Genomic DNA, 137,166 nt, shown 5'->3' on the forward strand with positions numbered 1-137,166 from the left:
ACAGAGCACTTCCCTGGCATGTGCAAGGCCTGAGGTTCAATCCCCAGTTCTGCAAAAAAGAGGAAAAAAAATTTCCTTCTTCTGTTGGTGATATTAAGAAGTTTTGCCAGGTGCTTTTCAGTGGATGGCTTTGTGAAGGTTGGGGGGCAGGGCAGGAAGGAAGGCCTAAACTAAAACAGAAAAAGAATTACTCTTCCATTTTTTAAAATACAGATTTTAGGCTGGGTGTGATGGTGCATAGCTGTAATCTCAGCACTCAAGAAGCTGAGACAGGAGGATCACCGAAAGTTTGAGGCCAGCTTGGACTACATAGGGAGTTCAAATTCAGCCTGAATTACACAGTGAGACCTCGTCTCAAAAATAAAGAAAGAACAATTTTAAATCTTTTTTGTTTGTTCTTTGGTACAGAGTATTGCTGTGTAGTTCAGATTGGTCTTGAATTCACTGTGTAGCCCAGGCTGGCCTCAGACTCGTGGTGATCCTCCTGCCTCAGCCTCCTGACAGTCAGGATTACTAGTGCACCACCATTTGTTGTTTAAAAATTTAAAAAATTTCTCCCCTGAATAATCACATTCACTATTATGTCCCTACATGCATCATTGGGGGTCATCTGTGTGCAATAGTCACACATTTTGGGAGGACAGTTGAAAGCTAAGATGGTCAGGGAATAAGAGAGGACCTGGGACCCTGAAAGACAGACAGGACCTAGGAGCAGAAAGCAGAGTAGGGGCTGGGGCAGGGAGGCGCCTGACCAGGACTGTAGGGCTCCCCTGGCCAGATGTGTGGAAGGCCCCACTGTGAAGAGCATCTGGGAGGAGGGCAGGGCACTGGAAGTCTGAGCAAGGCCTTTACCCATAGTGGGCTCCAAGGGCTGGCCTGTGGCTGGCACCAGGAGTACTGGGGTCCAAAACACTGTCCTGATTGCATGTGTTTGTGCAGAGAAGGCAAAGGGGGCAAAGATTTGACGAGAGCTTTACATGTTTTGGGAGCAAATGAGTTTGCTGGCAGAGAAGAAAGGTATCATGGGAAAACCGGTTTTTGTACATAAACTTTTGTCATTACTCACTCTTTTTTTTTTAACTTTTAAAAAAATTTTTATTTAAGGAGAAAAATGGAAAAAAAAACAGAAAAAGGGTATAAGTTATACAGAATTTCAGAAAAAATAAACAGTAGGAAGTCACTAGTTAATAGATTATATATTGTCATCTTAGAAATAGTTGTTCAAGTTACAAAATTAAAGCATGTAAAGTGAACATTTAAACAGTGAGATGCAGTCCTGTTCAATGATCCAAAAAAAACTCAGTAATATGGTTATCTGTCTTATACACTTAACTATACATGCAATTATATCCTTTAGAGCACTTTCTTTTCCTCTCTTTTGTACAATGACAATTATAGATTTTGGGTTTTATTTCTCCCATAGTTCTTATTACTTTTTTTAAGAGAATAAAACCAAATGTGACATAACAAAACAGAGTCAATCAAATCAAAAGGAAACACATAGTACATAATGTAAAAACAAAATACAAGGTGATCAACAATGGTTACCATAATGCCTCTTGCTGTCTTAAAAAGAATTGCCTATATTATCAGTTATAATAAAATTGAACAAAACAGTAAAGAACAAAACCAATAAAACCAAAACATTGGAGACATTACAAGACTTCAAAAGAAGACAAGAGTCAACCAGAATGGGCGTCATAATGAATCTTATTGTCTTCACAGTTTTGCCTATACTTTCGAACTTGGTATTATCAAGCAAAATAGAGTAGAGGAAAATCAGTCAAAACAATATTCCTTCCATACAAGCGTATATTGGAGGCCCAGTTTCTTTCTTTGTTGGTTACAGAGCAATACAGGGTTTCAAATCAAGTTAATAGGAAATCAAAGTGGGTTACTATAATATATCCTGCTATTTTTTATTTTTCCCTTAATTACAAAGATAAAAATAAAAAAGTAAATAATAAAAAAAGGAGATTGAGATAAAAGAGAGTATAACAACAAAACAGTGCAGGTCAATATAACGATTTAAGCAAAATAGTGTTTCACCACAAGATATCCCGACATAAAAGTAGTTACCATAGTGTCTCTTTCCTTGAAATCTTTGAGTATAACTTCGTATACTGTAGCATCAAACATATCAAGAAAATGTAAAACCATTCAAGAGAATGACAGTATTACAGGGTATTTAGAATCAACTAACAGAAAATAAACAATGGTATCTGTATAATCTCCTTTTCTATAAAAGTTTTTGTTTATATTATCACATATAATAAAATCCAATAAGATACAACATGTTAAGACCGATGGAGACAGAAGAACAAAAGCTTGATGGGACTTCAAAACAAGATGATATTAAATCAGCACTAGCTATTATCATGTCTTGTTTTCTCCAAAATAGCTGTTCCTACCATCCAACCTTCTCTGCCTCATTTCTTTTGAGCTCTTCTTCTGCCATTAGTTGTCAGTATGTCTTCTTCATTTCGCTTTCTGCTCCATTCATTGTGACCTCTCTGTCACTGTTTCTGGAATCTTGGTATTTTTCTTTTTCTTTTTTTGTCTTTTTCCTTTTTATTGGTACCAGGGATCGAACTCACGACTGCCTGCTTGCAAGGCAGGTGCTCATGCCGCTGAGCTAAATCCCCAGCCCCAGTGAGCTAAATCCGCAGCCCCAGTGATCTGTTTCTTGTCTCTGACGGCTTTTAATATTCTGTTCTTATATTTGACTTCTGGAATTTTGATTATTATATGCCTGGGTGTTCTTCTGTTTGGGTTGTAGGTGGCTGGGGTCCTGTATGCCTCATACATCTAAGTATCTTTACCTTTTGCTAAATTAGGGAAATTCTCCTGGATTATTTCTGTGAACAGCTTTTGTAGTTCATTTGTTTGTGTCCCTACTTCTTCTTTTATGTTCTTAATTCTTAAGTTATAGATCATCTTATCATCTCCTAGCCTTTGTATTATTGCTGTTTGTTTCCTTGTTATTTTTAAGAAGTTTTTCATTTCATGCTCCCACTTTACAAATCTGTCCTCCAGTTCAGATAATCTATCCTTAGTTTCTTTCAAGCTGTTGTGCCAGCTTTCAATAGAGTTTTTAGTTTCCTGGTAATCTCTTTGAACCTGTTTCACGTATTCTATGTTTTCTCTATTTTCTCCATCAAGCAATTCTCCCCTTTTTTTCTGTTCTTCCATTCCAGCATCTTTTTTTTCTTGGGCGGTGCTTAGCATTTCTTTAACTATTCTACTTATATCTTGCTTTACTTCATTAAATACTTCACTTTTGAACTCGCCTATGAGGCTCCGGAGATATTGCTTTATGTCTGTTGGTGCCGTGTCTGATATTGCATGTTTTCTGTCTTCATTCTCCTTTGCATTTACCTTTCCTGGATCAGTATTCTCAGGATTGGGGGCCAAGGACCCTTTCTTGTTGCTCCTTCTTCCCATAGTTTTGGTTCCTTCCATACAAGCGTATATTGGAGGCCCAGTTTCTTTCTTTGTCGGTTACAGTTTGTTTGAATCCACCGGCTAGGTGTTCCCGCCCCCTGCAGTATACTAGGGAGACACAGACCTGGGCAGCTCTGCTGACCCTCCAGGTCAACCTACTGAAGGCTTCACTGCTAGAGTGCACCACCAGGCACTGGGACCTGGTTTGGGCTAGCCTACTGGGTCTTAGTCCGTTGCATCACCCAGGTCAAGCGCTCCCCACCAATCCCGCTTGAGAGGGGAATATGTGACTAAAGTCACTGCAGCGTCCTGTTCTGGCTAGTCTGTCTGGTCCCAGAATGTCCTCTGTTGGAGCCTCCTAGTCTATGGAAGGGTCCCCACTCCTCTCACTCATGCAGGGCTCCCTACCAGTCCCGCTCTCAACTCCATTCACTGCCGATTCCCACTCCCAGAGCTTTCGTGCATCTCTCCCTGCTGTGCCAATTCAGACACAGCAGCGGTGGCAGGAAATTGAAATCGCGGCCTCCAGAGGCACAGGTTTCAGCTTCAGCGCTGAGATTTTATCTGTTCCAGTTATAGCACTGGGATTGCATTTCCTGTTGGTTTCTCTCAGCTTAGTTCATTCCTGGGTCGGCAGGGTATATTGCCCCTTGTTTAGGACTCCTCACACCGCACCATTCCTGCATTCTAAGCTGGCTGTCTCAGAGAGCCTCCATAGCTGCTGTTATCTATCTGCCATGTTCTCCTGGAAGATTTTCTTGTCATTTACTCTTGCTTCGGTTTGTCTTTCTTATTTATTTTATTTACTTATTTCATTTGTTTGTGGTAGTAGGGAATGAAGCCAGGGCCTTTGCACTGAGCTACATCCCAAGTTCATTTTTATTTATTTTGAGACAGGGTCTCACTCAATTGGTAAATTGCCCAGGTGGGACTCAAACTTGCAATTATCCTGCCTCAGCCTCCCAGAATGCTGGGATTGTGGATCTTCATAATCAAATCCAGCTTGGTTTCTCTTTTTTTTTAAATTTTTTTTTTATTGGGACTGGGGATCGAACTCATGACTGCCTGCTTGCAAGGCAGGTGCTTATACCACTAAGCTAAATCCCCAGCCCCCTGGTTTGTCTTTTTAAAAGACTAATCCAAGGGCTGGTGGTAGAGTGCTTGTCTAACATGCATGAAGTTCAAAGCTACCAGGGGTGGTGGGGAAGAGAGAGAGTGAAGAGAGAGAGAGAGAGTGAATGTAGGTGTAGAAGGGAAGGAACTCTTTTAAAACAGGGAAACTCTTTTAGACAATTCTTCAGTCCCTTATACTACACGCAAGAAGTGAAACTGACCCAAACACAGTGGTGGAATGGGCAGGAGAAACGTTATGAAAGACTATCTGTAAGGTTTATGATGTAGTGAGACAGCTGTAAGAGAATGCACTGGTGACTCAGAGACCTGGCTCGGAAAATCTACGCCTGGTGAGGTGGAGCTAGGTTTGTGCATGATCCCCATATTTCTATAACTCACGGACTTTGACAACAAATTTCCTTCCAAACCATTCCCCTTAGAGTTTCCAGGGGGTCTTCTTCTGGAAGGATCCATGTGTCTGTGGAGAGGGGTATACAAGTGGTCTCCACACGCTGAGCTCCTGCCCAAACAGGAGCTGCGCCAGGACACCCTGTGGGCAATAGTGACCTGACTGTCAGGGTTTCCAGGGAAAAGACAGGATGAGCCTTTGGGACCCATTAGGTTTCACTTTTAATGAGGCCAAAAAAAAAAAAAAAAAAGATAGATTTCACTGTTTTAGCTTTCTTTTAAATTATGCTTGTAAGAACAACAGGCAGAGAGTGGAGAAGTAGGAGAAAGAATTTCCACTTCCACTTCAGGCTTAGCAAATAGATTCCTGAACATTTTACCCATTAAGGTAACAAAACACTCAAAAAAGTTCAGTGGTTAGCTGGGCATGGGGGCACCTGCCTGTGATCCCGGCTATTCCAGAGGAGGTAACAGGAGGATTGCTTAAATCCAGGAATTGAATGTATGGGAACATCGTGGGCTCTGGCCTCTAAAAAGGGAACACCAAGTTCAGCATTTATCAAAAGCCTGCAGTAATTGAGACTTTTTGAGTTTTAAAACACTGAGTTCACTGTGTTAGCTTTTTGTTGAGGACAAATCCCCTAGGTTGGTCAGTTTAAAGGGGGAAGGATGTATTTTGGCTCACGGTTTCTGCAGCTCCAGTCCCTGGCCACTTGGCTCCATGTTTGGGACTGTGGTAAAGCAGAGGACCATGGTGGACAGGGCACAGCAGGCTTCACTCTGAAGTCCCCTTCTCCCAAAAGGACCTCTCCAAATAGCTTTGTGTCGCTCCGCTCCAGGCTAAGTCTCAGCCCTGGGGGTTATTTTTATCCTGTGCTCCTGTGAGTTATTTTTCAGCATTGGTTAACGTCTGATTAGATTCTGAAAAGCTACCCAGCAGCTGAAGCCCCCTGCAAAAGATGCATTTGTGAAACTTTATTCTCCTAATCTCATCCACTTTGGCTTTGTTTAATCATCAGGCAAACAAAATGAAAAGGCCAAGTTCCTAGGCAAGGAAATTCAGACCTAAGAACCCTGATTTCTATCTCTTGGACCACATTTGCCTTTTAGTTTAGGTTTTTTTTTTTTTTTTTTTTTTTTTGTACCAGGGATCAAACTCAGGACCTTGTGCTTCCCAGGCAGGCACCTGTGCCGCTGAGCTAAATCTTCAGTTTAGTTTACCTTTTAGATTTCTTCTCTTTCATATTTTATTTACTACAGTGGACACAAGTTTTCCCTCTCCTTCTCATCTTTTTTCTATTCTTCCTCCTCCCATCCTCCTCCCCTTCTGCTTTTTTTTTTTTTTTGAGACAAGATCTCACTTTGTAGTTCAGGTTGGCCTCAAATTGGCAGCGATCCTCCTGCCTCAGGCTCCCAAGTGCTGGGATTGCAAGTGTGCCCCATCGCACCCAGGAACAGAAGAAATTGTGAGGCACAGAGGATTTAAGGAATAATCCCTAAATCACACAGCTCAGAATTCAAACCTCAGCACTTTGGGGCTCTTAACCACCGCGGTCCGCTGCCTTGTGAGACAGTGACACTGGGGCTGAGGCCGGGAGATGAAGGCTTCCGGTGTGAGCAGAGCAGGGGGATGCGGGTGGGGGCAGCATCTGGGCCTGAGGCAGGAGCCCGTGTGCATCAGCTCAGAGTTAGGCCGACAGCAAACATAAACGTTTAGCCACAAAGGGTACAAGATTCTTGCAGTTGAGAATGACCTTTACTTCTTTTGTTTTCTTCCCGCTTTGTCTGAGAAGAGGCAGCGCAGAGACAAGGCCAGGTCCGGGGGAGGTGCTCTGAGCCCCGTGGTCACTTTCCCTGGGCACAGCTCCCACGCTGGTGTCAGGGACCTGAGGGTGCCAGAGGCCCATGGCAACAACTGCCCTGGCTCCTGGGAAAGTCCGCAGGCATCCGGGGCCCACAGCCTTGGCGGCCCCTTGTCCCTTCTTGACCTCGTTCCCCTAATGCACCCTACGTCAATCAAGGCCAAGAATCTCGAGTATGACCCAGCAAAACAGCTGGGAGACTATTTTTAAAATCCAATTTAGTGTCGTGTATGTGTAAGCCCCAGTGGATTTCTCTGGGGATTCTGTCCTTCAAGTAGAAAATGTTTTGCGTCAAATAAGGTAATCTCTGTTTGGATTCCCATCACGCCAGTGCAGGGGGGCCCTGGGGCGGATCCACTTGAAGCATAATCAAGGCCGGAGGAGTCGGGGTGGCTCCAGGGCCCCTGAGAAAGGGCAGCACTGCTGATGTTTATCGCACTAACACTGTTAGTGTGTGTCTGGCTCCGGCTGGCAGCGGATGAGAAAGCAGAGCCGTGAATCAGGCCTGCCAGGGTGGAGGGCTGCGAAGCGTCTGCAATCTACCATGTCAACGGGCATCTGGAGCTCTGGAGTCCCTTGAGCTCTTTCCATAAAATAAAATAAAATTAGAGGACTCAGAAGACACAATGGTAGATAGCAGTTTTCCGGGGCAGGAATGGGCAAAGAGGGTGAGGGGAGGGCAGGCTGGGTAGGGCAGGAGGCTCGGCTCCCTCTCCACTGCCTGCTGGTCTGGCCTGACCACCACCTCTTCCTGTCCTTCTGCCGCCAGCCTGAGGCCTCAGGCGCCGATGAAAAGATAAAGCATCTCCTCTGGGCCAGCAGCACGCTGTACCCTGTAAGGACGCCAGCACTGTGCTTCTAACAAACATTTTTTTTTTTTTTTTTTTTTTTTTTTGCATGCAGCAACCTAGATTTGGCTGAGTTTTTATTCTTGCTGAGGCCTAAAGTTACAACTTGGACAGAGGTATCTAGGGAAGAATTTCTTCTTTACCACCACCACCACTCTGCCCCATGGAAGACTTTGCAAATATTGCTCTAGTCTCATATTTTTGTCTAAAAAAAAAAAACCTCAACAAACAAATTTCAGGATAATCCAAATGGACCCCTGGCTAGGCGAAAGGTCAGTTGTACTGTGGCCAGCACCCTATTCCCCACCTCTACCTCTGTACCCACCCCCAGCCAGGGTCATTTTTCAGCCAAGTAAGGGTTTTGAGTTGTTCAAAAGAGGTGGCATAGGCAGCAGGGCTGGCGGGCTCCTGCAGTGGTGAGGGGAGGGGAGGTCCTGGCGGCAGGGGAGGAGAGCTCTGGCACAAAAGCTTTGCCATTTTCCTGTCCTGGGCCCCACAGAACGCACACAAGGTGGCTTTCTGGGAAGAAGTCTGTTCCCTTAGGAGGGCAGCAGGTCAGGGTGCTGGGTCCGGGAGGGCTTTTGTCTGCAGCCCTGAAGTGCTCACGATCTCAATCGCGTTATTGAAAGAGCCATTCCTGTCTTGATGTAAGGGTGTGGGTCCTGAGCTCCCAGCGCCTGCTGTCTGGAAAGCTCGGGAAACAGCAGCCCTATCTCTAGCGAAGAGAAAGCTGCTTCACTCAGATTTTTAGCTGGGCGTTCAACATTGTCTTCAAAAGCCACCCACTCCATATCCGGTTCTCTTTGTTCTCCTTTGTATCACGTAAACGCCTTCCCTCCAGAGCCTTCCCTCTCACCTGCAATTGAATGACTGCTACACACACCACCAGGGCTGCCTTCTGCAGACCTTTCAGGTGAAACGTACACATTTTAAACTTGTCACCCAGAATGACACAGTATTCCTTTTCTATTCTTGTTTTTTTCCTTAGTTTTATTTATTTATTTATTTTCTTTTTTGAGACAGGTCTTGCTATGTAGTTTTGGCTGGCCTTGAACTCACTATGTAGTCCAGGCTGGCCTCAAATTCATGGCAACCCTCCTGCCTCAGCCTCCTGAGTGCAAGGATTACAGGATGTGCCACCGAATCTGGCTGAACATAGTTTAAGTACTATCTTATCGGTCAAGAATATGGTAGAAAAATACCCTTTGACTTCGGTGCATACATAAGCCATCATGCTAGGAATGGTGAAATGCCAGAGACACTCACAGGGATAGAACATAGTGCCTGCCAAAGCAATCGGCCCCATGTATGAACCCCCTTTGTTCGCCCCTGTTATATACCTCTGCACCCTACCAGTCTTTGACAATAGCTCCAAACAGGAAACTGCCCAAAACCGTCATCATCATTTTTGAGTAGATAAATAGTGGTCTATTCACACAATAGAACATGATTTGGGAACAGAAAGTAACCATCTAGGACCACGCAATGTGGTCCTAGCAATGTGGATGAATCTGGCAAACATGGCATTGTGTAAAAGCCTGGAAACGAAGGTTTACCCCCGCAACTCTAGTACTTGGGAACTGAACCCAGGGCCTTGCATGAGTTAGCAAGAATTCTACTACTGAGCCACAACCCGTGGTGCATTTTTAAACACGTATTTCGTTGTTGTTTTTGTTTTTAATGTGCAACAACAGTGAAATCTAATCTGTGCTGTTTTAATACTACATGGCAATTCCTCCGGAGAGGCGAACCGAGCGTGTCAAGAGTACAAGGAGTTCTGGGGCACGATCAAGCTTGACTTCTTTGGCTGCTGTTGTTTTGTTTTGTTTTGACATTGGCTTTTTTTGTTTTTATTATATTTATTTTTGGATGCTACCAGGAATTGAACTCAGGACCTCAGGCTTGCCAGGGAGGTGCTGTGTTAGTGAGCTAGATCCACGGCCCCTTGTTTTTTATTTTTATATTTTTTGGTACCAGGGTTCGAGCTCACAATTGCACAATTGCAAATTTGTTTTTATTTTAAAACCAAAAAAAGAATGAAAATGTTGATACAGAATTTCAAAAAAAAAAAGACAGGAGATTGACACATATATTGTATATTGTTATCTTCAAAGTAGTTGTTCAGGCCCGGCACAGTGATGCCCACCTATAATCCCAGCACTTAGGAGGCTGAGGCAGAAGGATCACTGGGAGTTTGAGGCCAGCCTGGGCTATAAAACGAGTTCAAGGCCAGCCTGAACTTCATAGTGAGCTCTTGTCTCAAAAAGCCAAAAACAAACAAACTAAAGTAGTTGCTCATATTTACAAGATATAGGCATGAAAAACATGATCAAACAATCAAATGGAAGCACAAACTGTTCTTTTCAATGAACTAACAGAGATTAGAAGTATAGTTATCTGTTTTGTGTTTATATATAAGAAAAAAAAGAAAGGAAAAGGTTTTTTTTGTTTTTTTTTTTTTTTGAGACAGGGTCAAGGCTGTGGGGTCAGGTTGGCTTTGAACTCGCTTATATAGTGCAGGCTGGCCTGGAACTCAAAGTGACCCTCCTGTCTCAGCCTCCTAATACTAGGATTCTAGGCATGTACCACCATGCCCAGCCACCCTGCTTTTTAAGTAGTTAAGGATGCTCCACTTTAAATCTCAATTTAAATTCACAAGAGTACCAACCAAGCTGGGCCTGATGGCTCATGCTGTTTTGTTTAATTTTGTTTTATTTCGAGGCAGAGTCTGTATGTAATTCAGGGTGGCGTTGTACTCACTTTTTAGCTCAGGCTGGTCTCAAATTCACAATGATCGTCCTGCTTCAGCCTCCTGAGTTTTGAGGTCACCAACATGTGTGGCACCAGGCCTGGTTTGGGCGCTGATTTTTTGAGGTGTGTTTGGTTTTTGAAAATTGTGTATCTACATGCTTCCACTATGTGCATTTTTCCTGTATGGAAGTTATATATCAGTGAGAAATTAAAGAAAAAAATCAACATGCTTAGTATCAGACTTATTGTAAGGGTTGGGGTTTTAGCTCAGGGGCACAAGAGCCTGCATGGCAAGTGTGAGGTCATGAGTTCAATGTCTGGCACAAAATAAATAATACAATAAAGGCTTATTGGAGGAGGGTGAGATAATCTTAGTTCAAGTTAGTAAGTGCCATCCTAGGGAAATACAGAATGCACACATACAGAGTCAGGAAGAAACAAATATCCCAGGCTTATGGGCAAACCATGTAGGGCCCAGGAAAAGAGATGCCAGCTCACCCTTCCCGTGAGCCTTCCTTCTCCTGTAGGCAACTGGCTGTTTCAGCGGACAGGCTGAGTTAATAGCAACTGAGGTATAAGAGCAACTAAATGCTTGCACTGTTTGATGGACTTTGTGGCCTAAGGCTGGTAGTCTGAGCATCAATTAGGAGGATAACAATATGTAATATAGCAAACTGTGGGGGATTTCCTTCTGTCCTGTTTTTGAAATCCAATATTGTTCTGTTCTGATTTATTGTTTTATTTTATTCAATGATCTGCTTTAATTGATTTTTTTGTTTGTTTTGTTTTGTTTTGGTACTGGGGATCGAACTCATAATCAGGCACTTGCCGGGCAGGCACTTACTCTGCTGAGCTAAATCCCTTGATTGATTTTATTCTGTTTTGTTTTATTTGATTTTACTATGTCTGATGGTATGGACAACTATCGTAAAGATAACAAAATGTATTATGATATCCATTGTTGATTTCTTATTATCCTGCTTTGAAATTCTGTATCACACTTTCACTGTTTGGTTTTGATTGGCTTTACTCTGTTTTATCTTGTTGGATTTTATTCTCCTTAAAATTTAAAAAAAAAAAAGCCCAGCCTTAGGGTAGAACAAGGTTGGGGAGGGCTGCTAGAGGGCTGCTAGAGTTAAAGGTGCCTTATGTTAGTCCATACCTGGCGGGGTGTAAGGCATTCACAAACCCTAAGGACCTCATTAGGGAGACAACTGCTATGGGTTAGAGCACTTGTGTGTGTCTGGACAGGAATTGGATCATGAAGACATGATATCATCGATGGATTAGCTCACTGGTGGGTTCACAGTGGACTTGCCTTTAAGAGGAGGGGCCTGATTGGAGGCAGGCCACTGGCAGTGTGGCCTGGAAAGGTCTACATGCTTTTCCCTGGCTTCTTCCTGTATTCTCCACTTCCTGGACACTATGACCTGAGCAGCTTTCCCACCGGATCCTCCCATCATGCCTTTCCACCTTGGAGCCAGATGTCTCTGCACTGGATCCTCTGAACCCATAAGCCTTAATAAGCCTCCTAGTTTCACTTATGAGTGTGGGGTATTGCAACTCAGGAATGAGAAAGTGAGAAGACAGCAACATTGACCACAGACACCACTGTGGAAGCCAGCACTAAGTGAAGCTTGGTGATCACTTAGGATAACTGGGGAAAAATTGACAATGGCATGGTGGTGTCAACAATGCTTGAGGGCAAGGGTCATTCTCAACGGGCAGGTGACCTTTTCCAGGAGCAGAAACAAAATCCAAGGCAGAGATCTTACTGAGCAAACGTGGGAAGGGCAGGAGAATTGGCACTGGAGAGGGAGTGACTTGAGCAATCGGCCAGCACTGCCAGGAACAGCAATGGCCATCTGTGACTCACTCCCCCGTGGCTTCCTTCCCACTGCTGTGCTCAGTCCTCAGGCTGGGCCACTTTCTCTTCCTCCACCCAGCTCTGAGAGGTAGACGCCCTCCAGAGTCCTGCCTTGAACAAGGTCTCTTTTAACTTATACAACTTCCTTCTCCTTAGTTTCAGCCAGCAGCTTGTTCACCTTTGTGTCTACCAAAGCAGACTGGCAGCAATGTAAGTCACCCCTGCCCTATTGCACCTCCCATCCAGGGTCCTGTGGTTCCAGACTCTGTGTCTCATTCTCCACGTGTTCAAACTCAGCTCTAACTGAACTCGTTTTCTTTCCCACACTCTTCTGGTCACTAACCTTCTCCTCCTTTTTAAGTGTTTCTTTGGGCGGCAGCAACACCCACTTACCTGCCAAAGCTGATATCTGGGTCACCTCCTTAATTCCTCTTTCGTTTCCTGTTCATCCAATCAGGCACCAAGGCCATCAGCTTTCCTTTTTTAAAGGGCCCAGCTCTGTTGTTAAAACCTTCTGATTAGCCCCCCTGATTCTAGTCTCACATCTCCCCTCCACCCTCCAGGCTACTGTCCTGGTGGAGTTAGAATATCCAAATGTCCCACTCCCAATGCTTTCATTAGTGTAATTAAAACAAGGTTAACTTCCTAATGAAACAGATCCCCCTGCTTCCTCTCCTAAATCTCTCAACATTCCTTGTTGACCTTCAAAAGATTTCAAAAGCCAGGCTTGGTGGCATACACCTGTGATCCCAGCACTTGGGAGGCAGAGGCAGGAGGATTGCTGTAAGTTCAAGGCCAGCCTGGGCTACATAGTGAGTTCAAGCTGGCCTGAGCTGCATAATGACACCCTGTCTCAAAAAACAAAACACAAAACAAAACAATCTCCAGTGCCATTCTCCAAAAGTTACCACCACTTGTTTTGTTATTATTTGTGTCTAGATGTCCCCCCAAAGCCTCATACTAGTTTTAGATGGGACTTTCCAGAGGCAGGTGAATCTCAAGTGTATGACTGATTCGGGGTGCAATGCCAGGAGTAAATGTGCTGGATTAGGGCTGGGCGATTGCTGGATCAATCCCTTGATTGGATTGGTACCACCCTTATCCTCAGTAGACTGGATGCAGGATAAAGAACAGAAGGAGGCTTGTCTCCCCCTTTCCTCCCTTGCTTAAACTGTTTCTCCTCTGCAATGCCTGTCTGCCACACCACCCTGCCATGGAGCCAGCCAATTATGGACTGAAAACTTTACAAACTGTGAGCCAAACAAACCTTTCCCTTTTTAACTTTGGGTGTTGGGCATTTTGTCTCAACAATGAGAGAAAAGTAACTAAGGCATTTTGTAACCTTCCTGAAATAGAATCAGAGTATATCTTTATCTGTAGTTTTTAATTTTACACCAATGAAATCATAGGCCATCCATTATTTTTTATCATCATAAAATATTTAGACATTCTTCCCAAGTCATACAAGCATGTTTTTGTGATTGCATCCTTTCCATTACATGACTGTATGTAGTGATCCCTTCTAGAGAAGCCTGGACCCTTTCCACTTCTTTGTTATTACACTGTCACACCCTTGCACAGGATTTGGGCATATCTTTTTTTTTAAATCAGTACTGGGGATCGAACTCACGACCACCTGCTTGTAAGGCAGGTGCTTATGCCACTGAGCTAAATCCCCAGCCCCTCTCTTTATTTACTATTATGAGGTGCATTATGGTTGTGAACACAAAGACTGGATGATGACATGAAGAACACTAATGATAAAATGATTTAAAATTAGGCTGGCATGGTGGTGCATGCTTATGATCCCAGGACGAGGAAGGCTGAGGCAAGATCACTGTGAGTTTGAGGCAAGCCTGGGCTACAAAGTGAATTCAAGACCAGTCTGAACTTCACAGTGAAACCTTGTCTAAAAAAGACAAAAAGAAAGAAAAAGAAAGAAAGAAAAAAAGAGAGAAAAAATTTAAAATAGGGCTAGAAATGTAGTTCATTGGTAGAAGCCTCATGCAGAATACAGGAGCCCTAGGTTTGATTTTCAGCACAAGAAGGAGAAATGTTGAAACTAGTATTTTAAAAAAAGAATCTAGATGGTAGTTTTGCTGAAGTGCTGGCAATATGAGTGCTCTTTCTTTTATTTTTCCAAACTTCCCCCGCACCACAAAAAATCAGATTTTACTGGTACACTTTAGATATACATAATGGTGACCTTCATCATAGGGAATGTCCACCTGTATGTGATATAACTTGATTCTTGTTTTCCCCGTTCCCCTCCTTTCCCCCAACCCCTCCTCCTCTTCCCATTTACAAAAGTTTTGCTTCCATTTCTCACATTTTTTACTTTTTCCTCCCCCCTTTGTTCTCCTTTGCATTTGAATATTTGCAATATCTAGTATATATTTTGGTCCTTAATTACCCTTTTGGTTTCTCACTAGAGAAACAATGTGTTATTCACATGTGTCCAATTGATTTCATTTAAGTGTATGGACTCAAGGTGCATTCAGCTACATTGAAATGTCCTAGACTTTATCCTTATTTTGGCAGAATAGTACTCCACTGTACACAAACAAACACACACACAAACAAAAAATATCCCATCTTCCTAACCCATTCACCAGTCAATGGGCTTTTGGGCTATTTCCAAGATTTGGCTACTACAAACTGTGCCACTATAAACATAGGTGTACATAGACTGCTGTGGTATGATGCTTTGAATTCTTTCAGGAAAATACAAAGGAAGGAAAATAGCTGGGTCAAGGGGGCTGGGGATTTAGCTCAGCGGCGTAAGTGCCTGCCTTGCAAGTGTGTGGTCGTGAGTTTGATCCCTGGTACCGATAAAAAATGAAAAAGACAAAACAAAAAAATTTTTAAAAAATAGCTGTGTCAAATGGAGTTTCTTGTCTTCATTTCTGAGGAATCTCCACACTGATTTCCACAGTGGTTGCACCAGTCCCACCCGCAGTGGAGAAGGGTTCCTTCTTCCCCCCACAGCCCTACCAGCATTTGTTGGTTGATTTCTAGATAATAGCCATAGGAAATCTCAAAGTGTTTTAATTTGCTCCTCTCAAATGACTGGTGATGGTGAACATTTTTCATATATTTATTTGATGTTCATATGTCTTCATCTGAGAAGTGTGTGTCCATCTCGGATGCCCATTTTTCAATTGGGTCTTTAAATTGGGGGGACACTTCTTGAGTTCTTTATATATTCTCAGCAGTAATCCTTTGTCTGAGGAACAGCTGGTAAACATTTTTTTCCCACACTGTGGGTTGTCTCTTCACTCTGTTGGTTTCTCTTGTTATGCAAAAGCTTTTTAATAAGATGAGATCCCAGTTGTTGATTCTTTGTGATAGTTCTTGTGCAATTGGGGTTTGGCTCATAAAGCTTTTGCTTACATTGATTTCTTAAAGTGTTCTACCTATTCTATCTTCCAGCAGATTTAATGTTTTTAATATTTAGATTCTTGATTATTTTATTTTAGTTTAGCGCATGGTGAAACATGTGGGTCTAATTTTAATCTTTGGCATATGTAGAGTCAGTTTTTCCAGCACCATGTATTAAAGAGGCCATCTTTCTTTCAGTGAGTGTGTTTGGCACCTTTGTCAAAGATAAGGTGGTTAAGTAGGCCTGGAGTTGTTTTTTCATCTTTTAATCTATTCCACTGATTGTTGGGTCTATCCTAGGTCTCTTCTGGTTCCAAATGAATTGTGTTATCATTTTCTCTAATCCTGTGAGATATTCTATTGAAATTTTAATCAAGATGGCATTAAATCTGTATAACAATTTTGGAAATATGTCCATTTTCACTGTATTAATTCTTCCCACCCAAGAGCAAGAGATATCTTTCCATTTTCTGATATCCTCTTCAGTCTCCTTTTTCAGTGTACTGTAGTTTTCAATGTAGAAATCTTTGATTTCCTTCATTAGACTGATCTCTAGATATTTCTCTCTTGTTTTTTGGATGCTATTTGAAAGATGTTCCTCTCTGATTCCTCTCTCTCAGGTGTTACCTTATTCCTCGCTCTCAGTGAGTTTGTTATTTGTGTATAGGAAGGCTATTGATTTTTGAGTGTTGGCTTTGTATCCAGTTATGATACTGACTTTGGTTATTAAATCTATAGTCTTTTGGTGGAATTTTTGGGGTCTCCTATGTAGAATATCATGTCATGCATGAATAATAATTTAACTTCTTCCTTCATTATCATTATTCTTTTTATTCCTTTCCCTTATCTAATTGCTCTAGCTAAAGTTTCCAGAATAATGAATGTTGACCATGGACATCCTTGTCTTATTCCTGATTTTAGAGTGAAAGCTTTTCATTTTTGTCCTTTTAGCATGATATATACTGTTTTGGGAGTTGGTTTGTCATAGATGGCTTTTATCAGACTGAGATAAAGATCATCTATTTCTGTAGGATTTTTATCATGAATGAGTGTTGGCATATACTGCCTCATAGAACATCTTAAGTAAATGCAAAGAAACTGAAATTATCCCATGCATACTATCAGACCCAGTGAAATGAAACTGAAAACCCATGGCAAAAGAATCCACAAGAATGTCATAAACACATGGAAATTAAATAGCACTTTAGTGAACAACCAATGGGTCACTGATGAAATTAAGGAAGAAATTAGACAGTTTTTACAGTTAAATGATAATCATAGTACAACATACCAGAACTTACAGGACACAATGAAAGCAGTCTTAAGAGAGAAATTTATAGCAGTAAATACCCATATCAGGAAAACAGAGCTATATAAACAGCTTAATGGCAAACCTCAGACTTCTAGATAAAGAAGAGCAGGTTCTTATAAAGATCAGAACAGAAATTAATGTGGTGGAGACTAAACAAACAATACAATGAATCAAAGAGTTGGTTCTTTGAAAGATTAAAAAATTGATAAATCCTTAGCCAACCTTATCATAAAAAGGAAAGACTCAAATCTATGCAATTAGGAATGAAAAGGGTAAAATCACAACAGACCCTACAGAAATCCAGAAGACAATCTGTACCTTTTTTTTGAACACTTGTATTCTAGTAAGATTTAAAATATAGAAGAAATGAACAGATTCCTAGATACATATGAAAGCTGAATCAAGCTGAATCAAGAAGATATCAAAATTCTAAATAAACCAAAATCAATCAATGAAATTGAAGATGTAATTAAAATTTATCAACAAAGAAAAGCCCAGGCCCTGATGAATTCATTGATGAATTCTACAAGAAATTTAGAGATGATCTAATAGCACTACTTCTCAAAAACTTTAATGAAATAGAAAGGGATGTAAAACTCCTAAATTCATTCCTGGAAGCAAGCGTTACTCTGATAGCAAAACCAGACAAGGACCCAACTAAGAAAGAGAATTACAGGCCAATTTTTCTAATGAACACAGATGTAAAAGTCCCTAAGGAGATACTGGCAAATAGAATGCAGCAAATCATCACAAAGATTATATACCATGACCAAGTGGGATTCATCCTACAGATGCATAAAGGTTCAACATATGTAAATCCATAAATGTAATACATCATATTAATAAAGCCAAGGACAAAAATCTTATGATGATCTCAACAGATGCAGAAAAAGCTTTTGACAAAATTTAGCACCCATTCATGATAAAAGCCCTACAGAAAATTAAACTAGAAGGTCTTTATCTTAATCTGATAAAAGCCATTTCAAACCAACAGCTAGCATTATACTAAATGGACAAAAACTAAAGACTATCTCTCTAAAATCAGGAATGAGATAAGGATGCCCACTGCCTCCACTCTTATTCAACATAGTCCTGGAAACTTTAGCTGGAGCAATTATTTATTTATTTATTTATTTATTTATTTATTTAGTGGTACTAGAGATTGAACTCATGACCTCCCACTTGCCAGGCAGACACTTATGCTGCTGAGCTAAGTCCCTAGCCCTTTGTTTTATTTATTTATTTATTTATTTATTTTAGATGGAGCCATTAGACAAGAGAAATAAACAAAAGGAATCAAGATAGAAAAGGAAGAAGTTAAATTATCATTATTTGCAAATGACATGATACTCTATTTAGAAGACCCCAAAAATTCCACCAAAGGACTACTAGATTTAATAAGCAAATTCAGTAACAGCTGCCTGGGCAACATAGGGAGATCACAATTTCCAGCAAACAAAAAAGAATAACTTAAATTACTTTTTCAAAATACTTATGACCTGTTCCAAACCCAGAGACACTGGCTGAATGTCTAGAGTGGGGTCCAGACATGGTTCAGTGTTGTTTTTCTAAAGTACTTGCTTGAGAAGGGCTCCCCATTGCTCTGAATTCCGGGATAGGTGTCCAAGGACTGCAAACATGGATCCTAGGTGCTCCTATCTGCACATAACCTAGTCCTGAGATGTAGGGTTGATATCTCCAACCCAGCTAGAAGCCCAGAAGCTTCCTACCAATCTAGAAACTGTCCAGGAAAAAGATTTTTTCACTGGTTCTTACTGGCTGATCATTCTGCTGGGTCACCTTCCTTGTGACAAGAGCCTCAATCCTTTAAGACCTCTTTACAATGGGTGACATCACCTAAGCTAAATTCGGGGATAAAGACCAGAACTCCACTGAGGTGGACCCTGACCGTGTCCTGGTTGTACTTTCTTTCTCTGCGCCTCTAATCATGAAGTACAGTTAAACCAAAATTTCTTTTTTTCTTTCTGGATTTTTATTTTGTTTTGTTTTTGAGACAGGGTCTCATTATGCTGTCCAGATTGTCCTTGAATTCACTATGTAGTCCAGGCTGGCCTTGAACTTACGGCAATCCTCCTGCCTCAGCTTCCTGAGTAGTAGGATTACAGCCCTGCACCACCCCCACCCAGTGGAACCAACATTTCTTTACATATTCCCTTCATGGACTGGCTTTTGCAGTTAAGTGAGATCATAAGAACACAAACAACTTAAACCTCCTGGATAACTGTGTAGCCTGAGGACTCAAAGTTTATCAAATCACCCATCAAGGATAGAGCTATAGGTGCCAAACTGCCTCATCAAATTGGCATTTCTCTGTCCTGGGGGCAGCTGTGTTCTCACAGAGAGCAGAGCTCGCCAAGAGAAAGGACACATGGAGGAGTGCCTCCTTACTCCTACCTATGTTCTCCAGTACCCCAGGCGCACAGGTGGGGTCTTCTTTGCTAGCCTGGGAGGTAGAAGCTGCTTATAATGCAAAGGTCCTGAGGCCAAATCAAAGGTAGAGGGAGGTGGGCCCCAATGTCTGCGTGGACTCAGACAAGAGGAGACTAGACTCTGAGGTGAAAAGGCAGGTTGGGAGGTCCACATGTCTGTGGTAGCAATGAGCAAGGCTGGAGGTGGGGACCACAGGCAGACAGGAAACTGGACCATGTTGGCGGTCATCCAGAGGGCGCCCTGTAAACAAAACCCGGTTGTAAGAGGTAGGTTTGTGTCCTCCTGAAAGGCTAGGATGGGTCTAAGAAGGTAAGGACCCAAAGAGATTGATTGTTCCACAGAGGACAGCCTTCAGATGAGATTTAAGGATGCAGCCAGTCTACAAGGTAGCAAGAAGTGATCTCACCCTGTCCCCCACAAAGACTGAAAGAGTTTTGGCCCAGACAGGACACTGTAGGGGGTGAAGCCTTAGAGGCAGAACCAAGGAGCTCCTATCTCCCCCACCCCTAGGAATTTACCTATAGCGCCAAAAGAATACCTGTGCATCCCTAATGCCCCTTGGGTTCCACCCCAAACTGAGGCTACTTATATGCCCCCACTCCACGTGTTCCACGGAGAGATCGCCGACCCCGGTGGGGGTGGGGGGTGGGGATGCTGCGCCCCAGAGGATTGGGGGTGTCTCTCCCCACATTCTCTTTTTCCTTTTCCTTTTTATCGGTACCAGGGATTGAACTCACGACTGTCTGCTTGCAAGGCAGGCGCTTATGCCGCTGAGCTAAATTCCCCCCCCCCCCCCGCATTCTCAAAATAAAGGTCTTTTGTATTTTATACTTCTTTTCAGCTGCCGCAGGGCCCCCACAGTTTTATCAGACAGCAATGACTCCAGTTAACAGTCAGGGCTCTAGACAATGGACAAGAGGGACAAGGAACTAGAATAAGCAGTTTAACAGAAATGGAGCCACTAATGGTCATGGAGTGAGGAGACTTTGGGCCACAGTACAACTAGGTAAATCCACTTAGGAGGGAGATTTGAATTCCAGTGCCTGGGCCCTGTGTGCCACCATGGAGGGCATCAGTAGAAATTCTAGAAAGCATTGGCAGCATCATGAAAGCCCCCCCAGAGGCCAAACTCATGGAGAAGACAGATACACAGCCTCTTCCTATTTAGATCACCTACCCTGGCCCTTGCCACCTCCATAGCTCTAGTTTCCCCAAACTCATTATATAAATGAATTAATTTCTTTCTCAATATGGTTGAGCATGTTTTCATATTTCATTTTATCTTTGGAGAACTATTTACATGTTTTTCTTCTTTCATTGAGCTTCACTTTTTCAATTGATATTAATCCTTTGTCACATGTTACATATTTTCCTGTTGTTTGTCTTTGGATTTTATTTACTGTCTTACTTTTCTTTCATTGCTGCAACAAAATACCCAACACCCACAAGTTAGGGAAGGAAAGGTTTAGTTAACCCACAGTTTTTAGAGTTCTCAGTCCATAATTCACTGGTCCAAGGCAGGGTGGCAGATGCCAAAGGGGCAACCATTAATGGTGGCAGAAGACAGCAACAAAGAGCAACAAGGAAGGGGCCTTCTCATGGCAGCCAGAAGGTTGCAAAGCAACAAAAGGGTGACAAGACTCTTTCTGTCCCTTATATTGTACGCAGGCTAGGGCAGATGTAGCGCTCACGCCCTTGACCATGAATTCATCATAGAAATACCTAGAAAAACATCATAGAAAAATTCATCTAGAAAAACCTCCCCCATGACCATATGAGGCCTGGAGGAGACATCTAAACACAAACTGTAACACACAGAAATACAGTGATCGTTTGTGTCTAGATGTCCCCCAAAGCCTTAGTGGTCACCAGTGGGTCTTTTGCAGAGGTGGCTGAATTGAGCATGTGTGACACAGGAGTTCATGGTGCAGTGCTAGGCTAAGGGCAATGGGATTGAGAGTGTGACTGCCACCTGCCCTCGGAACCTGGAGATGAAGTTAAGGGCAGAGAGAGCTGTGTCAACACTTGTTGCTTTGCTTCTTTCTGCCCACCATACCAGCCTGCTCTGGATCCTGCCCATAATGGACTGAAACCTCTACAAACTGTAAGCCACATAAACCTTTCCTTTAGTTTTGGGTGTTGGAAATTTTGTCTTAGCAAGAAGAAAAGTAACTAAGACAATCTGTAAGACAGGAAGAGAAGTAAATAGTAACTGCCTCATTAGAGTTGCTATAAGGAATAGGTATTACAACAGTGCCTGTCACAACATACTAGCTCTTGCCTTCATAGTATGATTTCATTTCTTCTACACCGTACAGCATTAAGCTGGTTCTAAGATGTCCCTGAGGCTGAAATAAAGAACCTATCCTGCCCTTCTGAAATAAGTTGCATGTTCACCAACCCCCATCTTGTAAAAAGGATTTTCATCATGTATTAATGAAAGAGACATGAGAAGGATTTGAGATTTGTAGGATGAACTTGAGTGGAGTGCAGGTACTCAGAGAAATGAGACACATTGTGAGCTGCTGTTCGGTACATTGAAGGGGACATCTTCAAGGTGGGTGATCTAAAATGTACATATTCACAGTTTATCAGGTTATAGTGCAAGCCTTCTACCTACATTTGAAGTTGAGACCTGCTGCTTGCCAATATTGCTGCTTCAAGCACAATTATTATTACTATTTTTTTTAAGATACGGTTTTGCTCTGTAATTCAAGCTGGCCTTAAACTCACTATGTAGCCCACGTTGGCCTCAAACTCATGGCGATCCTCCTGACTCAGTTTCCTGAGTGTTGGGATTATAGTCTGTGCCACTATGGCCAGGCACACAGTGCAATTGACAGGTGAAAAGTCCAGACTTACAGATTTGTAAAAGGACCGTTAGGGTTGGGTTTTGTTTGTTTTTGTGAGTTTCCTAGGAGGGAAAAAAAGGCTTGAGTAATTTTTTTATCTTGAAGCTTTAGGTTTTCTTAACAGTAAAATTTTAAAGTCTTGATTTGTTTCTTTTCTACCTAGTTTTTATTTTTTCTATCCTATCTCAGTATCCTATGCATTTTTCCATGCTATACTTCCTTATCAGGACTGTAAAAAGATTTGATTAAGTATCAAGAGGGAAAAAAAAGAGAAATAAAAACAAAATATAAAAATCCTACAAATGTGAGAATTCACATAGTACTTTTTTGTTGTTTTTGTTTTGAGACAGAGTCTTGCTCTGTGGGGCAGGTTGGTCTTGAATTCACTATATTTCCCAGGCTGGCCTTGCACTCAGCAATCTTCCTGCCTCAGCCTCCTGAGTGCTGGAATTCAGGCATGCATCACCTCACCCGGTTAACATAGTACTCCTCTGTGATCTCACTTGGGCTAGCTTGCATCTATGATCATCTGAGACGCTTTGGCCATAACCACTTGGCACAACATAGAGACATCTGTCCTACGTCCATTTCTCCTGGTCCAGCATTTAGACCGAAGGTATTAAGTCTCGTAACCTAGGAGCTTCCTTCTTAGTATCTCCACACCTCACCAGTGCACTTTGCTATACTTAGTATCATCTTCTTTTCTGCCAAATCAGGTTTAGTGCTGCAGAAGCATTTTTTCTTTCCTTTTTTCCCTGCCACTACTGGGGATTGAACCCTAGGCTTGCTCACTGAGCAATATTCCCAGTCTTTTTTTTTTTTTTTTTTTTGAGAGAGAGAGAGAGAGAGAGAGAGAGAGAGAGAGAGAGAGAATCTGACTAAGTGCTAAATTGCCCAGCACCAGCTGGAACTTGTGGTCTTCTTGCTTTAGGCTCCCAGGGCTTTCTTTGACTTACTGGGACTTCCTTCCTTATCTGTTTGAGAGACTGATAAGACCCAGAGACAGTTATCTTTGTTACCCAATTTTGCCACTTTCATGAGGCTATTGTTAAGTTGATGCTTTTTGTATTGAGAAATTGGGAGCCTTTTGGCAGTGATTAGAGTTTTTCCTTTATAGCACTTCACATTCAATAAAACTCAATAAAGTTAAATGTGAAATAAACCAATAACTTGTCCTGCTGTATTCTACCCTCAAGGCACTAACCTATGAAATGAGAAATCTCATTCCTCTTAGAACAGGAGAGCCATGTGTTACTCTGTTGGTAAAGAGTTCTCAATTTTATTATGTTTGTGACTAAAACAAAGCAGGGCTTCATTTATTTTACATGAGCATGAAAGTCTCTTGTTTCCCTACTTCTTCTACAATCTCTTATATTCATTCTCTTTTGTTTTCTTTCCCTGTCTTCCCTTTTCCTGCCCCCTTGCTTCCTCTCTGTGTCTGTCTGTCTCTGTCACACACACACACACACACACACACACACACACACACACACTCCTAAGCACCTTGTATGTGCCAGGCATTCAATGTAAAACCTCAAAATACCAAACCATCTTATCATGGTTTATTTATAAACCTAACTAGGAATCTGAGGCATTCACACACACACACCCAAAAAATCACTAAACCTGTAATTGCAAGCTGCACTTCAGTGTCATGAAGGAAAACAGAGAACGTTGTGGAAACTCTCTGTAGGCAAAAGCTTCACCCAGGAAATAGCAGCTGACCTGGGGCAGAAAGGGTAAGTTACCCAGGCATCTTCATTTAGAGCCTGAAATAGGCAGCAACTTGGACTATCATAGATCAGTACCTGGGTCTGCCTCCCAGATGTAAATATTTATGGTAGAAGGGAAAGGACAATATTAATAGTATGAAACCAGGGAAAATGGGTTGTTTTATTTTTTGCTTTTGTTTTTCATTGGTTTGGTTTTGTTTTTTGAAACAGGATCTCACTGGTCTGAATTGCAGTTAGAGCTGGGTTTTTGTTTTTGTTTGAGACAGGGTCTTGCTTTGTAGTGCAGGCTGGCCTCAAACTCAAGCTGTATCATGGGCTGTCCTTGAACTTATGGAAATTCTCCTGCCTAATTCTCAAGCGCTAGGATTTCAGATGTGCACAACATCCTGCTCTTTGTGGTTTGTTTTTTTTTTTTTTTTTTTTGAGACAGGGTCTTGCTACAGGCTTACCTCCAATTCTGACCCACCTGGGATTACTTCCTTGCCACCACTCCTGCTTTATTTTGATGGCAACAAATTAACACATTGAACTGTTACTAAAAGAAAGCAATGTTGGCAGGCATGGTGGCATACACCCATAATACCAGCACTCAGGAGGCTGAGGCAGGAGGATCACTGCAAATTCTAGGCCAGCCTAGGCTACATAGTGAACTCAAGGTCAGTCTGAACTACACAGTGAGATCCTGTCTCAAATAAAATAATAAAGTAAAAATAAAACAAAGCCAATGTAAAACATCGGTATGCTTTACTTCCAATTCCATAGAAGGCTCTTCCTGCCAAGAGATTAGATCAGCTGTAGCTACTTCTCTTTCTTGCTCTTGGCGAGGGTTAAGAGTAGTAGGGTTTTGGAGCACTGACACTTAACACTGCTGAGCAAATAACCTCTATTTACCTGTCTTGGCAGGAAGAGCCCACTGTGGAGTTGGTAACAAAGAGGCACCAGGAATTAATGAGCCAATCATGTAATCTCCTTCTTCTGCCTCCCTATTAATAAACTAACCTTCTAATTATATTTCTGCCTCCTTATTAATAAAATAATCTTCCAATTATATTCTGGCTTCCTGTATAGATTTTTCTGCTGGGAGATAATGCATTGACCAGCCTACACATGCGGTTTCAGTTGACAATTCTGTTACTCACTCTGAGTTGATAAAATGGCATCCTAAAAAGAAAAAAAAAAAAAAAAAAAAACCAAGTGAAATTATACTAAAACAAAAAATGATGAATAGTATTCTTTTTTCCATGAAGAGTCAGTTTGAAAAGGAAAAAGCGACCAGTAAGAATAACCTATCCGTTGCCTCTTTCGCATTTAACCTTCTCTGACTGCCCGCTATGAAGATGGATGTGGTCGAGAGTCCGGAGATGAGCCTGTCTGTGCTGTCTTTGTTGATGCCCTCGGCACAGCCCAACGCTTCCTTTGTTTCCGTCTGCAAATTCCCGTCTGCTCTCCCCGCGCAGATAGTTCCACTTAGAAGCGTTTTCTTCAGCATTCACCTAACCGGTGCGGCATGGGGCGTGCCCACCTCCCCAGGGCGAAGTGCTGCGACCTCTGTCCCGAGCAGGTGTCGCCCAGGACCCTCGTGAACCCAGGGTTCCCAGTGTCCCGGCGCTGGGGCCAGCGGGACGCCGCGAGGTCGCTCCCCCACTCCTCGTCGGCTCTAGTTTGGTTTCGCCCCTTTTCCTGGCCCCTCTGTAATTCCATTAATGGGCAAAACGAGGACGAATGCAGGGGGGCATTTCAGTGAAAGCTTCCCGCCAGGACAGACTGCTTCTCCTGCCCGAGGAGAACATTCGAGGGCCTGCAAGGGGCTTTTCTCCCAGGAAAAAGACTCGGTTCAGTATGAACTGAGGCATCTTTTCAACAAAAGACTTAAGTCTCTTCACCCCAATTTTCTTTCTTTTTTATTTTTAATTATTTTTTTTCTGGTCTGCCTCAGAGGCACAGGGCAGCCTCAGCAGCAGCCGCCTTCCCGACGGTGGGCAGTGTGCGGCCTCCACGTTAGGGTCAGGATGGAGGAGAACAGTGTTGTTTAAACCAATAGCAGCGCTCTCATTCATTCTCTTTCCAACCCTTTTCAAGGAAGCCATTAACCAAGAAATTACTAGCAACTGTGTCGGCGACCCTCAGCAGTTCCGCCCGCCGGAGGCGAGCGGAGTGGGCAGAACATGGCTGTGCAATGATGTGCCCGCGGGCCAGCCAACATGGCCACCTCCACATGGCCAAGAGCCACGAGCTCCCTGTCACAGGGCTTCTGAAAGCGGGGAACCCGGAAAGACCCTCGACCAGAAATAGCCAGAGCACTAGCACCGCGATTCCGCTCTCCACCGCTGGGGGCGGTGACCTAGCGGACTGATACCCCCGCCAACGGCCGCATGGAAGGTGCCACGTCACGGCATAGGGGAGCCGCTCTCTAAAGCCCTCGGCGCTTTTCCTCCCACGTGGGACGTGGAAAGACAAAACTTCTCTGTGGACTCGTACTTCCACTGAATCCTTGTTTATAAGCACTTAAGATGCTTAAGTACTCGCAGGCGAGGCAGTTGTCTCCCCCCGTCTCGAAGATGGTTCAGCCCGGCCGGTCGCGGCACCTCCCTCTTTCTCCCCGCCACCTCCGCGCCAGTGGCGCATTGGCGCGCGGGCCGGGGGGCGGGGCCGAACAGGCTCGCGCGGGCGCTGCTCTATAAATACTGGGCCTCCGCACGGGGCCCCTCGTTAGCTCCGCGCCGCCTGTTCTCTCAGAGTAGGACGACGTCCCTAGCTTGCGCCTTTTGCAGTCGCTTCCTCGCTACTGCCTGCTTGTTTCCTTAACGCCACTTTCTTAACCCACTATCGCCAGTATGAACGGGCAGCTCAACGGTTTCCACGACGCGTTCATCGAGGAGGGCACATTCCTCTTCACCTCGGAATCTGTGGGCGAAGGCCACCCAGGTGAGATGACGGGGCTGGGGATACGGCGTGGGGCAGGAGGGGAGCGCCAACCGGGGTCGCCGATGTGGGGTCCGCGGGGACTGTCTTGTCCCGCGGACTGTGGGAAGGACAGCCGCGCGCGTCTCCGCCGCTCCCTTTCCCCTCCCCCTCACGATCATCCCCTCCCATCCGGCCGCGCGCCCAGGCTGACGGAAGATTCCAGAAAGCGAGAAGGGCGGGGGCCGCGACAGTTCGTGTTCTGCCCGGGGAGGGCACTGTTCCTTTCTGATCCTCACGACTGCAGAACCTCTAGTGGGCGCCCCGCCCCGCGTGCTCGTGTCCGGCCTCGGGCGCGCGCCCCGCATTGCAGCGACGACCACGTGCTTGCTGCCCATGGCCAGCGGGCGAGGGGAGCCATAGGCCTCGGTGCGACGGGTGGGGGCAGGTGATCCGAGACGTCCTCCCTCCCGCCGCCTCGGGTACCCTGCGAAATACAAGCATGCGCTGTGGCAAAGGTGGCCTTGACTTCAAGGTGACAGCCTCCTATCCTACTAAGCAAAAGGCAGGCTGAGGTCGCCGCTACGTGGCCCACGAGTGCAGAGGATGGCAAGTAGGAATTCAGTGCTGGCTCCTACTGGTTTTTGGGCTTCTTTTATTAAAGTCCCACCGTACAGTCGGTGGAGGTTTGGCTTACATGTCCTCCTTGAGGCTTTGTTCCCTGAAACGCCATTACCAGAATATGCACGCAAGCAAGTGGAGCCGTTCTCTGCAAATTTCAATCTGTACTTAAACACAGAATCCAGTAAATGGCAATATTGTGTTTAGACATTTAGGGTGGCCACAATAACCTGACTAGTTGGATTACTTTTGAGAATCTGCCAATGCCTGTGGCGAAAACCCCCAAGCAGCCTTGATGAATGCGGAAGGTCAGGTGTTCTGTGGGGTTATATGACATGCAATACATTTGAGTGGAAGGCGTAATTCTGTTTTGAATGATCATAGAAAATTCAGTTGAGGGCATTTTGTCCCTCCCAATAATATACAGTATAGTGGGGGAGATTCTGAGACTTCAGAATGCAGTTAAGCATTCTAGTCTGTTGAACTTTTGTTGAAGACTTCAATTCTCTGGTTGCTCTAGTTGGTGTTTAAATTTAGGGAGACTGATGGGTTTAGTTAGTAATGCCTGTGAATTGAGTTATCTGTAGGCAAAGTAGACTAGTGTGCAAGCATGCTTTTTTCCATTGGACCAAGCCTGCTCCACTGGAAATGGAACCCAGTGCCTCTGTACTGAGGTCCACCCCACTCCAGTAACTTTGAGGGGCTAAATTGCTGAGGCTGGATGTAAACTCATCCTACCTCAACCTGCCTCCCATGGTACTGAAATTATAGGAATGCATCACCACAATGAGATTCAGCTATTGAAGAAACTGATAGGAAAACTGGTTGGTTAGATTTAAGAATTGTCATCTTTGAAGGTTAGCACTGTAAAACTATTCCTTTACTTAGGCTTTTGAATTTTAAAGATACCATTATTTCTACTTTTCATTTGTTTAATCTCAGTTTAAGTGCTCATTTTTAGGAAAAATTTAAATGTTTCAAGGAAGAACTAGAAGTCCTTGTGTAAAATACACACATTGTAAATTAAGTATGCTGAGTACACATGTTGGCTTAACTGGGTTGATAAGCTTGTGCTATGAGGTGGTGTCAAGTTTTCAAGTAACATGCACTGTTGTCTCTTTTAGCAGTTGTCTCTTAAAGCAGTGCTTTAAATACCAGTTAAAATCCGCATGTTTTATGTAGTTGACTTGCTCACTATTGTTCATTTATGTATGTTTTAACCAGTGCTTAAAAAGGCAAAACTAACTTTTCCAATTAATGGGAAAGGGGCATCAATAATAAGTTTAAAAAATTGAGTCAGGAATTTTCTCTTTCAGATAAGATCTGTGACCAGATCAGTGATGCTGTCCTTGATGCCCACCTTCTGCAGGACCCAGATGCCAAAGTGGCTTGTGGTAGGTACAAAATGGATGTGCTGACTTGCCAACTGATAATAAAAAGCAATGCTGAAAGCATTTGTAAAAATAGCATTTGCTGGAACCTTTTTTTTTTTTTTTTTTTTTTTAAGAAACTGTTGCTAAAACTGGAATGATCCTTCTTGCTGGGGAAATAACATCCAGAGCTGCCGTTGACTACCAGAAAGTGGTTCGTGAAGCCATTAAGCACATTGGATATGATGATTCTTCTAAAGGTGTGTTTTAATGATTTCATTCTACTCTTTCATTTGCAGGACAGCTAATGCTAACTAAAACTGAATAGGTACTTCTAAATTCCAGTTGTGTAGTTGTGTTATACTTTTATTTCATTTGTATTCCAGTTTCTAAAAAGTGTGATACAGTGATGTAGAGTAGGTGTCCCATTACCCTGATACAGTAGATACCACCAAACTGTACTTTTCGCTTAAGACATTGGTATGTTCACAGTGTATGTAACAACACAGCTCTCTACAAGAAATTTGAATTTCTTGTAGAAATTTTCATGGAATTTTGTCATCCTCTTCAAAATAGTGAGTTAAATTTATTTTCTGGAGTTTTCCATTTGGTATTGAGATTAAATATTGGAAAACACTAAAAGCACAAAGTTAAAACCATGGTAAGGCACTCCCACATCTGGTTTCTTTGTAGTAGTTAGAATTCTAAATTGTGTTGTCAATAGAAAAGGTATTGTGACTTTGTTTTCCTAGAAAACCATTTTTGTTACAGGGTTTGACTACAAGACTTGCAATGTGCTGGTGGCCTTAGAACAACAATCACCAGATATTGCTCAAGGTGTTCATCTTGACCGGAATGAAGAAGACATTGGTGCTGGAGACCAGGTACTGTCTGTCATAGAGGCTGTTTGTGTCTGTTACAATAAATTCTGAAAACTTAAAATGATCACATTGATGACTTAATCCTTTTTCAGGGCTTAATGTTTGGTTATGCCACTGATGAAACTGAGGAGTGTATGCCTTTAACCATTGTGTTAGCCCACAAGCTAAATGCCAAACTGGCTGAACTACGCCGCAGCGGTACTCTGCCTTGGTTGCGCCCAGATTCAAAAACCCAAGTAAGTGATACTAAACCTGTATTGTCTTACCATGTATGTACATACCTGTAATCCCAGCCTTCAGGAGACTTAAGGCAGGAGGATCACTATAAATTTGAGCCAGCCTGGGCTGCATAGTGAGTTCAAGGGCAACCTGAATTCTACATAGTGCGACCCCGTCTCAAAAAACAAAATGTTGTACTGTGTCAAATCACATTGGCATAGGAAATGCATAAAGTTTAATTATAACTGACTGATCAGAGTAACATTTGTGTTTTTGTGTTAAAATTTAGGAAGTTACTGTTTGGTAAGCAGAGCTCTAATAACCTATGTTGCCTTCAAGGTGACTGTGCAGTATATGCAAGATCGTGGTGCTGTGATTCCCATCAGAGTCCACACAATTGTTATATCTGTCCAGCATGATGAGGAAGTTTGTCTTGATGAGATGAGAGATGCCCTGAAGGAGAAGGTTATCAAGGCTGTTGTGCCTACCAAATACCTTGATGAGGATACAATCTACCATCTACAGCCAAGTGGCAGATTTGTTATCGGTGGGCCTCAGGTAATGTTAATTCAGTTTTTCCATGTGGTTTTTTTCTGGTGTTTTATTTTGGATCATAGGTTACTTGGAAAATTTTTGCTCCTATCATTTTTTCCTTTTTAGGCTTTTTAAAAGTATTCCTGTGAATCTTGGTTTAGAATAGAGCCTAATGCAGAGCCTTACCCTATTAGAAAGGATTAGGTGTAAAGTGACTGAAATCCTTTAATTCCAGGGTGATGCTGGTTTGACTGGTCGGAAAATCATTGTGGACACATACGGTGGTTGGGGAGCTCATGGAGGAGGTGCCTTTTCAGGAAAGGATTATACCAAGGTGGACCGTTCAGCTGCTTATGCTGCTCGTTGGGTGGCAAAATCTCTTGTTAAAGGAGGTCTGTGCAGAAGGGTTCTTGTACAGGTACATCTATATATTCTTTATGTAATTAGAGTGGTTAAAGTTATATAAGCAGGGAGGGTATGTAATAAAAACTGCTTGTTTTATGCCAGTGTATTACTCAAGTGTGTTTAAAGTACGAACTTAAAACATTGGATTCTTACAGGTCTCTTACGCTATTGGAGTTTCTCATCCATTGTCAATCTCCATTTTCCATTATGGTACCTCTCAGAAGAGTGAGAGAGAGCTGTTAGAGATTGTGAAGAAGAATTTTGATCTTCGCCCTGGGGTCATTGTCAGGTAAAGATGGTAAAAGCATACTGATAATAAAAAATACAGGGTGTGGGTGTATACACACTGCTTAAATCCAGGAGGTGAAAGTGGACTTAAAGTTGGGGAACAGCTGATTTCTAAAACATGCTGATGCTTTACATTGCCTTGGGGGCTTAGCTGAGAAATAAAATTAGTATTCCATGGCTTAGACTAACCAATCTAGATACGGGATTTGCTCATCGTACTTAAAGGTGTTTGAATTACAAAATTTAATGCATAAATAAGTGGGATGCTCAAGGCTGTTACAAAGGAAATAACCGTAGTGAGCAGTGGGACATTGGTAAGTATTCTGTGATCTCAGATGAGCTTTTTGATAATTGGAATTCCTCAGAATAATGAGTTTTCCTGTTTGTTGAGCCAGGGCCGGAAAAGAGCTGTAGTTACTAATAACTGTGCAAGGAGTTTGGACACCAGGAAAGTAACATTTCTGCCACAAACTTTTTTCCTAGCGTACCCCAGAGAACTGAACTCATTTGCCAGAGCTCTTGAAAATGAGTCTTGCTGATTGTTTTGCTTTGTTTTAATTGAATGCTACATATTAAGTTACGGACTTATATATTCCAGGGATCTGGATCTGAAGAAGCCAATTTATCAGAGGACTGCAGCCTATGGCCACTTTGGTAGGGACAGCTTCCCATGGGAAGTGCCCAAAAAGCTTAAATATTGAAAGTGTTAGCCTTTTTTCCCCAGACTTGTTGGCGTAGGCTACAGAGAAGCCTTCAAGCTCTGAGGGAAAGGGCCCTTCTCCCTAATTTTTCCTGTCCTCTTTCAGCTCCTGATCAGTTGGCAGTCACTCTTTAGTCATTGACATGAATTTTAGCTTTTGTGGGGGACTGTAAGTTGGCTTGCTATTCTGTCCCTAGGTGTTCTGTTCACCATTATAATGAATTTAGTGAGCATAGGTGATCCATGTAACTGCCTAGAAACAGACAACACTGTAGTGAATAATGCTTTGAAATTGAACCTTTGTGCCCTATCACCCAAACCTCCAAAGTCCTAATTGCGTTCTTTCCCACCATGCTGAAAATGTCCTTGTAATGTGCACGTAAAGTACTTGTAGTTCCACTATAGCCTCTGTCTGGCAATGCCACAGCCCTGTCAGCATGAATTTGTAATGTCTTGAGCTCTATTATGAATGTGAAGCCCTCTCCCAACTCACCCTGTAACTTGACCCATTTCTAATTATGTAGCTTTGTCAGGGAGTGTTCCCTATCCAATCAGTCTTGCATGTAACGCAAGTTCCAGTTGGAGCTCTAGCCTGACATCAGAAAAAGGCAGTTACCATTAAAAACCATCTCCCTGGTGCTTATGCTCTAATTGCCACCTATAACAGCACCAAATCAAAATCTCCACTTTTCAGCTGTCTTTTGGAGGACGTACGTAATAAGGTTTTTAATTTAGTAAAACCAATCCTATGCATGGTTTCAGCACTAGCCAAACCTCACTAACTCTTAGTCTAGAAACAGGCACTTGGCACCCTTGTGATGTCATACAGAGAAGTCACAGGGCAGTACCTGAGGGTCTGTAGGTTGCACACTTTGGTACCAGATAACTTTTTTTTTTCTTTATAAGAAAGACTGAGTATTCCACACTGCACAATAATTCCTCCCAGGGTTTTAACTTTGTTTTATTTTCAAAACCAGGTCCAATGAGCTTTCTGAACAGCTGGTGTAGCTACAGAGAAACCAGCTTCCTTCAGAGAGCAGTGCTTTTGGCGGGGAGGAGGAAATCCCTTCATACTTGAACATTTTCTAATTGCTTATTTATTGTATTCTGGGGTATGGCGTAAGTACAGAGAAGCCATCGCCTCAGATGGCAGCTTTTAAAAGTTTTTTTTTTTTTTTTTTTCCTCGACACCATGATTCCTTTAACAACATGTTTCCAGCATTCCCAGGTAGGCCAAGGTGTCCTACAGAAAAACCTTGGGTTAGACCTACAGGGGGTCTGGCTGGTGTTACAGAAGGGAGGGCAGAGCTGGTGCAGCTGGCCATGGAGAAAGCTGACTTGGCTGGTGTGGTACAGAGAAGCCAGCTTGTTTACATGCTTATTCCATGACTGCTTGCCCTAAGCGGAAAGTGCCTTTCAGGATCTATTTTTGGAGGTTTATTACGTATGTCTGGTTCTCAATTCCAACAGTTAATGAAGATCTAAATAAAATGCTAGGTTCTACCCTAACTCTGTCCATTGTTTTTTTAAAATGCTACAGTTGTACCTTTAATAACCCTAGAGTATTAGAATCTATGATTCAGAAACATTAACTATGCTTGGACCTACTGTGCCTACATTTATAGGTTTATAACCTTAACCCTGGACCAAGATTTGATTGTCACCATTGCCTTCTAGGCTGCATTCTGCAAGCTCCCTCACTGTAGCTGTCCGCAGTAGGAGTTGAAATTCCACATTGGAAACAAATAGGGAGTATGCTACTTTATAAAATCTTTCCACTACATTTCAACTAATACTTGCAGAGTAGAGGATTATTCATAGACCCCTAGTGGATTCCTGCAACCAATGATAATGCTGTGATAGAAGATGGATGAGTAAAGAATAAAAAACCTTGATCCCTAATTCAGAACATTTTTTATACCTCTATATTCTGCTCAAAGTCAAACCCCTAGGGTTATGCACATAGGCACTGTTTCACAAATCAGGCATTATAAATGGAGCCTGTTGCATGCAATAACTGCTGTGAATTTCCAGGTTTAAAATTTACGGTGGTGTTCATGTAAACCAAGGGCATTGGCTTCTAATCAGGAGTGTGTGCAGAGCCAAGTAGGCATGTTCTTGCCAGTACCTGATAGTGGTGGCTCAGTGCTCTCATCCAGCTGACATGGAAGGCTTAGAAGACTCACATGTACTTCTATTATGTTACACAGCTAGAGCATGCAGCATAGATCACTCCCATGTGCAGTTCACAGGTACACGCTTGTGAAGCTTTCACTACTATGGTCCAAAGCTAAGTTAGGATGGCAATATGAGCAATGGGGAGCAGCTATAAATACAGAGGAGGCTTCTTTGCCTGCCATTCAGCCTAAAGTGGCCCTAAATGGTTTAGGCCAAGACCAGTAGCAGTTACTCTGAAGAGTAATACCTAGAGATAACCAGATTGGTGCCTGTAAGTGGTGGTGTCATAAACCTGTAATCCCAGCACTCCAGCAAGATCACTGCAAAACTGTCAGCCTGCGGTACACAGACCCTCCCTCAAGTGACAGGAAAGAACTAGTAATGCCACGGTTTGTTTACCAATTAGAGGTCTAGCTCTCAGGTTCACATACAAGGATTGTGTTCCCTTTGTGGGCAAATGGCTACAGAGGGCAGCAAAGGGGTGAAGGCATGAAGCAACAGGATGTGGCAGTGATGGTGAACAGCTGGCAAAGTACTAAATGGGTACAGGAAAAAGGAATGTTAAGAACCAAGTTTAAATTGAGAAATTTGTACTTGCATCACTCAGGGGAACTTGAGATGGAAGGATGGCAAGTTTGAGCCTAGCCTGGGCAACTTAGTTGACACCCTGTCTCAAACATGTCATGTAGCTCAGGGCCAATGCCCTGGGTTCAGATCCCAAGTACTGCCAAGAAAAATTGCCTTTGCTTTTCTGAAAGTTTCAAATAGATGATGATGAAGTACAAAAAGCAATAGTGGTAGAATGTAAGATTGGCTGAAAGGACATTGGTGGCACATTGCCTGGAAAGCAGTTGTGCAGGGCCCAACTCCTCCAGCAGTATGGTAACGATCTACCGCTGAACAGCTTTGCATGTGAGCCCAGCCTGCCTCACTCTGCGTTTTCCTTGGGAAAAACTATTAAGAGGTAGTACACAAACAGGAAGGCTGCCTTCCTTACCCCACATGAACACCAGTCAAAGAGGGAAATGGAATAACTTAGCATACCACTGCTATGAGTAAGGGCGAGGGTGGCAGTATAGCCCAGCAGTACAGCTTGACAAGCAGGTGCAAAGCCCTGGGCTCAATCCCAACCACAAAAAAAAAAAAAAAAAAAAAAAATTAAAAATTATATATATGGATTAAAAGGCAAGGCTGCTCTAATGCTTACAAAGTGATCACAGCACTCTACTGTGGTCATCAGCCCACAATGAACCAGAGGACCTTCTGAGCACCCTGCTTATTTCAGTCCAACCAAACCTGATGACCCTGTCATGGTCTACCCCTAACTGGATAGACTCCATATAAAGGCTGAAAGACTATATACACAGATGGAAGAAAACAGCTTGAAAAGGTAGAATTGATAACTTGGTCAAAGTGTAAAGTTGCTGTTAGCTTAACTTTTCAAAAATAGCAATCTAAAAGTTGTTCAGTTTTGGTGTTACTCTGATTAAATCTTTTTTTTAAATCGGTACCAGGGATCACAACCACCTGCTTGCAAGGCAGGTGCTTATGCCACTGAGCTAAATCCCCAGCCCAACTCTGATTAAATCTTGATAATTGGTGGTGAAAAACCTAATTGGTCCTATAAATAATAGGAGTGAAGGAAACAAAGATGGTGTTGGTAGAATTGTCTTGTGCATTTAGAACCAGATCTCTATCTTAAACATTACCTGTGTTGAAACTTTGAGGTTTGGGAGGGGGTGCTAGGGATTGCACTGAGCCTTGTGCCCAGCTCTTTTTCTTGAGAGGGGTTCATCCAGTCACTAAATTGCTCAGGCTAGGTTTGAACTTGTGATCGTCCTGCCTCATCTTATTAAGTTTTAAGCTGTATTATTTCAGACTTGCTGCCATCAATTCTGAAAATTATTGGCAACGTGTTGCTGGGCCTTAAGTCAAACAGACCTAAGTACAAATCTTCAATCCACCCCTTACTAGCTTGATGTGTGGGCAAATTATTGTGTCTCTCAGTCTTAGTTTCTCCAAGTGTAAACAGACTTACTGGCTGTCACTAGTTAAATATGGTAGCAAGCATGACGACATGATTGTAATCCCAACACCCAGGAGGAGGCCAAGAAAGGAGGATCACTGAGAGTTCAGGGCCAGCCTGGTCTACACAGGGTGTTCAAGACCAGCATAAACTACATAGCAACAGCATGTCTCAAAAAAAAGTGGTAAGAGGCATACTACTACTCAGCAAGCATTTGAGAACAAATGCTTCTAAGGGAGATGGGCTGCATCTCAGTGATTCTTTTTCCTGTCTTCCGGCAGAGACAGGGCCTCTACCTCCAGAGCTGCAGTTTCTCTTGGAAGGGGAAGTAGAATGCTCTTCTTTTCCCTGAAGAGCTGTTCAATTTAAACTTTTATCCCTTTGTCCTAAGAAAATATCTCACATTGCTTCTAAAGTTCCTTATGGTTCCTCAATTTTTTTTTTTTTTTTTGGTACCAGGAATTGAACTCACAATCTTGAGTTTGCCAGGCAGGTGCTCATGCCACAGAACTACATCCCTGGCCCTGGTTCCTCAATCTTGAATTGAAAAACCTTTTTTTGCTTTATTTCCTTGGCTCCTCTACACTATCATCTCAATTTAAAAAGTACTTTGAAAGAAAAAAATGTAAAAAAGAAATCTTAGCTAATTTTCTCAAATGTCCATTGCAGCCAATGACATGACACTCAGCGTGTCACATCTGCACCTATCTGGGCCCCTCACAACTCTAAGTGGGTCAGGTCGGAATCTGACTTGGGAGGGTGAGGGTTGAGAGAGTTTCTTAAGTCTTCTGCTGGCTCAAAAGGTCGTAAGTTGGCATAAGTCACCTCTTGGGCTAGCTGTTCCAGAGAAGGACGTCCTAATACCAGATTTCGAAGTGATATACGAGTCATCAGGAAGCTGAAAAACAAAAAACCTAACTCAGTCAAAATTTTTTGGTTTTTAATGGTTAGAGACAGGGTCTCTGTTAATTCAGATTGGGTTTGAAGTCATTATACAGCCCAGGTTTGCCTCAAACTCAGTGATCCTCCTGCCTCAGCCTCCCAAGGGCAGGGATTACAGGCTGTCACTAGGCCAGTTAAATCCAAGCTCGTTTTCACCTAACAATTCCAGCCAAAGCCCTGAGGGAGCACATGCTCCCAGCTCTATTCCCCTTAGCAATTTGAGAACCTTCCTGTTTCCATATTCCAGTGGCCCTTCATGTCCCTGCTGGAAGGGCACCCACTACCTATGCCCTCTGCAGAAGACCCCAGGGATGGGAGGGATAACCAATGGGGAGGCTGGAGACAGCTCAGGCACCAGACAGCAGGTCAGCAGACAGAAGCTGCTGCTTACAGGGAAGACACCTTGCCCTGGAGTATCTCTAGTGTGGATGTCCCTGTGGAAAAGTTACCATGCATGCGAACAGGATGGCAACAACCACACTGCTGTGGGTGAGACTAACCTTCGGCGAAAGACATACAGCTTTCGCAGCAAGAAGCGCCAGAACCGCTCATGGAGAGGGGCATTTCGCCGCCGTTCAAGTTCCTGGAGCCTTTGCTGGCGTTTAAGAAAGGTCTGAACCAGAGGTGTTGGCTCAGGACCCCCTTTTACTTCCCCTTCCAAGAGAAACTGCAGCTCTGGAGGTAGAGGCCCCGTCTCTGCCGGAAGACAGGAAAAAGAATCACTGAGATGCAGCCCATCTCCCTTAGAACTCTTCACTAATAGAGATTCAAGTTCATTCTTTAATGGCGGGGTCCTCACTCATAACCCTGACTTGCTTTTTGTTTTGTGGGAATTTTTGAGACAGGGTATTGCTATGTAGCCCTGGCTGGCCTCGAACTCAAGGTAATCGTCCTGCCTCAGCTTCCCAAAATGCTAGCTAGTGGTACGCCACCATGCCTGGCCAGCCCCGACTCTCTGAAGCCAGGGGCTGTCTCAGCCCAAATGTTCTATACTCACCTCTTCCACTCTCCACCTTCTCCTTTAATTCTTGCAGATGTGCCAAGTCTTGCTCCAGGGCAAGCTCTGTAGTGTTGACATAGATGTACATGTAGCAGGACGGAGTAGGTGACACAGTGTACACCTTATGGTACTCACCAGCAGGCAACTGACAAGGAGAAGAAACAGGTGTACTTCACTCTAACCTTTCCTAGCCAGCCTATGGCCTTCCTACTCTATCCCTCCTACATCACTCTTTTTTAATTTTTTCAGATAAAATCTCACTATGCAGCCTAGTCTAGCCTCAAACTAGCAGTGGTCTTCCTGCCTCAGCCTCCCAAGAGGCTGGGATTACAGGTGTGTACCCCTCCAGGTACCATTTTTCTGTGTTTTAGAGTTTGAAGTTCCTGGCTCCTGGAATCCTGACGAAGCTTTTCACAGCCTCTGTGTGTGTGCACACGTGTGTGTGCGCTGGGGATAAACCTCAGGGCCTGTGTGTACATGCTCTACCACTGAGCTGTACCCCTAGCCCAAGCCTTTTGAAGCCTACCCTGCACTAAAATTAAGAGTGAAACTTTTTTTTTTTTTAAACGAGTGAGACATTTTTACTTATAATAAAAAAACCCTATTCGGAGCAAGGTGCGGTAGCTCATGCCTGTAATCCCAGAACTCGGGAGGCGAGGCAGGAGGATCACTGCGAGTTCAAGACCAGCCTGGGCTACAAAGTGAGCTCAAGGTCAGCCTAAACTGCATAGCGAGACCCTGTCTTAAAAAGACAAACAAACTGGGGCTGGGGATTTAGCTCAGCGGCATAAGCACCTGCCTTGCAAGCAGGCAGTCATGAGTTCGATCCCTGGTACCGATAAAAAAGAAAAAGACAAAAAAAAAAAAAAAAAAAAGACAAACAAGCAACAACAACAACAACAAAAAAACCCTATTCATCTAAACTTTCTACCAGTATTAATCCCACTAAAATACCTGCATTTTTTCTCCCTCCCGGAGTGTCTGGTTCTTCTGTTCGGCCACCAACTCCACAGTTACCTCCCCCTGCAGCAACTGGATGCTAGTGTTGCCCAGGTCCTCACTCACAAAATTCTCCAAGTGAAGCCCTGGGGGGTAACAGAATTCACACTCCCAGCTAGGATGGAGACATCCAATTTCCCCATCGTCACCCTGGGAGAGCCCCTCCCCACCGCATGGCGCAATCTCACTGTCCTCCATACCAGGGAAATCTGCAATGAAGACCACCTCAGTATGGTTGTCTAGGCTGCTCTTGATTTCCTGTAACTTGGTCCTCCAAGGGGATAAGTCCATCAAGAGTGGCTGCACCCAAGGCGTTCGCTGGAAAGGGGACCAGACGGCCTGCACGATGTCCACACGAGGGTCAAAAAGCCTTAGGAAAGAAAACCATGCTCTAAGGAGACCACAGCCCCAACCCAACCATAACTTCCATTCCCAGCAAGAGGGAATGGGGTTTCCAGATGCAAGAAATGGCTGGGTGTCAGCGTGTTATTTCGAGACCAGGGCAGAGAGAAGGCAAAGAGATTTGGGATCCCTGGAAAGAATGCTAGTGAAGTGGCCACCTGAGAAGGCACTGTGTTAGGAGGGCCTAAAAAGAACAGTCAGTTCACTTTTCTTCTGGGTGATGGTGCCCCCTGCCGGACATAATCAGATATGCCCACAAACCAGGTCAACAGGGACATGCAGTAGAGTGGCAGCCTTTTAAGCAAGACAACTCCAGGGGGCGAGAGCTGTTCATCTTGGCAGAAAGAGCTGCGCTTGTTTTTTCCCATTCGCTGCTCCCTTGCCCACCTCTGCTGGAAGCGGTCATTGATGGAGACCCAAATATCAAAGTAGATCTGGGGCTCAGTGACATTGTACTTGGGAAGCAGGCGGCTCAGGCAAGTGGCATACTGCTTCAGCATGTCTGCGTGATCCTTCCATCGCCGGCTCTGTGTGAATACCTGTCCCAAACCCCCACATTAGTCCCACCTCGTCATCACTCCCCAACAGGGCATGCACTGCCAGTGGCACAAGAATATCGCTGCCTGCTGCTCATTTTAACCAAGAAAAAAAGAAATTTAGCTAGGCATGGTGGTACACGCCTGTAATCCCAGTATTCCCCAGGATGAGGCAGAAGGATCACAAATTCAAGCCCAGCTTGGACAATGCAGCAAGACCCTGTCTCTAAATAAAACATAAAAAAGGCCTACCTACAGTTTTGTGTGAAGGGCCTGCATTCAACACCTCACACTGAAAAGCAAATGAACTTGTCTTTGGGTATGAATTTTCTACTGCTGGGCTAATGGAACTCATACCTTTCCTAACTAAACTCAATTCAAAGAAAGTGTGAGACAGATAGGCATAGTGGCTCACATCTGTAACTCAGCCCTTGGGAGGCTGAGGCAGGAGGATCACAGCAAATTCAAGGCCAGCCTGGGCTACACATTGAGTATAAAGCTAGGCTGAACTACACAGTGAAACCCTGATTCAAAACAAAGTGAGAGGCGTTCTGTCTCAACTCACAAAGGGAAGGGCTCAAACTGGCTCTGCAGGAAGGGCAGAGACCCAAGTCTGTTTTACTTTATGATGGCTGTAGGACCAAACCAGACCCTGAAGCTCCTGCAGGCTCTAAAGAGCAGTCTACTGTCAGTGTGAGATGCCTCACCCCAGGGTTGAGGTAGCCCAGCTCGCCAGTCAGGCCGTCACGGTAGGTGATCTTCACGTGCTGGTGGGAGCGTGAGTGCACCATCATGTCCCAGGAGTAGCCATACAGCCCGTTGGTCCAGTTGTTATAGCCCTGGCAGAGGGGGACCGGCTCAGTGCTTCCCATACCAACGCCATGGAAAGGGCTGCAGAACCAGCCCATCTTTTCCCAGCCTATCACCCTGCGCTCTGCTGCGCGTGCGAGCTCCCACCAACCTGCGTGAGGAAGTGGGAATAGGGCAGGAAGAGCTGCTCCAGGAGGTAGAGCAAGGTGAAGGCAGCGGCCAGCCGGTGGCGCAGCCTTGGCTTCTGGCTGCCTTTGGCCCGGCTCCTTCTATACACACAGGAGGCGCTGGGCTGAGGGGCAGTCGTGAGCGGCAGCAGCTCTTGAAGCCTTGTGGGACAGTGGGAGACCAGCTTCCGAGGCCACTCGGGGGAGCAGAAGAGAGGACTGCTGGCCAGCATGACATAGGGGAACATACCTAGAACAGCAGAGGGTATTGCGAGAGGTAGAGTGGACTCTCTTCATCGTCCCCTCAGAAGTCTTTCCCGGGTCCCACTGAGCCCCTGGGGCCCACCACGGTGAGGCACACCTGTGATCCCAGCACTCTGGGAGGCTGAGCTAGGAGGATGGCAGGTTTGAACCACGCCTGGGCAACTCAGCAAAACTCTGTTTCAAAGTAAAGAATAACTGAGGGGGAGCAGAAGGGAAAGACTATAAACAGAGTTAAGACGAGCTACATACATGTGTACGAACTCCCTGTGATGAATGCAATCATTGTGTACTACAAACATACTAATAAAAATTAAAAACGATGAAAACTACAAAACTTTGAACAAGCTCAGTATGAAGGCCTTGGGTACAAACCTGAGTCATATACGCACGCCTTTGGGCTGGGGCCGTACCCCAATGGCAGAATGCTTGTCTAGCATATGTGAGGCCCTGGATCTGCAGCACTGGGGATCGAATACAGGGCCTGGTTCTTGGTAAGCAAGTACTCTACCATTGAGCTATGTTACCAGCCTTTAAAAATATTCATTTTTTATTATGATACTAGGAAATAAATCCAAGATCATTATACTGAGGTACATCCCCAGCCACCACTCCCTTTTGTTTTTTTGAAATTTTTTTTTTCTTTGAGACAAGGTCTTGCTATGTAGTGCCAGTTGGCCTTTAACTTGCTTATGTAGCCCATGCTGGCCTCAAACTCATGGCAATCCTCCTGCCTCAGCCTCCAAGTGCTGGGATTATAAGTATGTGCCACCACATCCAGTTCTTTTTCTTCTTTCAAATTTTGACAGGGTCTTGCCAAGTTGCTTGGGCTGGGAATGCACCACCCTGCCCCTGTTCAGATTCATTTTTTTATCTGTTTGAGACAGGGTTTCTCTACACAGTTCAGGCTGGCCTTGAACTCACTATGTAGCAATTCCTCACTAAACATACTGAGGGATTCTGGAATCGCCATTATCTTATCCCCACTTCACAGTGACTGCTCTGGGCTCAGTTTATCTCCTGCTCCCACACCAATATCTCCACGCCCAAACCATGCCGCTTGCTAATATCTCCCTGCAGACCTGCAGCCTGCTACAGGTACTGACCGATGCTGAAGAGCTGGGAGTTCATGCAGTGGAAATAGGACACGAAGAAGAAGCCAATGGGTCTTGAGGCATCAAAGAAGAGCAGGAAGCCAGCGGAGAGGTCAAGCAGCAGCCCACACCAGTGCACCACCAGCAGGCTAGTCAGTTCCTCGGACAACACCAGTCTGTAGACACAGGCACAAAGGAGTAATACCGAGCCTCTGGGAAACCCAAGTCACACCACATTCCCAGCACATTGTGCCTTTGCTACCCTGTCCTCTGGACGTGCTCCGCCATGTAGTTCTCCAGCCTCTTTCCAACTGCATGTGTCCAGCTGTCTTTAACATAACATTCCGTGAAGAGCAAAGGCAGATCTCCTAGGATAAGACCTGATGGGGAAGTGGGTGCACCGTGCTCCACATGGAGGTCACAAATAAGAAAGTCTAAACCGTGAACACTGGGCTAACATGCTAAGTCAAACTTCAGGAAGTGAGAAGTAACAAGGAGGAAGAAAACGAACAAATTGAGAGGCAGGAAGAGAAGAGCCAGAGGTGAACATGTGCTTTGCAGAGTTGGTAATGGCGGTGTCGAGAGCCCTGCTTTGCAGGACCCTGGCTGCCAGGCCAAGGCAAGTGCTGGGCCTGTCCACCAGTCAGCTCCTCTGGCTCTTCCTTCCCGTTTTTCTTTTCCCTTCCTGCCCCCTCACGTCTCCTAGGGGCTGCTGGGGGTTAGTCTTAACAGCACTGACCACGCCTTCTGCTGAACAGGGACTGCAGAAGACTCCCTGGATGGCTCTCCTTGAATACAGAACAATCACCTCCACTTCGGCTAAACCTGGCCCTAGCTCCATGTACTGATATGTATAGAACAGGCTAAGCTATTTTGTTCCTTTAATTGGCTCTAAGCAATGTAAACAGGGCTAGTGAGGTACTGATGTGTAATCTGTGACAGTCAACTGTTTTCTCGCCTCAGTCTCTCCCTCTAAATGGCTAAGCCCAGGGGTATGACAGAGCCAAAGCTCCAGGGGTTGAGCCTCAAGATAAGAGCATATAACTTCCCAGGCACAAAAGCTTACACATCAAAAACTAAAGCAACAACCTCCTAAACATTAAATGCCACCTGAGTTGTGTTGTGCAGCGTGGTCATATCACCTTCTCTGCCCATTACAGAGGTGCTTTCTGGCCTCCCAGCTAGCTCAGCTGGCAGTAAACACACAATTTCCACCACTGACACACTCACTCATCCTCAAGCCACTCCCTTCTTTATGAATTAATAAAATCTGGGTTAGGCTCTATGTTATGGCCTTTGTTAGTGAACCCTCATGGGACTGGACTGCCCATAACTGTAACTGAGTCTTAGTGTCTGTATTCTCTACCTAAGTCACACCGCAGGTGGTAGATTGTAATTCGCCAGGATTCCAACAATGGTTCCATGGGATTACACACATAAAATTCCGAGGATGGGAAAAAGGCCTCTCCAGGGAATGAAGGGGAGAAGGGACTCAGGAGGCCAAATTAAGTGACAGGAAGAGCAGCCACCACTGCAGCTCTAGGGGCGAGTTGCGCCCCACACTCACGCCCCCGCGAGGCCTCTCCAGACCGCCGCTCACTTGAAGGGGTTGAAGAGCCAGTGGCGGGACAGGTGCTCCATGGAGTAGCCCTCCACCCAGTCGGCATCCAGCTTTTTCACACCCGCAATGAAGTACACGATGAAGATCTGAAAAACAAACAGCAGCAAGAAAAAAGACCACTGTTGCTTCCATGTCACAAAACACTGTTTCCATTGCCAGCAATAAAGTCAGTTCTGATACCAGCACAGGGCCCAAGGGAGAGCACATCCCGGCCTCTGTCTGTTCACCCGGTATCCACTTAGCCAGTAAACACTTACTGCCCTCCCACCCATGCCGGCACCATCTGAGGTGGCGAGGAAGACAAAAGCACAGATGTGACCCTCAAGTCTCACCTGGCACAGACGGAGCACTGTTTGTTCCACGACAAGCAGAACTCTGAGATTTAGAGATTGGAAAACATGGAAAAGCTAGCCTAGCTTTCCACCAAATGGAACAGAGAGACAATCTGGGAAGGCAGAGTGCAGCCTCGTAATGGAAAACCACACTGACCCTGACGGGAGTCCAGGAGCCCCGGCTCTGGCTGAGACCTCATACCTGGCCCCGCAGCATCGTGTAGTTCCAGAGAGGCACATGTGCATTCCTCTTGCGGGGACACAGCAGGCCATCGATGGACCTAAACCAAGGAAGTTCAAGGTTCAGGGAGGTTTCGTAGCCCTTTCTATTGTGCCAGCTGTATCTACATCAGGGATACCTCCCATGTCCTCCCTGCTCTGCTGGGCTCTTCTGAGACACTTTTAAAAGATAGGAGCAAACTCAAAACAGTGATTTTTTTTCCTGCCATGCTAGGGATCAAACCCAGGGCCTTGCATATACCAGGCAAGTACTCTACCACTTACTACATCCCAGCTCAATGTAATAGGAATTATTTTGCTGCAAAAGAAATAGTACTACAACCAGGTGGTGCATGCCTGGAGTCCCAGCTACACAGAAGGTTGAGGTGGGAACACTGTCAAATTTAAGACCAGCCTTGGCACTGTGTAAGACACTGTCTTAAAATAACAAAGGGCTGGGGGATACAGCTCAGTGGTCCAGTGCTTGCCCAGCCTGGGTGAGGCCCTCAGCTCAACCTTGAATATGGGAAAAAACGATAATGAAAGCAGTATTACTACAGATGTTTCTTGGCTTGTGATGTAATGTCTGAATAAACTCATCATAAATTGAAAATACGGGCCAGGCATGATGGCACATGCCTGTAATTCCAGTGCTTAGAAGGCTGAGGCAAGAGGATCACCACAAGTTTGAGGTTAGCCTAAGTGACATAGCAAGACTCTGTCTCAAAAGTCCCAAAACAAGGAAAATATTGTAAGCCAAGAATGCATTAGGTACATGTAACCTACACAGCCTCCCCTGGCCTCCCCTAACTGTGCTCAGAACACCTGTTAGCCTACAGTTGGGCAAAATCATCTAACACATCCATTTTGTAATGAAATATTAACTATTTCATTTTATTTTTCCTTCTCTTTCTCCTTATTTTTTGGATTTGGTTTGTTGTTCAAGATAGGGTGTTGTTGGGGCTGGGGATTTAGCTCAGCGGCATAAGCGCCTGTCTTGCAAGCAGGCAGTTGTGAGTTCGATCCCTGGTACCGATAAAAACGAAAAAGACAAAAAAAAAAAAAAAAAAAAAGATAGGGTGTTGTTTATATAGTCCAGGCTGGCCTGATCTATGTAGCCTTCAAACTCACAATCCTCCGGCCTCAACCTCTCAAGAGCTGGATTTATATACTGCCGTATGCTGCCACGACCAGCTCATATAATTTACAGAATATGGACTCCAAAGTGAAAAGTAGGATGATGTATGGATATACTTTTGTACCATCGTAAGTCAAAAAGTCTAAGTCAGAGACTATAGTAAATTATAACAATAAAAAGTTCAGTGTTTGCCATTAGCTCACAATTCTAGTGGATAAAAGGCTATAATTAGAAAATGACTGAGAAAGGCAATGAACTATGAACTTGAGAGTATGTTTAAAAAGCTCTAGGTAGCTGGGCATGGTGGTGCATGCTTGTAATCCTGGCACTCAGAAGGCTGAAGCAGGAGGATCACTGTGAGTTCAAGCCCACCCTGAACTACAGAGTGAGACTTATCTCAAAAAAGGGGGGGGGGGGGAGGCCTGGGAATTTAGCTCAGCGGCATAAGCGCCTGCCTTGCAAGCAGGCAGTCGGAAGTTCGATCCCCGGTACCGATAAAAATGAAAAAGACAAAAAAAAAAAAAAAGAAAGAAAGAAAGAAATAGAAAAGAAAGAAAAACTAGGGACCAGGGATTTAACTCAGTGGCATAAGCACCTGCCTGGCAAGCTCAGGGTTGTAAATTCAATCCCTGGTACCAAAAAAAAAAAAAGAAAAGCTACAAATCAGGAACATATACATGTTCTCTCTTGTAAAAATTTTCAGAGCTGCAGATGTAGCTCAGTGGTAAAATGCTTGCCCAGCATGCACCAGTCCCTGGGGTCAGTTCCAAGCACTGAAAAAAAAAAAAAATTCAAAGCACTGCACAGAGTAATAATGTACAGCGGAAACTAGCACTTCACAGACGGGATGCCAGGATCCAGGGCACACAGGTACAAGCTAAACGCTCTCATGCTAGGACAGAAATGGAAAACCAGGCTACTAACCATGCATGCATTCTGGGGCAGCAGATGCAAATCAAGTTTTCAGGAACTTGGAGAAGAGGCAGCATACACTTGTGACTGAGAACACTGGACTCCTCGGTCGAGGATACCAACACTCACTTCTGTTTCTTACTGCTAAGTAACCTTAGACGAATCCTCTACTACTGAAAGATATAGTTACTTCATCTATGAAATGAGAACAACACTATGGGCCTCACAGTTTTTATCATTTTGCAGTGCAAGGGCCTGGATCCAAGGCGTCACACACACTGGGCAAGTAGCCTACGACTGAGCGACACCCATCAGCTCTTTGCTTGTTTTGTTTTTGGTATCAGGGATCAAACTCCTGACCTTACACTTGCCAGGCAGGTGCTATGCTGCTGAGCTAGATCCCCAGCCCATCAGCTTTTTTTTTGAGACAAGGTCTCACTAAATTGCTAAGTTTGGCCTTGAACTTGCAATCTTTTTGCCTCAGTTTCTGAGTGCTAGGATTACAGACATGAGCCACTCGGCCTGGCTTTTCAGAGGGCAGTGACGGGGAACCTTTTAGAGCCTGAGTGCCCAAACTGCAACTTAAAACACTCTTGTTTACTGCAAAGTGCAACACTGCAATTAAGCCTGAATATCTCACGCTCAGCAGCTGGGGCGATTTGCTCATGTGCCGACAGGGCTCTGTAGGCCCGCCGCACACGTGTGCCATGGGCTCCCCATCAACTGTCATAGGGTGGTAAGGCTGTAATGAGGAAAATTTTAAATGCGTCTGCCATAAGGAAGGCTCAGTAAATGATAGTTAATTTCTTTAAAAGGTGTAAGAGTCATAAAAGTCAGGCATGGGGCAACATGTCTGTGATATCAGCACTTGGAGGCTGAGACAGGATTGCCATAAGTTTGAGGCCAGCCTGGGCTACCTGGTGATTTCAAGGCCAGCCTGAACTACATAGTGAGACTCTGTTCCAAAAAAAAAAAAACAAAAACATAAAAACAGACAATCTCAGGGATAAGCCTATCAAAACTGTCCTTTAATTCTCTATGATCACAGCTGGATATTCTTAAAGTCTCACTAAAAGGAGTACAGGGATGTAGCTTAGTGGTAAAGCACAGGTTTAACGTGGATTAGGCCACACATTACTCAATCCCCGGCACTCACAGTGCCACTGCACCTGGCTCCAGAAAATAAAAAGTTTTACAAAGGGGAATTTGTATGCACCAAGGATGAAACTGCATGAGCGTTAATGAATTCAATGCTGAGATTTTGTTCCTATATCTATCTTTCATACCATCTTTTTTGTTTTTTGTACCAGGGATCAAACTTAAGATCTCATGCTCACCAGGCAGGTGCTTGTGCTGCTGAGCTAAACCCCCAGCCCTCATCTGTATCATCTATCTATCCACTGGAATTTCTCATTTGCTTTTCACTTAATAATGGAAAGAAACCTTAAGGTCACCTACCCTGCCCCCTGGCCTCCAAATCCTTTCTTTCCCACCTCTCCTGAAAGATGGTCACCCATGCCACAGATAGAGGAAGGTTACTTTCTCCCTGACGGATGCCCCTACTGACATGATCTCCTCTTCATACTCCTCAGGCAACCTCCTTTTTTTTTTAGACAGAGTCTCACTATGTAATTCATGCAGTTCAGGCTGGCCTTGAACTCATTATGTAGCCCAGACTGCTGACAACCTCTCAGTGATCCTCCTGCCTCAGCTTCCCAAGTGCATGAGATTACAGGTGTGCAACACCACACCCAGCTTCTGTTCTAAGAGTATGAAAGGAAGTATACAGATCAAGGCAGGTAGGAAAATATGGAAAAAGTAAAGGATGGAGACATTTGATTTTTTTTTGTCATTCTAACTACCCCAACTGGCTGACCAGACCCCCTCCCAAATCCATTCCAAGTCAAAGTGTAATCCTGTAATCACAATCTGCAATATTTTGATAATATGCCTACTGTGGCAATTTCTAGAACTTCACTGGGCCCCTGCCTTGAGAAAACATGCAAATCCAGCCAATCCCATGTTCTCCCAGGCTCTTACCAGTAGCGGTTTGCATCCATGAATGTCAGCTGAAAGGCCAACAAACCATAAAGATAGGAGTGGTTGTTCCACGACGTCTTGTCCAGGAGGAAGACATACCAGTACGGCAGCAGGAATAGCAAACAGCTCAGCCGGTAGCACAGGCCCAGCATCATGCCCAGTGCCCCTGGGGTTTGTGGGAGAGGATTGAGAGATCAAGGGGTCACCACGGGCCCAGCCCCTCAGAAACAGGCCATGATGGGGACTAAGAAAAGTCATCAGGCATTTTCTAATCAGGTAAAACTAAATGAAAATTAAATGTTACTATTTTAAAAAGAAGAGTTAAGGGGTCACAGTGCAGATGACACACAGATGAAGATGACACGCAGCATGAAATCAAATCACAGTACAGTGAAACAGGAGCCCAAGACCTTGGTCCTTCCTAAGAAGCATGCTTCTTCGTATTTCGGTGTTTGGCAGGCCAGTCAATACACCTGTCTCCCACAGTTCCCTCACCCAGAAACATGATGGTGTAGACAAGATACATCCAGTCAAGCGGCAGTGGGCGCAGGGCATCCAGCAAAGGGAAGCGGCAGACATCCAGTCCATCCAGGTATTTCCGGTCCAAGTTGCTGAGCCCTCGCTCCTGGGGGATGTCCAGTACCATCAAGAAAGCTGCAACAGCAATGGGGGGAGGAGGATTGTTAGACTTCACCAAGCAGCAGAATATGGTAGAAACCAGGTGAGCCAGTCCAGCTCCAAGGTCAGATTCCTAATCTTGGTTCTACCGCTAATGCAACAATAATTACAGAGCCAACACATCTCAGTGAGCCAATTCTTCACTTATGGAAAGGGGGCTCCTAATACTTTAGAGGATTACAGAGAAGATTAAATAACGAAGTATACAAAATCCTGTAAAAACCCTTGGGGCTCTAAGTTACAGAGATCCATTTTACCTGGCTATAGACAGTGCTCCCGGCAAGGGTTCTTCTCAATCTCTCTCTCTCTCTCTGTTTTATTTTGGTTTTTTCTTTTTTAGTCAGGGCTTTGCTGCATAGTCCAGTGTGGTCTTAAACTCACTACATAGCCCAGGTTGGCCTCATATTTGTGGCAATCCTCCTGCCTCTGCCTCCCAAGTGTTAGGATCATAGATGTGCACAACCATACCTGGCATCTTTTTCTTCCTAGCACACCCAGGAAAGCAGGGGCGTTTGGCCAACACTCAGGGATAGATCAGGAAGCCAGTTTCAGACAAGCATGGTTTTTCAACCCCAGGACCGCTCACATTTTGGACTGGTTAATTATTTGCTGGAATGATTACCTTGTGTGTCACGGGACATCTGGTGGCATCCATTGTGTCTGCATAGAGGTCAACAGCTTTCTATTCCTCCCCTAAGCTGTCACAACTAAAAATGTTTCCAGACCCTGCCAAATCAATCCAGGAGCAAAACTACCCCCAGCTGAAAACTAGCAAGCTAAGACAATGATAGTCTGGCATGCCTGTGGCCATGCCAAGTGTGTTATGGCCTGAGTTAGAAAGCTCTGGGTCGCAGCCAAATATTTGGCACTGTTGCCCTGCCCTATTTCTCTAAAGTTAGTTCCTGGCAACTTCATGTAAAAGCAAAACAGGTCCCCATTTCCCTGCTTTTGTGTTTCACCTAGACTCAAATGAGAGCATTTCTGGTCACCAAATCCTAAGTGCAGGAGACAAAGCTGGCTTTATTCCTAAACGTCACTGGGCTTCTTCCACTGAGTCAATTTTCTTCAGCTCTAAGGAAAGGGGAGCTAAGTCTAAGTAACCAACTAAGTAACTAAGTAACCAAGAAACAGACACCACCACCAACCCAAACGTACCCCCGCAGAAAGTGGACTCACCAAAGAGAAAACGAAAGACAGCTAGGTTTGCCGGATCCGTGGGTCGATTAAGCAGGGTCACCAGCCTCTGCCAGCTGGACAAGTCTGTCCATTCAAAACCTAGGAGTTTCCCCATTAGGCTGCCCTGCCTGGGTCCTGAGGTCTGGTTGGCCTTGTCCTTTTGCACTTTATCTACAATCAGTAAATGGAGAAAGTGAAAGAGAAGGGGTGACCGCAGGATTCTCCCAAATCACAGAAATCTCAGCCCCCCCCCCCAAAGCCCAGGTCTTCCTTTCACCTGGATTCTCCTACCGAGCTCTGACTGGCAGAAACATCTCAGCAGTGCAACCCATCCCCGGGGGGGCTCCCAAAATCCCCGGACCCCTAGACCTACAGCCGTCCAACAGCCGAATGTCACTGGCATCCCGAGACTGCTGACTGCGATGTCACCAGCCCCTCTCCCCAGGTCCCTCAGGTACCCCTGGGCGACCTCCGCCCGCCTCTGCGCCGCGCCCTTCTCCCCGCCGCAGGGCAGGTCCCACGCCTACCTGAGCCGGGCGGGGCCCGCGCAGACGGGGCACGCGCCGCCATCCCTCCGCCGAGGAAAGTGGACCTGGACGCCCGGCAGAGCAGATGGAGCCCCGAGACTGTGCACCTTAGACCCCACCTCCTCGACACATCGGCATCGGCCGGAAAGCGCCGGCGCTGTCGTAAAGCACTCCGACCCGGGGCCGGGGGCGGGCCGGCGCAGGCGCGGTGAGGCGCGGGCGGGCATGGTTTAGCAGGGGCACCGAGGTTGGTAGGGTGTCCGCTGGGACTGCTAATCTCTGCCAATGCTACCATTGTCATCTTTTGTGTATTTTTTAGAAGCCTCAACGTTCACTAACTTTGGGCCCTCTCCCAGCCCCCTCACGCTCTTCCAGCTAGTGACGTCCTTGCACCATCCGTCCCCTGGCCCAAGGGCTTTGGTGCAAAGGGCAGACTTTTTCCCCAGAAGCTGACCACTGAGTCGCTGAAGAGCTGCTCCGGCTGAATGTGCCCGCGCAGATGCTTGCGTTCGCTCAGCCTGTACCTGCCCCGAGCCCTGGCTTGGAAAGTCGCAGGAGAGGTAGAATAGCGTTGCTGAACGCGGGGACAGGAGGAGCGCAGGAAGTAGGGACAGACTTGTACTTAATTCTCCCCACCGAGGCTAGCCTTTCCGGAGCAGTGGTTCTCAAACTTTGGTCTCCACCCTCCACTATTAGAAATAATAAAGGTAGGAGGATCTTTGCTTGTTCAAGACTAGCCTGAACTACACATAGACTCTCTCTCCAAAATAAACAAATTTTAAAACCGCTTTATTTATATATGGATTATATATTTCAATATTTATGATATTGGAAATTTTGTTTCGTTTGGAATGGAAGCCATGGACTGGTACATGCCAAACAAGTATTATCAATGAGCTACATCTAAACACTGGAAAAATTTTAAATAATTTTAAATTTTTTATTGAGTCATTAGAAATACAATAATAAGGTTATGACATCTTTACATACATCTAATTTTATGAAAAAAGAGGTATATTTATCATAAAAAGTTAATCTGTTGTGAGATATTAACTGAAGGACATTTAAAGGAAATCTGACCTCATAGATTAACTTGGAAAGGGAAGATTATTATTATTTTTTAAGACAAGGTCTTGTGGGGTTGGGGATTTAGCTCAGTGGCATAAGCGCCTGCCTTGCAAGCAGGCAGTTGTGAGTTCGATCCCTGGTACCGATAAAAAGGAAAAAGACAAAAAAAAAAAAGACCAGGTCTTGCCCTGTAGTTCAGGCTGGTCGTGAATGCTTTGTGTAGCCCAGGCTGGCTTCAAACCCACAGTAATACCCCAAGTGCCCAGATTACAGATTTGCACCACCATGCCCGGCTATAGTTGTTCTTTAAATGAACCTTTTATTCCTAGGTGGTTTTGTAAAATACATATAGTCATTTAGAAAACATTGGTCCAATGAATGATACAGATCTTTCAAATGTCCACACACTTGTGGACAATTGGTCAACATCAAAAATTAAAATAACCAAGCTGTGTATGGTGGTGAATACCTATAATCCCAGAACTCCAAGAGGCTGAGGCAGGAAGGTTGTAAATTCAAGTGCAACCTGGGCAATTCAGAGACTTAGTGAGACCCCTCTGGAAATAAAAAATTAAAAATTTGGGGAAATAGCTCAGTACAAAGGCCCTGGGCTCAACCTTCATTACCCCAATTACCATACCAAAAAGTGAACAGCCACTCCGGAACAGAATTCAACAGTTTTTTAAAAGGCATATTATTAACTATATGATTCTTCAGTTGAATATTTATGTGCAAACAAAAATACACGTGTGTTTATTTATAGCACTTACTTATAATTGCCAAAATTTAGAAGTGATCAAGATATCCTTTAGTAAATGAATGGGTAAACAAACTGTGGCACATCCATACAATGGGATATTATTCAGTGTTAAAAAGAAATCACTTAGGTCAGAGATACAGTTCAGCAGTACAGCACTTGCCTGGCAAGTGTGAGGTCATGAGTTTGATCCCTGATACCAAGAAAAAATCATTTGGGTTCAGGTGGATGACCCAGACTTGTCATCACAGCTACCTGAGAAGCTGAGGAGGAGAATCTCAAGTTCCAGGCCTGCCTGGACAATTTAGTGAGGCCCTGTCTCTGCAAATTAAAAGAGATGAGGATGTTGCTCAGTGTTAAGGGTGTGTGTTCAATCTCCATTACAGAAGGAAAGATGGAAGGAAGGAAGGGAGAGAGGAGGTGGAGGAAGGAAGGGAGGAGGGCTGTGAGCTGGGAATGTAGTGCAGTGGAGGGCACATACTTGGCACACACATGGCCCTAGATTCAATCCCTAGCAGCAAAAAAGAAAATGAACTGCCAAGTTCGCTGCAAGTTCGAGGCCAGCCTGGGCTGCACAGCGATACCCTGTCTCCAAAAAAAAAAAAAAAATTTCTATGGTAGTGGATACATGTCATTATATATTTGTAAAAACTGGGGGCTGGGGATTTAGCTCAGCGGCATAAGCACCTGCCTTGCAAGCAGGCAGTCGTGAGTTTGATCCCCGGTACTGGTAAAAAACAAAACAAAACAAAAAAAACCTTACTGAAGTACAACACAAAGAGTATGTACTTTTGGCGTTCGTAATCATGCAAGCCTGGGGATTTAGCTCAGCAGCATAGCGCCTGCCTAACAAGTGCAAGGTCCTGAGTTTGATTCCCAGTACCAAGTAATAATAATAATATATCCAAATGTATTTTGTTAATAATAATACAATTCTGGTTCATTGGTTGTAACAAATGTACCACACTAAGATGTTAATAATAGGAGAAATGAGGAAGCAGGAAAGGGTGTATGGAAATAGTATTTTCTACTCACCGTTTCTGTAAACCTAAAGCTGCTCAAAAAATATTAGGGGACTGGGGATATAGCTCAGGAGAACAGCTCATACTTAACATATGCAAAGTATAAAGAAACAAGTTTTTTGTTTTTTGAGTCAGGGTTTCACTATCTAATTCGGGCTGGCCTTGAAATCACAGCAGTCGTCCTGCCTCTGCCTCTTGAGTGCTGGAATTACAGGCATGTGCCTCCAAAAGGCAAGAAACCTATTTATTTATTTATTTATTTATTTATTTATTTATTTATTTATTTTTGGTACCAGGATCGAATTCAAGATCACATGCTTGCCAGGCAGATGCTTATACTGCTGAGCTAAATCCTTGACCCAAGAAGTCAATTTATGAACTAAGTAAATAAAGTATGTTAATTTAAAAATAAAGTTTAGCTCCACTGCCAATTTAATTACTCAAATGTTTTTCCTTGGAAACCACAAAACAACCGTTGAACGGAGAAGCACTCTATGCATATGTATGGCAAATGGATTTCCTCTTTCTTCTCCTTTTTTTTTTTTTTTCTAAGAATTGAACCCAGGGCCTTTGCACCAAAATATATCCTCAGCCTATTTATTTATTTATATTTGAGACAAGGTCTCACTATTTAGTTCAGGCTGGCCTTGAACTCCAAGTGATCTTACTGCCTCAGCCTTCTCAGTATGGGAATTACAGGCATCTGCCATCATGCCAGCCTATTTTTTCTTTTGAGACCAGGTTCTGGTTACATTCCTTAATTGCCGAGGCTTAGGCTCAAACTTTTGATTCTCCTGCTTCAGCTTCCTGTAGTGCTGGGGTTATAGGCATTCACCACCATGCTTGGCAGCCCTTTTGTGCACTATTCAAGAGCACCCTGACTCAACTTCTTCAATAGCAGCTCTTTCCTAAATATATGCTATGGCCTCAGAGTGTGTGTGTGTGTGTGTGTGTGTGTGTGTGTGTGTGTTCAAAACTGGTCTTGTCCTTGAACTCACACTGATCTTCCTACCTTAGTCTGTTTGGTGAAATTATAGGCCTGAGCCACCATGCCCAGCTCAAAAGTTATTAATAGTCCTGGGGAAACTGAGACCATTCTGGATATGAGAGTAAATTAGCCCAGGCGGCAAAGTGAGCCTCAAAAAGACACACACACATGTGGAACTAGGCATAGCTAGGCATAGCGGTGCATGGATGTAATTTCAGCACTCAGGAGACTGAGGCGGGTGGGTCGCCTTGAGATTGAAGCCAGTGTGGTGCTCCCTTCGGCAGCACATACACTGAAACTGAAGTCTGCAGGTGCTGCATAAGTTTAGGGCCAGCCTGGAATACATAGCAAGCTCCTGTCTCAAAAAGAAAACGAGAAGAGAACAGAAAATTACAGCTAGTGGGCCAGGGTATAGGTCAGCAGCACAAACACCTTCCTGGCAAAGGCAAGGTCTTGAGTTTGAGTGCCGGAAAAAAACAAAACAAACAAAAAACAGGCATGGTGGTGCACATGTATAATGCTAGCATTCAGGAGGTTGAGGCAGGAGTATCATTGTAAATTCCAGACCAGCCTGGGCTACAAAGTGAGCTCAAGGCCAGCCTAAACTGCATAGCAAGACACTGTCTCAAAGACAAAAAAAAGAGAGAGAGAGACAAAATTACAGGTAGTAAATGAGCAGTCCTAGAGGTGTATGGTGTCACATGCCTGTAATTGTAGTACTCTGGGAAGTTGAGGCAGGAGGATCACATGTTCCAGGCCAACCTGGGGACTTTAGCAAGATCTTCCGTGAAAATAAAAATAAAGAGGATTGGGGGCTGGGGATTTAGCTCAGCGGCATAAGTGCCTGCCTTGCAAGCAGGCAGTCGTGAGTTCGATCCCTGGTACCAATAAAAACGAAAAAGACAAAAAAATAAAAAAATAAAGAGGATTGAGGATATAGTTCAGTGTGAAGGTCTGGTTAAATCTCAAGCATTGCCAGTAAATAAAAATTTAAGGCATTTTAAAATGAAACACAGGCCCAGGTGTGGTAACACATCCTGTGATACTAGCACTTTGAGGCCAAGGCAGGAGGATCTCATGAGTTTGAGGCCAGTCTGGGCTACACAGTGAGTTCAAGGCCAGCCTGAACTGCATGGCAAGATTGTAAAAAACAAAAACAAAATAAAAACCTCAAAAATAACACACAGTTGTACTGATACCACAACTCTTTTTTTTTTTTTTTGGTCTTTTTCCTTTTTATCGGTACCAGGGATCGAACTCATGACTGCCTGCTTGCAAGGCAGGCGCTTATGCCGCTGAGCTAACTCCCCAGCCCCCCGATACCACAACTCTTTATCTCATAACATTAATACAGATTTATTAACATATATAGTGTGTATTGCCAGTGTGTGTCTGGGACTTACCTCACACATACTGGGCAAATGCTCTGCCACTGAGCTATACCTTCAGCACTTTAACTTGCTTTTGGTTTTGGTTTTTGAGACAGGGTCTCACTATGTAACACAGGCTGGCCTTGAACTCGAGGTGACTTTCCTGCCTCAACCTCCCAAGTGCTGGAATTATAGGCTTGTGCCACTACCGCCTGCTAACTTGCATCTGAGAGCTAAGGGAGCTGCCTGTAACTGCTGGCAGGGCTTATTGTACGTGCCAAAAGGTGAGGACACGGCCCCTACGTGCTGTGAAAATGAAATCATTAAGACTAAGTTTTTTTTTAAATTTTATTTTCAAACAAGTTTCTGTGTGTTGCTGACACTGGCCTCAGAGTCTTGGGCTCCAGGGCTTCTCCTGCCTCAGCACCCAGCAACTGGGACAACATGTATCACAGTGCCCAGCTGAGTCTCTAAGCAGTCCGGCGACTGCGCTGACACCTGCTAAGGGTTAAACCACAGAGTGTACCAGAAGGCAAGGGTAAACAGCTGAAGTTGGTGTGGGCTGTTGGTGTTTCTCAGCATGGGGGGGGGGAGGGACTCCTGTGACCCAATCAGGATGAGTTTGTAATTTAGGGTTCCTGCCAAGCCAATGACCTGCCTCCAAAAACAATTACTGTGGAAATCCCCCATTTCAAAGCCCTTTTCTGCACAATTCAAGAGTACCCCAGTGGGTTGTGGTGGCACACACCTGTAATCCCATCACCCAGGAGACTGAGGCAGGAGGATTGCTGATTCAAGGCCAGCCTGGGCTGGAATGAGACTTTGTCTTGGAAAACAAAATGTACCCTAATTCCAATGCTTGAATAGCAATCCCCCCCCCCAAAATGCTATGACTTGCATGTACATGTGCATGCATGTATGTGGAGAGGTCAAATAGTGCATGCACAGGATAGATTCTATAAAAAAGGAAATGTGGCCTGGTATAGTGGCACACACCAGCCTTGGGAGGCTGAGACAGGAGAACCTCTGAGTTTGAGGCCAGCCTGGGATATATAAAACAACAACAGAACAAGAGGGAAGGAGAAGTTAATTTCTTCTTTTTGTCTTTTTTTTTTTTTTTTTTTCATTTTTATTGGTACCAGGGATTGAACTTACGACTGCCTGCTTGCAAGGCAGGTGCTTATGCCGCTGAGCTAAATCCCCAGCCCCTAATTTCAGTAAGGCAACCTGGAGGGCTTTGTGGAGGCTATGTCTTAGATTTGAAAAGCATCTCCATGGGCCCCGAGAAGTGAAGCCCCAAGCAAGCTTATAAAAGGGAATGGTGTCGGGTCCTCGGAAAGGGCATAGGATATAGTGAGACCGGTGGCCTGAGAGTCTCAGGAGATAAACTCAGACAAGCAGGTTGAAAACACCCTTGGGCTGGTGTGGTGGTACACACCTGTAATCCCAGAGTTTGGGAGGCGGAGGCAGGAGGATTGCTGTGAGTTCAAGGCCAGCCTGGACTACAAAGGGAGACTTTGTCTCAAAAAAAAAGAAAAGAAAAGAAAAGAAAAAGAAAGAAAGAAAGAAAGAAAGAAAGAAAGAAAGAAAGAAAGAAAGAAAGAAAAAGAAAGAAAGAAAAGAAAAGAAAAGGAAAGGGAAAAAACCTCAGAAGGCCGGCTCTCAAGTTTGGGCTTTAACCCAGAGGCAAGGTGAGGCTGACTCTAGCATGGTTGGGAAAGACAACAAGTAACCATTAGTAGCCTGGATACGACCAGAAAGGTCAGTGTAGAGTGACCAGATTGTACTGGACAGGGCAGAGACCACGCTGGTGCTCACTGGGGAGCAGGAGACTCAGCCCAGGGAGTGTGAAGACCTGGTGAGGGTTGCCTAGGAGCTGGAAGAACCGGAAAAGATGATTGGTTGGGGTGTTGGCGTCAACCCTGAGCTGTCCTGGGCACTGACGAGGCAGCCCAGGCAGCTGGCGAAGAACAGCTGAAGATGCAGGTGTGGCAGTTGTTCACAAAGAGTTGTCTAGCTGCACAGAACTTTCTCCAAAACAGACCTCCGGCTAGCATGAGGTGGGAAGACAGATGAGACGAGCATGTTAATAAATCAGAGATGCCAGCTTAAATAGCACCTGACTTCTCTCATGTGCAAAACTCAAAGCATAAATAAATTACAGAGCCAAATAAAAGAGAGATAACAAGAAACACAGAGGTAGACCTTCTGCAGAAGGGAGAGACCAAGAGATGGAGGGAGAGGGAAGTGAAGAAAGCCGAGATGCAGGGAGCAGTGGAAGCTGGAGATGGATCATGTGTGGGGCTAAAGCAAGACCATCCCTGAAAACACAGAGAGCCCAACACAAGCCACATAAACAAGCTGTTCGAGCTCCAAGAAGGCAAAGGGCCCAGGCCAGCCAGGCAACCCTGTTGCTAGGCAGTGGGTTGAAATTGACATCTTCCTCTTGAATGTACTAATAAACTTGCTACAGTGGCTGAGCAGTTCCTTCTCTCTGATCAGGACAGAGGGCTCCACCTGACCCCAGCTTTCATCTCTTTTCTTTATTTTCTCATCCTTTCAAGGTCTTTCCACTCAAGAACCTCAAGAGTGTCGGGCTGGGGTAAGAAGAAATAGTGGGTGAGGGGACACTTCTCATTTGCATGCAACAGAGGGGGAAGTGAATTCTAGGTGGTCAGTATTCACCTCTAAAGTGGATTGACATTGACATCATCAGGTGAAAAACTTGAAGATGCACAAACAGGTTCACTGGGGCCAAAGAGAAAAACAGGCTTAAGAGAGGCCAAAGAGAGAAATAGGCTTACAAGAAACAAAAGATTTTTTAAAAAATCTTGATTGTACCAGTTGTTAAACATGGAGCAAACAAGTGCTCAAGAACCACAAATGTATAAGGAACTGTTTGTTGTATGTTTGATTTCAGTATTTACATTCCTCCTGTGGATTTGGATGGATGAGACAGGATCTTAATAATTGTAAACTTCTTGAGACAACCACAGTGGAACTGGCTCCAGGCACAATTTTTTTTTTTTTTTTTTTTTAATCAGTACCGGGGATCGAACTCAGAAACGGCCTGCTTGCAAGGCAGGTGCTTTATGCCACTGAGCTAAATCCCCAGCCCCTCCAGGCACTATTTTAAAACCAAGTCCCGAGCAGGAAAATGATGGTGGAATGACAGCCGCCCCTTAATCTTAACAAGCAGCATCTCTACCTTTTCAGCTCAGAGAAATTCTGCTGCATCCTAGGGTAAAACTTCTGCCTCCAGAGCCCTGTCCTCTGTGTCCCTTACAGTTGTTGCTAAAAGAGGCCAGGTACGTGGGGAGTACATGGGGGTTTTTCAGCATATCTACCCGTTTCCTAAATCTTGGATCCCTGATAGTCAGACAAATTGTCACTCAGGTCATCAGTTCACAGCTTAAGAAAAAGAGAGAGAGGAAAAAAAGCTACTTGTTTTTATTGTGGCAGGAGGGGGCATTTTCCCAAAAGTTGTGCTGCTGCGCCTGTAGGGGCACCAATCACCACCTGTCCCTCTAACAAAACCTTCAACTATCTGTGCAAAGTGTAGACATTGATGTCGTTGGTGATTGGCGCGGAAGGTAACCATCTGATAGGATTTTGGCGCAGCTGAAAAGATAAGAAGTATGAAATATAAATAGCCTTTTAGTGGGGAGAGACCCCCGACCCTCTGGGGTCTGGCATTGTCTCTGGGGTCTGGCTTTCTCTCCACCAGACACGTGGTGTGGGAGCATACAAGTAACTTAGGTTTGGGGTGGTGCCTAAGGGGCATTAGTGATGCACAGGTAGCCCATTGGTATTCATTTTGCGCCACAGGTAAATTCCTAGGGGCGGGAAAGATAGAGCCCCTTGGTTCCGCCTCCAAGGCTTTTCACTGGCTACAGTGTCCCATCTCGGGCAAAAACCTTTCAGTTGGGCCATTTGATGTGTAAATTCAAGACTAATGTGGAAGGCCTTCCTGTATCAGAAAAACCTCCAGGGAGGCTTGTCACAGCCCTGCCCAAGAGTAGGGTGTCACAGCTCAGACGACTTCCTGGACTGGCATGGCCCTGCTTGGCCGGACAGGCTCCTAGTGGTGAGGGGGGCAATGTGGTCCTGATTTGTGCTTTGCTGATTTTTGTTCACAAAATAGTCTCACAAAAGACAATTCCAGATAACCAACATGGTGACAGCTAACCTGTAAAACTTCCAAAATTTCAATCATTGGCTTTCATGAGGTGATAATTGGCTCACTCCAGCATATCACTGTCTCACTGTGGCTTTGTTGTATTGCTATCTGGGAGTGTACATTCTCAAAACTTTTTTTTCAAAATTGTTTAGTGGTACTTGTTTCAAATTCATGTTCAATATAATTCTATGTTTATTTAGGTCTTTTGCTTTTTTATAGTAATGTTTAGTTTTTGATATACTGACACACTACACAGTTTGCTAAATTTCTTGTTTCCAGAAGAAAAAAAATATATAAATTTACCTACTTGGGAGGAAATAGGAAAACAGTTTAATGCAATGCTAGAAAAACCCCACAAAATCTATCTGCATCTCTACAAACTTTAAAAGGGTTATTTAACAGGGAGAAACTGCTGTGTTCTGCTCCTTCTTCCCACAGGCCTCCAAGCAGGGGAGGAAACAACCAGCTCCATCAGCCTGGAGCTTGGTCCAGACAAGGAAGGTAAAGAAACAATGTTGCTTGTTTCAGCTGCAAGGGTAAAATGTTATGGTTTGAGTATGGTATAGTGTTGATAGACTTAATACTGGTCCTTAAGGATTGTTAAATCTGTAAAACATTCAAGATGTAAAATGTTAAAAAATAAGCATGTCTTTGTAGCTAAAACCTGGTTTAAAGCAATGTGTCTGGTAGCTAAATTGACAGTGGTGGATAGGAATGATTGATACATCGTGTCAACTTGAAGTTTGGAAGCTTGGCTGAGTGACTCCCTAGGGGAGGGGGGGGGCCTCTCATTTTGTAGACATTTTTGTACTGTGCAGAGAAGGAGGGTAGAGAGATGGTGTAGACACTGGACCCACTGAGAGGGTAGCTTGCTTACAGTGTAGAGAGAAAAGGAAGCTTCTGCTTCCCCATCTTTGCTCATGCCACTTTTGCTGTCTTCCGCTGCCCTGAACTGTTGGACAGGCTTCTGTTTCTCATGCCACCTTCCATCAAAATGTTTCTACCTTGCAAATAATTCCATTTAACTCAGATACAGGCTGAAAATCGTTAAACTTGCTCAAGAGTTAATTACAAAAGCAAACAAAGGGAATTTTATCTAGACCTCATTGAGCTACAGCAGCAGCAAGACAATTCAATCAGGTAAAAGAAAAGCTATGAAGGGTCCTTCCGAAAGATCTTCATACTATACAACGGGAGGGACCCAGCTCAGTGCTCACAGGGGGTCAAGGCTATGCTTATGGTTTTCCAGGAAGTGCTAAATGGCCTGTCTGGGTGCCAGAGCGTGCTGTCCAGCTGTGTCATGGACCCAAACCCAGAGAAGGCGTTCATTCCACCTCTCAAGAAGCTGATGCGCAGTCCTGTGACAGTGATGCCTCAGAAACTACACCACAACTGAGAGACAAGGATGGAGTTAGACCAGACCTGCAGCCCCCTGAAGGAACTGACGCAGGATGCCTAGGAGATGGTAACCAAAAACGAAAACCAAAGGTCTAAATAGATGAGGAGTATTTAGAGATAGCCAAACTGAAAGTTTAATGAAAGAAGGGGACTCAAAAAGTTGTAACAGTTTTCTTAAGATAAAATACAAGAATGTATGTTAGGGGCTGGGGATTTAGCTCAGCGGCATAAGTGCCTGCCCTGTAAGCAGGCAGTCGTGAGTTCGGTCCCCCGTACCGACAAAAAGGAAAAAGACAAAAGAAAAAAAAGAATGTATGTTAGTTGTGATAGGTTTTTCCTCTTGTATGAGCTCTCTTTGGCACTGGACAGCACCCCCTTGTGTTCTCTTCGCAAACCCTCGCGTCAGATTACTTTTCAGGCATGTGCAAAGGCTCCTCCTGTTGGCTGTCAACGCGTCATTTCACCTGCCTCTTTAGCTCTGCCCATTAAATTCCAGATAAAAAGCTTGCAGTTGTTGGTGAAGCTTCTGAAAGGTGCCTTTGTCTCTTCAGCAGCCCTCCAGTCCCCTTAATAAAGGCCTGTTTTCCTTCCTCCTGCTATCTCTTTTCTTTCTTACCTCATGGGAAGCCAAAATATAGATAAAATTTTTGTCTTTTCTGCATCTTTTGATAAGAGCTTTCTGCTAATTGATCTACAACAAATCTGATTAGCCTATTTATAGTTACAAATTATACAACTGCAAAAAGTTAAGTGTAATTCACTTAGACTAAAATATATTTGAGTGCACTCTGATTGTGTAAGATGTTTGTCAGTCTGCCTGTGTATGTTTGTCAGTCTGTTAAGCTGTTTGTGAGGAGTCCACTGAGTTAGTGATAGTTCAAGTGTGCTGAGCCAAAAGCACAAGTGCCCACGCAGGAGTGCCCAAGGGCATGGAATGCCTAAGAATCACCCTGAGGGCATGGGGTGCTGGAGGTGAACAGGTGTTCCAACCCTGAGAAATGGGTAGAAGAAGTGGCCTAGGTTGGCAAAGGGCATAACAAGTGTATAAATATCTCATCCTGGGAACTTATGGGAGTTCTGCTGGACACTGACAAGCTGTGTGTGATTGTTTCTGTGTCTGCTCGAATCTTTAAAGATCCTCTGTCCATGCTTGTCCATTTGTCTGTTCCTTTTCTATTTGAGATCAACAATTCTTTCTCTTTTCTTTCTTTTACATTTTTAGATCATTTAATTGAAATTTAATTTGGGTTATGGTTTAAAAAAAAAACATGCTTTCACCTAAGCTCCCAGTTAGTCCAAATGTTGCTAAAATTGGTTGTGTAAATGTAATATGTATTATTGTTTATCATAACTTGAGAGTCTCTCATTGTTAAAAAATAATGTGTTAAATGTTGTGATTGGGTTTTCAAAAGTCATGAAAAATTGATTAGATACTAAACAAAAATCCCTTGGGGGAGGTGGTTGGATGAATTGATGAATAAGAAAGCAGCTGTCTGGAATAATTTTAACCAGTTCTTGTTCACTGATCAGAGGCCCCAGTGATCTCCATAGCCTTATGGGAGATACCGCAACTAAATTTATAAAAATACACTATTGCAATATGTTTACATTGGTCATCATCAAAATAAATAATACAATAAGGTTTTTTATTTAAAGATACTTTGTTACAAAGGTTTATGTAGCTATGAAAAATGATTGCTATAAATCTCATGGTGTATTAATGTATCCATGCTTCCAGGTGTACAGATTTTCCAAAATGTAAAATAGGGATTGCTTATGGTAACAGAATTTTGTTTCAGAGTCAGATCTCTGCCTATAACAAAAATTGGACATGTACATTCCACTAAACGCCAACAAGTTAGTAAAAGCTTCTTAGATATTAGATAGGGATGATTAACTAAAAAGTATTTTATGTCAAAATGGAAATTCAGGTGTATTACAAAATGTCATCATGATTGTCATGGTATAATGTATGTGGGTCTGATTTCTAATTTTCTGTGTAAAATATGCAAGTTTGTTAACATTTGACAGGTATTCAAATGTTAAAACATTCATAGTTGTTAAAAAATAATTGGTCGGGGCTGGAGATTTAGCTCAGCGGCATAAGCGCCTGCCTTGCAAGCTGGCAGTCATGAGTTCAATCTCCGGTACCGATAAAAAGGAAAAAAGACAAAAAAAAAAAATAATCGGTCCATTTTGTTCTAAGGTGTTTGGTATTCAGATAAGATAATATTAAGCTTACTGCCTCTACTACACTGTACTGTTATCAGTCTTTTCTCCTGGATGTTCAAAAACTGAGGTTTAGAGACCAAAAATTAGAGAGATAGATGGGCTAAGAGGATAACCAATATTTGGGCCCAGCCCTCTGAGGTCAGTGAGGACCCAGGATGTAAGAGAATCTCTGCTGTGATATCCCGTAACTCAGTGAATTCCTGGTCTTCTGACCAAGAACATTGTGGGACTACAGAGGGACGTGATCAACAATATGTGGTGTGCCTACGGAGAGTCACCAAGAGGGAAAATATCTCTCAAGCTTTCACAGAAAGCAACTTGGTCAAGTCAATGGCTGTGACTCATCAAGATGCCTGACACTGACAGAAGAGCTAAGAGGTGCTATTCCTGGCGCCAAGTCATTCCCTTAGGAGACTTAACTGACCTTGATAGATAACAAAAAACTGATTGTTATTAATACAGGTCTCAGTTCAACTTGGTGTTGGGCATCCTAGAAAAGTATAACCATAAAATGTAGAAAACAATGCTACTCAAATTTTACAGGTGCCAGCTACACTGACGGCTGCCTACTGTTACGGATTAATGGACTGCACAGGGTTAAATTACTGAATGCAGGGACTAAAAATCCTTGGGCTGCGCTTAAAATGAGAAGGATTCAAGAATGAAAAAAGTCTTCCACAGAGTTCTTTAAACACAGCTTCTCCATCCTGTGCTACAACAAAACAAAAAAAGAGAGAGATGTAGGGAGCAGTTGAAACTCCAGATTGAGTTACCTGTGGGGCTAAAGCAAGATCAGCCCTGAAAACACAGACAGCCCCAAATAAGCCAAGTGAGCAAGCTGTTCCAGCTCCAAGAAGGCCAGGGACCCAGGCCAGCCTGGCAACCCCTGTTGCTAGGCAGTGGGGCTGAAATTGACATCTTCCTCTTGAGTGTATAAATAAATCTGCTACAGTGGTTGAGCAGTCTCTTCTCCCATCAGGAAAGAGGGCTGATCTAGCCTTTATCTCTTTTATGTTCTTATTCTCTCCCCTCCCCCCACCCCACCCCCTACCCCTAGAACTGCAGTCAGTTGCTACAGAAAGAGGATGGAGGAAGAACTGAGGTTAGTGGTGTAAGTGTTTCAACTGCCACTGGAGAATGTGATTGTGCATGTGCGCACACATACACACATGGTGACTATGGAAGCTGGTGAGCTTCTGTGGCTCTCTCAAACTACATTATTGACATCTTGGAATAGTCCACTGTGGGCTGGGGGCAATGGCCTTTGCATTGTTTTAGAAGCTTCCTTGGACTGTACTGCTTAACTAGTCGTACCTGGCCCACTTCATGTGACAAAGACAACCCAGTGTCTTATGTCCCCTGGTAGGCAAAGCCACCCCATAGTGAGAAAAACTCTAGCAAGAGTTCCAAATCAGAAAAACAAGGAGAGAGGCAGAATTGTAGAGATCTAAGGGCACAGTCAGGGGAGGGGTTTGGAGAGACCTGAGCGGTAACTGTCACAGATGGGTGGGTGGCCAGCAAAGGGACCGGCTTAGGAGGGGTTGTGAGGAAGCAGAGAGGGCCCTGGCATGGTGTGAGCTTTGTGACTTCAGAGGGGCCTCCCGAGTGCCTCCTGCTTGTTCCTGCAGCTCTTCCTGCGGGGCACAGGCACACCCTGCCCATGTGGGCCACAAGATGAGGCAGGGCAGCTGGGGTGGTGACGCGCCCGTGCCATCCCAGCACTCAGCAGGCTGAGGCACAAGTTGTAGCAAGAGTTTGAGGCCAGCCTGGGCTGCATTGTGAATTCAAGGCTAGCCTAAACTACATAGTGAGACCCTCTCCCAAAAAAATTAATGGGAGACATTCTTTTTTTCATACTAAGTCTTCATAGCCTGGAGTTATGTTTCATACAGCATATTACAGCTCAGACAGGCTACACTGCACGTACGCAACAAGCACGTGTGACTATTGTCTTGGACAACACGAGGTGGAGGACCCTAACCCACTCCTGCCTGGCCACACTGCAGTCTCTTTCTGCAACAGCATTCTTCACACAGGCAGGCTGGGACAAACCTAGTGTCTCTGGCTGTTCTGGCCACCAAAATTCAGGTCTGTACTATCCATAACCTTACACTGTAATTGGGAAAAGATTTTATTCCATGAGGCTTCATTGAAGTGTCTCAAGTTGGAGGTGTCATTCAGGAGGAAGGTGCCTTGCCCATGCTAGGCCTTGAGTTCAAATCCCATCACCACACATCAAAGGTCTCGGCATTCAGGTGAGTTAAGTGGGCATTTTGACACTATGGCTCCTCCTTTGTCACATTTAATGTTTTTCTTTTCTTTTTTTGAGACAAGGTCTCATTCTGCAGTCCAGGCCAACCTTGAACTCATGCTCTTCCTGCCTCAGCCTCCCAAGTGTTGGAATTATAAGAAAGTACCTGACCCACACTCAATTCTTGTTTCATGGTCACCCTTGCAACTTAAGATGACACTTTTAAAATAAAATTGTCTCCTTCTGATTGCTTGAGCCCTTGAAAGGAGAATCAGGAGAACCTGCGGGATCTTATTTAGAACTGACATTCTCTATTGTAATTTTGTTCCTGTTTATTTTTAAATTTTCTTGTGCCTCACTGGAAAGGTGTTGCTCAGTTGTAAACATTAAAAGTGTGTAGGTTACTCTGTTACAACACAACTAGACTGTAGTGATTGGAGTAAGTGTGATAACCTGTTACAACACAACTTAACTGTAGTGCTTGGCGTATAACATAACCTGGAGTCAACCCTTGTTAAAAAAAAACGCACAAAGGAACAAAAGAGTCTTAAAATGCTGTAGAGCTCAACATTTTTAAAAGCCTTTTAAAAATATTTGTTTGGGAAGCTGACAATTTCCTCCTCAGAACTGTTTTCTCTTTTGGGATGAGACAAAAATATTTGTTCCCATCTCAGTGGCCCTGTTATTCTTTCTGTCTTGATAAACACCATCCGGGAAGAATGGAATTTCTCTGGGCCAAAGCCAGCTTGGTGGAAAAATCCTATGCCCTGGGCCCCTCTAGTCCTAGGGCCACCCTCTGACCTACAGCTGAGGTCATTGACCTCTGTGATGATTCCGGTCTTCTGACCCGGTCCCTGACCCCCGTAGGCACCCTGCATGGCTTTCTGTTTCTTCCCTCCAACGTCGGAGCTCAGCATTAGCAGCTACAAAATCCAGAGAGATGAGGAGGTTCACTCAGGGGTCACCCAGCCAACTCAAGATCTCGACACCCAGACTTCACATGTTGTGCCTTCTGCCCACCCTGGCACCCATGAACAAGGACTGCCCAGCACCCACATTCTGTTTCCATGTAAACCAGTCCTGTGAGGGTGCTTATGACTGACTTGGGTCTAGTCTAGGTACCCAAATTAGGTTTTCAGGACATAGAAGGGAGACAAGTCAATCTGGGCATGGAGGTGCAGGGTTCAAATCTCAGCACTCTGGAGGAGACTGAGGCAGGAAGATCTCTGCGAGTTTGAGGCCAGCCTGGGATACATAGTGAATACAAGGACAGCCTGCACTACGAAGTGAGATCCTGTCTCAAAACATCATGAAATAAATATACCAATTTACTTTTTGAAAAGAAAAGGCCTAGCCTCAGCAGACCTAGAAAAGCTTACTCTTCGCATTCCTGACAATCAGAAACCCCTTAGCTCCCAAAGCCCTGTTGCTTTAAGCTTGGGCGCTTGGAAGGAAACTGGGAGGGCGGAGGAGGGCGCCCGCCTACCTGGGGAACCTGCCCTAGGTGCGGCCGGGCGGCTGTGGATGCGGTGGGCGGGGGCAGGCGGGCTGAAAGTTGGAGCGAGCAGGAAGTGGAGCCCGGGCTGCCCCAGGAGGAAACAGAGCAGCAAGTTCTGCAGCCGTCAGGCCCGAGCCGCCGCCGGAGACATGGTGAGCCGCCTGGGGGCGGCCGGGGCTGCTGGGGGGACCCGGGGCACTCCGGCGGGGTGGGGAGGGGCGCTGGGCAGGGACGCTGACCTGGCGGCCAGGCCGGCCCGGGCCAGCCCTGCCTGTGACCTCTCTTCTTTGACAACTTGGCCGCCGGGGCCCTGGACTGGCCGGGCGGGTTTCCTGCGGCTTCCCGGTGCCTCCCCGCCCTGCCCTCTGCGCTGGCCCGGAGCTGGGGCCGGGGGTGCGGGTTCGGGGCCAGGCCCGGCCGCGCGCCCCTCCCACCCCGGGGACCCGGGCGGGTGGACGGAGCTGGAGCCCGAAGCAGGTCCGTCCAGCGCGGGACAGCCCGCTCGGCCTGCAGCCCTGGACCGCGCGGTCCCGGGCTCGCCGCGTCCGCCCCGCCGGGCCGAGCCACCAGCCGGGTCTCCAAGCGCGGGGCAGCCAGCGGGGCGGGAAGGGGCGCTGCGCCACGGTCGCAGCAGGAGCCCACGCCCCGCGGTGTTCTGGAGGCCGGCGGGGCTCTAATCGTGTTTCCCCGGCTGTTCAGAGACCTTATCCTGAGGCCTGCGGAGGAGGAGGAGGAAGAGGAGCAGCCCTCGAGCCCAGGCCTCGCGTTAATATCAGCAGAAGCAGGCGCTGGCTCGGGGCCTGCCAAGGGTGCTGCGGGTAGCGAAAGCAGAAGTGAGCGGCTCAACGGCTCCAGCCCTCCGGGGCTTGCTCCAAGTCGGGCAGCCAGGAGGCCCGGGAGCCGGAGACCTCTCCAGCAGCTGTCTGGGGCTGGGCTACCATGCTCTGTCCTCCAGCGCCTACACTATTTGTATTTTGCTGTTTGTAGTATTGAGCGTTGCACCTTGATGCTGAGGTATATTCCCAGCCTTTTTTATTTTTTGAGACAGGATCTTGCTAAATTGACCAGGCTGAGCTCAAACTTGCAATCCTCCTGCCTCAGCCTCCCAGAGTGTGAAGATTACAGATAATGCACCATCATGCATTGCTGTCCCATACTTAAGTGAGAATTCATCCAACCCCAGAGGTGACTGGGAAATAGTGCTTGGCTGTGCACTGGAGAGGGACCTCCTTGACATGTTAGCTCTACTGTCCCCAGAGCCTTCTGAGGAGCCTGGACTGGGGAGGTTTGGGATGTTGCTCTTTCTTATCAGGGCCTTGAGGACCCCCAAAGAAGGCTGATCTATTCTGGCTGCATCAGATTTCACCTTTTGGGCCTTACAAATGCACTGGTGTTGGGTGGCATTAATAATGCATGAAAAGGTGTTCATAAACCATTCAGGCTTTGCTGGAATCCATCTTAGGCCTTCCCTTTTTCTGTCCTCTTTGCTCCACCACTGGCCTTTTTTTTTTTTTTTTAAGACAGGGTCTTGCTTTAGAGTTTAGGTTGGTGCTTTGAGCTCATTTTGTAGAACAGGCTGGTTTTGAACTGGCAATGATCTTCCTACCTTGGCCCCAGGTACTGGGATTATAGGTGTATTCCACCACACTTTGCTTTGTTTTATTTTATTTTTTATTTTATTTTTTGTTGTTTGTTTGTTTTGGTTGTGCTGGGGATCAAACCCAGGGCTTTGTGCATGCAAGGCAAGAGCTGTGCCACTGAGCCACATCCCCTGTCCTGTTTTGTTTACTTTTTGAGATTAAGTCGCCACCTGTAGTTCAGGCGGGGCTTGAACTCATCTCCTGCCTCAACCTCCGAAGTGCTGGGATTATACAGGTGAGCGCCACCATGCTGGGCCACTTGGCCTACTTAACTGCTGCCCATGTCTTGTCCAGGAGGAGTTTGGCGGAGGTGGAGGGAATGACCGGGTACGGAACCTGCAGAGTGAGGTGGAGGGAGTCAAGAATATCATGACACAGAATGTGGAGAGGATCCTGGCCCGAGGTGAAAACCTGGATCACCTCCGCAACAAGACCGAGGACCTGGAAGCCACTGTGAGATGGAGCCTTCTGAGGCTGGCGGGCGGGTGGGTATTGGGGAGGCCAGAGCAGGCAAATGCTCTGTGTGCTGTGAGGTTGGAGACTAAATGAGCAGGAGGGATGAATGGTAGGTAGCTACAATGTCAGTTCTTTTTTACTGTTTGGAAATCGGTGTGACATGAATCCCTACTTCTGGCCCAGCTTTGTGCCACTAACTGGTGTGGGATCCAGGGATTGGGTCCAGGAGCCCTTAGGGCCTGGAGGGGGTGGCACCCAAGAGGCACTTTGGGGGACAGATACTTGGTTTGGCCAGCCTGGGCATTGTTAGGCTTCTTTCCTCTGACACTAATTTTCCCTTTGAAGCCTTTACCATTGTTTGTTTGGTCGGGTTTGCTGATATGTAGCTAAGGCTGGCCTTAAATTCACTATGTAGTCCAGGCTACCCTTGAACTCCTGGTGATCCTTCTGCGTCAGCCCCTCATGTGCTGGGATTACAGGCATGTGGCTCCACATTTGCTTCCTTTAACTTCATTTGAACCTGACCTCCACTAGGCAAAATATTGGCTCTGTAGAAATCCTTTTCGGGCCGCTGGCCTAGGCATGGGGTGGAAAATTGCTAGTCTTGGAATTCTTTGATATCAGGATTCTCTCTCCACTGAGGCTAGAATAGTCTCTCTAGCAAATCACTAGACCACTTTCTAGCCAGGGGCCCAGGGCAACTGCTCAGGAAGGAAGTAACTCCAAAGTCCAGTGAAGGCTAGAACCTCAGTGTTTGCATTCAGCAGGGGCTGACCCTGGCTTTCCTTTTTGTTTCTTCCTTTTTTTTTGAAACAGGGTTTAGCTAGTCCAGGCTGGCCTTGAATGCACTGTGTAACCCAGGCTGGCCTCAAACTCATGATAGTCCTCCTGCCTCAGCCTCCTGAGTGCTGGGATTACATGTGTGTGCCACCACATCTGGCTTGGCTCTGGCTGAGTTGTGTATAATTTTAAGTATCTGTCAGTCTTTGGTCTCCTTGGGGATTTAGTGCCTGTCTCCACAGACTTTTAAACTTTCAGGCACACAACCCAGGAAGACTTGGTGTCTATAATTCAAATCGGAAGAGGAGGACTTTCTCTCCCTTCTGACCCCCTGTGCTGTATTGGACCTCCAGCATCCACAGTTCCTTAGGGACAGGGAGCCCTGGAGCCTGCCCAGCTAGCCCCTAGCTCTGCCCACCTAAGGGTAGACTGTGTTACCAGGGTCTTAGGCTGGGTGTGCAAAGGCCCTCAGGGTTCTCATCTCCCACACTGAAGAAGATTAAGTGCCAGGAGCCCAAATGTGAACTTCACTCCACTGATTTAGGAAGGTACGTTTGTCAAAGTTAGAGGGAAGAATATCTTTTTTTTTTTTTTCTTCTTTTTATCGGTACCAGGGGTTGAACTCACAATTGCCTGCTTGCAAGGCAGGCGCTTATGCCCCTGAGCTAAATACCCAGCCCTATTTTTGGTTTTTAGAGATGGTGTCAGCTGGGTGTGGTGGTACGTGCCTGTAATTCCAGCATTTGGGAGGCTGAGGCAGAAGGATCCCTGTGAGTTTGAGGCCAGCCTAGACCACATAGTGACATCCTGTTTCTGTTTGTTTTTTCTGCTTTCTTTCTTTTCTTTCTTTCTTTTTTTTTTTTTTTTCTTGAGACAGGGTTTCACTATGTAGTTTAGGCCAGCCTGGAACTTACTGTGTAGCCCAGGGAGCCTCCAATTCACAGCGATCCTCCTGCCTTAGCTTCCCAAGTGTGTTGCCCTACTCAGATGCCACTAGGCTTTTAGACATAAGGCCTGAGGGAATCTGTACTGGTCAGTGGGAGGAGCTACTGGGTCACTCACTCCTGTGTTGTCCCCAACAGTCTGAGCACTTCAAGACCACATCGCAGAAGGTGGCTCGAAAGTTCTGGTGGAAGAATGTGAAGATGATTATCATCATCTGTGTCATCGTTTTTATCATCATCCTCCTCATCATCCTCTTTGCCACTGGTGTCATCCCCTCCTAGGGAGCCCCTCTCACTCTGCCCTCCTCTTCAGGGGCCACCTGCCATCATGGGGGTCATGAGGGGCCCTCTCACCTGTCCTCCACAGGAATGCTGCTCGATCCCCCTGAAGCCCCAGAGAGCACCTTGGTATCCCCGGAAGGAGAGAGCTGGACTATGGCTGCATTTCACAGGTCCTGAGTGGGTCGGAGAGACCCTGAGGAGCCCACATGTGGCTGGGAACCTATTAGTGGCTGGTGGGCAATAAAGACCTTTCAATATCCCTATGTGTAAGGCATCTTCTCCCCTTTTGTGTCACCCTTTGCCACCCCCATCCTGTCTTCCAGAGGTTACACTCTGACATTGGAGGCCCGAGCTGTTGGAAGAGTAGAGGACATATGCTTGGAAAAGTGGAAGCTTCCTGTTGTTTTGTTAGTTTTTGGGGGGACAGGGTCTCACTTCGTTGTTCGGGCTGGTTTGGACCTCACTGTGTAGCCCATGCTGTCCTCAAACTTCCATCAGTCCTCCTGCCTCAGTCTCCTGAGCGCTGGGACCACAGGTGTGTGCCACCATACCTGGCTTTCTTGTTTGTTTGTTTGTTTGTTTGTTTGTTTGCAGCACTACTCCGGGGCTTCCCACTGAGCTGCATTTCCAGTACATTGTTAGGTGTGCCCTGCTTAGCTGCCAAATTGCCCTCGCTGGGCTCAGGCTGATCTTGCCTCAGCCTCCAGAGCGCTGGGATTACAGGTGTGTGCTACCAGGCAGGGCTGAGGAGCACCTGTGTTTGTTTCACGCTGTTCTGCCCAGTGTCACAGGTCTCAAACAGCAAGTTTCGTGGGATTTTGGCAGAAGGACAGTTCGGTGTTTCTAGGTAGCATGCAGGATTCGGTGTCCCTCTCGGGTCCTGCGCGCCTTTGTTTTTCTTCCTCTTGGAGCGTGAGATCTACCAGGATGGAGAATGTGGAGTGTGGCATAGGGTCTCCTGTCTCTCCAGCCGCTGTCTTCTATTTTTAAAAATTTTAAATTTTGAGACAAGTCTTGCTAAGTTGCCAGACTGGCCCCCAACCTTATGATTCTTCTGCCTGGGCCTTCTGAGCACCCAGGGTCTCAGTGTGTGTCACTCAGCTGGCTTCTCAGCTTTTTCCATGGTCCTGTTGCCATCCAGAGGCAAAAGTCGGCAGACACAGGCTGCTTGTCATCTTGGGGTGGTGCTGGGTGCTTGTCTAGTCCTGTCCTGCAGGGACATAGCCCGCCAAGGGTCTCAGCTGTCATGAGGGGTGAGTGTCTCTGCCCCGTGTCCCAGGCTGAGCCCAGTCAGTCACAGGACAGGGCTGCAGCCCTCCTTCCGCTTCTTGCACAATGAACCCTTCTGTCTCCTGGCCTCCCTCCCCTGCAGGTCCCAGGGTCACTGTCTGCCTCCCCAAGCCGGGCCTGCCCCCTTTGCCATCTGACCTGACCCTGCTTCCGCTACAGGCACTGGGAACAACCTCTGGTGGGGGGAAGGGGCCAGGGGATCAGTCAGGCTCTAGAGTCATCCTCTGAATGCAGGGTAAGGCAGGGGGACAACAGAAGAGACCATCCCCTCACTCTCCAGCCACTGCCTGACCCAGGCTGGCCACGGCAGCAGGGGTTGTGTGCTGGAATTGGCTCAGCTCCAGGGAGAAAAGTCTCACGTACCGGGGCAGGGGGGACCTCATTTGGGATGTTGGGGTGGCTTGGGTCAGGAGGAAGATGGCAGCAGGTGATTTCTCTGCAGTGGCAAGTAGAGGATGGGTAGATTCAGCTTAAGAAGGCTCTGCAGGAGTTGCCTGCTAGCATCCCTACCTAGGAAGCAGGTTCACAGGAAAGCTCAGCTAGCATCTTTATCTGGCTCTGCCCCACACACCCCTGGTTTTTTCTTTTCTTTTTCTTTCTTTCTTTCTTTTTGGTCTTTTTTCCACACACCCCTGGTTTTTTCTTTTCTTTTCTTTTTTTTTTTTTTTTTTTTGTCTTTTTTATCGGTACTGGGGATCGAACTTGCAACTGCCTGCTTGCAAGGCAGGCGCTTATGCCGCTGAGCTAAATCCCCAGCCCCCATCTTTTTCTTTTCTTCTTGAGACAAGGTCTTGTTATGCAGTTCGGGCTGGCCTCAAGTTCACTGCAGGTGAGGCTGGTCTTGAAATCACAAGGACTCCTGCCTCAGCCTCCCAAGTGCTGGAATTACAAGTGTGTGCCGCTGGGCCTGACTTCTTTTTGTTTTTTGTCACAGGGTTTTACTATGTAGTTCAGGTGGCCTTGAATTCACTGTATACCCCAAATTGCCCTTGACCTCTTTGCAATCTCCCTGCCCCAGCCTCCCAAGTGCTGGCATTACAGGTATGTGTGACCTCACCCCAAAAAGGGTGAGTAACTCTCAGGTGTGGGTGAGGGGTCCTCACCAAAATGGCTCAGACCCCTCCTGGCTTGCTCATGGCATCGCCCAGCACAGCTGCTGACAGTGGCCTCTACCTAAAACCGTCCACCTTATCTCCTGGCTCCGGTGCAACCCCAGAAGAGCACAGGGGCGCTTCCCTGTGCCCATTTCACACAAGGGACGGGAGGTCCCCATTCACTAGGCTGGGGAGTCCTTAGAAGTTGGGCGCGGTGTCCCGGCAGGAGGCGCCCCACTACCCGGTTGCGGTCGGGTCGCAGTCCCCAGCCGCTTTCGATTTGCCCGGGCCCCAGCCCCGCCCGCGCGGCCCCGCCCCAAGCCCCGTTTGCTTCCTCCGGGCGGGGCGGGGCCCTGGGCGCGCAGCGGCCGCGGAGTCCAAGCGCGGCGGCGAGGGCAGCGCGATGGTGAGGACCGGGTCGGGGTGCGCGGGCGGGGCGGGGCGGGGCGGGGGCCGGAGTCCGCAGCCGGGCCGGGGCGACCTCCCGGGTGGATGGGCATGGTGACAGCGGCCGGGAGCCGGACCCGGGCCAACCGTCTGCCCGGGGAGTCGGACCGGCGGTGTGCACCCCGTCGGGGATGCGTGGAGTCGCCAGCCGCCGGCTTTGGAGCCAGACTCCGGGCTGGGATCCCGGCTTCGTGACCCGGGGCGAGTCACTTAACCTCCCTGAGCCTCCTTTTCCGCACCTCAAAGTGGGGTCAGGAATACCCACCTGATGCAGCGCTTGCGAGGTTAAGGGGATCCCAGGGGGTGACCTCTGGCCGCTGGGAAGTGGCGGGACCTGGTGACCTCCTAACCTTTTCCGAGTTGGGCCGAGAGCCGGCTTGGCCTGAGAGCTGCAACCTGAGCAGAGGCTGTGGCAGGCACCACTCCTGCCTCCTTCGATGTTGGAGGGTGACAGAAACTTGTTGACTAAAAGTTCTACCAAAGTTACCAGACTGTGTGTGGTAGAGGCCTGGCTCTGACCCCTGCCTAGTGGCATATTCCTGAGTTGAGTCACCTGGACTCCTGCTGCAGACTCTGGGCTCTGTCCTTGCCTGTCATCTCCATGACAAAAGTGTTAAGGACAGCTGGTGCCACCTCCCCTCTTGGCCAGGCTCCTGGGAAGAAGGGCCATGCAGCAGCGCCCCTGGGGTTCTGGGGTTCTGCCCCGGTGAAGCTGGTCGAGGTGTGATGGAGGTGGTCTGGCCAGGGGATCATGATGTTGGTCGCCCCCTTCTTCAGGGAACACGAGGCAGGAAGAGGAAGTGGGGCAGGAAGGTAGCATTGAGCTCTGCAGCTGTGCCAGGAAACTGAGGCGTCTCAGAGCCCAGAGCCCACTTATGCACAAGCAGGACAACAGATGAGGCCGGGTGAGCGGTGCGTTTTCAGGGCCCTTAGCTTTTGGGAAGAAGCAGGGGCTGAGGGAAGGATGATTTACTGGGGAACCTTGGCCTCCCAAAATACATCTGAGAGCCTGGCAAGGTGACTCATGCCTGTAATCCCAGTGTTTGGGAGGCTGAGGCAGGAAGATCACTATGAGTTCAAGGCCAATGTGGGCTACATAAAGAGTTCAAAGCCAGATCGAATTATGTATCAAGACCCTGTCTCAAAAAGGGGGGGGAACAAAAGGGCATATTGAAACAAATAACGGATGGAATGGGCACAACAATCAGCCGCCTCCTTCAGCAGCCTCCGAGTTCCATCTTCTGTCTTCTTTTGTTCTTCCTCTTTTCTCTGTCCCCCACTCTTTCCTTCTCATTTCCTTTCTCTGCCTGCTCTTTCCATGGCCTTCTTTTCTTTTCCTCTGTGATTCGTTCAATCCATGCAGATGTCTTAGACAGCTTCTGTGTCAGATTGGTGACCAGCGTCAGGGTTTGGAACAGGCAGTGATGGGAAGGGCAGACATGAGCAATTACATGATGTGGTTTATCTTCTAGGTGGTCCTCCCTGCAAAGAGTTCTTGCTTGGAGCCACAGCCTTCCCTTAGATGCACACCAGTAAAGTTGGCAGCATCAAAATAACTGGGGAAGCTGGGTGTGTGGTGCCACCTATAATCCCAGCACTCAGGAAGCTGAGGCAGGAGGGTTACAAGTTCAAGCCCAGACTGAGCAGCAACAATTCAGTGAGAGCTTGTCTCAAACGAAAAAAAGTCCAAAAGGGTTAGGTATGTAGCCAGTGGGAAGGCCCTGAGCCCAATCCTAGCACAAAAAGTAATAACAATAATGTAATCCCTGGACTCTTGGTTCAACTCCTAGTTTTCCTGATGTGCTAATGTAGATGCTATAACATCTCCAGGCTAGGGTTTCCTGTCAGGCCGGGATAATAACATCGTGAGGATGAAATGGTAAAGTGGCTGAGTGGCCTGCAGCTCAGTGCTGAGGTCAGGATTGGGCCCATTAAAAGATGCCTATTACTGCTGAAGAGGAAAGCCTCAGTAGCCTGCACTGCTGGATAAGGCTAAGCTAGATGCTGATTCTCAAAGAGTGTGGGAAGTTCCGTATGTAGATCAGAAACAGTTAAGTTTGCAAGTGTGCAGCAGGGAAGCCCTTGCTTGACTGTGCATTTTGTGCAGCTAAGAGGTTTTAGTGACAAGTATTGTGCAGTTTGGGGATCTGACTGCTTCTTCCTTCAAGAAAATCCCAAAACAGTAAGGTGGTGCATGTCTGTAATCTCATTATGGTGGAGGCTGAGGCAGGAGGATTTCTGAGTTCAAGGCCAGCCTGAACTGCAGACAGCGACCTTGTCTCAAAAAAACAAAGAGCTAAGGTAATTTGGATTCCATCTATAATGACAGCTCTAAATTATTGAGCATTTAGTATGTACCAGGCATTGTGCTAAGCTTTTGTTTATATCACATAATCCTCAGCCACTGTGAAGTTTATGAGGTAGGTGTTGTTATTGTGGCCACTTTACAGATGAGGAAGTGGAGAGTCAAAAAGTCACATCCTCGTCTTAGTCACTCAGCTGGTGAATGGCAGAGACAAGAATGGGACAGAAGGATGCAAGGCAGGGCCCTGAGAGCTTCCCCAGCTGGGAGGGGACACCGATACCTGCGATATCTGCGCAGCCCATCTGTCACAGTGGGAACTAGGCTTCTTGGCTGGATAATTTATTGGGGTACTAGGCAGGTATTGGATTTTAAACAGGATAGAGGGGAGACAGACCCCTTACCAGGAGTTAGGAAAGGGTTTTTTTTTTGGTTTTCACTCGTACGTTGCCCTGGTTGACCTTGAACTCCTTGGCTCAGGAGATCTTCCTGTCTCCGGGTATGGTATCCAATGCCCGTGATCCTAGCACTCTCAAGGCCGAGGCCACAAGTTTGAGGCCAGCCCAGGCTACAGAGTGAGTTCAAAGTCAGCCTGAGCTATGGAGTGAGATCCTGTCTCAAAAAACGAAAAGAAAAAAAGAAAGAGACAGATCCTCCTGCTTCGGTCTCCCAAGTACCCAGGACAACAGGGGTTCATTAATGCTTCTTCCCACCTTCTTGCTACAAGCAGATTTTACATTTTTTGTTCTTATTTTTGTTTTGGGATGTTGGGGATTGAATCTAGGGCCATATAAATTAAGCAAGTACTCTACCACCAACAGGGACCTTTCTTGCAATACTAGAGGTTAAACCCAAAATCTTCCTGGTGAACTAATTCTCCAGCCCTGTTTTTGTTTTGAGACAGGATCTCACGTCACTAAATAACCCAGGCTGGGCTCGAACATGCCATATTCCTATCTCAGCCTCCCAGAGTGCTGGGATTACTGACATGCACCATCATGTCTGGCTCAGCAGGGAGATTTTATTTTAATTTGCTTTTTTAATTTTTATTTTTTGAGACAGCATCTCACTGCGTAGTTCAGGCTGGTCTGAAACTCAGTGATCCTCCTGCCTCAGTGTCCCGAGTGCTGGGATTACAGGTGTATACCATCATGTCTGGCTGTTTATTTGTTTATTTACAGCCCAATCTCATTATGTTGCACAGGCTGGCCTCAAAATCATGATCCTCCTGTCTCAGCCTCCTCCTGAGGAGCTGGGATAACAGGTGTGTGGCTCCACACCAGGCCTGACTACTGTTGGCATCACTCCGTCCTAGCTCTTCTCCTCTCCCAGACTTTTGGGCTGTTTCTGTCCCCACCCTCCCCTTCCACCCTTCATCCCTGCTGGGTCCTTACTTGTAGGAGTGTGTCCCTATCTGTGCCAGGATGCCCCAGCTCCACACTATTCTTCAAGGGGTCACCCTGCTCTTCCAGTGGCAACATTCTCTTTTTTTTTTTTTTTTAACTTGGAGTAGCAGGTGTGATGGTACACATCTGTAATTGCAGCATTCAGGAGGCTGAGGCAGGAGGATCACTGTGAGTTTGAGGCCAGCTTGGGCTACATAGTGAGATCAGGGCCAGCCTGATCTTCATAGTGAGACTTTGTCTCAAAAAATCAAACAAGCAAAAAAGTGTTTTTCTTGCCATGATCTCGAAATAGGTCAGGCTGGACTGGAACTGACTCCCTGTAGAGCCCAGATTCACAGCGATCCTCCTGCCTCAGCTGCCCACCAATTGTCACCCCCCTCACTGCCACACTCTCTGCAGGCAGCTGTGGCATTTACTTTCTGTATTGCCCACAGTAACTGCCCTTTCTGTGTTACCTAAAAACAGACTTAATTCATTCAGAAAGTATTTCTGTCATGTCACCACCTGCCAAGCACTGCCGAGCTGCAGCACCCAGGGCAGAGTGGCCCTTGCCCTCTGTTTTCTGCTGCCCCACATTCCTTTGACCCTTATCTCCACGGTGCCCTCAGAGACCTGTGTGTGTAGTTCATGTCTCCTTTTACCTCGGCTCCTGGGAGACCCAGGAGAGCTGAGGCCCGTGTGGCTCTGTTCCCAGGTGCACATGTGTTCTCTAGGCCTAGTCCAGCTTGGCCCCAGATGGACCTGGCTTCGCAGACTGCTCCAGATTGCAGCAGGAGACATAGCCAGCCCTCTGGAGAATGTGACCCAATGTCACCCCTGTGTGAGAATAAGATAACAACAGCTGTAGGGCTCAGAACAGAAAAAAATAACATCCGGCATTCCACCAATCTCTAGCAGTGATTTTCATTTTTAAATCTTTGCCCATTCCCAAGTTGTTGGCTTGGGCTGCTGGAACGAAGGGATATTCAAAAGGTCAAATAGAATGGCGTGCTTGGGATCCTAGCATTTGAGAGGCTGAGGTAGAAGATTGTTGTGAGTTCAAGACCAGCCTGGACTACACAGAGAGACCTGGTATGACTCCCAAGGAGGGCCAAATAACAGAGCCTTGTTGGAGGACGTGGTAGTGATGCCGGTCAGGGACAGGTAGGAATTATGCAGCTTCTCTGCCTCTTCATTCCCCGCCCCCAGCCTGTGGTTTGCCTCTCCAAGCGGGTTGTTTTTCTAGCTCATGAGTAAATATTGACCTGTGTGGGTTTCAGATGGCTGCCCCTCGAAACTCCTGTGGGGCTCTGAGCACACAGGGGGAAGTTCTCTTGAGAACAAGTGTTACTTTTGGACTGGCTATAAAGTGACTGAGCCACTCACTGAGTCCTTGCATCGGTCAGCACTGTGCTGGCCTCCCAGACTCTGGATGGGGGCACGGGGAAAAGGAGCCTGGGGTGCAGCTGGGGAGCTAGGGGTCACAGCCTGGGAATGCTGAGGGCTGCACGGGAGCCCGCTGGGAGGACTCTGGAGGAGCATTCTTGCTTGAGTGGGAAGCAATCCTCGGTGACCACGCCATCGGATCCTTTCCAACGCTGTAGTTCTTGGTTTTCAGTGGAATTCAGTCAAGTGCCAGAATGTCAGCTGCAGACAATGGGCCATGGGGCTGGCAGGAAAGGGAGCTCGGCCCATATGCTCTGTGAGGAAGAGATAGAGCACGGATGGGCTGCGGAGGACGAGGGGGGCAGCTGTGGTGTGCTGATTCTCAGTATTCATCTCCCTGCCCTGGCCCTGGCCTGGCCCTGTCCTGCCCTGGGTCTGTCCATCACATGCATCCAGAACTCAGTGGTTTTTCTCTCTTTTGGGGGTTTTTTGTTTTGTTTTGTTTTTTTGGTACTGGAGATTGAACCCAAGGCCTTTGTACTGAGCTACATCCCTAACCCTTTTTTATGTTTATTTTTATCTTGACCCGTATGTAGTGTTTTTTTTGTTTGTTTGTTTTTTGGTGCCAGAAATCGAACTCAGGAACTTGCACTTGCCAGGCAGGCATTTAGTGCTGCTAAGCTATATCCTTGGCCCTGAGACCCTGTCTTAAATCAAAAAATAAATTTTAAAAGGGCTGGCAGTGTAGCTCAGTGTGAAGACCTGGGGTTCAACCCCCAGCCAGTACTGGGAATGTGAGGGTGGGGATGGTGGAGATTGAGACAAGTTCTCACTAGGTTACTAGGTTGCCCACGTAAGTCTCAAACTTGAAATCTTCCTGCTTCAGCCTCCCAGAGTGCTGAGATTACATTGTGTGCCACCATACACCTCCCACGCCTGGCGTCTGTCTCACACACAAACCAGACTTTCCCACTCCCCTATGCTTTCCCCTTCCCCAGCTTGGACTCTGCCATTTTCCCAGTGCCCTGAAAGGAATCAAGTGTTGCTTAGCTGAAGCTGCTGCCCGGCCTGAGAAGCACAAGGGTGGGTCTCACTTCTCGAGTTGAGGCCAAGGGAAGACCTGCCCAGCAGGAGGCTGGAACCCAGCTGCTCCTAGAGCAGGAGTGGCTATGGGCACTGATGTGGGCAGCTGGCTGGGCCAGGAGGCAGAACTGGCCTGACTGGTCAGGGGCCAAGGAGGGGGATCTGAACTTGAAGAGACTGTGGTATGGACTGATCCCAGAGTGCCTCACAAACCCTGTGGAGTGGCTCTGCCTGGCTGGGTTCCAGGTGCACCCCGAGGTAGGGGCCATCCTGGAGTTGGGGAGCCGGTGTAGGCTTTGTGAGAGGGTGGGGTCCTGGGAAGCTCAGAGGATGCTGAGATACCGGAAACCAGAGCTGACTTACTCCCCACCCTGATGGGCAGAGGAGCAGCCAGGGAAACCCAAGGGGCACCCCAGCCACCCAGAACACCAGTCCTTTACCCTGCACGCAGCAGTGTGTCCTCACTGGAAGGATGCTATCACTGTACGCCACAGCTGGGCACAGTGTGGCGACAGGAGCTGGAGGTCTGGTGAGGGCCAGGTCGGGGCCCCTGCATCCCTGACCTTGGGCTTGGTGCCCAGGCAGGGAAGGAGTTGGAGCGATGCCAGCAGCAGGCGAACGAGGTGACGGAAATCATGCTCAACAACTTTGACAAGGTCCTGGAGCGTGACGGGAAGCTGTCGGAGCTGGAGCAGCGTTCAGATCAACTCCTGGACATGGTGTGAGGCCGGGAAGCAGGGAGGAGGGGGGAGAGGCTTGGGAAATCCCCCAAGGAAGCGCTTGGGCCATGCTCAGGATCTTCTGGCTCTTGACAGGGAGGACGACTGTTTGAGGACCAGTCTGGGGCCTCTGGGTTTTCTGAAGCACCTGAGTGTAGCTATGTATGTAACAGAGAGGCCTCACAGAGCAAGAAGCCCTTGTTTTTTTTACCTGGGCATGATGGCATAGACCTGTAATCTCAACATTTCAGGAGGCTGAGGCTGGGGGATTGCAAGTTTTAGCCCAATCTGGGCAATTTAATGAGACTTTGTCTCAAAATAAGTAAAAGGGCTGAGGATGTAGCCCAGTTTAAAAAAAAAAAAAAAAAAAGGCGTTGATACAGATCTGTGGACCTTCCTAAGGGTTGGAGACCAGCAAGGCTAACTGGAAGTCAAGGGCTATGTGTCTCAGCCCAGGAGTCAGACTTGAGTGTCCCAGGACAGCTTGTGTGAACAGAGAGGGCAGGATGGGGAGGATGCAGGAGATGAGGACCAGCTGGGATGCAGCTGGAAGCAGCTGGCCCTGATGCCCTGTGGGGACTGCTAACTCCCACCCTGTGTCTGGGGGCATCCACAGAGCTCTGCCTTCAGCAAGACAACCAAGAACCTGGCCCAGAAGAAGCGCTGGGAGAACAAGCGTTGCCAGATCTACCTGGGGCTGGCAGTGGCCGGCAGTCTCCTTGTCCTCCTGATTGTGCTGCTGGTCGTCTTTCTCCCACAGAACAGCTGAGAACAGTGGGGCTCCAAACATACCCTCAAGGCCTGGGGACTGATGCAGCTTGGCCCAGCGGGGAGAGGCCTGGTTGTCACGATGGCCAGTTCTGATCTCCAGAGAACCCTGGCATTTGCTCTGGAAGGGGCCACCCCAGTGAGCACTGAAGAGCAGCCACAGTGTGTGCCTGTGCATCTCCTTCATGCCACAGATTGGCCCTCAAGGGCAGCCTGCTGACTGGCCACACTTGGCCAGCCCCCCCTCGAGCTCAGTAAAAGCTGCTGTTTGGTTAAAACCTCATGGCTGTGTGTCTCAGGTTGGTTACTCCCCACTAGGTGGCCCCTCCTGTCCTCTTCCCTACTTGAGTCAACCCAACACAGACAAATCTTCCTGGAGAAACAATAGTCCCCAGAACAGCCCCTCAAACCTGCTTCCCTGAAAATGAAATTTATTATTTTTGATGCCCTGGGGCAAAGAGGAAAACTCTGGAAATGTTTCTATGAAGCTCTTACTTTCAGGTGGGTTTCTCCCACTCCAGCTTCTCAGCGTGTGCTGTCGCCAAGTTCCTCCTTAAGCCTCACACGAGACTGCAAATGCAGCAAGTGGAGTGAAAACAAGGAGACATCTATGCTGTTACCATGCAGGATCACAAAAGTTTGGTCCTGTAGGAAAGAACTCAGACTTCTCAATGTTCTGGGCTAGAAGGCCAGGCAGCCACTGCCTTCAGGGCTACAGACAAGGTCATAAAAGAAGCAAAGAAAGCAGCAGGCCCCTGTGAGTAGAGTGGCCTCTGTCTTGGCTTTTTTTTTCCTTTTTATCGGTACCGGGGATCGAACTCATGACTGCCTGCTTGCAAGGCAGGTGCTTATGCCTCTAAGCTAAATCCCCAGCCCCTTGGTTATTTAACAGCAGCTCAAATGCATGTGTGAGTGAGTGGCAAGGGAAATTCAGGGTCAAGTGTGTGCAATCAGCAGGGCCTTGCTAGGAAGAGAGTGAGCTAGGACAGAAACAAGAACAAGCCCTGAGAGTTCTGTGGCCTTTTACTCTGCACAGCCGGTGTCTTTCCTTTTTTTTTTTTTTTTGATGCCCAGACTCAAACTCAGGACTTCATGCTTGCCAGGCAGGTGCCATGCCACTGAGCTAAATCCCTGCCCCCCCACTGTTTCTCGCTATGTAGTGTAGCCTGGATTGAACTCACTGTGTAGCCCAGGCTGGCCACGAACTCACTGCAATCCTTGTGCCTCAGCCTCTTGAGTGCTGGGATTACACAGGTGTGCACCACCCTGCCCAGTGAGCCTGTTACTTTCATTAGGTTTATTATCAGCTGCTGGTCCTGGGAAAGACTGAGGAAGGCTTAGTCCTGCAGTTAAGTGGGCAAGCCACTTGTGAGACTCAAGTTTTATATACTTCATAAGGATGCAGTTGCTAGCACACTGCTAAGACTCTGGGTTCCAGGTGGGAGGCTAGGAGGTAAGGATGCTTAATTCCCACGTCTGCTGTGAGGATTACTGACACCGTGTATAAATTACCCATCAAAGTAAATCACGGCACAGTGATTTTCAACTTTGCCTCACATTACCGAACACCTCTAAAGTTTTTACAGACCCTGCAGGGGCATGAAATTCATGCCTGTAATCTCAGCCCTTGGCAGGCAGAGGCCGGAAGACTGCCACAAGGCTAGCCTGGGTTAGGGTTAGCCACAAACAAACAAACAAACAAGCCTGGGGATTTAATTCGTTGTGAAGGCCCTGGGCTCAATCCTCAGTGGCAACAAAACAAAACTAGTTTTCTAGAAGCTGGCGCTGAGGTTGAACGATGGGCTAAAGGTCACACAGTCCCAAGAGCTGGTGAAGCCTCAAACTGTCTCTGGGTTAGGGATGTTTGCTACACTCTTTATTTTATGCCTGACAGAAGAAACAGGCAGGAATTCCCCTCCCCAAGGGCAGAGGTGGAGTCTCTTTTTTTTTATTTTTTATTTTTATTTTTTTTGTCTTTTTCGTTTTTATCGGTACTAGGGATCGAACTCACGACTGCCTGCTTACAAGGCAGGCGCTTATGCCGCTGAGCTAAATCCCCAGCCCGAGGTGGAGTCTCTTGTAAACTCCAGACCCAATTGCAGGGCAGGAGTGCAACGGGGACAAAGTGCTAGGCGAGATCTCCGCAGAGTGGCCGGAAATAACCCAACTCCAGGCTCCTAGAACGCTCAGCAAGGGCCAGCGCCACCCAGTGTTTGACAGGTCTCCAGCGACTGAGGGCGCTGGGGTTACACTGAGGTCCTTTGCCCAGGCACTGGCTTCTCAGGGCACAACTGAGCGACCTAGCCAGAAATTCCCGGGAATTTACTCTTTCTCCTACCCCATTGGCCTTCAGTTTTTGATCACTTGACTTGTGTGACCAATATGAGGCTGCGAAATCAGTACTTCCGCTTTCGTGCCCCTGGCAACTCATTATGCTCGCCCTCGAATACTCTTATTGGGCCTTGTCGACTAACGTGCCAGCTTATTGGCCAGCGCTGGCAGGCTGCGATCTAGGATCCGAGGGCTGTGTCAGGCAGCCCGGCAGCCATGGCGTCTTATTTCGATGAACACGACTGTGAGCTGTCGGACCATGAACACGAGACAGGATTCAATATGCTGCTGCAGCTCGCAAGGTGGGTGCCGGGGACCTGGGGCTGGGGTCTAGACTGCTGTCTAGGTCTGAGGTCTCGGGCTGGCTGTAGAAGGCGGATTATCTGGGGTAGCAGCCGATGTGGGGAGGGTGGATGAATGAGCTGGAGTGTTTAGCAGGGTGTTGATAGCGCGAGTCTTCCTCGGCAGGGCCAGGCAAGGGACTGTGGGAAGGACTGAACTGGTGGGCGTGGAGGAGGAGGGCAATAGCTCTGGGAAGCACGTTGAAGGTGGGGCGTGGTGGTTGGGTAGGGTCTCTGCTTGTGTGTACAGCAAGCAGGGAAGTCCACTGGCGATTGGAGATCGACTTATCAGGTCATTCCTGCTCAGCCTGAGTCACTTCCTTAACCTGTTGCATTATGTGTAAAATGAAAATAGTCTGCGAGCTGGGTTGTTTGGTAAGCGCTGTGAACCATTTCACCCTGTACTCTTTTATCTAGTGAGCTGTTACCCAAGTACTAAGGATAGTGATGATTAGTAGTAGCTGGGCAGGGTGTTTATCCATTAAAGCATATATGTGGCAAAGAGAAAGTACTGTTTTCTTTGGTTCTGACCTGGCATCCTCTTTCCCAGATCACTGTCCAATATGATGGATTTTCAAGACCTGGGATTGGTAGTAGATTGGGATCACCAACTGCCTCCCCCTGCTGCCAAAGCTGTGGTTGAAAACCTCCCCAGGACAGTTATCAGCAGCTCTCAGGCTGGTGAGAACACTAATCCTTTCTGTTATTTGAGGCAAGACTGCCAGACTCACCTTTTCTGCCAAATCAGAGTAGTTTTTCCAGGCCAGGTTGGGGTGAGAATATGGCTCAGGAGTGGGAGCTGGGGAGGGGTGAGTAGGGCTGCTCAAGCTCTCCTGACTGGCACTCCCTCTTCAAGATCTCAAGTGCCCAGTGTGTCTTTTGGAATTTGAGGAGGAGGAGACCGTCATTGAGATGCCTTGCCATCACCTGTTCCACTCCAACTGCATCCTGCCCTGGCTTAGCAAGGTACTACTCCCCTTCTTCCAGCCTTCCTCCCTCCCTGGAGCCTACTTCTCAGGCTTCTCTTGGGTTACAGGCTTCCAGGGATCAAAGGAAGGTGGGAGTAGAGGTGGGAATTGGGAGCAGGGAAGGGGATTAGCTTTGGTTAGACCCATGGAGAACACTGCCCTACTTTTCAGACCAATTCCTGTCCCCTGTGCCGCCACGAACTGCCTACTGATGATGACGCTTATGAGGAACACAGACGCGATAAGGTAGGGGCCAATGCACTGTGCTCAGAGGCCAGGTCAGTAACCTTGGGAGGCCTCTGAACCCTTGGTTTTGTTCACCTTCCCAGTGATTACGGTGAGGCAAGCACCTTGGCACTGTGGATGCTTAGGGGATGAAGACCCTGTGACCTAGTCCTGTGACAGCCATCCCACTCCCTCCCCCATGAGTCTTAAAACTGGCCCTGCCCAGTGTTCTCTCCTTTAGGCTCGAAAGCAGCAGCAGCAGCACCGACTGGAGAACCTCCATGGGGCCATGTACATGTGAGATGGCAAGAGCTGAGTGCTCATCCTCACATCTCTCTTGCACTTTGAATCCTTATTAAAGGTTTCTTTACCCACCTGCAGCTGCAATGCTCACGGGCTAGAGCAGGGGCCCTGCGTCCTCCACCAGGTCCCTGCCACTATTGGAGGTCAACTGCAGAAGGCACCAGGCTGCACTGCTCCCTGCTGGCCTGTTGAACTCAATGCCAGGGCACCCAGGCAAAGAACTCAGGCCACTGGACCAACCAGGGCTTGAAGCTGCGTTTGCAATTGGGAGGCAAACTATGTCAGGACCTAGTACTCTGTGGCTGTTGAAAGCTGATAAAACTTGTACCACTACCCCCACATCCCCAGTTTCTAGTTAACCTTGGAACTGTTAGTTAACCTTGGACTCCTGGGGGGGGGGGTGGTTCCTTTAGCTCTACATAGAAAACTACTTTTAACATTTTAAAGCTGTTGTCTGTACCACCCGCCCACCACTTCCTGTCCCACTAAAGAATCAAAGTTCAACCCAGATTTGAGTTGGGGAAAAGTGCAAAACTATCAGGCCAGGTCAGTTCTTTAGACTACTTTAGGTCAAATGCAGAAATGGTTTCAAGCTGTTTTGAATATTTGGATAGCACTTGGCAACCTTTTTTTTTTTTTTTTTTTTTTTTTTTGAGACAGTCACTGTAGTTCAGGTTGGCCTCAAATGCATAGTGATCTTCCTGCCTGAGTACTGGGATTAAATTCCAAGCCAACCCTGTTCTTAAAGAACACTGGGGCAGGGATATAGCTATGTGGCACAAATACCTGCCTAGCAACTCAAGGTCCTGAGTTCAATTCCTGATACAAAAAAAAAAAAAAAAAGAAAGAAAGAAAACCACTGGACATTCTTGCTTTGGAAAACCACCTTGGATCAGGCCTTCCCTGTCTCTTGAGAACTGACTACAAACATGCAAATTAGAGTTCTTTTAATAGATATAAAAAAGTACTAAAATACCCACGTGGTCCTGCAGTGTTATTTGGCCTAAAGGAAGTGAGGGGCAGAGTGAAGAATCCCAGTGTAGCGCAGCAGGCCCAGAAGTGGGCCTTTCCTGTAGGCTAAGGCGTGCTCCTCCCACTCCCAGACTCCAATCCCTCTTGCTGTTCCCAGCCCCCAATTCCTGCAGCAGGAAACCCCAGTGGCCTGGCTCTGGCACTGGAGTCGAAGGCACCTGAAGGGCTGGCTGGGCAAATGAGGAAGGTGAACTTTTAACACAAAACAATACTGTGGTGTGGGGAGCATGACGTGCAGCTGAGGCAGCCTGCTGGGCCTGCTCCTCTGTGGCACAGGTGGACATGGGCTAGCCATTTCTCCAGGAGCTTGAGGAAGCCCAGATCCCAACAGAACACTTTCTGAAAATTGTTTTTGGTACAAAATAAATGCAAAGGAGAAGTGGGGTGCTGTGGAGGCCGGGCCAGCCACCCTCCTGACCTCAGATCATAGCTATACTCTCGGGGGCACAGTTGAGGTGGGTGGAGGTGCTGCTGCTCCCCGAGGACTTGCAGGCCCGGCCAGGGGCTGGCTGCAGTGCAGCTACCAGTGTGTCTGAGGAGACTGCCCCGAACTCGTAGCTGAAGGTGCCATAGAAAATGAGGATGTCGATGACAAACACCCACTCGCACAGAGCTGCCCCGTGTTGTAGCTCTGAACTCTCATGGACGAAGAAGACACCGCCTGCAACAGGGCTAAGGAAATGTTCAGTAGAATGCACAGGAACTGGGCAACCCCTTTCTGCAGGTCCAGACATCTAACTAGGCTCAGGCCTCCCCAGGGAGCAAAGTCCACAGGGCCAGTGCTGGCTAGAAGACAGGCCCCATCCCACTGGGGTCTTACAAGGTCTGAGCTCCTATACGATATGTTCCCGGCAGTCTTGGAAGGATACTGAGGACCAGGGTGACAAAGGCGATGACAGCCAGCACACTTCGCAGGTAGGCCACAGCCAGATCCACGGGGGTGGTGGCCCCATGGTAGGAAAGCACACAGTGCAGGCAGACAAAGAGCAGCCCCGCAGGGAAGGCCACACCAGCTCCAACATAGTGCAGCGACTTGGCATGGTCCACCTGGCCCAGACGGATGAGCTAATCCATGAGGCGGCCCCACTCGGCACCCCTGTATCCCTCCTGTTCCCTCTACCTTCTCCTTCCTTTCCCTCCCAGTCCTCCCCCAAGCTCTGGCCTTGGGGTACTGCTCATGCAGGCAGCTCAGCCCTACTAGGGGGAACACAAGGAAGGTGGGGGCACCTGAAAGTTGCCAACCACTACAAGGCCGGCGGCGTTGGTGCAGCCCATGATGAGCGCTGTGGTGTTAACCCAGGAGTGCCGGCTCTGCTCCAGGAGCTGCCCATACCGCAGGACGCAGATCAGGGCCACTGGGGGAGGAGAGCATGGCTGGGGCTGGCCCAGCACCTCCCACCAGCCCCACCTGCCCGCCAGCTTCCCAGGACTTCTGGCTGCTGCCCTTTCTCAGAGACACAAGGGGCCAGACAGCTGGTGGTAAACTAGGTCCTCAGGCTCCAGTTAGTGGCGGCTGTGTGGGAGCCAGCCTTTGAAAGGCTTTCAAGGGACATGAAAGAAGTCGCCCCTCTTAGCACTAGGTGGCGGGAGGGGGTGAGGGGGGTTTTGTGGAACAAGGGCTCCTGAGCATTTCTGGGAAGAGGGTGGAGGGGGCTGGTTAGGCAGGGCTGAGGGGAGGACTCACCCATGAAAGCACCCATGTTGCCAATGAGGCTGAAGAGGCAGCTCTCTGGGGGATATGTGCCACACTTGCTGAGGGGACAGGGCAGGACAGAGTGAGATGCATGTGCACCCGTGAGCCCCTATTTTTTATTTTTATTTTTTTAAAAGAGGTTAAGACAAAAGAGGGCTGTGCCCATTCCACTGATGAGAAGGGCCAGTGTCTGTCCTCCCCCCCAGCTTGTGTGAGAGAGATAATGGGTGTCCCTATGGTTTGCCTTGAACCAGAACCTGGGCTTGCCAATCAGTGCTACAGCTTGGTCTCCGCTTACTAACTATGCCATCTGGAGGAGGAACCCTGAGCTTCCTTTTCTCACCTATACAAAGTCCTCAGGGCTTAGTAATGGGCAGTATTGGTTATTATGTAGCTCTTCTCTGTAATGATGATTCCTGGACCTGAGGTACTCCTTTGGTTCTCTAGAAGTCTGAAGCCCTGGATCTCTCTGACCTGCCCAGTTTCCAGGACCTACCTGATGAGAGGGACATCATCCAGGGTGCAGCAGGTCTTGGGGCCCCCTTGCTGAGCAGGGTCAGGAGAGCAGGACTCGTTGTAGGACCTGGCAGGCAGGATACCAAGCACACTCTGGGAAGGCCTTGCCCCAGGCCTTTGGCCTGTGATTTCAGACCTCAGAGGTCCCGCTCCCCAACCTCCCTGACCTCCCTGACCTCCCCAGTGAGGACACAAGAGCCTACTCCCCAGGCCCTGCCTAAAACTGAAGCCAGATGGGTGAAGGGATGGTGGGTAGCGGGTAGATGTGCAGGAAGCCATGCCTGGGGATTAATGTCAGAGAACAGCAGTGCGGTCCAGAGTCTCTGTCTGGGTCACGGCTGCTGAGCAACCAAGAGGGGACAGAGGCAGATTTAGAGGGAGGCTGAATGCAGGGTGCTCCATACCAGTTCTCCACAGGGCACACGTGGTGGTTCATCACGGCCATGGCATACCTGCAGGAACACAATGGTCACCCTGCCCGTGTCCCCCCCAGCAATGCCACCCCCCACAGATCCCTCTGCCTGGATTTCTGATCCTTTTCAGAAGGATTTCTGTCCTTGCTAAAAACCCAGGGAGGGGTGTGTCTCAATGCTTCTCCTGAGCACCTGTGGCAGGGCCCCCCCACCAGAGTACCCCTGGAAGTTGCCCTGGTTCAAAATAGGTCTACCAGTGCCATCGTGCTGGGCAGAAATGGTGCCAGCTTGTCTCAAGGGGCCATTCCGGAGCCTACGACAGGACAAGGGACTTTGTGTGTGCCCTCGGGCTCCTGTGTCTTCCCCCTGTACTCACACAGTCCATATGCCAGTGATGGAGAATGCTGACAGGCTGACAGGAAGGAGGATCCAGGCGGTCATGAGGGAGGGGAGCCAGGGTGGTGGTGATGTGGGGGGAGGACCAGAGGTAGGTGGGGAAGAGGGGGCAGGCCCAGCTACCTGGAGATAATTCGGCCACAACCATCAGCTGCCCTGGCCTAGGGGGAAAGATCAAAGTCCGGGGTTTGACCCGCGAAAGGAAGAGGGGGCAGGGAAGATGGTCAGCCAACACCTCATCCAGAGCTCCCATTGCGTCTGTGAGGTCCAAACTTTCGGCTGAACCCATACCAGAACGTAGACAACCCTTTGGCATCCCTTGGGGCCCTACACGGTCCACCCAAATGCCATTGGCAGGCTGTGGTGCCGGCGGGGCCGTAACATCTGGAATGGGAGTCACCCGCCCTCTGCACAGGCAGGGGGAGGCTGCAGCCAGGACAATCAATGGGGACCACGCAGAGGAAAGCCTAGGAGAGCTGGCAGGGCAGGGAGAGCGGTGGCGCGTGGGCAACCACCTGACCACGGCGCCGGGCCAAGGGGCGGGCTCACGCGGGAAGCTCGGTCCGACCCCACTCGCGTGGGGTCGTGATTCCGACTTGGGCAGGAGCTCGAGGCCGGCAACCCTCCCGCCACCTCTCCGACTTGGGGACCCCAGCCTCCCCCGGCGATGGCTGGAGAATCCTGCAAAGGAAGGAACCCATACGCACCTCCCGGGAGCGCCCCACCGCAGCCGCCGCCGCGCCCTGCTCGGCCCCCTCGTGGCGCCGTCTTCGGCTGCGGCCCTCGCAGCAGCCCTGAAAGGTTTAAAGGGCCGAGCGGCCCCGCCCCCGGAGGCCCCCGGCCGCGCCGCGCCGCCCGCCGGGACGTGGAGTCCGCGCAGCCCCGGCCCCAGCGCCCGCACCCCGCCAAGAACTACAACTCCCGAGCCCCCGCGCCAGCGTCACAGGGGAGACGTGGGCGGTGCCTGGACTTCGGGGAACCGGGGGCTGGGGACCTCTGACACCGAGATCGAGAGACGGTTGCTTTTGCAGTTTGTGCATTAGGAGCGTCCGAGGCGGGATCTGCGGCGTCCGCCAGCCTCCGGCTCCACCTGAGATGGTCACCGTGGACACGGCTGCGGCAAGCCTGCCCTGCTGCCACGCACCTTTTGCAGCTGGAATCTGCTACAGGGAGACTAGGGGAGCTCCTTCAGCGCGGCGCCCCCAGGCTGCCTGCGCCCTAACCGTGAGGCAGGTCCGCAGAGTGCACACAAAGCTTTGGCTGGTTTTAAGAAATCCAAGGTGCCGAATTTGGCTTCTGCTTCCCCTGGCTCAATGCGCTGTAGGAGGGTTGCTCTCATCATGCACTATTTTCACACGTCCAAGTACATAGAGTACGGCCCAGAAGTCACCGTGGCCGACGTTTCCCCACTGATGAACATTTACTTCAAATAAGGCGGCGGAGACCAAAAGGTGATCCATTCTGAACACTTGCAGGTGTCGGTGTGGTATAGGTTAAGGATAGGTACAAATTAACAGGGTCAGGTGGTGGCAAGCAAAGGAGAGACCCAGAGAAGTCTGGGAAAAAGGAACAGTATTATACAAGAATTATTGTGCCGCCCCTACCCCACACCCAATGGGACTTGAACCCAGGGCCTTTGCATTGACCTACATTGCTAGATGGGCTTTTCTTTTGTTTGAGGCAGGGTTTCTCCAAACCATAAAATTGCCCGAGGGGCTTGAATTTGCAGTCCTTCTGCCTCAGCCTCCCAGAGGGTTGCTGGTCAGTCTTTTCATCATAGAAAGGGCAGATATACTTCATTCACTTATCAGTCGTGTGTCTGGCTCTGCCTAAAAGGCAGCCTCCACATGTGGTACAGCTTCTGTGAGACCACTCTGGGGCAGATCATTAACCCAAAGGTGGGTGGCTCCAGACTGCCAAAAACAGGAAACAGCAACCTTGGTGAGGCAAAGGTTATGTGCAGAAACAGGACCCTGGACTGTACAGAAATGGAGCAAAATAAATTCCAATGCTGCAAAAAGGGATAGACCTCTTAGACCCCAATGAGGGTAGAAGTGGAACCTTCTGTCCCCACTAGAAGTTAGGGAGCAGGAAACCTTTTCCCACTCACATCAGGACTAGTTCAAGCAGGGCCAGGAAATGTGGAGATGCAGAGTGATCACTGTGTAAGAACACCTGGCTGAATAGGCCAGGGCATAAAATCCAGCCAACCTCTGCTAAACTCAGAGTCAAAGGGATGCCTCTTTTATTTTTTTTGATTCAAGTTTTAGCTGTCCAGGGTGTTCTCAACCTTGTGATTCTCCTGCCTCAGCCTCTGGAGTGTTGAGATTTCAGGAGAGGCCCACCACTACACTGGGGGTTTAAGGATGCCTCTAATTCACACTGAGGCATTATTTTCCGATCCAGCTGTGTTCTCACCTGAGCAGGGGCCCTTTTCTTCTTTATCCAATGGGGCTGTGACACGTCATTGGAAAGTGCAGCTCAGTACTTACTGTGTCGTCCTGAGCTGAGTATGCATTCCTGTCTAGTCATCAGGGTGAAGGCTGTTCTGGCATGACACAGAGGTGAGACTTTGGAGGCACTTTTGGGCTTAATATGACAATATTACTTTAGTAACATTTAGTTCCTGAAGTAGAATTACTTCAAGATAAAGGTCCTTGGGACGGAGTGACTCTTTATGACTACTTGATAAAAGATGTGGACAAGCATGTATCAGGTAAAAAGCAGGCCTAGAATGTCTTTAAAAATCCCTTCCAATTCTACTGCTAGGTGAGCCTAGCTGTTAGGCTTCAACCAGGATAGGCTCTAAAGTAGTAAAGCAAAGCAAGAGATGAGATTTCCTCTACTGATTCCGGGAATGACCTCAGGACAGCCATTTAATCTCCATTTACCCATGTACACAAATGATTGCACAACTCCTGGCAAAAACAAATGCTGTAAAAATAGTTTATTGGTTACCAAAAAATACTGTATCTGAAAAATACCCTTCTGGATTTTCAAGTAATTTGCACATTCATTTTACTCATCCACACACAGCAGAATATGAAACAAGAAAGCAAAATGTATGGCTTTTTAATGTTTAGCACCACAACGCAGCCAGTACCACCGGATTCCTGTTGTGTTAGCTCTGACCAGGCAAAGGAGCCATTCACTCAAGAAGTTCTGATTTCTAGTATCACTCCAACTTCTAGGAAGAGGTGGGATGGGTGCCTATGGCTATGTGATTTCTCAGACAGGGGGCAGGGATCTAAAGGAGGTACAATGTTTCAAATAACTGTCAACATTCCTGGTGGTTATTCCAAAGGGCTGACAGGTAGGAGAGTAATCTGTGCTTATTCCTTTTTTTTTGAGATAGGTTCTTCCTATGTAGTAGAGGCTGGCCTCGCCTATGTAGCCCAGCCTGGCCTTAACTTGTGGTGATTCTCCTGCGTCAGCCTCCCGAGCGCAGGGGTGCTCCAGCAAGCCTGGCCCAAAGCCTCTGTGCACCAGCTTCCTTTACTGTGGCTCACAAAACACAAAGCTTTAGGATCCAGGCTTACTTTCAGTTAAGGGACCAGCACTCCTTGTTGAGTGAGATGAACTTTTTAAAAGATAGCCCAGAACATAGAGGCAAATGAATGTCTGATTCTAAATCAGCCTGTTGGAAAGTTCCAGTTAACCCAAGGCTGCTGCCACTGCTCATCTCTACAGCCTCTAAGAAACGTGCTCATTGATGGCAAAATATGTTTTTGAAACTGGCAAAGATGTTTGGTGGCAAGTCTAGTGAATTAGCTGGACTGTATACTGCATACTTAGGTAAGAATTACAGTGCTCTCTTGGGCAAAAAATATTGTATTTGTATTTGACAAGCAAAATACCTCAAGGAAAAAAGGTTAAGAGCAAAGAGTTTCCATAAGTACTGGAGTAGGCTTTGTAAGGATTACATGATGGATACATAAAGTACACAACAGGTACATAATACCTTGCCCTTTCCAAGAGACAGGAATGGAGGCTAAAGCTGCAGGTATCCATGAGGTACTTTTCAGGTCTTTTCTAGGTTTTAATAATAAAACCAGGAAATAGATGATTTGAGTTGTGAGAAGACAGACCCCAAAAGTATTTCCAGACTAAGAAATCAAAGTTCCAGGGAAATTCTATGTTGCAAGTCATAAAATCTGTTGAAGAGCTGGAAGACTAAAATAACTGGGCCCCTAATCTGCAGGAAGAGGGTTAGGGTTTGGCCCAGAGGTTACGGAGAACAGTTAACACTGTAAATCCAAAGGCACTTCTTGCACAGTTGTGTAAGTAGAAGGCAATGATTTTCTCTTCTGAAAACAGAACTGAGCCCTGGGCAGCAGCAAGTTGAAGGCACTTACCATAGGCCAACACTGTGGCTCTGGAGCTTTCTGGTCCCTGGCCACCTTTGTAACCAGGCCCTTCTAACTCACTGCCACCTCACTCACTGTCCCAGCATTCCTCGGGCACTGCACACTGTGGTTCACAGTGCTTAAAGTCTTAACGGTGTGGCTGAAGTAGCTGCCTTGCCCCATTTCTGAGGGGGCTGGTTTCCAAGGGTGAGGACACGAACCAACAGTGCCCCCAGGTGTTCTTTAAAATAAAAGCTGCTGAGATGAAACAGACTGTTCTTTAGACCCTGATGTACAGGAACCCCTGGGTTAGGGGATTTTGCTTTCACTAAGTCTTAGAGCTCACAAGCTCATGTATACTCAACACTGTAAGTTACTGAGGGTAAGCTGATTTGCTGGAGAACAAACACTTTGCTGCACAGGATGTCCTGTGGACTTTAGACCTTAGCTTAACCCTTTTTTTCTATATGCTAGCTATGTGCTCTACCACTGTGCTATATCCACAGCCTTCTTAAAAGCCCTGTGTTAAAAAAAAGAAAAAAATGTTTCCTAGAGGCTAGGGGCTTTGCCCATTGGTAGAGATGCCTCCCAGACAAGAGGACCTGGGTTTCTTGGAGGACCTTAGCACTATTTCTTTTAAAATTCTGTAGTTAACAGCATTACTAATGTTGGGATACTTTAAATATCTTTAAGCATTTACATACTGCTGAGAAGTAGCAAAGGAGAAAACATGGAGTAGACAAAAGGGAAATTACTTTACCTCCTAGGGTTTTTTTTTTTTCCCCTGAGATAGGGTCTCACTATATAGTCCAGGTTGGCCTTGAGCCCACTATGTAATCCACACTGGGCTTGAACTCACGGTGATCTTTCTGGCTCAGCCTCTTGGGTGTTGAGATTATAGGTGTGTACCACCAGGTCTGGCTGGAGGGCATGCGTTATTTAGGAATTTTCTTAAAATTAAGGCTCCAAACATAAAATTATTATTAATGTTGAATTTCACTTCAAATATATGTTTAAGACTGTTAAGACACAATTGGAGAGCCAGTTTTAAGGTTGTTTTGGTTTCCCTTTAGCCTGAACAGAGAGTTTATACTTGGTGATGAGATCAAAAGCTAGAATTTTGTAGCCCTAGCCAAGGCAGGTTTAACTGCAAGAAATCCTTATAGACTAAGCCCAAGACCTTACTGAGGCAATATAGATTGCAAGCAACCAAGAAAAGCCATGGACGGAGGAGACCCTCCTCCAAGGAGGCCTCAGAAACCTAGGTCTGTCTCCTGCTGCACTGGTATCAGAACCATTTGGAAAACTTGCTAGAAATGGCAAATCTCCAGGACCCTCTCATCTCCGAATACCTGAGCAGTGGAGCTGCACAGTCTTGTTGAAGGGAAGGGGAGAAGGGGTCAATTCTACTGGAAACAAAAAGAGGGAAAGGGGAAGAGAAAAAAACAATCTAGGACATGATGACAGGAAGTGAACAAAAACATGAAAAAGAACCATAAAATAACACAGCTCACGGAATGACCAGGCATATGGCCTCAGTAGACAGCAAGCAGCATGCTGCTAAAAGGCTTCATAAACCCTGGCTCCCCTAGCTCTCCGCTTCCACAACAAGTTAGCCACACAAAATTTTCAAACGATTCCAGGATGTTAGAGCAGGCAACTGTGTCAACATGTAAGGTGGGCAAGGTATAATCCTGCAACACCCTTGTGGAAGTAGCAGGGGTTGGGTCTCAAGATCAAACAGACTGGCCCTGCCACCTCCAAACTGGAAGTGATCTCCCTGGGCAGAAGTCTTCCTCAAGTAGTAATTCCAACCTGGAAAGCACACCTTCCACCTAGTTAGCGTCGGCTCTGGCGCTTTTTCATCTCCTCCTGGATACGCAACTTGAGGGCCTCTCGCATGGGTGTATCCAGAGGCGTGTGTGCCGACACCTCCTCACTGACCCTTGCTGGGTCATCATCCTATGTGGAGGAAGAGTCAGCAAGTTCAGGGCCTGGCCTTTTTCAGAAAGGCAACCTGCCCTGCTCCTAGACCACACTCTCACAGAACTCCAGTTGGCTCAAGGTTTCTGGCCAGTGCCTGTCATGTCTCAGGCATCCCCTGTAACAGTGATTCTCAGTGAGGGAGCTGCAACTCCTCTCTGTTCCCCGTAAAGAGAATCAATGTATGTCAGCATCACCCAGCAGTCCTATATTCCTGTGTGGAGCAATGGCTTCCCAGTGGCCCGGATGCAGACAGTGGCTCAGGCTCTGGCAGTGATTTCTACCACAGCCCAGGGCCTTTTGGCTGCAGCTGTCTCCATAAGGCGTACCTGATACACGATAACCGATGTGACCTCTCCACTGTCCGCCTCATATTCTAAGCAGAAGAGCTGACAGCGCGAAGGTTCTGGCTCGGAGCCACCACTACTGCTGCTTTCACCGGACTCCTCACAGTCTGGGTTGACTGAAGCTGCTGCAGAGCTATCTGGAAGGATGAACCAGAATGAGAGGGAGGGGGGGTGCGATGCTGCAGAAGCCCTTGCCCAGAGATTAAGTGGAGAATAATGTGGCAAAAGAAATCCCTGATCTTCAGATAGGCCCACAGAGTGAGTGTGTGAGTGTGTGTGTTTCTTGTGCTGTCTACTGGGCCCATTTCACCTTCCTTTGCGTCTCTACTCTGGGGCCAGCACAGTGCTCTCACAAAGAAGGTACACAGTGCACACCGGCTCAGCAAATAGGACGGGAAGGCGATGGAAGGATGGACAGAGCTGACCCTGGGTTTAAATCCAGGTTCTGCCATTTACTAGGTCTGAGATTTCCGGCATGAGACTTAACCTCTCTGTGCCTGCTGCCTAACTGTGAAACAAATGACAAGAGCTCTCAACTTATGGGGTCCTACAGACTCAACGGATTAATATATGCAACACTTAAGTCACTTTAAAGAACGCTTAATAGTGTCACACAACATTTTTTACCGTGACCTCTAGCTCACAAGGAATCTGGGGAAATGGCTCTTTTTTCTAGGTTCATTCCGTAATTATGTCCTGGTCGCTTACACCGGTGCCAAGCTTTCTGATATGTAGCAGAACTGCCAACCCAGATTACAGTGGCACAAACTGGTAGACAAAGGGTCCCATGCCAGTTCCCAGGTACTCTACGCAATAAGCAATGCTTAGTCGAGGCGGGGCCTTCCCAGTTCTCCTGTGTGGGGTCCGCTGAGGTGCAGGCTCCAGGCAGAGGGGAGGAGAGCCAAGCCCGGTCCTCCCCAAAGGGCAGGGGCATGTCGAGCGACCCTCACCTCGGCGGCGCGGCAGATACACCTGTAGGTCCGGCTTGCGGGGTCTTGTGGGCGCGGGCGTGTGCCGCTTCCTGGTTTTCTCCTTGGCCGCCTGCTTCACCTTCTTATCGTAGTCGTCCCTGCGGGGAGCCGAGCAGGAGTCAGCGATGGCGGGACCCAGCCGGGCCAGGCCAGCTGTGTCGGTGACGGCGGGGCAGGGAGGTACCGAGCGATCTGGTTCCGTCGAATATGGTGCACGAAGCCGTGGCTCATGTCCAGCCGCCCGCCGGGCTTACAACAGACCGCTGGCCGGGGGCTCCGGGTCGCCTCCATCTGGAGTTCTGGACGCAAAGCTGCCGCTGCCTCAACGTCCCCAACGATAGCCCTACGGAGAGGGGCTCGGAGCGGTTCCGCCCCTGAGCCAGAACTTCCGGTCTCCCGAGACGTCGCTGCGCGCGCAGCTTGTGGGCGGGGTAAGGATGGGGCGGGGTGACGATGGGGGCGTGTCAGGGCTCCACCCCCGGGGCGGGGCTATTTTGGCTCTTTGTCTCTGTTCTGCTGCTTGTTTCTATTTGCCATCTTTGTCTCTCTCTGTCTGTCTCTGTCTCTGTCTCTCTTTCTCTCCTGTCTTTCTTCTTTCTTCCTTTGTTTCTTCTCTTCTTTGTCTTCCTTTTTCCTTTTTTTTTTTCTTTTTTCTTTTTCTTACCACAGGGGATTGAACCAGGGTTTTGGCACTAAGCTACACCCCCAGCCCTTTTAGTTTTTTCAGTCAGGCTCACTCAGTCATTTATTTGTCCAGGCTGAGCTCAAACTTGTGATCCTCCCAGCGTGCTGAGATTATAGGCTTGTGTCACCGTGCCCGGCTTTTTTTCTTGGTAACATTATCAATAAGGAACAAAGATTTCTGCTTACAGCTGATACAACAGAAAATTCAAAAAATATAAACCGCTCATGACATTCATTAACATCAGTCCTCTTTCTGGCAATAGATGGTACTCCTACACCAGCTGTGTGACCTTGGTTGACTTATTAACCTGATTAACTTCAGTTTCCTCAATTGTAAGTGAACACACCGGAAGCTTCTGCTACAAATAGGTTGTGAAGCAGCACAGTGCCTGATTGGTGCTCCCTGTGCAGCCTCATTGGTATCCGTGCTGTCCAGCTGCGGCCCACTTGGTCACCCACCGAACACAGGAACTATCTGTCCCTGCTAGAGGAGGCAGAACTTTTGAGGTGTATAATTTTCGAGCCTTACTTTTAAAATGTTATTATTGTTATTTTCCGGTATTGGGAATTAAACCCAGGGCCTTCACCCTAAACTATGTCGTCAGCCCTTTTTAAATTTAGAGATAGAATCGTGCTAAATTCCATGTTATCCAGGCTGGGCTTGAACTTAAGATCTTTCTACCTCAGCCTACAAAGTGCCTGCTTTACAGTTATGTGCCATCACATTCGGTTAAAAAAAACAAGTACTTTTTAAAACAGGGACAAAGGAGGCTGGGGATATTAAGTCAGTATAAGTCAGAGCATTTTGCTCAGTATGCAAGAAGCCCTGTGTTTATCTCTAGCTTCCAAAACAATGAATGAATCCAGATACTTATGTCTGGATAGACAATGGACTATTACTGTGTGAGACCGAAGAATGAGCTGTCCACATACCTGACAATAGGGCTGGATCAAAAAATACAATACAGTAAATGCTCCTTGGCAGAATGTTTGCGCTTTCTGATACCAAGAATTCACTAAATGTAGAATTAAAGTTGCCACATTTCTGTGTGAAGGAAATGATATAGGGATATGGCTTCCTTTCTTGGGAAGAATCATCACTCTGAGAAAAGGATGAGCGAGACAACCTCGTGATGGTGGTTTGGAGGCATGCAATGTCTTGAAGAAACATGGTATGGATTAGTCTTCCTACCTCTTTACTGATCGAATCACTTGATCACTTACTCAAATGTGTATACACTTTTTCTTTTTTTCTTTTTGTTTGTGAGACACGGCTCACTATGTAGTTTACGCTGGCCTCGAACTTGTGGCGATATGTAACAGCATTTTGATTTATTTGTTCACTCCTTAGTCTTATAAATGTTGATAAAGAGATTTTTGTAATAATGGCCCTTTAATATAATTCTTTGTGCTACTGGGAAGAAAAAAATCTAGAATCTAATGACAGTTTTCACTATCCAGAAAATTTCATAGCTCACAAGATGTTTTCATCTCTTTGAGAAAAAATGACAGGTAAGATCAGGAGCCACCAGTAAGTTTCTGACGGCGCGAATTGTCCCTATTGCCGACTCGTAGAGAGCTTTGGGCTTGATACTAGTCCCGCTGCTGATTGGTTGTGATACGCGCGCTCAAACGTGTCCGGCGCCTGCGCCGATCCCTCGGCCGGTAGTAGCGATGTCTAGTCGGTCTAAACGGGAGTCTCGTAGTTCCACCCGTGGGAAGCGCGAGTCCGAGTCGCGGAGCAGCTCGGGTCGCGTAAAGCGAGAGCGAGATCGGGAGCGGGAACCCGAGGTGCCAAGCTCTCGAGGCAGCCCGGTGCGCGTGAAGCGGGAGGTCGAGCCGGCGAGTGTGCGGGATGCCCCAGCGCCCCCAGTCCCGGCGGTGCGGGTGAAGCGGGAACGTGAGGCCGACGAGGACTCGGAGCCCGAGCGGGAGGTGCGAGGTGCGCGGGGCCGGGCCGGGCGCAGGTTCCACCTTCGCATCCTTTTTTCTTTCTAACCTTCCGCTGCTTGCCTGCCTAGAAAGGACAGGAGCGGGGCGGGGAAGTGGAATCCAGACGTGACTTCGTTTTAATGAAGACAGTACTAAGTGTTAATAATGTAGTTATAGTATTTTAAGCACGGTAACAGCAGCAGCTTGCCTTTATCGGATGCCTAGCCTGGGCCAGCTGACAGCCTGAATCCTGGACATCTGACTAAATTACTGGCTATGTACCACTTTTTAGGTTGAATAGTTTAGAAGACTGTTCTCCATCAGCTTCTCCTGTTTTTTTGTTTTGTTCTTTTGTTTTTGTTTTTGCGCACACTGAAGCCAGAGACTGCTTCTTGCTGTGTTGTCACAAGAAGAATGTTAGGGGCAGTGAACAGGAAAGGGGAGGCAGCCACACAACCGGTTAAAAAAGGTTTAGTTTCTTTAAGCTTAGCGTTCTTTTTTTTTTTTTTTTAATTGCTATTGCTGTGATAATACTACCCTTTGTTTTAGACCCAGTAGTCACAGATTTTCATCAGCACCCATGAAACTAAACTTAACAGAGCTAGAATGTAGGGTAAAAATCTCAGCTCTGTCAGAATTCTTCTAGTGATAGATGTGCCAGGGGGATGCCCGTACAGGTGAAGGGCCAGGAACGCACTCTTTAAACTGTACTTCCGTGTTGCTGAGTGTGGTGGTACTCACTTGTCATTCCAGTAGTTATGGGCTGAGGCAAGACTGAAAGTTCAGACCCAACCTTGGCAATTTAGGGAAACTTTGTCTCAATATAAAAAAATAAATCCAGGCATAGTGGTGTCTGTAATCAGCACTGGGGAGGCTGAGGCAGGAGGATTGCTGCAAGTTTGTTGCTAATCTGGGCTAGCCAGTGAGGCCCTGTCTCAAAATAAAAAAGAACAAAAGCAACAACAAAAACTAAATTTATGTGTTGCTGGATGTGATCGTGCATTCCTGTAATCCTGGCACCCAGGAGGATGACCACAAGTTCAAGGCCTGTCTGGGCTATATAGTAAGTTCAAGGATAGCCTGAACCACATAGCAAGACTTTGTCTCAGAAAGAAACAAAAAAGCTAAAAACTCTACAGAAAGTTAAAAACTGCATGGACATTGACATTCAATTTATCTGGTCATGTATGGTGTATTTCATGCCTCAGTAGATGTTTTTTCTCAAGTACTAGGGATCTGAACCTAAGGTCTCCTGCCTCTAGGTAGATACTTTGCCCCTGAGCTACATCCTCAGTACTGCAACCCCAGGGCCCATTTTTATTCTATTTTGAGTCATGGTCTTGCTAAATTGTCCAGGCTGACTTTGAACTTGTGCTCCACCTATCTCAGCCCACTGAATAGCTAGGATCATAGGTGCATGCCACTGTCCCTGGCTTAGGAGCTTTTCTTGGTTAGATTTTCCCACTTCTGTGTTTCTTTGTAATAGTAGTTGACTCTGAGTACATATTCCTTATTTTATTTTCAAAGCCTGTGATGGTTTTCTTCTCAGCAAAGAATGGCCGTGTGGATTCTGAGGACCGGAGGAGCCGCCACTGCCCGTACCTGGATACCATTAACAGGTCAGTAGGGTAGAGAGGTTGAAGGCTCTAAAAGAAAAATGGAATCCACACAAAATTGTTTGGATGATGCATCAAATAACAGCACAGTTTTTTGGGAGAGGGGAGTATTGGGAATGGAACCCAGGGCCTCCCACTGAGCTACATTCCAAGCTTTTTTGTATTTTGAGACACAATCTCACTGAGCTGCCAAGTTACATAGAATAGGCTCAAACTTGGAATCTGCCTTAGCCTCCCAGAGTGCTGAGATTATAGGCATGTGCCGCCACACCCCATATTCACAAATTTTCCTCCTTTTAAAACTTACTGCCCAAGAATGACAGAGTGTATATTGTAGAAATGTCACCACATGTCATTTAAGGGTGAGCACTTGCATAAAGGACTCTTAGCTTAGCACTCTGGGATCCTGAGGCAGGAAGATGGCAAGTTGGAGTTCAGCTTGGGCAGCTTAGCAAAACCCTGTCACAAAATAGCAAAAGGCCTGGGGATGCAGCCCAGTGTACTGTGAAGGTGTTATGTTGAATTCTCAGTTCTGCAAAAATAAAAAACCTTTGCCTCACTGTAAATTTGTATTTTGGAATAAGAGAATGCATAATATACTTGAAATAACAGTTCCAGACTTAAATCTTTCTTCAGCATCAGTGTATACCAGGTACTTGCTTACATTGCAAACATCTCCCCAAAGGCTCCTGTGTTTGGAAGGTGGTTGGATCAAGGCGGGGCTCTGCTCAGCAGTGAATTCATGCGTTGATGAGCTCTCAGCTGAGTGCCAGAGGAGAGGGGAGCCTGCTGGCAAATGGGTTGCCCTAAAAAGGGCTGTACTTGTCTCTGGGTTTTCTCTTGTCTCCTGGCTGTCATGGGAGGCAGCTGCCCACTGCCAAGGCCATTTCTGCCTTGGACCCAGCCAACTTTGGGCCTAACTCATTGTCAACTGTGAGCCAAATAAACCTCTCTTCTCTGAGTTGTGGGATAGCAGGTATTGTGTTTTGGTGATGAGGAAGGTGCCTAAGGTTCAGACAAAAACAAAATTTATTTGCATGCAGAGCTAGTTACCCCCTCATAGTATTACTTTCTCTAATTCCCACATGACCTTTTACAGTGTATTTCAACTTATATTCAAGGGTAGAACTTTCTGCTGTAATGGAATTGCTTTGTGTGTGCAGGTGGCGGTGGTGGGGGTAGTGGGGTACTGGGGATTGAACCTAAGGCCTTCTACTGAGGTACATTCCCAGTGCCTTTTAATTTTTTTTTTTTTTTGAGACATGGTCTTGCTCTGTAGTTCAGACTGGTCTTGAGCTATGGATATAGCCCAGGCTGGTCTTGAACTCGAAGCAGTCTTCCTCCTGCCTTGGCTTCTTGCTGGGATTATAGGGGTGCACTACCATACCTGGCCTCCAGCCCTTTATTTTGAGACAAGTTCTTTCTAAATTGCCTGAGCTGGGCTTGAACTTGCAATCCTTTTGCCTCAGTTTCTCAGAATGCTAGGATTGGAGGTGTGCGCCCATGCCTGGCTGAAGCACACCAGCTCTTGAACACTTGGAATGTGGCTTTTGCCGCTGGGAAACTGGGTTTTGGCATGTGTAATGTTGCAGATTGAATCCAGGGCATGTGTGCCAGGCAGACTCCCTACCACTGAGCTACATTTCTAGTCTAGGAACTGAATTTTAAGCTTTATTTTAATTGTTTTAAACTTAATTGTTAGTAGACACATGAGTTAGTGATCCCTTTATTAGCACAACTGCACAGGATTGTTTGCAGTTAGTTAGGGTTATATCAGTGGATGTAAAGTTTTTGTTCCTTTCTAGTACTTACTGTTATTTTATACCTTTTTAAAAATTGCTTTATAGGGGCTGGGGATTTAGCTCAGCGGCATAAGCGCCTGCCTTGCAAGCAGGCAGTCCTGAGTTCAATCCCTGGTACTGATAAAAAAAAAAAAAAAATTACTTTATACTTGAGTAGACACTTTAAGTTCTTCACGATTTTTCTTTGTTCTTAGGGACAACAAAATATTTCTACAAAAGAGTATGTACATTCTTTTTATGGTCTTGCCTCACACTGCTTTTGGGGTTCTGTTATTTTAGTCGAACATCCTTCAGAGAAAGTGACTAATGAAAGATTTTTGTTTTTGAGACAAGGTCTCACTATGTAGTTCAGGCTGGCCATGAACTTGTGGAGATTCTTCTGCCTCAGCTTCTTGGAGTGTTGGGATGGATTACAGACATGTGCCACCATGCCTGGCTAGAAGATTCTTGAGTGTTTATAAATACATTTGTCCCTTGGTATCCATAGGGAGTTGGTAGCAAGACTCAATGGATATCAAAATCAGTGGACCTGTAAGACCCTTTTATAAAAATGGCATCATGAGCCAGGTGTGTTGGTGCAGGAGGGTCATCACAAATTCAAAGACAGCCTGAGCTCCATAGTGCATTTGATGCCAGCTTGAACTATATAGTGAGACCTTGTCTTAAAAAAATGAACAACAAAAAGGCAGGCATTGTGGGGCTGAGGGGTAACTCAGTGGTAGAGTGCTTACTTAGCATGTATGAAGCTCTAGGTTCAATCCCCAATACTGCGTAAAACCCCAAACTGATCATCAGAACCATGAAATGAAGTGGTGTCATGTTTGCTTATAGTCTGTGCCTGTCCTGTTAATACTTAAAATCATCTGCAGACTCCTAACCCCTAATGCAGTGTAAATGCTGTATAAATAGCTGTCATACTATCTTGGTTAGGGATTAATGAGAAAGAAGAAAAAGGTATGTATTTGTTTAGTTACAGATGTAACTTTTCCCCAAATATTTTTAATCTGTGGTTGGTTGAATCCACTGGTGCAGAATCCAGGGTGACTATAAACTACATCTAACAAGAAAGAGGGGCCGGGTGCAGCCTTGGGCCTGGCGGGTGGCAGTGGGAGGGCCAGGTGCCGCTTACGGCTTTTATCTGGTTGTCACCATTCTCCAAAGGATACTATGTGACACGGTGGGACATGGAGTCCTCTCTGCTTCCTTTGCATGCCCTCCTAGACCTTCCTCCTTATTAACTGTGTGTTTTTGTGTCCCATGTTTTGGTTCTCTCAGGAGCGTGTTGGATTTTGACTTTGAGAAACTGTGTTCTATCTCCCTCTCGCATATCAATGCATATGCCTGTCTGGTGTGCGGCAAGTACTTCCAAGGTAACTGATTGTCATGAATCATAAACCCAACTTTTCAGAGCGGTCTGCAGGTCTTTTTTTGTTTTGAGAATCATTTTGCTCCAAGGTCTTTTTGGGAAATTTATTATTTCAACTCCTTCAGACCAAGTAAATGCTATGTACGCATCAGAGAGCAGGGGATTCAAAAGAGATAGAAATTATATTCTTTACTCTCACAAAGAGTTCAAAGCAATCAATAAGTTCTCTCAGAGTATGAAGATACGTGCTAGATTGAGGCAGTGAGTGGACAAGGAGGGTAGGAGCTGAACATGCCAAGGGCAGTGTTGCTGGAGTGTTTGAGATGGCAGAGGGGAGGTGGGCTGGGCTTAGCTCTGGGTTGTGCTGTTTGTGAAGCAGGTGTGATGGTACTGGAACAGGGCCCACAGGGTGTGAGTGAGTGAATGAAGAGGTACTGGGAAGGAGTGGCAGTGTGAACAAAGTGCATATGTGCAGGATCGTGGCATTTGGAAACTGAAGACTGCAGCCAGGCACAGTGGCGTGTGACTGTAAACCCAGTACTCAGGAGGCTGAGGCAGGAGGATTGCAGTGAGTTCGAGGCCAGTCTGAGCTACAGAGTGAGTTCGAGGCCAGTCTGAACTGCAGAGTGAAAAACTGTCTCAAAAAAAAGGAAATCAAGGGCTGAGTGATAGACTGTGTTAGGAGATGCTGATGTGTTGTAGGGTACAGTTGTAGTTTTTGATACATAGGATACTAGCTTGTGTGTGTATGTGTGTACATGTAGATTTACACTGAAATTAATTTTCCTAATTGGTGTCCCTCTTTTTTTGGCTTTTTGAGATAGGATCTTGCTATGTAGTTTATGACCTTGAATTTGCCACATAGCCTAGGCTGGGCTTGAACTTTGAATCCTCCCCTTTTGGCCTCCTGAGGGCTAGAATTAACAGATGTGTGCCACTACATTCAGCCCCAACCAGTGTTTTAATGCCATTTGGATTGAAGCAATTACTGTGCTGTTCTCTCTTGCTACTGTTTGGTGATGAGAGTTCATGCAAGAGATTCCTGTTGCAGATGGTATAATGCTTTGTCTTTGCTTTTAACGTGTTCCAGTATAAAAAGGAGGAAGAGGAGCAAACCTGCTCTGTGCCTTTCTGGGATCCACCCTTCTCTTACAGCCTTTCACCCTTCCCTGCAGGCCGGGGCTTGAAGTCTCACGCCTATATTCACAGCGTCCAGTTTAGCCACCACGTCTTCCTCAACCTCCACACCCTCAAGTTTTACTGCCTCCCAGACAACTATGAGATCATCGATTCCTCACTGGAGGATATCACGGTGCGTGTGCCACAGGCCTGGTTCAGGGCCAACTCTTGTGTGAGCTGTCCAGGGCTCCCTGGGAACCAGTTCCCCTGGGGTTGGGGGAGGGAGAGAGAGAGAGAGAGAGAGAGAGAGAGAGAGAGAGAGAGAGAAACCAGAGTACTTTTCAAGGAGTCAGAGCAAGTTCCTGATGACCGCTGTCTAGTCTGTGACATAGTGACTGTCACAACTCTGGGAAGATCCTACCCCTTTAATCCCATGGATCCTGAAGTCCTCTGTCCTTCCCAGAAGGGAGGAGCTGCTAAGTACTTTTGCCCTTGTGGATGACTTTCCAGTTAAGACTCTGGACTCTTGTGTTCTTTTTCTTTTTGAGACAGGGTCTTGCTATGCGGTTCAGGCTAAGCTTAACTCACTGTGTCACCAAGGCTGGGATTACAGGCATGTGATACCACACCTTGCTCTCTTACATGTTTTAGAGAGCTGAGTGTTGCATCCTCTTGCCTCAGCCTCCTGAGTGCTGGGATTAAAGGTGTGCACCATCCTGCCTGGCTTGTTGAGGTTCTTGTATGGTTAAATGTTCAGGACTAAAGCATTTTTACTTTTGGTTTTGGCAGACATTTTGTGAACTCTGTTTACAACTGTAAAGCAACTTATTAGAATTTTTTTTTTCTCTCCAGTATGTATTGAAACCTACTTTCACAAAGCAGCAGATTGCAAACTTGGACAAGCAAGCCAAACTGTCCCGGGCATATGATGGAACTACTTACCTGCCGGGTATTGTGGGACTGAATAACATAAAGGCCAATGACTATGCCAATGCTGTCCTTCAGGTAGGCTCGGGGATTGGTAGGAGTTAGTGCCTTTCCAGATTACGTCTTGACCTTTGTACTTTGTCTTCTCTTCCTTTGCATCTCCCTCTATCCCCAGAAACCCTTTCAGTCTCTACACAGTCTGTCTTCCTATTTCCAATCATATTTTTTTTTGCTGCTTTTTAATTTATTTTGAGACAGGGTCTTGCTGTGAGGTCCAGGCTGGTCTTGAACTCACTGTTTAGCTATGAGACCGATAGGTGGTAGACTTTGCCAACTTTGAACTCAGCGATCTTCCTGCCTCAGCTTCCCAAGTATTGGGATTGCAGGTGTGCACCACCATGCCTGGCTTTAATTTTCTTTTTCTCCCTTTCCTTCCTACCTTCTTGCCTTGCTCTTTTCTGTTTTTCTTTACAGAACACTGAACCTTCTCATTACTCAGCTACATGCCCGACCTTTTCATTATTTTATTGATTATTTTAAATTTTCAGACAGTCTCGCTAATTCGCTCAGATTGGACTTGAGCTTGTGATCCTCCTGCCTCAGCCTCCCAGAGTGCTGATGTTATAAGTGTGTGCCACCACATCTGACTTGATCATTTTCCCTCCTTCCTATGCATTCACAATAATTATATGGTTTTATTTTGGTGAAACATCAAATTTTATTCAGATCAAATTCATTTTATTTTAATGTGGCATTGAAGATGAGGACCCGTGCCCAAAATGGTTCTTTCTACTCTGAGCAAAATAGATGATGAAAGAAAGAGCACTATGTGCGTTTCCAGCCTTAGTACCTTGTGAAGCTTGGCATTATCACAGACAGAACAGAAGGAAAATATAAAATAAGTGCATACAGGTTTTTTTTTTTGTCTTTTTCATTTTTATCGGTACCGGGGATCAAACTCACGACCGCATACTTGCAAGGCAGGTGCTTATGCCGCTGAGTTAAATCCCTAGCTCCTGCATACAGGTTTTTAATACTTCTTTTTTTTTAGCTCCTTTGTGATATCCACATCTGCCCAGTGTCTGAACTGTGCTTTGTGTGGGCTTCAGTGTGGAGTATTTCTGTAATGTGGGCCCCGATAGGGTTCCCTGAGGGTCTGCCACTTTGACCTCTTTAAGGTTACTCCAGGCCTTAAGATTCTGTTAGAAGACAGTCTCAAGAGCTTGGCTCCCAGGGGTCCTGAGAGGGGCTTTGGATTAACCAGCATTTGATTCTAGGCGCTGTCTAATGTCCCTCCTCTTCGGAACTACTTTCTGGAAGAAGATAATTACAAGAACATTAAGCGCCCCCCGGGGGATATCATGTTCCTGCTGGTGCAGCGTTTTGGGGAGCTCATGCGGAAGCTGTGGAACCCTCGGAATTTCAAGGCACATGTGTCTCCCCATGAGATGCTTCAGGCTGTTGTCCTTTGCAGCAAAAAGACTTTTCAGATCACCAAACAAGGTAAGGAATAAGTCATCGGTGTTTCCCTGAGTCGAGGACAGCAGAGCTAGTTTGGCAGACAAAACTTACTTGTTTGTCACCATGTGTAACTTTTGGTAGTAGCCTGAAGTGAGAGTCCTCATTCCTCTCTTGATTAGTTGGCCCTGCTCAGTCTTCCCAGGAAGTTCTGTGCAATGGAAAGTCTGTGCATTTGGTAAAATAAACAGTGTGGCCTAAGGGAAACTAGGAGGCTGGGACAGAGACCAGTCCTTGTTAAGCCTCTGCCACCTGTGCTTCTTATTTGGCCATGTCCCATTTCAGGGCACTCCGGTGAGCTGTTTTGAGGTCTTAATTGCTGTCACAAGTATCTTGCTAGGAGCAAGCATGGAGCAGGGACTTACAGTTGAACATGTGGAAGTACAGCAAGGCAAGAGTTCAGGAGCACTGCCCTGAGGTTTTTTAAATTTGTTTTTTATTTTTTGCCTTTTTAAGACAGGATCTCACTATGCAGTTCCAGCTGGCCTTCGGTTCACTTTGTAGTGCAGGCTGGTCTCAAACTTGCAATGATCCTCTTGCCTCAGCCTCCCGAGTGCTGGGATGACAGGTGTGGGCCATCGTGCCTGGCCCCGAGTTTATTTACTTATTCATACCAGGAATCAAATTCAGGACCTTGTACTTGGCAAGCAGACACCGGTGCTGCTGAGCTGTATCCCTGGCCCTAAGCCCTGAGTGTTAGGCAGAGGAGGAGGCAGCTCAGAGATAGACGTTCCCGGAGGAGAGGATGGACAATAGAAGCACAGAGGTGCCTGGTGCAGATGATGGCAAATAGCTGGACCTGGGGTTCTGGGGTCAGTGGGGGAGCAGGGCCTATTCCTGATGTGTGTGGTACCACAGGAGCTGGGGTCAGTGGGAGTCAGTGAAGGCTTTCAAGCAAACATGTGACCTTTGATCTGTGTTTGCAAAACGTTTCTAGTTGAAGAATGACTTGGGGAAAACCAAGAACTTTTAAGAGTCTCGGGTGCTTAAGGAGGAAAGGAGAATGAGGGTGTGGAAAGGGAAACAGGTAAGGAGTGGGGTCCAGAGGACCCTGGGGGTTTTAGGGAGTAATAGGTACATTAGGATCGATCATAGGTATTGCTCAGAAGCCCACTGATTTATTCTCAAATGAACTATTTGAGCATGGCTTTTAGCAGTTTGCCTATCTCCACGGTAACAGGTTACTCTGAGTACCTCACCCTATTTTTTTTTTTTTTTTTTGGTAAGAGACTAGCAAGCAGTTGTTACACTGTGTAAGTTACTCAGAGTATAAGACATAAACCAAAAAAACTTATGAAAAAGAAACATACCCATATTTTCTTTTCAGGGAACTAAGATAAACTCTGAGCAGAGGACAGCCAGTTTGGGTGCTAGGTAGGACCGTTGAGTCTAACTGTCAGGCTTGCTAGGGTGTCCTCAGTTTGTAGGGTCGTTTCTTTCTTTCTTTTTTTTTTTTTTTGCTGGACTGGGTATGAATCCCAGGACTTCATGCCTTTTAGACAAGTGCCTTGCAGTGAGCCACCTCCCACCCCATCAGAAGCCTTTTAGGATTAGGGAAATGAAGTTAAAAAAAAAACATTGTTTGGGTTGTGTTTGGCCACAGTTTGGGCTGGCATTGAACTCATGGTGATTTTCCTGCCCTCCGCCTCCTGAGTGTTGGGCTTACGGGTGTGTGCCAGCATGGATAGCCAAGAAAGACATGTTACGGCCTTTGAGATTTTAATAGGGTGAACAGAGAGGAGGCAAATAGAAGCAAATCTTGCTTGGTAAGGAAGTAGCCATTATCCCAGAGTGTCTGGGCAGGGGGCTCCTGGGCACCCACCGCATGGATCAGGAATGTTGTCCATGTGTTTGATCCCAGAAACTATTGCTCTAGATACCTTCTCGGTGCTAGCTGTGGAGTCACCTTATTCAGAACAGGAATCTTTGTAAGCTGGAGGAGGGAAGAAGGAAGTTGGAGTGAGAAGTGGATATTTGCTTGTTTGGCAGCACTAGGCGATGAGAGAAGAGTGTAGGGTAGAAGTGATAGTAGAGGCTCCTGCTGTGGGTCCGTTGAGGTGCAAGCATCTAGGGAGAGGAAGAGCTTGCCCTTGAAGGGCACCAGCGTCAGTGATCAGGTAGGGGAGCCTCCAGCGGTGTGGCCCGGAGGAGGGGTGGGGGCTGGGGTGGGGCCAGCCAGCATGTAGTCTGGGTTCCCCTGAGGCCTCCCAGCTTCACTGTGTTCCACTCTTGCTTTTTTCTCAGGGGATGGTGTTGACTTCTTGTCTTGGTTTCTGAATGCCCTGCATTCAGCGCTGGGGGGCACAAAGAAGAAAAAGAAGAGTAAGTCATGTTGCTTTTTTTTTCTTTGGTACTGGGGATTGAACTCACGACCATGCGCTTGCAAGGCAAGCACTTACACTGCTGAGCCCAACACCTGGCCCCTGTTCTGTTTGTTTTTTTGAGACGAGGTTTCACTGTGCAGTTCAGGCTGGCCTTGCACTCAGCTTTGTAGCCCAGGCTGGCCTCAGACTCATGGTGACATCCTCCCATCCTCCTGCCTCAGCCTCCAAGTGCTGAAATTACAGGCATGTGCCACCATGCCCCCACAGGGTTGCTTTTGAAAAGTGGTTCTTGAGCTGGGTGTGGTGACACACATCTGTGATCCTAGCACTTGGGAGGCTGAGGAGGATTACTGCAAGTTTGAGACCAGCCTAGGATACAAAGTGAGCCGAAGGCCAGCCTGAACTGCATAGCAAGACTCTGTCTCAAAAAGACACTAAGAAAAGAAAAGGAGCTGTTTCTTCTTTGCTCCTTTCCAGAAATCTTTGCAGCTTCCTATCCTTTTGTTTGTAGCTATTTATCATTTTGGGGAGCGAGGGGCTGATATCTATTGTCCACATGGACTCACTCTTCTTCCAGACTAGGCCTCTCCATAATTTCAGGGTTTTTGTTTTATTGTTCTTTCTGTGTGTGTTTTTGGTGGTATTGGGGATTGAATCCGGAGAGTACTGAGCTATATCCTCATTTCTTTCTTTATTTTTTTAGCTTTTGAGATAGGATCTCATACATAGTTCAGGCTGACCTTGGGCTCACTTTGTAGCCCAGGTTGGTCTCACCTTGCAGTAATCCTCCTGCCTCAACCTCCTGATTGCTGGAGTTCTAGGAGTGTCACTACACCCATATTTGTATTTATTTTTATTTTGAGACAGGGTCTTGCTAAATTGTCCAGGCTGGGCTTGGATTGGCAATCCTTCTGCTTCAGTTTCCTCAATAGCTGGGATTACAGGTGTATACCTCTGTGCCTGGCTTTTCATTATTTGTTTTGTTAGAATATGGTTATATTCCCAGCGGGGTTTTTTTGTTTTTGTTCTTTTGAGATGGGATCTTGCTGTGCAGTTCAGGCTGCCCTTGAACTCACTATGTAGTCTAGGGTGGCCTTGAACTTGCAGCGATCCTCCTGCCTCATCCTCCGAGGGCTGGGATTATAGACGTATGATGTCACTGTGCCTGGCCCCAGTGGTGTTTTTAATAAGCAGAAATCCCTTGAAGATAGTTATCTCCTAGTCAGGTACAGAAAGGTAAATGTGTTGTCACTTATGGAAACCAGAAAAGTCTTATAAAGGGAGTAGCATGGTGGTTACCAGAGGTAGGACGTGGGGGGAAACGGGGAAGAAGATGCCAGTTAGCTGGAAAGGAGGAGTGGGTTCTGATGTTCTCTAGCACCTGTGATTATCGTAGCTGGCGATAGTTAACCGTGTAGATCGCTGGTAGAGAGGACTTTGAATGCTCCCAACACAAAGAAATGACAGATGTGCCAGTAACCTGTGTGTGCAGGTACTGAAACACCACCCTGCATGCCCTGTAGGTACACAGTTATGTTGATTAAAAAGCAGGGGCTGGGGGTGTGGCTCAGTGGTGAAGCGCTTACCTAGCATGTGTGAGGCCCTGGGCTCAATCCCTGGCACAACAAAAACTTCAAACAGCAAAAACTGGTAAAATTGTGCCCTGGAGATGCTGACCCAGTTTTGAACCGAGAGCCGGGCCACATGTTGTGGATCCCAAGCCCCCTGCCTGTGCACGAGTTAGCGGAGGAGGACTCGGTGGGTGGCTCCCCTGGCCGGCAGGTTGGAGGTGAGAGCAAAGTCAAAGCTAGCTCTGCAGCGTGAGTGAACTGGGAGGGCTGGGGCTGCGTCCCAGGGTTCCTGCCCCGGACTCCCTCTGCCCCTCAGCATTCACACTTCGCAGTGTTAGGTCTTTTTTTCTGAGTGTCATTATAGCTGCTAGTTACAGACCTCAGAGCCAACTAAGCCATTTTGGAGCCATAATGTGGGTTTTGTGTCTTCTCCGTTCTGATGGCCGAAGGTGTCTTGGTGTGGCCTGGTGCTCTTTCCACTAAATGGCTCTGGGCTGTTACCTCACGTCTCCAGCCTGTGCTCCTTGCTTCTGAGTTCTCTTAACTTGTGTCCTGGCAGATTCTAGGACCTGGTTGTGCTTTGTGTCGTTGCTTTGCTTCATTTCAGTCCATCTGTTCGTTTGTTGTTCTCCTTTTCTGAGGCAACACAGGTGGGCCATTGCCTCCCCTTGCAGGTAGTACAAGGTCAGGGAAGTTCCTCGCTGGACTGGTTTTCTGTTATTCGTGTGTCCCCAGGCTCTGAAGCATTCATTCATCTCAAACAGCTTTTCTCTGATGGACCAGGCCCTCTATTGGGAGGGTCAAAAGTTGTCTCGTAGAGCAGACATGATGTAATTATTTAATAAACAATTGTAAAGGAACCATTGAGTTGTCTGTTACCGAGGGGAACTTCTGGTTTTAGGGAGACCTATGGTTTAGGCTGCAAGACACTGGCTCACATTAGAAGTTAGAGGTTGGCAGTGTGTACTGACATGCTTCCCAGCCTCACAGACCTTGTACTTTGCTTTGTTTGTACAGCGATTGTGACCGATGTTTTCCAGGGCTCCATGAGGATCTTCACTAAAAAGCTTCCCCATCCTGATCTGGTGAGTGGGTTGAGCCAGGTCTTAGGCCAGTGTATGTTGCCCGAGGGATTTCAGAGCAACAACAAGATGCTCAGAGAACTGACACAGCCACGTGCCCCTGAAGTTCACAGAGCCTCTGCCGAGTGGCAGCACCCAGGGTCCCCACGTGGCAGAGCGCTCCAAGCTGGGGAGGCTGTGGTTAGTGTAGTCTGTGGGCTGGGTTTGTCTGTCCACTGAGTGGTGCTGGTGTGTTTTTCCAGAAATGTCAGCCAGAGATTTTTCCAGAAATCTTTGTGCAAAGGCATAAAAATAAAATCCCTCAGAAGAGGGAAGGCTCTCCTTTTGTAAAGCCATCTGCTCAGGCTGCTGCTGTGTGTGAGCCTACCCAGCGCCTCACTCCCTGAGTGCGGTGGTGCCACTTACGCTGCCTCCTTCCCTTTCTCCTCTCCTGTTCAGCCAGCAGAGGAGAAGGAGCAGCTGCTCCATAATGATGAGTACCAGGAGACCATGGTGGAGTCCACGTTTATGTACCTGACGCTGGACCTCCCGACCGCCCCGCTCTACAAGGACGAGAAAGAGCAGCTCATCATCCCCCAGGTGCCACTCTTCAACATCCTGGCCAAATTCAACGGCATCACTGAGAAGGTAGCTGTCCTGCCAGGGCTTCCCAGGCTCTCCCTGGGCTGAGTCCCTGCTAGGGCCTCCCGTGTGCCAGGCTGTGCTGTGTCACTTGCTGGTACTCAGTCCCTTTGTGCTTGGTGTATGTAAGAGTCACCATGTGGGGCCAGGTATTTAGCTCAGTGGCTCAAATGCTTCCTTGCTAAGTGTGAGGTCATAAGTTCGATCCCCAGTACTAAAAAGAAAAAAAAAATTCGCAGAGCCTCCCAGGCTCTTCAGTTGCAGCTCTTAACGTGCAGCGCCCCGTCTTGTGTGTCTCATGTGGCCCCGCTGGCCTGCTGCCTGCCCCGGGTACTAGAGCAGGAATTCACGAAGGTAGGAAGGCACTTCCATCCTTTAAAAAGACATGATACTATCAGTATTAATGTAAGAAAATTACAGAGCTGAAATGTAAAGAAATGAAATGATTTTATTCTTACTTTAATACCTTTTCTCAAGTTAGAAGTTTGTCTTCATCTGCTCAACTATTTCTTCATTTCTAAGTTTAATTTTTTTTTTATCCTAGATAGTTTGACTCTTTTTTTGGGGAGAATGAGGTACTGGGAATTGAGCCAGAGAGTGCTTTTTGTTTTGCATTTGGAGACAAGGCTTCACTAAGCTGCCCAGCCTGGTCTTGAACTCAGCCTTCTGTAATTGCTGGGCTTATGGGTGTGCACCACCTGGACCAAAATAGTTTTAAAGTATGTATGTGTGTAATTTTAAATTGAAATATTTCCCTTGGGGGAAAAAAAGACCAGCCCAAGAACGTCATGGAGGCATGCACCTGTAATCCCAGCACTCAGGAGGCTGAGGCAGGAAGATTGCCTCAAGTTCAAGGCCATTCCTAGGCAACGTAGTGAGTGTAGGGCCAGCCTATACTACAAAGTGAGACCCTGTCTCAACCCCCTCAAGGAAAAAAAAATATTTTTCCCCCTGGGAAACTTGGGAGAATCCCCGCAGGAATCTATTATTCCTCCAGAACTCACTCCAGAGACAGAGGCTTCCACTGACATTTTGTCTCTGGTAATGGTTATTCTTTCACGCCCGCCTCTTTACCATGGATAAACACTTGTGTTAGGAAAAACAAATTCATGATGCATGTCCTTGAGCTTTTCACCCCATGGGCTGCGCAGTTGGCTTGGCCTTCAGTCCTCATCTTCCTCGTGTACTGAGCAAGCCCTCAGGAAACGTGACCTGCCAGTGACAGCCATCGAGCTGCCTCCCCAGTCCCAAATCTTGGGACCTTTGAGGAGGGAGGAGCCTCAGAAGTTTGTGGCCACTTCTGCAGGACTACTCTTGAGAACTGGGGCTCTTCACTCCTGCACAAGTCACGGAGTTCTTTATGAATTAAGTAAATATGACTTGTGTGGTTTTAATTCAGCTTTTAACAAGTCATCTTTTCACCTGACAGTTTTGTTTGCCTTATAGAAGCTGGTACCCACGTTGCTATGATAATGGTTTACTGTACAGTTGTATACCAGGTGAAATGGTGTCCATAGTTAAGGTATTTTAATCAGCTTCCAGCAGATTTCTAAGCTTTGCTTAGAAATCTCTTCCATGGATTCTGGGATCAGGTGTCTTCTGAAGTCTAGATGTGAGGCAGAACTGTGTTTAAAATCAAAACCTCGTGCCCATGCTCTGGTGCACACTGAACTGGTGGACTCATTTGGTAAGTTTTTTCCTCTTTCTAGGAGTACAAGACTTACAAGGAGAACTTCCTGAAGCGCTTCCAGCTTACTAAGCTGCCTCCATATCTAATCTTTTGTATCAAGAGATTCACTAAGAACAACTTCTTCGTGGAGAAGAATCCAACCATCGTCAACTTCCCTATTACGTGAGTAGTGTCCTGCTTCACGCCCACTTAGGGCCCTGGGTTGCTTTTCCTACCTTGGTACATTATTAATTTTGGATTGTGAGGAGCAGAGCCTCCCCGTGCTGCCTAAGTTGAGGTGTTTCTCTGGAGAATGCACATGTGGAAGGGACCCAAGGGTAGGTGTCCACCTGGAGACAGGCTCCTGTGTCTTCCGGCTGGCTTCTAGGTGGGAATTGTGGTCTCAGCGTAGGGAGGCGCTGAGGAAGGTTGTGTAGGGCAGGTAGGATTTGGCCTGGCGCTGCTGGTCACTCTTGGGGCCTGCGCCTCTCCCTTCTTGTGCATTTAGCTGGGTACAGACAGTGGGACAACCCCAGGGTCACCCGTCCATCTGAGGGCCCATTTCTCCTGTTTGTCCTCAAGTTAATGTCCAGAATGTGTTCAGTTTCTTTCCTTGGACAGGGAAGTCGGAAACTTGATATGTGACTTTGTTTCAATTTTTCACACAGTTGTGTTTTTAAAGAACATTTGTGAGTATTTTAATGGGTGATGAGTTATACCAGAGGTGTTTAGTTTGCTGCTTTCTCCCTTTGGGATTAGACCGATGGCTTTCCATTCGCATGGAACAAGGTCCTGAAGAAATGTTCCAAGAATCTGGAGGAGCCTGGCAGTGAGGCTGGCGGGGAGAAGTGTGAGTCTCAGGTGTTTAGTGAGGTGAGAGGAGAGCTCTGAGCAGCAGGGCACTTTGCATGAAGATGATAGGTTTTTTTGTTGTTGCTGTTTTTCTTTCGTCCCTGGGATCAAACTCATGACTCATGTTACTAGGCAAGCGTTTGAGCCACTGAGCTAAGTCCCTGGCCTGAAGATAGGATGTTTTAGCTCAGTGGTCTTTAATTTTTAGTCTTTTGAAACTTAATTTTTATGGTTCCAGGGCTTGAACCCGTGGGTCCCCTACCAGTGAGCTACATCCCCAGTCCTTCTTATTTTTGAGGCAGATCTTGCTAAATTGTCCAGGCTCGTCTCTAACTTGTGATCCTTTTGCCTGAGCCTCCCAAATAGCTGGAACAACAGCCATTTAGCACCATGCCTAGCACTTTATTTTTTTATATCTTTACAAATTAGTTTAGGAGCTGCCATGGCCAAATGCTAACCCTAACCCTAACCCTAACCCTGTTTCTTTTTCTTTCTTTCCTTTTCCATTTTTCCAAACTATACCAGGACTGCCAGTTAATTCCTTTGATAGTATTTTCAGTTCTTAATTCTGTGCAGGGTTTAGAAGAATTGCTAAGTGTCATGGTGCACACTATAATCCTACTACTTTGGGAGGCTGAGGAAGAAAATTGAAAATTTGAGTCCCATCTGGGTAATGTAGCAAGACCCTATCTCAAAAATAAAATAGCTGGGGATATTAAGTTAGTGAGCAGCGTTTAAGAGACATGAGTTCTGCTCCGTCCAGGCAGTGTGTCCCGGTGTAGGTCATCTGCCTATTTTTGGCATGTGTTCTCTGTATTTCTTCACTGGTAAAGTGATAGGGTTGGGTTGGAGAAGCCCTACGGGTCTTTCCAGGTCTAACATTTTATTTATTCTGGATTTCATGATCTCTGAGAATCTGAACAGTGGGTGGGAACAGAAAGGATTGTAGGAGAATTTCTCCCTCTTCCTACACTTCCTTCCTGTTCTTCACTAGTATCTTTGTGTGATGAGAGTGAGATGGGGGACATAGAAGCTGGGTCTCGCTACCTCAGATGGGCGCACAGAGGCCCTGTCCTTGAAATTCCGTGCATCGAGGTCTTCAGACCTGGCCTCTTGGGAATTCCAGTCACCAATCTCTTTTTGGGAGGGAGGGCACGCTAGACTCCAGGACCGTGCAGGAGGAGGAGACCATGTGTGAAGGGCAGCTCTGCTCAGTTCCGCAGAATCTGCTGCGCCTCGTGGTTTTCTTTCATACTGGATCTAGGTGTGTTTATTTTCTACCAATTCCATTTAGATGTTTGATACCCATCTTTGGTGGTTTGTCCTTTGGAATGTGTACTCGGAGAGGTTAAGGAAAAGATTGTTTTGTAACTAGTCAGCCTTTTAGAGGACTTCAAACTATGATGAGTTCTGAAAACCTCCTTTTAAGTTAGTTTTTGCACTGTAATTGCTTTTAGAATAGTCTGATGTAGATGGTTCACTGTTCCTACTTTTTGAAAAGGAGCCTTTTTCATGCCCAAATCTTTTCCCTTATTTATGTACTCTCTCTTTGTTGAAGTATAGTCTTAACAGTGGTTAAATGCCCTCTGTTCATTGGAGACAGGGTTTTTTGAGGGCAGCTAGCTGAATAGGACTGTTGTTCTGGTGGAGTTAAGTATAATTTGCTCGTTCACATGTTTTCTAAAACAAATCAATGAACCATGTATTTGTTCTCTTTTGCCACTGGAATAATTTTGGTTCATTCACGAAATCCCTGGAGACTTCCCTAGGACTCATTCACACAGGTCTGCACAGCTGTTGTTCAAGGAAGGTAACAGAAATGGTCAGCATTTAGCAGCTGGCAGTCAGCTTATTTAGCTCAAGTGGATTTTTGTTTGATTGATTAATTGATTGACCAGCAGGTTGATTGATTGTACTAGGGATTGAAACCAGAGCCTGCACATGGAGCTACAACCACAAGCCCTTTCTACTTTTTGTTTTGAGATAGAACTCAAACTTGCAATCCTGTGCCAGTCTCCTGCAGTATTGGGATTATGGGTGTATGTTACTACGCTGGTTTGTGTGGATTTCTTAGGACTCAACTACGTTGTCTTGCATGAGTGCCTACTGCAGTCTGACTGCATTGTTTATGTTACATTCACTGTCAGTCATAGAAAAAACAACTATTACACCTAGATTCATAAAATAATCAGAACAAAGACATGTATTTGTTTATTGCTATACAACTTACCTTTAAAGCTGTTATTTTTGAATACTGAATACATTCATATAATCTAAATTCAGAAAGTCGTGTTACTGGACATGATCACCATTAGCTGCTTTTGGGAAGCCCTTCTGGGCATGACGTCATTGTGACTCACATTACTGTGAGAACACATCAGACAGTTTAACAGATTAGAAATATGATGCGTGGAGCTGGGGATTTAGCTCAGTGGCATAAGCACCTGCCTTGCAAGTAGGCAGTCTTGAGTTCGATCCCTGGTACCAATAAAAAAGAAAAAGACCAAAAAAAAAAAAAGAAATATGCTGCGTGCTTTACTATTTGTATTATTTATGTTTTAAAAACTATTTTGTGGCTTTCAAAATGATATGTCTCCCCTAAAATTATGTATTTAACATGTTCTCTTAACAACTCATCTATTTCCTTATGTAACTTGAAAGTTCTTAATAATTATATAACCTGCATAGTAAGCATTGCTGTAAAACCACGTAATACCTGCTGGTTATGTTATATTTAACTCATGGATACAGGTTCAACACATAAAACATAGGATTAGATTTTATTTTAGGTACATCAAGAATGCTTTTCCACATTTGAAAGTGAATGTTCAGATATTAAATCCAGCTAGGTGTGTTGGTACACGCCTGTAATCCCAGTGCTCAGAAGGCTGAAGTAGGAGGATTGCCACAAGTTCAAGACCAGCCTGAACTACACAGTGAGACCCTGTCTCAAAAATAAAATAAAATTAAAAAAAATTTTTTTTTTTTGTCTTTTTCGTTTTTACCGGTACCAGGGATCGAACTCATGACTGTCTGCTTGCAAGGCAGGCATTTATGCCGCTGAGCTAAATCCCCAGCCCAATAAAATAATTTTGAAATAATTTAAAAGTTAAAAAAATAAAAGTAAATCTAATATTTCTAAGTTCCACTGGAAAGAGCAAGTCAGCAATTTCTTGTGGCAATCAGAAATGAGAAAAGTGGAACCTATCGGGTCATGGAGGTATGCACCACATAATGAAGGAAAGGCAGGTTGCAGAATGAGAGGTGAAGGAAGCAGGGCTCACTGTGTTCTCACGTGGGGGCCGCCCTAACTCTAGGGTGAACTTCTTTCCCTAGTTTTACTTGGCACAGCCTCACTCTGCAGAGCCTGTTTCTTTTCCTACTTTTAATAAAACTTTGCTGTTGTTTAAAAAAAAGAAACAGGAGGGCAGATGATCCTCATTCTTCTGCAGTACCTGGTTCCAAGTGCACTTCCTAGTCTGGAGAGTTGAATAAATTCTTTTGTGCTTTAGTTGCCTTGCTGGGTTATGTTCTTGTCACTATTTTATCATTTGATTAAAATAAAAACCCAAAAAAAGGAAAAAAAATCAAAGGATCAAGATCTTACATAATAAAATTAGCCAGCGGAAGATCTGCCTGGTTGTCATATAGAGTCTGATGATGATGACACGCAGTAGCAGGGTGTCCCACAAGCCTAAAGCCAAAGAACAGGTGCTGACTTAGTCCTACAGCTGCAGACACGTTCCTAGGTGTCCGGCACCTGTTGTTTCATCTCGTCCCCGTCAGCTCACAGGAGGCAGTGGCGCTCACTTGTGTCATAAAAGAGGCTGTGGATATAACCTGGTTAACACAACCGGCTGGGTTGGCTGTCTTATTGGGTGGCAGGACTGCAGGTGATACAAGTGTTACAGTCATGCATGTGCCACCCGCGGTTCAAAGTGCCCAGCAGTGTGACATACGAGTTAGGGCCTCGTTGGGAACACAGTAAACTCACAGCTCTGAGGCTCTGTAAGCCTGTCCAGAGCTGGGGTCCTGTTAGGGGTGAGCAGCTCTGTGGTTCATGGGTGTAGAACCACGCCCCTAACTTCTCTGCCTCGGTCTGATGTTGTGCGTGTGTTTTCATCATCCCCAGAAATGTGGATCTGAGAGAATACTTGTCTGAGGAAGTGCAAGCAGTCCACAAGAACACCACCTACGACCTCATCGCCAACATCGTGCACGATGGCAAGCCCTCCGAGGGCTCCTACCGCATCCACGTGCTCCACCACGTGAGTGGCCACCCGTCTGGGGCACAGGGTGGTGGTATTCTTTCGCTTCTCAGAAGAGAGCTCCTTCCCTTTACCCTTTCTTGGCCTGGCTTCAGGACTGGGAATAATTGAGCTGCCTGCGGTGGTTAGTTTAAGGGAGTGCTTCTCAGTCTTGGCTGTGCATTGAATACTTGGGGAGCTTTGCAGAGTCTGAGTGTCTGGGTAGCACTTTAGGATAATTACATTAAAATGCAGTTCTCTGCTCGGGAGAGGCCAGGCATGCTGCTGCAGACCTGGCCCAGTCAGCAGTGAGGTTTAGCTACTACCGAGCATCACACTGTCGGGAGCAGTTTAGAGTAGTCTGGTGTTTCAAAGTTCCCCGGGAGATCCTGCTGTGGACCCTTGGTACTGGCCAGAGAGCTGCTAGCACGGAGTCCTTGGGCTTGTAGTGGCAGCAACGTCTGAGAGCCTGTTACAACTGTGGGCTCTCAGCCTCCCCCAAGCCTGCACAATCAGAATGTATGTTTTAAGAAGAGCCTCTGATTTCTCTGAGATTTGTTTGGGAGGCACTGGTGTGGAGGTGCTCTTTTAGCTCCAACATTTTGTGAATTTGTCTTGAGTTGAAAACAGAAAACATGTACTTGGGATATATTTGGTATCACAGATTTTTAGCACAGATTGTTCCATTTTGATTAATCTCTTCTGGGACTGTGTGTTTAATAATAGCTAGCATTGTTTATCAAGTGTTTTTCAGTGGGCTAGGAAGTATGCCAAGTGCTTACTGTATGTTTTCTGCTTTTTATCCTTAAAACACGTCTCCATCTCAGTGTGGTAATGTGTGCCTGTGATCCTAGCACTTGGGAAGCTAAGGCAGGAGGATCACTACAGGTTTGAGGCTATCCTGGGCCACACAGTGAGTCCAAGTTCAAGGCCAGCCTGAACTACATAGTGATAACTCTCTCAAAAAACAAGTCATGGGCAACAGCTGTGCCAACAGGGAAGAGATGCATCTATAATAGGCCCAAGAAGGGACAGTGCTGACCAGGCATCCCATATTAGGTGACATAATTCAGACTTGGGGTACAGGTCTGTTTTCATGGCCCTTGTTTTGCTGAGAAGACTGGTTACTTACTTAGGGGCGCAGCACTGAGTTTGGCACTCGAGTGGGGTCATGCAGAGGGATGAGAGCTGTCTCTACCGCCCTCATCCCAGGTGGAGCCTGTTCTGGTCCAGAGCTGCAGTATGAGTGTTCTCCGTGGCCCGGAGTCAGGAACTTGCAGTCATCTTGATAGAACTGCACTGGATGCCTACAGCTGCAAGAAAAAGCAGAACTTTCAGGAAAACTGTGTAGACAACATGGCAGATGTGAAGGCAGTGTTCTAGGAGGTTCTTCCAAAACAAGAGCAGTTGTCCGTGGGCAGTGTAACCACAGTGATAGCAGTTGTCCGTGGGCAGTGTAACCACAGTGGTGCTGTGTAAACCCAAGCTTTTACTCTTAATATCTCTGACTCTGGAAAAATTAGAGAAAACGTAGCAAGCAGCCCAGGGCACCATTCATCAATAGGAAACAGCAGAAAAGGAACAACAGGAAAAAGCCCACTGACCAATGAACTCAGCACTTCAGAGGGTGCTGTACCTTTCCTGTGGTTTGTTATTTATTTTTACCTATGGTTTATTGGTAGCTAAAGTGTGATCTGTACCTGTATGCTGGAAGTAGTGTTTATTAATAAAGCTGGTAATATTCACATACATAATTTTAAAATACCAACAATTGATAAGCCTTGTACGTTTAAACACTGGTTTTTATTGACTATAATTAACTTGGAACCAAATATTTTAGGATTTTTGTGGTTTCCAAATTACAATTTAAATTACCACTCTACTCCTAATGTTACAAGTTTGACATAGGCATAAATGACTAAACACAACTTTTATATAGAGAGTCTTTATGTGTTTATTACAAGTCTGAATTTGCACATATATAAAGTGTTTACGTTGGGCTGTTACGTTATCTAAAACGTTTTTCAACCCAAAAAACCCTCCCACACCTCCAAGGCAGGTATCCTGTCTTTTTTTAATAGGTGGAAAAGCTAGGCCAACAGTTGAGTGATTTATCTGAAGTGAGTAGGTGCAGGACTTGAAACCTGAATGTCCTTCTCAAACCAGAAGTGGGGCTTTTCCTGTGACCTGAGTTTTTCCTTTTTTTACCCCCTTCAGTACTGGGGATCAAATCCAGGGGGTACGCTCCCATTGAGCTATATCCCCAGCCTTTTTTATTTTGAGACAAGGTCTTGCTAAGGTCAGGCTGGCCATGAAGTTGCAGTCCTGCTTAGCCTCCTAAAGTAACTGGGATTACAGAGCACCACACTCAGCCTGAGCTTTCTTTGTGTGTCCTGTATTTGGAATTCTTGGAATATCTGGAATCTATGATTTCTGAATCATCAGTGCCTGTTATTTGTTGGCAGTTTGGATCATTGAGGTAAGTGGGCCACTAGAGGTACCTTCAGCCAGAACCTTCTTTCTCCCCTTGTTTATGGAAGCACGTGGTGAGGTAGTTTGGTGCTATTTGAGTTGCCAGCTTTGCAGGCCAAAGGAGATGTGTTATAACGATGGATAGTGCCCACCGTGGCACTTTTTCTTGACTGTTGGTGCTGTTTTTCTGGGGTGAAGGTGTGTGTATATAGGGGAGAGTGCCCACTTTTACATTCTAGCAGTCAGCTCCTGAGTGTGTCGGCCTGTCATTTCAGGATAGAAAATGGTATCTTAGGCAATCGAGAGCCTTTCTTTCTCCTCTTTCTTAAAAGTTGTGGCAAAGTATTTGAAACTCCACTGTATTTCAAAGGCTCCTCAACAGGACTTGAGACTGCCACAGTAGACGCACACCAAGCCCCGCTGATTGAATCGTGCAGGTCATGCTTCCTTCTCCCTGAGTCTCATTGGTTAGTGGCTGTTCTGAGTTGGCTTTCTTCTGGCTATGATCCTTTCCTTCTAAACCCTTTTGGCATTGGGGAGCAGACTGAGTCACCCCTTCCTCCTTCCTGCTTCCTGCAGGGCACTGGCAAATGGTATGAATTGCAAGACCTCCAAGTGACAGACATCTTGCCCCAGATGATCACACTGTCGGAGGCCTACATTCAGGTGGGTGCAGGATTGCTGGAGGCCCAGGCCTGTTGGGGGTGCTGAAGAGTAAGTAAGATGGGCAGATGGTGTAGCCCTAGAAGGGAGTCAGATTTTCAGGAAGGAAGGGAACAGTAGGTGAATGCAGGTGAGTCTGTGAGGGAGCAGAGAAGGTTTTGTGAGTTCAGGGCAGTTTTGCAGAGCTCTGTGTTCTAGTTTCTAGGAGGAAGAGCCTGGCCTACCAGGGAGGACGGCTGGGAGTTGGCTCTAAAGTGCTCCCCAGGGCCCTAGCACGTCATCCATCTAGTATCTGAGGAAAGCAGGGAGAGGTAGGCTAAGAGCAGTAGTTCTGTAATGAGGAAGAGCTGTCTGTCCTCCCAGGGTTAACGGTTTCTCTCCTCTGTGGCCTCTATGTGAGGTCGTAGACTTGGCTCTGTGTGTGTGTGTGTGTGTGTGTGTGTGTGTGTGTGTGTGTGTTGTTTTTTCCCGGTTCTGAGGATGGCATCCAGGATCTCATGCATCCCAACCATGTGCCCTACCACTGGGCTGCATCTTCAGGCCCACATGTTTGCTTTTTTAGAATGAGACATAAGAAAAGGAGAAGGCGGGTGGAAGAATGAAAATGGAATGGGAGGGAATATCCGAAAGGTCATAAATCACTAAGGTCTTAAATCACTAAGGTCTGTTGTTTTCTTTTCTGACAGATTTGGAAGAGGAGGGATAATGATGACGTCAACCAGCAGGGGGCGTGAAGGAGGTGTCCTGGGCTTTGGTGGGGGACTGTGAGGAGCAGCACTGAAGCTGTCGCGGAGCACAGCCTGACCTTATGGGTTCTGCCTGCCAGGGCACTAGAGGGGCCATCCTCCTGGGATGTCCCTGCACTGTCCCCCATGTTTTTTGATCAGGTTATTGTAAATTGAGTTCCTTTCTCCTTCCTCTCTATCCTCTTTAGCTTCAGCAAGCAGAACTTTTTTACAGATGGATGTAATTTATTTCTGAGTAGACTGGGCTACTGAAGGGCAGATAATGTCCTACAGGCATCAGGCCTTGGGATTCTGGGGATAAGAGTGTGAAGACAGTAACGTAAGTCGTCTATTGTAGGTAGATGATTTTCCTGTGTTTCCCTCGTTTCTTTGTGTGTTTTTAGAAATGAATTAAACATTCTCCTGTTTTTAAACCAGCCTCTGGTTTTACATTCTTTCCTTAGACTGCTGGCCAAGGGAAAGATTTGTTTTTCTTTTTAATCTTCTTTAATCTAGACAAACTGTCTAGCCTGCAGTCTGTCATCTGGTGGACATCCTCCTTGTCTCTTCTTCTCAGTGTATGGGCGGTGTGACAGTTGGGGCACATTTGTCTGTAAGTAACAGAGTACCGTCTAGAAGTCAGAAATCATTGTTGTGCTTAACTGAAAGGCTGGAGGTGGTGGTATCAGGTCACAGCATGGCTCCACAGGAGCACAGGAAGAAAGGGAGCCGCAGAGCCAAGGCTGCCTGGCCCGATGCTGGAGACAGCTGCGTGTGCTGCTTTCAGGTGAGCATGTCAGAGCTGCGAAGCAAAACGCTTTCTTCTGCAGGGTCGCTTCAGTGCCTTCTGCCAGCCCCGCTTCCAGCTGGCAAGGGCGAATCTAAAGGTATAGAGCCTTTTTCACAGGCGACAATTTGGAGCTGAGAGGCCATAAATTAACAGCTGGCCCAGTCCCCCTCTGGATGCGTACCTTCCGCGCACGCGCGCCTCTGCACACCTTGGAACTCCTACTCGGCAGCAGAGACGATTATGCTGCCTCATGAAACACACCCACCCTTCACAGACGTGAACAGGTTTCCCTCTCAAACTGGGATGTAGTCCTGAGTCGTTCTGTCTGTCACTGTCTATACTGATTGTGCCTGAAGTCCTTCTGCCATTTGTTTTTCTGAATTTTCTGTTAATGACTAAGCTATAAAGTTAACTTGCAACAAGGTAGATGAAAAAAATAATAGGAAAATGCATTTCAGGTGGTTCGCATCTCTTAAGTCATCTCACGTGTAACAAACAGATGGAAAATAAACAGGCAGAAAAGGCAGATCCACAGGCAGAATGTGTTCCTGTTGGGAATCTCTGCCTCTCCCGTAAGGGAGATGTGATCATGCTCGATGCTGCTGGCTGATCCCTGTGGTAGTGGTGCCATCGCCTTATCTCTACTATTGGTGAAGTAGATGGCAGTACTCGTCAGGCTAGGGGAGAGGGGGTCCCTTCCTTGCTGGTCCCCTGCATTACCCCCCGCTGTGGCACCTGGGCTCGTGGGGCAGGCACTGAGGCAGGGTCATCTGCGTACGCGGGTTATTAGGCGTGTTCTCGTCCACGACACACACTCAGTTGGGGAGCTTGCACCATATACTTCCTCCTCATTCTTCCTTTTCACCAATCTTCGGGTTTAGTTCCATTTGAATCCCTGATCATCTAGCCAAACTTTGGGGAACTGGGCACAAATTGGTCTAGATTCATATTTCTAGCCCAAAGAATAAACATCTCAAATCCTAAGAGGACCCTGCTGCCCTTCACAGTTAATTATTCCGTTTTTGTTTCTTTTGTGGTTTGAGACAGGCTTTTGCTCTGTAGTTCAGATTGGCTTTGAACTCATTTGCAGCAGTCCTGCCTCAGCCTCCTGAGTGCTGGGATAACAGATGGGCGCACCACGCCTGGCCACTCAGATGCAGTGATTGGAGTTGAAGTGTTCCAGCTGCCCACTAGCATGTTATAAAAGCCCATTGTCTTCATCACTTTCCAGTCACAGGACACAATTTAACAAATTAAAAGGGGAAAGATTTATTTTGGCACACGGTCTGTAGAGGTTTTGGTCCATAGTCGGGCCTCCAAGGTGGGATGGCATGCTAAGGGATGTGATAGTTGCTCACTGCAGCCAGGAAGCAGAGTCGGAAGGAGATGGGAAGAGAGAGAAACTTCCGCAGTGACCCATCTCCCTCAACCAGGCCCCATCTCCTAACAGCTGGGCAGCTACACCATATTCAGTCACATCTCTAAGGTTGCTCTTGCGAGCCCTTGAGGCTTGCCGGGGGACATCTAGATAGAAGCCATAAATTTACAACACACAGTTCACTGGAGGTTTCTCTACCTCGGTCAGCTGACATCCCAGGAGTCAGGCAGGAGGGACAGGTGCCGATGTCAAGGAACCTGAGCCAGCTGTGTGGGCCTGTGCTGTTAGCATCTTACGCTGTGCTGCTGGAGTTTCTGTTTGCGGTGGAATCCGTCCCGCTACACTCTTTCCTCCTCCCCTAGTTCATGCCCACTTCAGCCTGAGCCAATCTTCTGAAACACAAGTCTGCGCACACCCTGGCCTCCCCTCTGTCGAAGGCACTTCCTTGGCTCTTGTGCTGAAGATCGGAATCTTAGCTGCTGGTCTCATTCTTTGGAAATCGGATTGTTCTTGATCCCAGGCTCACAGACTTCATTGTTGCTCGGCTGGGCCACGAGACATGAAATGTCATGAGGTGAGCAGAAGTGGTGGGGATGCTTGCGCCGAGTGACCGGGCAAGGTGACTGTCAGTGAGCAGCATGCTCTTTCTCTCCCTGGTGCCTCTTCTTTCTCCTCTGGGACCTCTCACACCACTCATACCATGTGTATCTCCACAGCCACTACTGCTCCTGAGGAATTTCTTTCCCCCGGTGATTGTTTGATTAATGCATTTTCCTAGCTAGAGCCCTTGTCTAATTCCAAAGGACAGGAACTATTTGTTTTGCACCCAGTCCTTTGGAAATGCTTGATACTTGAATCAATCACACTTGTTGAATAAATGCATTAGTACTGTCTTTGTGTTCTGTTACTGTTTTTTAGGGGTGGGCAATGGAGACTGAACACCCAGGGCATTTGTACTGAGTAACATTCCCAAACTTTTTTTGAGAAAGTGTCTCATTAGGTTCCCCAGGAACTTATGATCCTCCTGTCTCAGCCTCCTAGAGATGGATTAATACTACCATGCTTGGCTTGTGTTGTCCTTTTGCATAGTTTTATATTTATGTTCTCCCAAGATGATGGCAATCCATATTGTCACTTAAGAGCTTAAGGTTCTTTAGGTGATACATGGCTTGCTTCCACCATGGCCGGCTGAGTGGGGCCTGGCCGGAGTGTGCCTGCAGCCATGATCCCAGCATGCATTTGCTCTTCAGAGACCATAGACTGACCAATCTCAGCCACAGATGAGGAAGTTCATGCTTTCCAAGCATGACCTCAAACCTAGAAGTCAAAAAGGAACAGACAGATATGTGAAAGATATCTTAAACTTAAGGTACTTGCTAGGGAAAAATTTACAACACACAGGATAGTAAATAAATGAATATGTTCAATAAATGAATATAGTTAAGTTTTTACTGACAAGGAAATATAAATATCCCAATGGGAAGTTGGGCAGAAAGCCCAAATAAACATTTCATAGAGTGAAATACAGATGGCCAATAAACATGTAAGCTGTATTTAAGTCAAAACTAAAGACATGCAGATTCCAACAACTAAGAGATCATTTTTTATGTTAGGATTAGCAAAGATATGAAAGATTGTTAGTACTCAGGCTTGGTGGGAATGGAAAAGGCATGTATAAGGATAGAAACTGGTTCATATACAGAGGATTGACTTGGAAATACAGGTAATTATAAAGGTATACAAAAGTAGTGTGTACATCTTGTCCCCAAAATTTCGTATCTTGGGATTGATTCTAAGGAGACAATCAAGGCTGGAGGTGTAATTGCAAGGAGTTTTAGTCTTCACAGCATTGTTGATAATAGTTGTTGGGTTTTGTGGTGCTGGCATCAAACCCAGACCTTGTATGTACACAAGACAAGCCTCACTCCCAGGCTCAGTAATAGCTGTCTAAAATAGGAAAGAGTTCGCATCTAGAAAAAGTGACGTTGACGTGGTAATTAATAACGATGATGGATATCTTTATTATGCCCTGGAAAGCATATTGTTCAAAGAACAATGCAGGCTACAAAACAGCATATGATGTCCCCATGTTTATGAATACACAGGCTTGGAATGACGTCAGTGTGTCAGTGTAGTGTTGTGGACTTACATGTCACTCATTCGTCATGGGATCCATAAATGTACCTTGGGAACCTTTTCTCAGTAGCTGAACTCATTTTGCCTCATGATCTCCCAAACATCATCTCAGTTCCTTCGTGCTTAATATTCAGACTCTCTTGGGTCACTAACCACTGACACCTTCCCTGTCCCTGGGGACGATTCACAAATGGTGTTGTTGTGATGTACTCTGCTAGCGGGACTCTGCTGTCCTTGAGCCCTCAAGTCTGCTGAGGTGTCACTTGTCTGGACACCACACTTGTGGCTACATCGCTGCACGTGTCTGATTTCTGCTCATTGCCAGATCATGAATCTGTCATCACTTTGCCCCCAGCATGGGCTCTTGTGTGCCCACTGCCTCATACAGAGCACGGGATGCTAAACGCTTCCTAGGGACCCCTTAATCCGCTGTAAAGCGACTTCCTGCCAAGTCTCTTCCCCAGCCAGCTGGAGGACTCAATTTCCTGAGTGAAGCCTCCTCTTCCTTGCCAGGTACTTATTGTCACTTCTTGTTTGGGGACACGCTAGTAATGGCTCCCTGCCTGCGAACTTTGGTTCATCATCTTCCTGACCAGGCAGCAGCTGCTGCTGCTTTTTATGTAGGAAACACTGGTTGCTCTTAGAGACCTGGGTTTTGCAATGGAAACAGTGGCTTTGAAGATAGTAGTCTGTTGCTGGGGGTAGTGCATGCCTGCAATCCTGGCACTGGGGAGGCTGAGGCAGGAGGTTCATCATGAATTCCTGGCCAGCCTGGATTACATAAGTGACCTCAAGGGCCAGTCTGCACTACATAGGAGACTCTGTCTCAAAAAAAAAAAAAAAAACAAAAAAAAAAAACCAGGGATATCACTCAGTGGCACAGTGCCTACCTGGCAAGCAGAAGGTTGTGAGTTTGATTTTCAGTACAAAAAAAAGCAAGATAATGGTCTGCTGTACCTTTACAAAAGGCTACTTAAAAATTCAAGTATAGAGGCCAAGGATTTTGTTTCATCCCAAACCAAGAGCACAATGCCCAGAAAGCTGCTGCCTTGGTATCTGGATGGTAGGGGCAGAGTTGGAGGGTGAGGACAGAGAAGGCTTGGTGTTGTGTGTCAAAATACGCATCTTGACATAGTTCTTTGTGGGACCGGCAGGATTGTGGGTGATTGCCATTCCTTTTTTATGTTTCTGAATTTTCTGCAACATACTTTTTTTTTCCTCTTACTTTGACACAGGGTCTCACCATGCAATTCAGGCTGGCCTTGAACTCACTAGACAGCCCAGGTTGGCCTCTAACTTGTGGCAACCCTCTCCTCCTGAGTGCCACCAACATGCCTGGCACATACTACTTTTTTTTTTTTAACACCAGGGATCGAACTCAGGACCTTGTGCTTGCCAGGCAGGCACCTATGCCATGATCCAAATCCCCAGCCTACATACTACTTTTATACTAAAATATGTCAAAATTTCTTTTATGAAGGGACACTCCCATGAATTTAGGCCTTTAGGGCTAATAGTCAGCTTTCCTATTGCTGGGACACAATATGTAACATCCACAATTTAAAGGAGAAGTTTAATTGGCTCACGGCATCCGGGAACTCAGTCCATGGTCCATGATCAGCTGGCTCCAGCATGGTGGAATGGCTTAGTTCATGGTGGTTGGGAAGCAGAGCAGAGGAACAGTGCCAGAGAGGAATGGGGTAGGGATCAAATATAGTGCCCGAGGCCACACCTCCAGGACCCTCCCAGACCCACCCAGGAGTATGCTTTCTAATCTGCTGGAGTTTCTTAATCCAGCGAAGCCAAGCCAACATATTAGAATTAACAGTCACCAGGTGTGCTGGTTTATTTAGGTATTTTGGTGCCCTCACACCTTCACAGCTCTCTGGGAAAGGGAAGGGTAACGGTGGGGGGCCCGGCTGCAGGCACTTATGAGGAGCAGAGGTGATACCCTGCTCTGCCAAGTGATGGAGTTAGCTGGGTCCTGACCCTGCTGGCTTCGGGGTGAGGCTGTGGCTTTTGCCATACCTTAAAGGACAATGTCTTCTTTTTTGCACAAGCAAACAGGACTTTATTAGCATAGTGCAGGCACTGTGTTACATCAAAACTGATCCTTGGTGTGCATTGCCTGAACTTTGATCAGGTAAATCTTAACCGAAGTAGTCACTACTGGAATTTCAAACCAAGGTTGGCAAATTCGCCTTACAAAAGGATAAAAAGGAGCTAGGCATGTTAGTGCATACTTGTAATCCCAGCACTTGGGAAGCTGAGGCAGGAGGATTGGTACAAGTTTAAGGCCAGCCTGGGTGTGCTACAGAGTGAGATGCTGCCTCAAAAAACACCTCAAAACAAAGCAAAAAGACAAAAAGGAACCTACCTCCCCCTTCTGGTATGCTGGGGATTGAACCCAGGTCTTTGTGCCTCCTAGGTCAAGTGTTCTACCACCAAGCCATACATTTAGCTTTTAAAATTCACTTTTTGTACCTTAACTGAGCAACAGTTTTCAAGCAGCAGAACAATTCAAATACGGAAGTTTGCCCAGCCACCCTCCCATCATGCTGGAGCATGTGATACACTCCTTTCCCACACAGAGGTTTCCTGATTTTTTGAAAAAGCCTCACTTAAGGATTTCATATGTTTATCTTGTAGAGTACTTTATGCTCGCACTGTTTATTCTTCCAAGTTTTGAATTTTACAAGCGTGTTAGTAAATAACCATTCAAGCCTCTGTTGAGTGCATGGAGTCAGTGGCCAGGTCCAGGCCAGCTCCAGCCTCTCCGAATGGCCCTGCTGGAGCCAGGCAGTTTCTCCTCAGCCCAGCCCAGAGGCTGTGGGAGGCAGGCCTGGCTCTGAGGGTGAGAATCCCCTGGTGCAGCCTCCTCAGCGGACAGAAGTGGCCCTGGTGATGGGCGTGAGTGGAGCTGGGACGGACAGGGCTGACACATCTGGAGGCACAGGCTGGGGCTCGTGGTTCCCTAGGGTGAGGGTAGAGAGCCAGGGGCCATGATGGCGAGAGCTCAGGAGGGCCAGAGACTGTCACTCAGCCATGTCCTTCAGCCACTGTGCTTCTTGGGGCTCCCAGGCAGCCCTGACTCTTCCCCTCAGCAGGGAGCAGAGGTCCTGGCCATACATGGGGGCACGGGGTCTCCCTCTGTCTTCGTATCTATAGCCCTGGTTGCCCGAATGTGGCCTGGCTCACTCATGATGTTTTTGAAAAGTGATCGTCCTGTGAGGGGCTGGCTCTGTGCAAATTTGTACAGCAGCTTACTCTTAAGGCCACTTCAAGCCACTCTTGCTGTGTCCTTCTGTCTCAGGGTCATTTCACGGCCCCCAGGCACTGGTCATGGAATCTGCCTCTGAGTCAACCCTCTACCCCACAGTGGAACCCTGACTTAGAAAATGAGGGTCTGGGTAGAAGAAATGGATGTCAAGAGGTAGAGTCAGGTGACGGTACCCTTCTCGTGACATCTGAGGGGAAACAGCTCTGGGCAGTGAATGTGATCTCCCCTGAGGCCTTCTGTGGCCTGAACACATCCGGTCAGGAAGGCGGCCAGTCCCAAGGGTGAGGAGGGTGACCAGGAGTCTGAGTCAGGTGCTGAGGGGGCTGGGCAGGGCGAGGAGGAAGCTCTGAGGGAAGGGAAGGGCCAGGGCCCAAGGAAGGCTTTTTCCTGATGGCGCCACCAGAGGTCCTCAGGAGCCTAGAGCTGGGCCAGAGGAGGGAGGATGGGGCGGGATAGGATGCAGCAGCAGCTGCAGAGTGTCTGCCTGCTCCTGCTGGGAACTGGAGCACCTCCCACCTGACCAGGAAGGACCTGTCCCTCCTGCCCCTAGTTACAGCCAGGACTCACCTGGAGGCTGAGCTCTCATCAGAACTGGGGGATCTGGAAACACTGGAGAGGATTGTTGGCCTCGCACACACCCAGGGCCTGCCAGAGGGATGGTATTAGGACTGCAGCTCCCTACTCCTAGCTCTGAGGGGGACACAGAGGCTCCCCAGAAGGGACCACTCTCACTCCACCTGCCACATAGTGGGTACTTGGTGTGATCGCCCCTCCCCTCCTACACAGCTCCTTTGGCCTTCTGTGCCATCAGGTTTGTCTACCTTTCTGTGATCAAGGCCTTCCCTACATGACAATGTGGGGGCTCCCCCTAATACTAGGCTCAGGACAGGGAGGTCTCTGAGGGTCTTGGGCTGAAGGGGTCGCTGTGGGAGTCCAGAGGATCCTAGAATCAGCTAGAGGGTGGGTACCTGGCAAGTAGTACGGGGATCCCCACCCCTGGGTTCCAGGGCCAGCAGCTGGGGTGTGTACTGCTCCACAAATTGCTTGCACTGAGGAAAGACAAACATGGTGGTTGGACTCAGGCTTTTCCTACTTTGATACCCTGGCATCTCCGTCTCTCAAGGTCACTCTGAGCCTCCTGCTGGATCCTGGATGTGGAACCAGCCATCAGCCCATGAGCAGCTCTGAACAAGCCTGAGGAGGTGAAATGCAGGGTTTCTGTGGAAATGCCAGGGCCTTGGAGCTGCTCCCTGGAAGAGACTTAGACTCCTTCATGACACCCTTCCCCTTCTTTTCTTTCTTTATCTTCTTTTTTTTTTCCTTTCAGGTTTTGAGGCATGGTCTTGCTCTGTAATTCAGGCCGGCCTTAAACTCACTACATGGCCCAGGCTGGCCTCAGATTTGTGGCGACTCCCCTGCCTCAGTATTCTGTGCACCATGGCTGGCTCACCACCTAACTTACAAAAGGGAATTTACTGTCACCAGCTGAGTATGGCAGGGCCTCTAGGACCTTCAAGCCCAGCCTTCTCCTTTTGTAAGTGGTCTTGTCCCAGCTGAGTTATACTGCGAGAAGTGTAGGGCAGGGACAGGACCAGGAATCTGCAAAAAGAGGCCGGGCTGTTCCTGGCCCCAGTTGGCCTGGCCCTGGTATATGCCACCCACCACTGGGAAGGCTGTCACCGGGCATAGTCCTGGGCCACTCCCAGCACCTCTTGGAGCAGGGGCTGAGAGAGGGCAAAACAGGTCCTTCTTGGCTTCGCAGTGACTCAGCCATGAAGGAGGCCTGCTGGTTCTCGAGGCCCCACAGTCTGAGTCTGGACTGACTCTTGACCCATCATAGTCCCACAGAAGTCCAGCCCTGTCCTGCCTGCCTGGCCCAGCTCCAGACCATTCTGTGTGTCTCCAGCTCAACTTTTTCCTCCCCAGCCCGCCGTCACAGCCAGACCCTGGGTCCCACATCCCATTGTGCCCGCCATGCACCTTCTGCCTGTCCAGTGGGGAGCTGAGGCAGGCTTGGTGCATGGCCTGTGGTCTGGCCAGCTCACTGCTGTTCCAGGCCCGGGTGGTCACAGACACGCAGAGGTCGCACTCGGAATCCTGCGGCAGCCATCCTTCTGACAGAGACAGAGCAGGGAGGACTGAAGAGGAAAGGGCCGAAGCTGTCTGATAAAAGTGTCTGATTCCTGTGTTCCCAACACAGCAGGATAGCAGGGGGGGCAGGGCACGGGAGAGGGTCAAACACAGGGAAGCCTGGGGAGGAGGACAGTGGCAGCAGTGGGTGGCAGCAGGCTCACCGAGGCCAGCGCTGTTGTCCATGGAGCACCGGAGGACGAGGCCACACACCAGCTGGGGCAGCAAGTGGCTCAGCAGTGCATCCAGCAGGAGGACTGTGTAGCGCTCTGCCAGGCACTGGCAGATGCCACCTGCCACCAGAGGTACCACATGGCATACCTGGGCCACAGCCATGGCCAGCACACCCTGGGGCGGGGGTGGAGAGAAGGCGGGGCAGATGGGACCTTGGCATGGTTCTACTCTACGCCCAGATCCTGCTGTGCACTTTGGTTTTTTGGGAGACAGAGTCTACTAGGCAGCCCATGCTGGCCTCCAACTAGCAGCAATTCTCCTGCCTCAGTCTCTGGAATGCTGGGATTGTAGCCTGGGCCATCACACCTGGCTCAGCGAGGCACCTTTGTATACTTGCCCTTGTTCCCTTCCAGCAGGGAGAGGCCTGCTGCTCAGCCAAGGGCACTGAAGGCCAGGGAGACCAGAGGACGTCAGATGTACCTGGAGTCACCGAGGGACTGCAGTAGCTGGCAGGGGACCCAGATCTGGCTGCCCAGGCTCTAGGCTGCCTGAAAGGGGCACAGCTGGGCCAGAGCCGGAAGCAGCAACCGAGTCTACTCCTCCTGACCCAGGGCTCCCTCTGCATCCCACGTCCAGCAGAATGACAAGTGGCTCCGACCGTGGGCTGCTGGAGCCAACACAACCCTGGTTTCAGGCACCTCTGGGGAAAGCCAGCGGTTTCTCTGCCTCGCCCCAGTTCCAAACACAACCTCCAAGCTGGAGGGTGCGAGAAAGGCGGCAAGCATGTCTCTCTTTCCCTCGCTCCTTTATCCCTCCCCACGTGCGCCAGGCCGGCCCTGTGCCAGGGGGTGGAGCGAGGAGGAGCTCAGTGGCACGTGATTCTCCAGGGGGCATTTTGCTGGATGCACCCCAGCCGTGTCCAGTCCGCACCGGCCTCCTCTCTTGGATGGCTGCAGTGTCAAAGCCCAGGCCACTAGGAGTCATCACTAGTGTACAGTCCTACCTGCCCTCCTGCTTCCTTTCCAGGACAGCTTCTTGGTGAAGTGAGCAGGACTTTTTGCTCTGCCTCATACTTTCCCTTTGGCCCCTGAACCTGCTTTTTTTGGGCTTCTTTTTAATTTGTTGGTGTTTTTGAGACAGGGTCTCACTATGCAGTTTAGTTCCTTAAACTCATTATGTAGCCCAGGTATGGTCTCATTGATCTCAGAGTGATCCTCCTGCCTCAGTCTGCTGAGTGCTAGGATTACAGGTGTGCAGCACCACACCTGGCCCCACTTGGGCTTCGGTCTCCACCACTGCCTTGAAACAGCTCTCAGGTCACCAACAGCCTCCCTGTTGCCACATCCACTGGTCGTCTCTTGTCTTGCCTGAGCTTTGGCCATTGTGAACGCTCCTCCTCTAAACGCTTCCTCTTGACTTCTGTGGGGCCTCGCTGTGCTTCCCCACCTCACTGGCTACCCTTCTTCTGCAGCTGGTCCCCTTTACCTGCCCAGGCCTCTACCTGCACCTTTCCACACCCTGCCTGCCCCTGGTGCGCTCGACCTGGTCCACAGCCAATGATGCACAGCAGACATTGCTGGGCTGGTCCTGTCCCCCAGAGCTTGATGTTCAGCCCTGCACTTGACCTCTCTCCTCTGGGGTATGGCACAGGCAACTCAAGCTTATCATGGCCCAGAGACAACTCTACGATCATCTGCTCGAACCTGGTTCCGAGAGTGTCCCATCTCTGCTGGTGGCACCAGCAAGGACCCAGTGTCTACAGGAGTCCTCGGGATTCCTCTGCTGTCCTCACTCCCCAAGGCCATTGGTCAGCAAGTTCAGCCGCCCACTTCCTCACACCTTCCCACCCACCCTCTCAGCTCCGCCCCTGCCCCACATCTCCTC

At 47.0% G+C, this 137,166-nt stretch overlaps 9 protein-coding genes and 1 pseudogene across 18 annotated transcripts in view; 6 read left to right on the top strand and 4 right to left on the bottom strand.

Moving 5' to 3' along the window:
- The first annotated feature begins 26,717 nt into the window (after positions 1–26,717).
- Mat2a (methionine adenosyltransferase 2A) lies at positions 26,718–33,450 on the top strand. Its single transcript, XM_003468955.5, has 9 exons — positions 26,718–26,947; positions 28,861–28,938; positions 29,052–29,174; positions 29,686–29,798; positions 29,888–30,031; positions 30,354–30,572; positions 30,784–30,966; positions 31,109–31,242; positions 31,840–33,450. The coding sequence occupies exons 1-9, from the start codon at positions 26,857–26,859 to the stop codon at positions 31,940–31,942; spliced, it is 1,188 nt and encodes a 395-aa protein (XP_003469003.1). The 5' UTR covers positions 26,718–26,856; the 3' UTR covers positions 31,943–33,450.
- Positions 33,451–35,771: 2,321 nt separating this feature from the next.
- On the bottom strand, positions 35,772–51,177 carry Ggcx (gamma-glutamyl carboxylase). The gene is made up of 15 exons (XM_003468898.5): positions 51,000–51,177; positions 50,473–50,643; positions 49,114–49,272; positions 48,619–48,784; positions 44,512–44,590; positions 43,957–44,063; positions 42,369–42,532; positions 40,986–41,251; positions 40,732–40,863; positions 39,876–40,027; positions 39,287–39,456; positions 39,042–39,172; positions 38,085–38,232; positions 37,588–37,783; positions 35,772–37,043 (listed from the first exon to the last, which is right to left on the bottom strand). The coding sequence occupies exons 1-15, from the start codon at positions 51,040–51,042 to the stop codon at positions 36,863–36,865; spliced, it is 2,265 nt and encodes a 754-aa protein (XP_003468946.1). The 5' UTR covers positions 51,043–51,177; the 3' UTR covers positions 35,772–36,862.
- Positions 51,178–67,686: 16,509 nt separating this feature from the next.
- Positions 67,687–72,128, top strand: Vamp8 (vesicle associated membrane protein 8). Its single transcript, XM_003468954.4, has 3 exons — positions 67,687–67,915; positions 69,698–69,856; positions 71,722–72,128. The coding sequence occupies exons 1-3, from the start codon at positions 67,790–67,792 to the stop codon at positions 71,863–71,865; spliced, it is 429 nt and encodes a 142-aa protein (XP_003469002.1). The 5' UTR covers positions 67,687–67,789; the 3' UTR covers positions 71,866–72,128.
- Positions 72,129–74,528: 2,400 nt separating this feature from the next.
- Positions 74,529–82,622, top strand: Vamp5 (vesicle associated membrane protein 5). Of its 2 annotated transcripts, none has more exons than XM_003468897.5 (3): positions 74,529–74,655; positions 81,434–81,571; positions 82,188–82,622. In XM_003468897.5, the coding sequence occupies exons 1-3, from the start codon at positions 74,653–74,655 to the stop codon at positions 82,338–82,340; spliced, it is 294 nt and encodes a 97-aa protein (XP_003468945.2). In that variant the 5' UTR covers positions 74,529–74,652; the 3' UTR covers positions 82,341–82,622. The 2 variants fall into 2 exon arrangements, with proteins under 2 accessions (XP_003468945.2, XP_013006974.1); XM_013151520.2 differs by lacking the exon at positions 74,529–74,655 and adding an exon at positions 80,866–81,110.
- A 2,181-nt stretch (positions 82,623–84,803) lies between these two features.
- Rnf181 (ring finger protein 181) lies at positions 84,804–86,578 on the top strand. Of its 2 annotated transcripts, none has more exons than XM_003468896.5 (5): positions 84,804–84,972; positions 85,562–85,692; positions 85,868–85,977; positions 86,151–86,225; positions 86,309–86,578. In XM_003468896.5, the coding sequence occupies exons 1-5, from the start codon at positions 84,887–84,889 to the stop codon at positions 86,309–86,311; spliced, it is 405 nt and encodes a 134-aa protein (XP_003468944.2). In that variant the 5' UTR covers positions 84,804–84,886; the 3' UTR covers positions 86,312–86,578. The 2 variants fall into 2 exon arrangements, with proteins under 2 accessions (XP_003468944.2, XP_005003368.1); XM_005003311.4 differs by having other exon boundaries at positions 86,446–86,578.
- Positions 86,579–87,437: 859 nt separating this feature from the next.
- Tmem150a (transmembrane protein 150A) lies at positions 87,438–91,374 on the bottom strand. Its single transcript, XM_003468953.5, has 8 exons — positions 91,265–91,374; positions 90,538–90,718; positions 90,153–90,200; positions 89,729–89,815; positions 89,224–89,291; positions 88,767–88,894; positions 88,409–88,586; positions 87,438–88,200 (listed from the first exon to the last, which is right to left on the bottom strand). The coding sequence occupies exons 2-8, from the start codon at positions 90,600–90,602 to the stop codon at positions 87,959–87,961; spliced, it is 816 nt and encodes a 271-aa protein (XP_003469001.1). The 5' UTR covers positions 90,603–90,718; positions 91,265–91,374; the 3' UTR covers positions 87,438–87,958.
- Positions 91,375–93,489: 2,115 nt separating this feature from the next.
- On the bottom strand, positions 93,490–98,571 carry CUNH2orf68 (chromosome unknown C2orf68 homolog). Its single transcript, XM_003468895.4, has 4 exons — positions 98,389–98,571; positions 98,184–98,302; positions 97,216–97,370; positions 93,490–96,865 (listed from the first exon to the last, which is right to left on the bottom strand). Exons 1-4 carry the CDS (start codon positions 98,493–98,495, stop codon positions 96,743–96,745), a joined length of 504 nt encoding a protein of 167 aa, XP_003468943.1. The 5' UTR covers positions 98,496–98,571; the 3' UTR covers positions 93,490–96,742.
- Positions 98,572–100,520: 1,949 nt separating this feature from the next.
- Usp39 (ubiquitin specific peptidase 39) lies at positions 100,521–125,831 on the top strand. 3 transcript variants are annotated; one of them, XM_013151517.3, is made up of 13 exons: positions 100,521–100,823; positions 102,348–102,439; positions 105,514–105,608; positions 106,780–106,916; positions 107,576–107,728; positions 108,928–109,153; positions 111,413–111,490; positions 114,081–114,148; positions 114,584–114,772; positions 116,476–116,618; positions 121,420–121,555; positions 124,586–124,672; positions 125,356–125,831. In XM_013151517.3, exons 1-13 carry the CDS (start codon positions 100,563–100,565, stop codon positions 125,401–125,403), a joined length of 1,713 nt encoding a protein of 570 aa, XP_013006971.1. In that variant the 5' UTR covers positions 100,521–100,562; the 3' UTR covers positions 125,404–125,831. The 3 variants fall into 3 exon arrangements, with proteins under 3 accessions (XP_013006971.1, XP_003469000.1, XP_013006972.1); XM_003468952.5 differs by having other exon boundaries at positions 100,522–100,830; positions 102,370–102,439; XM_013151518.3 differs by having other exon boundaries at positions 100,696–100,830.
- LOC134471536 (BBSome-interacting protein 1-like) lies at positions 122,706–124,579 on the top strand (annotated as a pseudogene).
- A 5,914-nt stretch (positions 125,832–131,745) lies between the features above and the next one.
- The window catches only part of Sftpb (surfactant protein B), an 8,993-nt gene continuing 3,572 nt past the window's right edge, over positions 131,746–137,166 (bottom strand). Inside the window, 7 exon segments of one of the 6 annotated variants that reach the window (NM_001172848.1) lie at positions 131,746–132,672; positions 133,546–133,602; positions 133,604–133,608; positions 133,611–133,623; positions 133,947–134,027; positions 134,959–135,116; positions 135,273–135,456. In NM_001172848.1, coding sequence (NP_001166319.1) covers positions 133,570–133,602; positions 133,604–133,608; positions 133,611–133,623; positions 133,947–134,027; positions 134,959–135,116; positions 135,273–135,456 — 474 coding nt within the window. In that variant the 3' untranslated portion in view covers positions 131,746–132,672; positions 133,546–133,569. 6 annotated transcript variants of the gene reach the window in all.

This window comes from Cavia porcellus, unplaced genomic scaffold (assembly GCF_034190915.1).
Source record: "Cavia porcellus strain 051 isolate PalLab524CR breed Dunkin Hartley unplaced genomic scaffold, mCavPor4.1 scaffold_18, whole genome shotgun sequence".
Classification (NCBI taxonomy): domain Eukaryota; kingdom Metazoa; phylum Chordata; class Mammalia; order Rodentia; family Caviidae; genus Cavia; species Cavia porcellus.

What these genes read in the sequence shown, in the direction of transcription:
- Mat2a (XM_003468955.5), top strand. Translation starts at nt 26,857, where the DNA reads ATGAACGGGCAGCTCAACGGTTTCCACGACGCGTTCATCGAGGAGGGC. An exon ending in AGATGCCAAAGTGGCTTGTG is followed by an intron (nt 28,939 to 29,051) that starts GTAGGTACAAAA and finishes TTTTTTTTTAAG; the next exon opens with AAACTGTTGCTAAAACTGGA. An exon ending in ACATTGGTGCTGGAGACCAG is followed by an intron (nt 29,799 to 29,887) that starts GTACTGTCTGTC and finishes ATCCTTTTTCAG; the next exon opens with GGCTTAATGTTTGGTTATGC.
- Ggcx (XM_003468898.5), bottom strand. Translation starts at nt 51,042, where the DNA reads ATGGCGGCGCGTGCCCCGTCTGCGCGGGCCCCGCCCGGCTCAG. An exon ending in TGGGCTACCTCAACCCTGGG is followed by an intron (nt 40,028 to 40,731) that starts GTGAGGCATCTC and finishes GGTTTGGGACAG; the next exon opens with GTATTCACACAGAGCCGGCG. An exon ending in CTTCATTGCAGATTTCCCTG is followed by an intron (nt 39,173 to 39,286) that starts GTATGGAGGACA and finishes GTTACCCCCCAG; the next exon opens with GGCTTCACTTGGAGAATTTT.
- Vamp8 (XM_003468954.4), top strand. Translation starts at nt 67,790, where the DNA reads ATGCGGTGGGCGGGGGCAGGCGGGCTGAAAGTTGGAGCGAGCAGGAAG. An exon ending in GAGCCGCCGCCGGAGACATG is followed by an intron (nt 67,916 to 69,697) that starts GTGAGCCGCCTG and finishes TGTCTTGTCCAG; the next exon opens with GAGGAGTTTGGCGGAGGTGG. An exon ending in CCGAGGACCTGGAAGCCACT is followed by an intron (nt 69,857 to 71,721) that starts GTGAGATGGAGC and finishes TGTCCCCAACAG; the next exon opens with TCTGAGCACTTCAAGACCAC.
- Vamp5 (XM_013151520.2), top strand. Translation starts at nt 80,949, where the DNA reads ATGTGGGCAGCTGGCTGGGCCAGGAGGCAGAACTGGCCTGACTGGTCA. An exon ending in GGTTCCAGGTGCACCCCGAG is followed by an intron (nt 81,111 to 81,433) that starts GTAGGGGCCATC and finishes CTTGGTGCCCAG; the next exon opens with GCAGGGAAGGAGTTGGAGCG. An exon ending in CAGATCAACTCCTGGACATG is followed by an intron (nt 81,572 to 82,187) that starts GTGTGAGGCCGG and finishes GGGCATCCACAG; the next exon opens with AGCTCTGCCTTCAGCAAGAC.
- Rnf181 (XM_005003311.4), top strand. Translation starts at nt 84,887, where the DNA reads ATGGCGTCTTATTTCGATGAACACGACTGTGAGCTGTCGGACCATGAA. An exon ending in TATCAGCAGCTCTCAGGCTG is followed by an intron (nt 85,693 to 85,867) that starts GTGAGAACACTA and finishes TCCCTCTTCAAG; the next exon opens with ATCTCAAGTGCCCAGTGTGT. An exon ending in TCCTGCCCTGGCTTAGCAAG is followed by an intron (nt 85,978 to 86,150) that starts GTACTACTCCCC and finishes CCTACTTTTCAG; the next exon opens with ACCAATTCCTGTCCCCTGTG.
- Tmem150a (XM_003468953.5), bottom strand. Translation starts at nt 90,602, where the DNA reads ATGACCGCCTGGATCCTCCTTCCTGTCAGCCTGTCAGCATTCTCCATC. An exon ending in GTGTGCCCTGTGGAGAACTG is followed by an intron (nt 89,816 to 90,152) that starts GTATGGAGCACC and finishes CCTGCCTGCCAG; the next exon opens with GTCCTACAACGAGTCCTGCT. An exon ending in CTTTGTCACCCTGGTCCTCA is followed by an intron (nt 88,201 to 88,408) that starts GTATCCTTCCAA and finishes GCCCTGTTGCAG; the next exon opens with GCGGTGTCTTCTTCGTCCAT.
- CUNH2orf68 (XM_003468895.4), bottom strand. Translation starts at nt 98,495, where the DNA reads ATGGAGGCGACCCGGAGCCCCCGGCCAGCGGTCTGTTGTAAGCCCGGC. An exon ending in CGACGGAACCAGATCGCTCG is followed by an intron (nt 98,303 to 98,388) that starts GTACCTCCCTGC and finishes GGCTCCCCGCAG; the next exon opens with GGACGACTACGATAAGAAGG. An exon ending in GTATCTGCCGCGCCGCCGAG is followed by an intron (nt 97,371 to 98,183) that starts GTGAGGGTCGCT and finishes TCATCCTTCCAG; the next exon opens with ATAGCTCTGCAGCAGCTTCA.
- Usp39 (XM_013151517.3), top strand. Translation starts at nt 100,563, where the DNA reads ATGTCTAGTCGGTCTAAACGGGAGTCTCGTAGTTCCACCCGTGGGAAG. An exon ending in CCTCACTGGAGGATATCACG is followed by an intron (nt 106,917 to 107,575) that starts GTGCGTGTGCCA and finishes TTTTCTCTCCAG; the next exon opens with TATGTATTGAAACCTACTTT. An exon ending in AGCTTCCCCATCCTGATCTG is followed by an intron (nt 114,149 to 114,583) that starts GTGAGTGGGTTG and finishes TCTCCTGTTCAG; the next exon opens with CCAGCAGAGGAGAAGGAGCA.